The sequence below is a fragment of the Battus philenor genome, unplaced genomic scaffold (genome assembly GCF_028537555.1).
Source record: "Battus philenor isolate CCGP_79_NKW_IND1 unplaced genomic scaffold, ilBatPhil1.0.hap1 SCAF_30, whole genome shotgun sequence".
Classification (NCBI taxonomy): Eukaryota; Metazoa; Arthropoda; class Insecta; order Lepidoptera; family Papilionidae; genus Battus; species Battus philenor.
This window is the reverse complement of record NW_027181694.1, coordinates 1676586-1820764: the sequence shown is the minus strand read 5'-3', so window position 1 is coordinate 1820764 and position 144179 is coordinate 1676586. Positions and strand designations below refer to the sequence as shown.

Below are 144179 nucleotides of genomic sequence, written 5' to 3'. Positions count from 1 at the left end.
GGGACAGAGATAGTGCTCTACCAAGCCGAAATTAGCCGATTGTCTCTTTCCAAAGGTCGATGTGCAATATTTATCGCCGGGTACAGTATATATAGTGTGCGTGCGTTTTAATTAAAGTATCTCGTCTCATAATTTTCATAATTAGATAATTAAAATCTTGATAACTAGAGACATCTGTTGGTATATAAAAAAATCGACACATTTTAATTTTATAGCAACACTAGCTGATCCCGCAAACGTTGTTTTGCAAAAAAAATTAAAGTTTTTAATTAACAAATGTAAGATAAGGGTTGATCGTAGAGGGGTGAAAATTTAGGTTTGTATGTATTTTTGTATGCTGTATCAAAATAAATAAAAACCAAAAAAATTGTCTAAAAAATTACCTTATCACTTAGGGGTATGGAAAATAGATAGTAGCCGATTCTCAGACATACTGAATACGCATGTAAAATTTGGTAAAAATCGGTCAAGCCGTTTCGGAGGAGTTCAAGTTCGAACACCGTGACACGAGAATTTTATATATTAGATATATATATACAGTACCCGGCCATAAATATTCCACATCGACATTTGGAAAGGGACAATCGGCTAAATTCGGCTTCGTAAAGCGTTATCTCTGTCGCAGGAAATACAACAACTTACAAAACGTCACATACGTAGTGTGGGACAGAGATAGTGCTCTACCAAGCCGAAATTAGCCGATTGTCTCTTTCCAAAGGTCGATGTGCAATATTTATCGCCGGGTACAGTATATATAGTGTGCGTGCGTTTTAATTAAAGTATCTCGTCTCATAATTTTCATAATTAGATAATTAAAATCTTGATAACTAGAGACATCTGTTGGTATATAAAAAAATCGACACATTTTAATTTTATAGCAACACTAGCTGATCCCGCAAACGTTGTTTTGCAAAAAAAATTAAAGTTTTTAATTAACAAATGTAAGATAAGGGTTGATCGTAGAGGGGTGAAAATTTAGGTTTGTATGTATTTTTGTATGCTGTATCAAAATAAATAAAAACCAAAAAAATTGTCTAAAAAATTACCTTATCACTTAGGGGTATGGAAAATAGATAGTAGCCGATTCTCAGACATACTGAATACGCATGTAAAATTTGGTAAAAATCGGTCAAGCCGTTTCGGAGGAGTTCAAGTTCGAACACCGTGACACGAGAATTTTATATATTAGATTTATTATACGGGGAATAACCTTAACTTACTTGGTGGTGAACGCGCACTGGCTGCACCTGTAAGCAGCTGGTGCATCAGAATGAGCTATCGTGTAGTGCTCCAGCACGTGCTGTCGAGATAGCCTGATATACCCGCAAAGCTTGCAGCGGTAGCGCGTGCTGTGAGATTTCATGTGACCACGCAACGAAACCGCGCTGGGACAGTACTGGCTGCATAATTCACATCTCAATGGTCCGTTTTTCTGAAAGACGCACACTTATTTCTTCGTAAATTTCATCACAGATATATAAGGTGATTAAAAATTAAAGTGATCACTTTAAGATATGTTAACTTATTAAACGGTTTTATTTAGTTCGACCCGTACGGAATTTATTTGGGTCAAAATTAGAAATTGAAATTTAAGCACCTTCCCGTTATCAGATTGATCTGAAATTTGGTACACACATTTAATTTAGATGACAATACAATATAATACAATCAATAATTTTTTTAACTTTATTTAAGACTTCGTATTGTCATTACTTCCATAATTTACCCTAGAAAGGATTTCACAACCTCATATAGGAATCCGTAATATAATACTGCGGAAATAACTAAAATAGACAAAAAATTATTGTCTTTTTAAACGGTTTTATTTAGTTCGACCCGTACGGAATTTGTTTATTTGGGTCAAAATTAGAAATTGAAATTTAAACACCTTCCCGTTGTCAGATTGATCTGAAATTTGTTACACACATTTAATTTAAATGACAATACAATATAATAAAATCAATAACATTATAAATCTAAGATGGCCGCCGATACAAAATGGCGGATTACATATTTTTCCTTAACCCCCTCTATATGGGTATCAAATGAAATGGCTACACTAGTAAAACACGATGATTATGTCAAAATTTAAAATTCAAGATGGACGCCGTTCCAATATGGCGGAGTAGGTACATATTTTTCCACAACCACCAAAATATGGGTATCAAAAAAAACGTTTAACTTAAAAGTTTTTTAAATGTATTTATTTTATCTATTGGAATGCGACGGTACAATAACTTCTAGCAGTAAAAAGTCTGCAGGGACAGAACATTATCATATAGTCTACTGCAACACCTGGCGCTGGTCAAATATTTTCAATCTAGCTTAAGTAATGACTCTGTCGACTGTTTTACAATTTCATTTAGTAGTTCAAGTTATATGAATATAAATCAATATAATAAAGGTAAAGGAATATTAAGAAACGTTAATTATTATTATGACAGTAATTAAATATTAAGAATGCAAATCAAAACTGTATTATAAATGTTATTCATATATTATGAATGTTATTGCACATTATGAGAGTAAATGAATATTAAGAATGTAAATTAATATTGTTCCACTAAATTAATATTACAAATGTGAATTAGTAATATTTCAGTAAATTAATAATATCAATTTATTATAAATACAATTCATATATTATGAATGTTATTGCACATTATGAGAGTAAATGAATATTAAGAATGTAAATTAATATTGTTCTTTGTTGTATTAATTTATTGGTAAATTAGTATTAAGAGCGTAAATTAATATTATAACAGTAAATGCCTATAAAGAATGTAAATTAATATTGTTTTAGTAACTTAATATTTAAAATGTGAATTAATATCATTTTAGTAAATAATTAATATCAATTTATTATAAATACAATTCATATGTAATAAATGTTAATACAAATTATGAGTGTAGATTAATATTAAGGGTGTAATTAAATAATGTAGCGGTAAATGAATATTAAGAATGTAAATGAATTTATTTTAGTAAATTAATATTAAGACCGTAAATTAATAATAAGAATGCAAATGAATACAGTATTATAAATGCAATTCATATAATATAAATGTTAATGCAAATTATGGGAGTAAATAAATATTAAGTGTATAATTAAATATTGTAGCGGTAAATTAATATTAAAATGTAAATTAATATTTAGAATGTAAATTAATAATAAGAATACAAACGAATACAGTATTATACATGCAATTCATATAATATGAATGTTAATGCTCATCATGAGAGTAAATGAATATTAAGAAAATAATACAAATATTAAAGCGGTAAATGAATATTAAAAATGTAAATGAATATTATTACAGTAAATAAAAACGTAAATTAATAACAAAAATGCAATTGAATACAAAACCACATGAAACATGAAAACATGAATACCATAAATGCAATTTATGTATTATGAATGTTAATGCACGTTATGGGAGTATGTGAATCTTAATATTCATTTAATTCATAATAATGTAGCGGTAAATGAATATTAATTATGTAAATGAATATTATATATAGTTTAATGAATACAATACATGTAGGTGAAAATATCTCACCGGAGAATGTTTCTCCAAATGACTTTCTAGTACATCTTCGAAATTGAATCCCTTAACACACTTGTCGCACTTGTACGGCGCCCGGAGGTACCTCTCGCTTTTGGACCTCTCTTTCATCTCTTCTAACACCTGAAAAATACATTTCTACCCTCTTAATTTTTAATTTATTAATATTCATTGTTAACACTGAAGTCACAATAAAGTGTTTCTATAAACGTACAACAGATGGGTTAATATATATAAATACGTAAAATAAATATAACATATATTTCTTAGATATTTAGTTTATCGGGTAAACTGTTAATGATTGTATTAAATATCAGATTACTGAATATCCTATCTGAGAATAACAACTAGAGGTACAACTTCAAGGAAATCGCTCTTCAGAGTATTAGGTTCAAAATCAGCTGTTGAAGTCTTAAATTTATTTAACATGGAATAAGTATTTTTAAATCTAAGTCTGTCGATCTTATTTTTAGTAACTATTTGTTTTTAGAAATACATAGTTACTGTATTGACTCGTTAATTGATTACTGTAAGGAAGAAACAGACGATTGTTTAAAAGTAATTATTGAAGGTAGACGATTAAAAAAGGCTTTTATTAAAAGTATGTTTTATTGAAAATGTGTTTCATTGAAAGTGTGTTTGATTGAAAATGTGTTTTATTGAAAATGTGTTTTATTGAAAGTGTGTTTTATTAAAAATGTGTTTTATTGAAAGTGTGTTTTATTGAAAGTGTGTTTTATTGAAAGTATGGTTTATGGAAAATGTATTTTATTGAAAGTATGTTTTATTGAAAATGTGTTTTATTGAAAGTGTGTTTTATTAAAAGTGTGTTTTATTGAAAGTGTGTTTTATTGAAAGTGTGTTTTATTGAAAGTGTGTTTTAATAAAAGCGTGTTTTATTAAAAGTGTGTTTTATTAAAAGTGTGTTTTATTGAAAGTATGTCTTATTGAAAGTATGGTTTATTGAAAATGGGTTTTATTGAAAATGTGTTTTATTGAAAGTGTGTTTTATTGAAAATGTTTTTTTAAAGTGTATTTTATTAAAAGTGTGTTTTATTGAAAGTTAGTTTTATTTAGTGTCAGAAAACTTGGCCTCTGTACAGCTCTGATGAAAGAAAATCACAAAAAAGAAAACCACGAAAGGACACTCACCTGATCCTTGGTCAACTTGATAACAGTATACTCCGATGTCTCTTGCACCATGCGAGAAGTGAATCCCTCGCGAAGGATCTTCTTCTTACCTTTTTTCTTTCCACCTTTCATTATTTCTTTTCGCTTCATATTCTTCTGTGTTTTAGAAATTTCGTTCTCTGTCTGGAAAACAGATTATCTAGTCTTTATAAATCTATACATAAGTTGAATTCAAGCTCACAGGCGCTTAACAAGCCATTGGTTCTTTTTATCGTTTACTAAGAGAGTGAGAAGATAGAGGGTTCTCTATTCTAATTGAACTCGTGTATCTTGGGATATCAGTCAAACTAAGTAAGTCCAACTTCTAGAATAGTATTTTTCCACCTTATATGTGCGACGTCCCACCAAAGCCTTTTTTAAATTCTTACGCCCCCCTATGTAACACATATATCTTTTATATTAAATCGTATATAAAATATAAAGCGAAAGGGTTAAACCCGTGTAGAGTTCATTTTCGAATTGGCCCCTTTAGCAATTAAATAACTTCACAGTGTCGTGGGCCCAACGTTGGGAAATACTGTTCTAGAAAAAATCGGCAGTATTCGTGAAACTACTAAGTAACTTCCAGTCCAAAAATCACTGAGGAATTTTGGACGGGAAGATGGAACCCGTGTTACATGTGATGACTGAAAGGAGTGAACCGTGGTGCAAGCACAGTCGCTCAGGGAGCCATGGAGAGGACTACTCTGTGAGATCGAATCAGGAATGAAAGGATCCTTAGACGAACTTGCTGAGATAGCAAGTTGAAGTAGCAATAGGCAGGCACCATATGGTCTCATACCTCCATGCATACCTTAATACCACACTACGATCGCCACCACGGCTGCAAAGCGTGGTGATTGTGGTCTATATCCCCTCATAGATATCTTTGGAAGAGTCCTAAGTCTTGCAGCGGGGTTTATTGTCACCTTATCCTTATAACATCATCATACAATAGATAAACGATGAAACTTATGATGAACCCTTGTTGTATAAGTCGCTTTTTATAGTGTTACTAGATTTTAAGTTTTCTCAAAAAAAAAATTAAAAAAAAAATTATATGTTGACGTCAAGTTAAGTCAAAAAGTTTCGATGAAATGCCTTCGACCTGATAATAGGTGAAAAGAACTTGACTCCTGACAGTGAATGATGAAATGCAAACTTTTAAAGCTTTTACTATAACCAATCATCCTGTATAGTCTGATCACCTGTACCAGAGACTAATATAGCGGAAGATATCACCCACTACTGTATTAAAGTTATTGTGAAAGAAACCACAAAAAAACGTAGTCTATTGTACTCTTCTCAGATCATGTTGCATTTAACCCTCATACCTTTAAGTTGAAGGATGCCATCATAATGCAACAACTTGACTCTAGTTTCTATTGAATTTTTTGCTTTTTACTACTAGAACCAACTGTCTCTGGAAAAAATATTCCTAAAGACAACTTAAGTAAGGTGAATAAATACTTCAATCTTATCAAAAATAACAAGAAATAAATTCATAGTAAACTTGTATGTATAAAAGATTGTAGAAAGAGGTATCACAGCGATATCTCTATAATCTGATGAAGAACTTGGACTGATCAAGGTGAAGATTATTTTATTTATTAGGTGGACCGAAAAGTTATGTCGTTTTCTTAAGTTAAATTCACACTACTACATTCTTAACAAGTTTTATTTCAACAATATATTCACCTTCGTTATCAACAACCTTATGCCGTCTAGTATACAAATCAATGCCGGAGCGGTAACAAATCAAACGGTTTTTCTGCAAAATATGCGAAATTACTTTCCAGTCCCCCTTATGTAATAAATTTATAAAAGATAGTTTTATTTTTCTTAAATGGCAACACTACTCTACCACGTCACTCTTTTGTGACAACTTCCGGTAAAAGGACTGAGAGTGGTGGGGTTGAAACAGCGTTTTGATTATTCAGTCGGGAGCTCGATCACTCGTTCGATAACCATCGAAGTGATAAGTTGTCTAGTGGAAACTATGCTAGTTGGCCTAAAAGAGTATTAAAAGTGGAATAAATACTGTGCTATGAATTGGAATTTTTCTGATACTTATATTTCCCTCTATTAATATCTTTGGTGCAGGCCTATGACTTGCAATGACAGAAATACATATTTAATGGAATCAGGCGTTACCTTGTGGAAGTCCATCCTAAGTAAGAAAAGGACCAGTATTTAGCCACCACCGCAAATGCAGTGGTAGTCGTGCAACAAATGCACCGCCCGCCAGCCCGCTGATAAATGCGTATACAGCAAACAATGCGAATCACACAACTGCCACCGCCAAATTACTCAACACTTGTTTCACCCCACCACGGGGCATCCTCAGGAGTTATGTTACACCGATTAGTGCCAAACACAGAGTGACTCTGTGGCATCTGTGACATCACGTCTACCACTGCATGTGCGGAAGTGGCTAAATATTGGTCCTTTTCAGACAGAAATACATTTCCATGCTCTGTTTCATTCACCACAAAGACTAAAGAATGATACAAACATTAACTTCTAGATTTTCCTTTTTCACTTCTTCTAACTCAGCGTGATCACCATTTCCTCCACAGAAGAGAACCAATGGCACTTCATCCTCATCTTCTGTTACATACGCTTCGTTACAGTCAAAGACCGAATCCTCAGTCTTCAAGTCCAAATCCAAGACCTGATCACATTCAGGACCAACATAGTAGGTTTTTATTGGTGATATTGATATGTTATTATAATTTAATAGTGGTCGTTTTGTCTCCTGTAATAAATATTTATATATATTGTTACAAAGCACGAGTTACAGAACCCTCTAAACAATAAACACTGAACCCTAGGATCAAGAAGAGCCGTAAACACGAGTGACCTTGAAGTTATTTATAGATTTTTGTGTACGTTTCTCGGAAATTCTAACCGAGTACTATCTCGAACTTACTAGAACCTTCTCCGTAGTATAAATATGTGTACTCCCCATGTCGACAGTTCAGTGTTGTTTTTCGAGTTATAAGATTAAGATCTACGCTCAGTGTTACAAAGTGACTATTTGGTAAGTTATCTGGACAGTGATTTCTTAAGCGATTTGGAAGCGAAGTTTGGTCTAAGCGAAAGTATACTTTGTGTTAACGTAGGGTGACCATCTGATTTGTGAATGAAGGATTCCTTGTGAACCAGTGGTGTTTCATTTCGAGTCAGAACTCACAGTACGTAACAATATTAAGGAGAAAAAAAGCCTTAGGAGCATAGAAAGGTTCTCTAATCGCATCCAAAAACCTATTCTACAATATTAAAAGTTTTGAATGAAAAGTTAGAAATAAATATTTGATTAAAGTAAAGCCTTAAATTAATTGGGAGGGTACATTTAAAAAGTAATTTAAATGCTTACATTTATTTCTTCATTTAAATATACATATGCTTTTTGACATTGCTCAATAAATTTTTCCAACTTGTATAGGAGACTTGAACAAAACACACATATATACATCTCCATTTGTTTTGTCACCTGAAAAAGGATATATTTTATTATATATTTGCTAATAAAAATATTGCAATAAGTAGAATAAAAGATAAAAACTGCGATAAATATATAAAGCTGCATAAAACTGAGATTTAAAGATAATTGTAAATAAAAATACCTAGAATGTAGTGGTTGAGGATGGATGTATGGCGAATAGAACGTAGGAGAAAGACTTAGAAAATTGTGGAACGAAAGAAGTGAAAGACAATAAAAAAAAGCGTGAAAAAATCAATAAAGAAAATAAACGACCCTGTCCCTGTCCCCCCAATATATATATATATATATATATTACTGAAAATATTGCTATGATATCAATCATTAAAATTACGTGGGATTAGTTTTACAACTGAACTTTTAAGTGATTGTTGAATTATTTCAGTACTGAAATTTATATAACCCATGTCAGCTCCTGGGAAATCGAAGAAAGTTACTGGCATGAATAATAATTATTATTATTCCAGCATAGAATTAGCGAAATCCAAACACCGATCGTAATTAACTAACCGGCGTCTTAAGTATTGTTAGTAGTGCTGTCATGTACGTGTGCATATATCTAACTTCAATAAACGTATTTTGTACTTTTGTTTAAATAATTATAATATATAAAAAAAACATTCTTTTGCGTGATATAAACGCGTATTCAATTGCAGCTTGCAAAAAATTTAAAATTTCTAAAAATAGCTCGCACTATCAAAGAGCTTGGCCACCCCTGATATATACAGTATATATACCAAAATTACATTTATTAAATTTTTTGTCTGTATGTGTTTTTATTCCGGCTAATCTCTGTGATGGCTGGACTAATGATGTGACTTACACTGGTAGATAGCTGATGTAATAAGGAATAACTTAGTCTACTTTTATTTTAGAAAAATTCTTAAACATAAAATAATTTAATAAACGAAATATTTTTTTTGTTAAATTCCAGACGAAGTCAGGGGCACAGCTAGTCTAATCATAAATAACATCTTCATTAGTAAAGTTGATGGTAAATAAGCTATCTTTAGCCAACACATGCCTAATCCACAGGCAATTCCAAAACAAAAGGATAAAAAGTCTGAAAAATTATTTTAATAATGTTATTCATCACTATAAAGCTATGGGTAGCACTAGATATTGCTTTAGTTTTTCATCCTCTGTGCAACTACACAAACCAGGGATGGGGGTATAAGGCCTTACCATACCAATCCTTCGATAAATAGATTCTTGGAAACACCCTTATGGTGTATATTTTCAAAGATACATATAATAATTCAAGATAATATTAATAAACAATTATTTATACAATAATCATAGAGACTCAATCATTAATAAAATAAACAAAGTGACTTGTAAAAGGTGTAATAATTTTAAAGTGGTAAATATATAGTAAACTTATCAGCAAAAATGAATAAAACACACTGAATACACAATGAATAAAACTTATTTTACAGAAAAAACGATTGATTTGTTACCACTCCGGCATTGATTTCTATACAAGACGAGCGAAAGGTTCTTGATAACAAAGGTGAATATATTGTTAGTTAGAAATTAAATCTTATTAAAAATGTAGTCATGTGAATTTAACTTAAGAAAGTAGCATTACTTTCTGATCCCCCTATATATTGTAATGCACCAAGTCAATAACTTCTAGCAATAAAATGTGTACAGTAGTCCTTGTTGAGGAAAGTAGTAAGGGATTTATTATTATTATTTTTTGTGGGGTTGGGTAAGAACTACATAGGATGCAATTGATAAATTATATATAATATAGAGTTAGGAAAATAGATTTTAAAATATTAACCATGAATAATTAAATTTAATTGTATTAATAATAATAATAATAATAAAAAACTATTAATTATAACAGAAAACAGTATTTTGTGAAACATGGCAAAGGATAGAAGAGATGCATAGAGAAAATGTATAAGAAAGCCATAGAGTATGAGAAAATATGTGATATGAGTAGGAAGAAGGAAAGAAAATAAAATATGCACCTAAAAAATTAATCTAACAAAGGTCCTTAAAAATTATCAAAAGTCCTAAAAATGGACCATTAAAAATATGTTATTTTTATCGTAAATTTTCTGACTATCTATTATCATTAACATATTTCTGAAACTATTGATTTCTAGATATATTAGATATATCATATCTATTAGATAGCAAATGTGCTATACATTCACATCTTTAAAATTATTTACAAAATATAAAGCATTAATAAATCTGTATATAAATCTGTATGTGTAATATTTAAATTCTCTTTAACAGCACACACAAAACATATACTGTAAGATAAATTTACAAAGAGCCTTGTGAACTTAATAATTTAAATACTCAAAATTGAAAAACAATCGACGAATATTCGAATTATTTTTATTTTTTCCGTTTAAACTAAATAACCTTTTATAATTAAACATTATAGTAATAATATGTTAAATTATGTATATTAGTGTTTTTATAAGCTTTTGAGAAAAAAAACTATTCAAACAAACATGTTATCCCTAATCTTTTTAATTAAATCAGGCACAAATTACAAGACTAACTTAGCCTGTACTTGAAACGCATCATTTTACTCTCGAAAGTAAATTGAAGGATTTAATATCTACACGACAAAATATATTTAATTATTATCTTTTCGTAATATATTTTATAGATAAATCATTAAAGAATAAACAGTAAACAAGCAATAAACAAGTATCTTGCATTTACGTATATATTAAGCCATACCTCGTTAAAAAGCCGATGGTATCGTTCTATATCTTTTGCAGACATTGGAGTAACATCGTCACCGCTCTTAAGGCAAGTTTGGCAAACTGTATATCTCATGATTATTATTATTTTAAACTAATTAAAAATGAAAACATTCTCCTGGACATGTAAACAAACTTCATTTGACAGTACGTTGTATTTGACGTTAAGTATACAAAAAATTATCGATACATCGATATCATATTTATTTTTTTAATAATATCGATTTTATAAATACGAATATTATATTTTATTAAATTAATTAAAATTACTATAACTAACAGACCCTTTGAAGGACTTCGCTTTATATATATTATTAACTTGTCTTCGCCGATAACACTATTTGAAGTATCAAAAGAACCCATATCATGTTAATTTATACCACGGGCACTGGGCCGAAAGGTTCTTAATTGGCAACCAAGACCTTGTAGACCCGGAGTCGATTGTTGGATGCGGACAGCGAAAGACCGGACATTGGAACCATTTTTGGGGAAGGCCTATACCTTGCAGTGGGTGTCTATCGGCTGAAATGGTGATGATAATTGGCATATTTATAAGCAATAATGATGAACGGTGGCAATGTACCACCTTACGGATATTAGCAACCAATGTATTCCGGGCATATGTGATATGTGCTGAATCTGTTATGTGTAGAATAGTAGTAGCTATCTGTAACATGGAACAGTGAAATATCAGCTCGAAGCTTTGGACTCCATACAGAGATGATCTAAGATGCTTATTGGTAGCGTAGCTTTCGTAATCGCGAAGTCTCAGAGCTTGGAGCTTTAGCAAAGTTGCCAATATATCAGTGTTCTATAGACTGTATTTCAGAAAGCGTGCGTCGTAATTACATGATTTAATTCCCCGCGCCTCCATCTCCTTTCTTACACATTAAGACGCACGGATTCACATCCTTACACCGTTGCCTTCCCTTCAACCCGCAAGGAGCGTTTTGCTACTACTTTTATAACGTGAAAAGTCAAGGAATGGGACATATCGGCGTCGTTGATTTTAGCTAGCTATAATCTCATGTCAAAAGTGAATAGGTTTCATCTAGGCAAGCATACACCATCGTATACCTCATCGCTTAACATCAGGAGAGATGGAGGTCAAATGATTTTCCAAAATCAAAAAAAAAAAAATTAATAAAAAGGAGTCCCCCACAACCAGATAAATTTAAAAAAAAATCTTGGAGAGTTTAAGAACTTCTGGTTAGGCGATTCCTCATCTATTTGGTTATGATATTCTCTTGAGAAGGTCACTAGTTGAACATATGTAACACGAAAGGATATTAAAAAATAAAAGAAATTTTATTAATGTATTTTTTTTATTCGATCACAATATTTTAGGTTTTTATTTCGATTATTAATAATAAGCTTGGTCATTAATTATTTTCATAAATCCTTAAAATTTCTGTAACTAAAGTTTTTTTTAATCGTTCTCCTTGTATAGCGATATTTTTGACGCAAATTAAGTTACTTATCCTTAAAATATACAAATAAAAAAATATTTATAAAATGGCACAGATTATTAATAATTACAGATAATACTAATCCGGTATAAGCGTATCAAAAGTATTTTTGTGAATTTTCAAAATCACAAATTGTATTTGTCTTATAAAAGATGGGGTAACTGTTGCAGTTATCGAACCATAGACTATATTTTCGTTTTTGGAAATAGTTCAAATGTGCTACCTTTCTATAGTAGTACTATATACATGTAATAATATAATATCATTGATACGATTAAAAAGCTAATACATTATATTTAATTGACTTCATAAATCATTTAGTTTTTCACTTTTGGCTTTATTGGCAAGTACACAGTAGCAAAAAACAATGCTCGGGATTATTGAGATCAAATTAGGAATGAGGATACCCGTAGACAAAAGTCACCAATATATGGAAGTGGGCTGGCCACAGCGCCCAGAACAAATAGCAGCTGGGGCACCGAATAATCAAGGTCGAGAGGAATCGAGTAAGGCCATAATGATTGCACCATCACACCAGGTGGAACTATAAATGAAAATAGACTAACGGCATTTGCCAATCACAAAAGGCTTCACCATTAAATCAAGTAACCCTAATTGTTATATTAATTATGACATCGTTCATAATGCTTCTTATATTTCTTCTTCGAAAAACTGATTCTGCATACTTCGCACTCTATTAATTTGCGTTTATTAATAGTCGGGTACATGTGTGATAGGTCCAAGGTGTCAGAAGGCTCGTCCACAACTACATTAGCATCTGAATTCATCTTCTTCATTACCAGAGTACTGGGTCCAGTCATCTTTATCTCCACAAGCTCGTCAGAGTTCCTCACCTTTTCGAACCATGTCTGATTGATTTTTTTTACTTCGTAAAACTGAGTTCTGGCACATAGATTGAAATGTATTCTTCTAATATGATACCTGAAGAACAGAACAAGCAGAAGTACCAAGAACACCGTAGCTTAAAGAATTGCTCGTCGTGGGAGTGGGCGGGCGTGGATAGGATCCCACTGGATGGACTACGACATGATAAAGATCAAAGGAAGTCGCTGAAGGTGGGCAGCGAAGGACGAGTCATCATGACGATCTTTGAGAGAATCCTGTCTTGTAATAGGCGTCCATCTGCTGAAAAGAAAGAGAAGGAGAATGTGATACCTGAGATGTTGGTTGATGGTAAATGTACTGTCGCAGACGTCGCATGAATATAAACTTGACTTTCGTGGCTTACACCATACTTTGCTGAAATTAAAAACATTTTGTTACAAATCTAAACAAAATATGCTCTGGAAATCTTATCAATAAGTCGTGTAGCATTAGCAAATGTATAAGATCCGCTGAGAAATCAGTCATAAATATAACTCGAAAATTGAAGAGGCAGCGATCAGAGAAAATCGTTCGTGCGAGCGACACGGCATGAGTCGCCCCAGAAGAACCAATGACATAGTCAAGGAAAGCGCTGGATGCGTGCAGCAAGATCTAAAGGTGAAGACTAGCTGTGGTGTTACAAGTGGTGTAAAAAGTAAAACGCTAGTGCGGAAGACAGACTGAATTTTATTTACTGTACCGGCTTCAAAGATAAGTAAGAAAAGGACCAATATTTAGCCACTTCCACACATGCAGTGGTAGTCATGCAACAAAGTGCACCGCCCGCCAGCCCGCTGATAAATGCGTATGCGGCAAACAATGCGAATTACACAACTGCCACCGTTAAATCACTCAACACATGTTTCACCCCTCCACGGGGCATCTTCAGGAGTTATGTTACACCGATTAGTGCCAAACACAGAGTCAAACTAATAGCAGCGGGCTAGCGGGCGGTGCACTTTGTTGCACGACTACCACTGCATGTGCGGAAGTGGCTTAATACTGGTCCTTTTCTTACTTAAGATGGACTTCCGCAAGGTAACGCCTGATTCCATTAAATGCTTCAAAGATGTTTTTGCTGTTAACCACAAGGCTTTTACAGCTTCGTCGGTACTGGAGTATGGAGCAGAAGGTTCCGTGAACTATACTAAAAACTAAAGCATTCGTGTTTTAGAACTACATTTGACACTCCGATGGAGATTGAAGCAATTCAATTTAAACCCTGTATTTATACTATATCTTAAAGCTACGATAACCAATCCTGAAACTAATTTTATTTACAGCACCCGTCAATAAATATTGCACAACGACCTTTGGAAAGAGACAGTCAGCTTCGTAGAGAACTATCTCTGTCCTACTCTACCTATGTGACTAGTCAGTCGTTGTATTTCGTGCGATAGAGATAACGCTCTACGAAGCCGAAATTAGCCGATTGTCTCTTTCTAAATGTCGATGTGCAATATTTATCGCCGGGTACTGTACACAACCAATCACAATCCCTACTTTACAACCAATCACACGTGTCGTTTGTGTGAGAGGGACGGAAGATATGTGCGAGAAAGAAGGGTATCTATAAATACGAACGCTCTTAATTTTGTAGCGCGCAATAGTTCATCTGGTTTTCGTCACTACAACATGAATGAAATGTAACATATCTGACACACATATAAAGTATAATATATATGTCAGAATTTTATCAAACATTATAAGAAGAGGAGAATTTATTATCAGTCATACCTACTTTTGGCGCATCAATACTCGTTAGTTTGAAGTCTTCATATAAAATTGTTATTCCTTTCATAATATATGTAAAACTTTTATGAGCAAATGTATATTGTATGATATTAATCTCTCATGTCACTAAATATTCATGTACAATACCCGGCGATAAATATTGCACATCGACTTTTGGAAAGAGACAATCGTCTAATTTCGGTTTCGTATAGCGTTATCTCTGTCGCACGACTGACAATGTGTCACATAGGTGTGGGACAGAGATGATGCACTACCAAGGCGGAATTAGCCGATTGTCTTTTTCCACCGGGTACTGTAATAAATTTAAAAAGTTACCAAATATAAAAAATGTATATTTATCCTATTAGTTTTAATGGTTTTTAAGTGATATTAAAGTTATTGCGAAAGAAACATAGTCTATTGTACTCTTCTCAGATCATGGAGCATTAAATCCTCATATGTGAATGTTACCCTTTAAGTTAAAGGATGCCATCATAATGCAACAACTTGACTCTAGTTTCTATTGAATTTTTGGTTTTTTACTACTAGAACCTACTGGTCTTTGGAAAAAATATTCCTAAAGACAACTTAAGTAAGGTGAATAAATACTGCAGTCTTATCAAAAATAACTAAGAATAAATTCATAGTAAGCTTGTATGTATAAAAGATAGTAGAAAGAGGTATCACAGCGATATCTCTATAATCCGATGAAGAACTTAGACTTATCCAGAGTAAAGATTAACTTATTTATAAGCGGGACTGGAAAGTAATGTCACTTAAGTTCACATGACTATATTTTAACAAGTTTTTATTTCTTATCAACAATTTATCTTTTGTTATAAACCTTTTACTGTCTAGTATATGTGTTCATAGTACATAATGAGCTACCAAATGATAATTAAATATTGACATGCGCAGACACATTACTTTCCGGTTCCCTTAATATATGGACTTTTAAATCAGGAATGGTAGGATAATATATATTTGGTTAGGTAATAAGAACACATATATAATAACTATAATGGTGTATAAAACATATAATACAAAAATGAAAAGTATATTCTGGTACATTTATAGAGACCTACAAATAATCTCTCCAATGACCAGTGGTTTGTGATATAATATTACAAGCCAAATATCAAAGTGATTCATTGAATGGTCAATTGGAAAATTTCATAAATAAGTTGTTAAATTTGAATTTTATTTTAAAAGTTGTAACTTATACAAGTACAATGAACTTGCAGCTATCTTGCCAGAAATTTATTTCAGTATTGTTTTAAGATTTAAATCTCTCATTATGAAAAGAAATTCAGTTAGATGAAAAAAAGAGTTAGGTTTTAGTTAGATAGGGAAAGTAAATTCAAATTTATTGTAAGGTTAATATAATAAACCTAAGGGTTATCACATTAGCACCATATCAGATCCTTCTCTTTACAACATTATGAACCACATTTCAAAACAAAATTAAATTAAATTTAATATAGAAATAAAGATGAAAAGTAAAAATTTAGAATTATCACAATATTCTAGAGGAAAAGCAAGGGAAGAGAGGGATGTGTGAAAGATCTTAAAGACCAAAAAGGAGTTTGGAAATACAAAAAAAATATGAATTATTTATTGTAAATAATATCCCTGATTACATATGGTTAGGAGTATGAGAGGCATATAAAAAATACAATGGGTCCAGCTTCCACATGATAAATACTAAGAATTAAGAACTCCCTTCTGCTTGGAGCATACAACATTTAAGCCCATAAAAGATGGATAAATTTCAAACACTAAGCACAGTACTAGAAGCATATATATATATATGTATATATACACATGTGTTCGTATTTATGGTGGCCATATATTAGTACTCTTTCACACACATTAGCTAATTAATAACAATTATCATACAAAAATTCATTACATTAATTCTATCAAGTAATATTATGTCATCAATAGAAATAAATAAAATTGGAGTGACCGTTTGTAAAATTAAAATAAACGCTTTTTATTTCATGCATATGAATATAAATATAAAGTACATATACGAAAATCGATTACTTTTTGCAATTTTTAACTGTCCGTATGTTTAATCAAATTAATTTTTAAAATTGCTAATCCGATTTTGACGAGAGTTGTACTGGCAGCACGTAGCTGGTGTAATAAAGAATAACATATGCTACCATTATTTTAGAAAAAATCTTTAAAAAAGAAACTAATAGCCATCATCATATTAGCTGATAGATGCTCACTGTAAGGCATATGCCACCCCCAAAAAACGTCACGATGACCAGTCTTGCACTGCCCGCATTCAGCGATTTTCCGCGACCTAACTTTTTTGTTGGCTCTCCTGGTAAAGCCTTCCGATGCCGCACATTAAACTATACATTCTTTCACGAATATCTTAACTGTACGAAATAAAATATCATAGAACCTTTTTAGCACTTTAGTTATTAAAGGCGGTCGCATATCTTGAACAGGTGCCGCATTTTCTACAGTTAACTCCGACTTTTCTTCTGCCGTATCTGTTTTCTCCGTAGTCATTATCGTGTTCTTAAATTTACAAAATATTTAATTTAACTCATTATTAATTATTATTTTAAGAAGTTTAAAACATCGTTTATTTGTATCACTACTCGATGCGATATAAATGAACTGAACATTATTTTTACGGTCATCACTATTTTATTATTAATTACTGAAATAATTAAGTTTTGATTTGATAATGAAATTTATACATGATTAAATAATAAATTTATCAATTTTTTTTTTAATTATTAAATACGGTTAATGATTATTTATTGTTTACACGACAAACAGGAAAAATAAGAAGAGCGAAAGGAAAAGGACGGATGTATCTGACATTTGATTATTGATAAATTTGTGAAAGGGATGTTCAATAAAAATAATTTACCGATTTACATAATTTGATATTTAATTTCATAAAAAATATACTTCACGAGTACCTCGTGAGTAAAAAATATTACTCACGATAAATAACGAACCCGCTGATTGAATTAAACACCAAAGATTTCTTAATTTTCATCAAAATATTCTCCATTTTGATATAAACATTTTTATTGTTCAAATTTTAAATTAATGAAACATTTAAGATAAAAATGGTTAATAATGACGTCTTAAATATAATCTTTATCATCATTAACAGAAAATGCTAATACTTTTGTCAATATTGCGCATAGTTACATTGTAAGATTCAAGAAATAATAACTAAATAATAACACTATATGTAATATTTATTATTCAAAACACGCGAATTATTTAATTCAAAAAAATTCTACTTTTTTATCCAATAATTGATTTAAAAACCCATTTAATTAAAAATCACTGGACATAATTGGTACATATGTAAGAAAATTCGTGTAGCTCTTTATAGTATTTTGGATTAAATTATTTTTTTATTGGTAATATTTTAATAGAGGGTAATTTTGTTTATTGCTAATATTGCTAAGGAGCAGATATCGAACAGTTCAATGTTTAATTATCTAAAGTTCAATTGTTGGCTTATTTTGAATATTGAATACAAATTTGGACTAACTTAATTTTTTTCTCTTACAATATTCATGTATGTATATATAACGTTCAAATTAAAAAAAAATATTACAAATAAAATAGGAATACTTTATTGATCCTGGAGTTTCGGTAAGCATTTTATTAATGATATTAGTATGATGTTTTTGTGCCTCGGTTGCGATTTATGTTAAAATACCGGCACTAATTTAATCTTCTTAGCGAAAACTTAAGTAAGCTTGTTACAATTATTAAATTTATGATGTGGTAATTAATAAAATATTATAGGCTATTATTTTGTTTTAATCGTAATTCCGGTTATTTTTGTCCGCTGCACATCTCTTAATGTTTCCTGATTGATTTTGATCGAAAGGTGTTAAAGTTGATAAGTCTGACGTTTGCTTTTATTTGTTATATTTAATTTATTAACTTTTGTTTTGTAATTTCTCTTTTGTAACAATTGTGGAGCTTCGCGCCTGGTTTATTTCCTTTTTACTGTGCTAATATTAATGCTAAATGTTCAACATGGGGAAGAATAAAATGATTGCGAAGAGCTGCCCGAAGTGTGAACTGCAGGTGTGAATCCGTTTTTTTGTTATATTATATACTCTTCCTTAGACCATATTTGTAAGCTTAAATAGATTTGGTATAATAATTAATGTTTTTAGTTTATTTCAGGATGTTTTTTTTATTTGTAAATAATTAGTTTACATTGAATTTATTACATTAGATAATTGAATATGTAATTAACCAAATTTTAAATGGCTCATGGCCAATTATAATATTTCGTTATATCGATGTATATCACCAAAGAAACATCAACAATATTGTTGATTTTGATGTAGTTTGTATTTATAATAATTATTAGGAACATGAAGTAAATATCTATGCAGTAGTTATTTGTTTACTGACTCTTTTTACTCATTGTTTAATGGCAGTCTTAATATGTTACATTCATAGGAAATCAATACAGAGGTTCAGCGAAAAAAATAAGGCATAATACTATATATCAGGGGCGGCCAAGCTCCTTGATAGTTCAAGCCATTGTTTAAAAATTGTAATTTTTTGCGAGCAGCAATTGAACACACATTCAAAATATGCCAAAGAATGTTTTTTTTTTTTTTTTACAAAAGTCATATTTATTGAAATTATTTAAATAATATTACAAATTATGTGCATTGAAGTTAGACATATGCACATGTATATGATAGTACTCCTAATAATACTTAAGATGCCGGTTAGTTAATTATGATCGGTGTTTGGATTTCACTAATTTTATGGTGGAATAATAATAATTATTATTCACACCAGTAATTTGTTTCGACTTCCCAGGAGTGGACATAGGTAATATAAATTTAAAAATAAAAATAATTTGACAATCAATCAGGGCCTAATATAATTGTTTAAAGAGCTGCATGTGGCTTGTGACCTGCAGTTTGACCACCCCTGCTATATATATGATAAATACTATATCCATCATCTGGTTAGTAAATAACATATACTTAAATAGGAGAATATGATGTATATATAAATTACACATACATATACACATGTACTATGTTATATTTTAAGCTGATTTGCATTTATAAAGGATTAATGTTTCACATGAAAGATATTTAAATCTGTAGAACACTCAGTATTCTATATTAACCTTACATTTCAAATAGTAAAAAATTAAAGAAAAAACTTAACTAAATTCAAAGAAAAAAGTTTAAAGCATCTTATGTTTTCATTTGTTATTTCAATTTCTTGAATAAATCATTAACACTCTTCTGTAATATTTTAAATGTTTTCGATTCTTTTTCTATTTTATGCACCCTTATCAGAGTGGTGGTGTCCATGCCCCAGTAGGTTCTGGTACCCCAGCTGTTCTTGCTAAACATCAACATGTACCTTGATATTTGGTGATTTCAGATACAAACAGTATATCGTTTGAAAGTTCACAGTTTACTGTTTAATGCAGAATTTAAGACATATTAGAATAAATATAGAGGCGACAAAATAATAAAATAAAATAGGATAAAGAGGAAGGGTAACTCTGGTACATTTATAAAAAGCTGCAAATTATCTTTCAAAGCGCCACATGTGGCTTGTAAACCACCTGTTGGCCTCCCCCATTAGTATAATTCTTTGCTTTTTCACAATATGGTCACTAGGAAATTTTCATCAATAAGTTGTTAAATTTCAAAATATTTTATAAGTTGTAAGTTATATATATTGTGTTATGTACAATAAACTCACAGCTATCTCACCAGAAATTAAAATAAATTTAAAATATAGCTCTTTATGAGAGAAATTAATTATTGCTGTAATATTCCGATAAAATTTGAACGCCTCACTGAAAAACCTAATTATTTTAGTATTTCTTTACTTATTTTATTTGATATTCTTTATAATATGCGCTAGGTTATATTTAAAGATATTTATAATAGTACAGTGGGCAGTCTTATCACACAAGGCAATCTCTTACAGACAACATAGTATGGAAAAGGAAGGAGTATAAACAATGGATAGTTAATGTCTACAAAACATAAATATATATAAATATACATACATAAACATTCACACAAATGTTTATAATATGCATATTGTAAATATAATATTTATTATATTACATAAATAAAAACATCAAATTCATTTGGATTATACTTTTTAGTATTTTTTTTTATTTCATATTTTTTATTGTACACATTAGGATACATTTAAATAGTTTCAAAATAATATATAAAAAAGTACAATGGGCGGTCTTATATGTGATAAGACCGCCCATTGTACTTTTTTCAAGGCAACAATCTCTTACAAACAACTAGTAATTTTATCAGTGTAAATTTTTTCTCAAATTTGTACACCTCTTTTTGAGAAGAAATTAATTATTACAGTAAAACTTCATCAAAATTTGAGCATCTCATTATGAAAAGATATTAATTATTTTAGTAATCAACCATATCCACATATTTTTTTAAAATTTGAACAACTCAATAATTGTTTAAGAAACTCTTTCTTAAAATTTGAACAGCCTCTTGTCGTCAAACCATAAATAGCATAGCGACTACTACCGCCATCTATCGGCATCTTTGAAGGTCACAGCGTTCAAAGACAAACACACACACATATATATATAAATATATGTATATATATATATTTATATACCACCAGACCATGAATATGTTTCTCCTTGATAGCGAGGACACCGATATACGCGATTAGGGGGTGAAAGAGAGGTACCATCTCGCCTTCACCCCCTAATCGCATCAACCCTTAATTGAAAACGATATAGCCAGGAGTGATTGGACGGTATATTAACACATTCCATGTCATGTGGGGCGTATAGGATCCCCGCTGCACTTTCAGGCCATTTGCAGTTCTCATTGAAGAACAAAGGATTCTTAAACAAATGAATACTGTACTGTACGTAATGCATATTAAAATTTATAACTTTTTCCCGCTAATTATAGCTTTGCAGTATTGAAAGAGTAAAGAGTACGTCATAAACGACTTTTTTTAATTTTTAAATTGTGGATCGTATACGCCCCACGCTGTCTGAATGGAAAATCTTCAAAAATTACCGCGGCAAGGAACGTGATAAATTATATACAGTATGTAGCATGTTCCAAGTGGCTAAATATTGGTCATTTTCTTACTTAGGATGGACTTCTGCAAAATAACGCCTGATTCCATTAAATATATATACAGTATAGTGACAACTACACTAGTAGCGTTCGAATTGAAATCGATGTTTGCGTTTATTTTTATTGAACGTAAATATGATGGGCGTAGTGATCAGCAATATAGATATATATACATACACTAGCTCAGTGGCGTACCAAGAACTTTTGCCGCCCGGGGCGATCTCCAGTTTGCCGCCCTTTTTATTATAAGTCAATCAAATAGTGGTTTTTATAAATTAATACACATAAATAAATTATTAAGTTATTTAATCAATATTAATTAATACACAGAGTAAATTTTTTTAGACATATTTGTAGCTGTATCTTCTAGCTTTCATACTAGAAAAATCGTGTATAATGCTCTCAAAATTTATATTATTTGTAATTTCTTGTTCTATTGACAATATTGCAAGATTTTGTAGTCTTAATTGACTCATTGTAGAACGAAGATAATTTTTTTTCAACTTACATTTTGAGAAGCTTCTTTCGCAACTAGCGACACTGATTGAAATTGTTAAAAAAATTCTAAACAAAATTACAATGTTGGGAACAGAATTTTCATATATTATTCAAGAAAGAAAATAAATATGAAATGAACAAGTTGCTTTTTACAACTATAAGTAAATATAAAAAATGCCGCCCCAAGATAAGTGCCGCCCGGTGCGGACCGCACCCACCGCCCCCCCCTAGGTACGCCACTGCACTAGCTGATCCCGCAAACGTTGTTTTGCAAAAAAAAATTAAAGTTTTTAATTAACAAATGTAAGATAAGGGTTGATCGTAGAGGGGTGAAAATTTAGGGTTGTATGTATTTCTGTATGCTGTATCATAATAAAATAAAAACCAAAAAAAATGTCTAAAAAATTAAAAATAAAATTTAGGGGTGGACCACCCTTATCACTTAGGGGTATGGAAAATAGATAGTAGCCGATTCTCAGACATACTGAATACGCATGTAAAATTTGGTAAAAATCGGTCAAGCCGTTTCGGAGGAGTTCAAGTTCGAACACCGTGACACGAGAATTTTATATATTAGAAGATATAGATTTATATACATATATATATATATATATATATGTATGCTTATGTATTACTTTCCAGGTGGCAGTGGCTTCTAAATCATGTAAATGTGGGCACACGTTTTTCGCGGCCAGGCGTGGCGCCGAAGCTGTACCGGCCGCTGAAGACATAAGAAGGAGAACAGGCAGAGTGAGAAGATCGCAGCCGCAATTCTACGATTCACAGCACTATCAGAAACAGAAGAAGAAAGTAAGCAATTTTCTTGATCAATGTACCTATATACATATATATATCTTTATGAATATACCATAAAAACTACAACATTTATATACTTCGGGTAGGTAGTACTACTAGGGCAGAGTTCCCCAAACTTTTTTGTGTCGTAGACCCCTTGTCATGTTTTTCCGTGTTGGGTAGACCCCCTACTTACTTTATATTGATTTCCTGTAAATTTCTAACTGTAGTAAAGTTTAGTATTAAAAACTTAAAGTAAAAACACATGTTAATTTATACATTTATTTAAATTAAAACTATTCAAAATAAAGTTATGTATCTGTTATGTAAAATATATGTTACATTAAATAAACAGAAAATAAACTATAAATATAATAACATAAGCAATAAGTCAATATTTTTAGTGAGAAGGATTAACCTGATGCTTTAATAATAAATTATCAACAATTGGCGTCAATTTTGTAAGGGTTAATCTTAAATCTCCTCAGCTAATGATGTTCAGTCTGTGGACCCCCATTATCATTTCATGAACCCCCAATTTTTTTCGCTGACGTAGACCCCTTGCAGGTTATCATAGACCCCTAGGGGTCGATAGAGACCACTTTGGGAATCACTGTACTAGAGGTTACAGTACCCGGCGATATATATTGCACATCGACTTTCGGAAAGAGACAGTCGGCTAATTTCGACTTTGTAGAGCGTTATCCCTTACTTGTTGTATATATATTTAATGAAGTACCTCATAAAAACCTCCTTGCAGATGGATTTTCGTAAAATCCTTTCTTAGCTGACTTCTACTAGGCTAAAGGAATATTGTCACCGAATTTCAAGTGTCTGAACATTATGGTTACAGAGATATCGTGATGAATCAGTGCATCGGTGGAAGTTTCTTGTATACATATAATTTAGATATACGTAGTGGATTTTATAATATATTGTGATACGAGGTAGTTCAATTTGGACAATATTCGTGGTGCCCAGCCCTGGACGGTTGGAACTGACGATCCAGTGATATATATAAAATGGCATATGTCTTACATATACCTTTTCATTTCTTTTACAGTCACCCAAGAAGAGATCCTTATCAAATACAATAGACAGAGATTTTAAAAAGGAGAAAGGGGAGAGTGGTAAGAGACCCATCTGTGCATTCAATATTGATATCTAGTTTCGTATTGGTATTTTTTTGGCTTCGAGGAAAAATTCTTCTGGAGTAATTGTACTCCGATTAGTGCTAAACACCGAGAGCACTTGATGTTTGGCACTAATCGGTGGGCGGTGCACTTTATTGCACGACTACTGCTACATAGCGGAAGTAGCTATGTATTAGTCCTTTTCTTACTAAGGGTGGACTTCCGCAAAGTAAGGCCTGACTCAATTAGATATGCTGTAAAATGTAGATATATTAGTAATAAAACAATCAAACACAAATACAGGGTGATTGCTTATAGGAGTAAAAACTTTAAAGGAGTGAATGGATAGTTAATTTGCCGACAATAGTACGCCCTGTCGAAAAATCAATGGTTTCAGAAATAATAACATAGTAAGAAGCGTATTTCAAAATTCGTATGACTAAGTGTTAAAATTAATTATTGCTTGCTGTCTGTACTTGCAGACTTTGTATTGATAGGAGTTTTTCTCAAAGTAGTTTTCCATAGAAAAATTAAATGTAACATATTTCTCAATGATCACTGTATAATAGAAGCGAAAGCTCCCATCTCATCAGCCCTTTAAAGCTTTTATTCCTATAAACAATCATCCTGTATATCGACCATTAGCAACCGCTCGAGCCCGTCGACGGCGGGCATTAAGGCGCGCCGCGCGATCCCCAGCGGTGGGCGAGCGAGCGCGCGATCCCACGCCGCAGCTCCGACCCGCCCAACTGGCTCGCTGTCGCCTCATCTTGCAAGAGATCAACAGGAAAATGCGTGCTGTGACGTGGCGACCGCCAAGTGACGTTTAAAAAAGATTTTCCCGCCAAGAATTGACAACTGTATTTCAATATGGCTGCCAGAAGTAATAACTTTAATTTAACTAAGAAAAAAACATAACATAAAATGACAGTTTATAATTGTAATCTGTCAATATGGCGGTAGAGGTGATTTAATTTTATAAAAAAGTATTTTCGATTCAAAAAGTGACAAATATCATTTATTAATACAGTTGCCAGAGGTAGTAACTAAAAGCTGTTTAGAAATTTGTCAATATGGCAGCCTAATGGAAATATTTAACAAATTTTAACAGAATAAAAAACATTTTCGCGACAAGAAATATCAACTGTCATCTGTCAATATAGCTGGGAGAGGTATCTCAAATTTAACTAAGAAAAAAGAACGCCATGGCGCCTGACAGCTCACAATTGTCAACTGTCAATTTGGCAATAAGGAGGCGTAATATAGATAACTACAAAAAAAAAAACGTTACGCGCCAAAAATCCACCACATCTGCAAGCTGTCTAAGAGATTTAAAATGTCTTTATATATATTTTGTAAGGAATTCAAAACGTAAGCTATATATTAGTGGAACCGGAAAGTAATGTCGTTTCTGTCGATATATTTTACAGAATAACCGATTGATTTGTTACCGCTCCGTCAGTTAGGTTCGATAGCTCGACGCGATCGCACACATCGTACGCGCTTCCGCGACCAGTGCTGCCCGCTCGTGTCCGACCAGGACAACTACACAGTCTGCTCGCATATCGCTCAACTAGTTGATCGCGAAAGTGCCGCCCGCCCAATTTAGTTCGCGCGTCGCCCGTCGCAGCGCGCAGCCGCCCTACCGCCGCGCGCCGCCACGCACCCGTTTAGCAGCGGGTCCCGCGTTGTTAGGAAATAGGACCGATAGAGAACGTCTTATCATAGATAGAACGCTCAATATACTCTTAACTAGATACAATAATTGTTTCTATTATTAAAGCGATAGTGAAAGTTTTTGTACACACTAACACCCGGCAAGGGGGGACAACCCCCTGCCGCCCGGCACATACGATGCCCGGACGGTCACTTACTGTAACCGGCAGCGACGCACCGCGCACCTGCACTCTCACACAAAGCCCGCCTAGCTCCCTGCCATAGAGCAGGGAGACAACGTGTAACCAGAGTAAGTACACAACTATTTCTCAACCTCACCACTGCACAAATCACACTATGTCGCTCCAGCAGCTGAGAGAGTTCGCGAAACGTCATCCGGACCTGTTTGCAGCGCACATCGCTACCAACAGATTTGACACTGATTCACCGGCCTCACCGGAAGAGCACACACCTTTCACGGATGCCAACCCTGCGTCCATCCCCACCTCCCCGTGTCCCACTCTCGTCCCTAGTGACGGTGGCTCTCGCACGGGATCAGATTCCGAAACCGATGTGGAGTGTGTAAAACTCCATGGAAGGCTTCACACTGGTCAAAGGGAAACGCAAGAGGACACAACGCCTCTTAAAAGCCACCGAATCCGTTTCATCGGGTGATGATTCACCCCCGTCACCATCACCACCCGCTAAAAAGAAAACCTCGGGACGCATATCGTTCCGAGCAACTAAAGTGACTGCGCAAAATGCCGTCAAGCCTCCTCCGCCTATTGTCTTACAAGACAAAGGCGCGTGGACCAAACTCTCGCCCTGGCTAGACAGCCAGAACATATCCTGCCCGAAGGCGCAAAATACTGCGCAGGGAATTCGCATCCATCTTTCAACGGTGAACGACTTCCATGCGGTCACTAAGCACTTAAGAACTGTGGGTCTCTCTTTCCACACGTTCGCTCTGCCTGAGGAACGATTGCTCCGCGTCGTTGCTCGGGGCATCCCAGTCGAAATCCCTACGGAAAATGTCCTTACTGACTTAAAACAGCAAGGCATCCCCATCCTTAGTGCGAAGCGCATGACAAGCGCACGTACTAAGAAACCTATCCCCTTGGTGATGCTCGCCATCGAGCTCACCATCGAAGGAAAGAAAATCTTCGACACAAAAAAGGTCTGCTCCCTCACAGGGCTTACCTTTGAGGCCCCTCACAAGAAAGGCTTGGTCGGACAGTGCCATCGCTGTCAGCTGTACGGGCATTCGGCCCGTAACTGCTATGCGCGACCAAGGTGCGTCAAGTGTCTGGGAGACCACGGCACACAAGACTGCACGCGCTAAACAGACGCAAGCGAACCACCAGCTTGCGTTTTATGTCAAACTGCCGGGCACCCCGCCAACTACCGTGGGTGTACTCGAGCACCCAAGCGGCGACCAGCGGGCCCACCGCGGGGACACAACCTGCGGAGCCCTCCGGCCCCACCAACCCGTGGACCCCGTCCCGCCCCCCGACCACTGCCCCCTCCCCCGCCCCCGCCCGTATCAGCATGGGCGGAACCTCTATCCGTCCCGCACAGGGGCTAACATGCCCCCTGGCAACCGCGCCTGCTGAACCCCAACCGAGAGCCCCGATCGCCGCGCCCGTTAAGGCCGTTGCTCCGCAACAAGCGGGACCTGCCAACGACGCGAACGATGTCGCAGCGTTCCTTTCACGAGTGAACACTCGTGAAATACTAGATTTTGCGGCTAAGTTTAAAGCCGCTAAAGGAGGTGCTAAGTTACTCGAACTAGCCGAGTATGAGCACTTTATTAGGGCCATAGAGGAAGACTTCCCGTAAGGCTTCCCTCACACGGACACTGATCCGCACTCTTTGGACTCTTGTTTGTCGTCGCCATGCTTGAGTTTAAAGGTCGTATCAAACCCTCCTCCATGTGTGACATAACTTGTCGGATATGAACTGAAAACAACACTTGTGAATATGAGTTTATTGGGTATGCCAGACAATTTTTAATACGTTACGCGGTAAGAAAATAAACAAAGAAACACACGAGTTCGCAGCCTTGCTCGAGCTCTCACTAGGACGATTGATGTTTTCGAGCATCTACGTCATCGCTGCTTTCGGGCACCGACGTCGTCAATGCTCGCCGCCTGCGCACGCGGCTCTGCGCTTTTCACCCGACCTCGTTTACGGCAACTCCGCTAGATGACATAGAGTAACACGTTTGCCACAGTTTTCAATCAGCAGGCGGTTAGTCTCCACCTGACTCCTCGTGATTGTAGCGACCAGGTTGGTCAACTACTCGACATGGTCAAGGTGGTCTTCCTGCTGCTCTCTCGTCTGCACTGTCTTCGGCGCAAAGGTAGGAAGAATCCTACCTTTTGCTATTCGCGGTGACATCTTCGCGATTAGGTAGTAATTATGTGAAACGGCGACGAGAAGTGACTGTTGAACATGGATACACGTCCCACATTGGGCGCCATTTATAACAAGAAAACTTGTTGTAACTAAAGTACATAAGGCGAGAACTAGGTAGAACTTATAACGCGCGACGCAGATTGGGTGTGCGCATAGATATATACGAACTGCTTCGCGTGCTGCGGTCGCGCGCCTACTGCGGTCCGCTGGCCAGCTTCTTTGCACGCGGCGGGGCCGTTTGGCGCGAGTACACGGCGCCACAGATATGCTTGTTAAAAATGTAGTCGTGTGATTTTAACTTAATAAAGCGACATTACTTTCCGGTACCCCCAATATATATCAAATATTTCCCATCACCAATGTTAAGTAATTTTTTTAATGTGATATCTAAAGCAATAAAAAGCTAGTAGTATAAATATTATTTTTGGACTATACTGGAGTTAAAGATCTTCACATGGAATTCTGTAATACACTATTTAGTTATTAATTTCAGTCCAAACTTTTGTAAAAAATATTCAGTGACCTTGTACAAGAACATATGTTTAACAGTAACCGTACTGGCAACATTATAATGTTCACACATTGTTACCAATTATTCATCAATTTTTGTTTATATAAAAAAAATGCAGCCTGCCAAGTGCCACCTCAACTTGCCAATCCACTGGACTCACTCAGTTTTTTTTTAATTCAAAAACCATAGATAATATAGAATAATTTACATTCTGTTATTGAAACTATATTTTTCTTCTAAATTCAAATATACTTGTACCATTAAGATTTTCTAATATTTTTCTAATGAATCCGACACGATGCTTTCTTTGTTATAATTATTGTACATTTTGTTTTTAATATAATATAGTCAATTGTAAATATTGTTAAATTAATATGAATATATTGGTTATTTGTTATTAGATAGTGTTGAATAAATATTAAATATTTGTGATATCAATGTTGTTTTAATGTTTTATTAAATAATGATTACAAACCTTATTTGTCTTAATATATAGAACACATAGTATAAAAAGTAATTAATTATATTTTAACTATTATATATATATTACATTATATATTACAATTATATATTTATATTTAATATTATAACATTAAAAATGAGGCAACTTTCTATGCAATATAGATGCCAGAGGAAATAACTTAAAGTTAATTTAAAAAATCATTTTGGCGCCATAAAGTGACAGCTGACATTTGTTCGCTGTTCTTTATATGAGTGATAATAGTTTTTAAAATTTTCTCCATGTTGTTATAGATAATATTCGTTATAGAAAAGTATTCGATGTTTGTCTTATATTTATTATCTGTGGTGACGTTAAATTGTTACTAATATATAATCTACATTGATTTGTCTGTCATTATATACTAATGTCTCGTTAATGTTAAAATTATATAGTCTATTTGGCTGAGTAATAGAATTATTATTATTTTTATTTTGAACACGTTTTTTTTATTTTATTCTAGCCCAACCTAAAGCCACTATTTATAGAAAAAATTTATACAAAGAATATAAATAATTATCAAAAGAAGCAAATGATACTTGTACAGCTGCTAATAGATACAGACAGCTCCGGACTGTTTGTATTTCGTGCGATAGAGATAACGCTCTAGAAAGCCGAAATTAGCCGATTGTCTCTTTCCAAAGGTCGATGTGCAATATTTATTTCCGGATACTGTACAATATACTAAATGTCATACTAGACCGTGTACTGCCAGATGTCACTAGCCTGCCGAATTTTAACTAAAGTATCTAATTTTAAAATAATTTTATTTATTGATTAAAAGTCGTACGAAAGAGACAACACTTGTCGAGGAGGACACGGGTCTAACGTAAGATTTGTAAAGAAAGACTTTGTCGAGGTAAACTTTGCTGGAGGAACATATAAGGGTGTAAAGTCCAGAGAACGTGGTAGACTGTTTCGGACGACGCGAATAAGATTGTGGAATCGAAGCTTGGAGTCAAATGTGACTGCGAGGTACGACGAGTCCTTCCAAGGAACAGGATGCTCGAAGAGAGATAGAGTGCCCTAATATAGCGCAGGCTAAGAGAGAGATTCCTAAGGGGAGAATCGTTTCTCTCTTGTCAGAGTTCACGTCAATTCTCCATTTCCTTAACTATATTTGTAATTAAACTGAAGCAAAGCAAATAAACTGGAAAATCATTCATTAACTATGATAAAATGTATTAACTTGTTATAAATAGGTATATTAAATAGGGATATAAAATGCAAAATAAATATGATTATTATTTGCGATGTATGAAAGGAAAATTAGTATGGAAAGAAATGTTAGAGAATTGTTGAATGTAAGAAGAGGAAAGATAGATCATATGAAGAATGATAGAAAAGGAAAGGAATAAAAATTTATGAAAATATTCATTAAATAATGTAAAAAGCCTGTCCCAAAAATACGATAGAAGAGAACGAGAGGCCCCAAAAACGGGTGTCATATAAAAAAACTATATTTCTAGGTGTGTAGCCGTGGATTGGTGTTATGAAAAAATCTGTCAAAAAATCGATGAAATAAATCAACATGATTTTTTTTAAACCAACCTTGACATTGGCAGATAAATGGCAGTTTCACATTGTGCCGAAATGTCATATTTAAAAAGTAAAAATTGTCGTTCATTTTTATTGAACGCACAAAGCCACGGTATTTGTCTTGTTCTGCCAAGGAGAGGATATATATCAATTGACAGCGTAACGATGATATTGTTAAACCATTTGCAAAGATGGCGACAACGTGTGCGGTGTTTTTGTTGATTTTTGCCGCTTTTGCTGTAGCAGATGTGTAAGTAAAAAAATATATAATTCATATGCATGTAAAAAGGTTGTATATATAAACTGCATTAATACATTAGTATTTTATATTTAAATTCTCTAACCAAAAAAAAAAACGAAATGTTCTCAAAGAACTACAAACAACAAAACATATTTTAAATAAGTGCTGTAACAGAACTAAAATTCGCGGTTTGATCTTGAATTATTCTATTAGAAACTATTTCTTTTTAAAAATATACAAACAGGTCCGGGTTTACGAATTAGTCGCCTATGGACACAAGGTATTTCGCCACTACCTTTTAGTACTATTCAGAATTGTACTTTTTTACTCAATTTAAAAATACATAACCTATAAACAAAAAAATCTAAGTGTAAACAAAAAAACCGCATAACACATTCTTTAACGGTATTCATATTATATATACCCGGCGATAAATATTGCACATCGACTGACAAAACGTCACATAGTGTGCGACAGAGATAACGTTCTACGAAAATGAAATTATCCGATTGTCTCTTTCCAAAGGTCGATGTGTAATATTTATCGCCGGGACCTGTAGGTTTATGTGATCCAAGTCTAAATTCTGCTCTGGATACAAGGCATATATTTTACATTTTCTAATATAAAATACATACATCATTTATATAGAATTTTGGACGTTCACCCCGCAATGACAGACGACATTGTTGAGGTGAGGTTTTGGATCATGGCCCTTCTATTCCTATTCGTAATCAAGTTCAGAGGTCTACGTCCAGCTGTGGACGTTTCTTATGTGAAATAATTACGCCCAGTGAAAAGTATAAGCTTGGCAAAAGATATCGATGGGTGATATACCTTAATCATATCACTTGGATGACAGGCTGGTGATTGTAGTGTGGCATTATGGTACGCAGAGGACGCTGCTGTCAATAAACTGGAAACTTGTTTGTGATTTATGACAATTCTATATAACTAACACTAAATATACCGTAATGGGTCAAAATGACCCATTTGGGTTCTTCTTATTGATTTTGCAAATTTTTATATCGTGACTTTTTGTTACTGATCAATCTACAGCTATTTACACTTATTAAATTTAATTTTTATTTCCTTCCTAAAAAACCTATTTTATACATTCAAGCAGGAAACAAAGTCGGGTAATTTGACCTATTATGTTTGGAATAAGTACTTAATAAGTGTTGGTATGATTAGTGTTAATGCAAAAAGACTGTGTCGTGGGAAACGGATCTGCGACCTACGATCTATATATATATATATATCTATATATCTGTATATCTCAGTCTTCTATATATATATATATATATATATCTCAGTCCTCTACCACTGAGTGCACTGAGTACACAGGAAATCTTGATGTTCATCACAATCAACCATTTTATTTCTTACATTAACAAGAATATTATATAGAAGTATTGTTAATATTTCATCTAAAACATTATCACGTAAACAGAGGGATGATTAGTTCAAATCAATAATCAAATTGTTTAGTTCTATGAGCTACTTATCTAATGGGTCACGGTGCATTTAACCTTCCGTTACAATAACGGAAATAATATCTTGTTGGCCACAACAACGCGTAAATATATCAAAAACAACATGCATTATTTTGTTTTGATTATGAATAAAATATTCTAGAACGTTTTCGTTTGATTTTGATAAGAGCATTGTAAAATAGTTCGGTCAAGAGCAACGTGGGTGTTGGTTCGAAATTAACAATTAGTGTTATTCTGCCGTCATAAGAAGAAAGGCCGTACTCAATACCATACTGTAAGCTATATCTACTAATAAAATAGCTTGTTGGAATATAAATAAACTTTTTTGTTACGACGGCAAAGTTAATAGTTATAGGGGCGCTAGGGTTTTATTGCACACGGGCGCTACACGAGCTAGAGCCGCCCCTGTCTAAAACACTCTCACATCGCAAACGTGTTAAAAAGCAAGATGGACTCAGCGTGGCGGCAATTAGCCGACTGTGCGACTATAGTCGACGGTTGTACCGAAGTTGTGAATTAACTGTTCATCACAACGTGTGAACAGATTTCAAAAACATTCATTTTCATTTTCATTTTATTATAAAACATCTTTACTACATCTCGCCACTGATTATACACAGTGAAAACTTGTTTTTATATACTATTTGCGCTATCTATTGACAGACAAATTAAACTACGCGACTCTAGTGCTGTGATCTTTGGATAGATGTCGTCTTCAGTTCATAAGGGATTTAATTCAAGATATGCCTGACAGGCTTTTAGTTGTGGAGGCAGAAGAATTATTTGCCTGGAATTGTATATTTAAGTGTTTTCCACAATAAAGCAACATGTTATGCATGTCTGGTTATAATTAGAAAAATGGAGCAGAAAACAGAAATTATTTGCAATTGTTCAGATATATTTAAGATCAATGATTATTAGATTCTTGAATAGATAATTAAAATATTTAAAATAATAGTACATATAAATATTTACAGTTTAAATCTATACAGTAAATTATTTCATCTATAATAATTTTAATAGATACTCGCTTTATCGCGCACATAGCAAATGTCAAAGTTATGTCACAAGATAATTGATAAATAAGTTCATAGTTGATTGATAAAAAGTACTTTACCTTATCTATCTCAATGACACCTTAGATTTTATATAATCCTATTCTAGACACAAGGAGGGAGAGTTGAATCTAAATATATAGGTAAATACAATATTACAATGTATTTTAATTTAACAACCTTTCGCTGTTTTGTATTTTTAATAGATTTTTTACACATTTGTTTAGGTTGAAGAAACATAAAAGACTTCCTGAAAATTATATAGACTACATATGTTATGTTATAGTTAACAAAATAAGTTGTTTTATTTATGTTTCGACTAGGAGATAAGTCGTAAATAAATTTTGATATGTGTTCATATGCCTTGATTTATATCCCGTGCCTCGTGATCATTGAGTCAAGTTTCATTATGGTAGCCTTGGTTCTTCAGGTATCTCTCCATATTAGCTTTACTTAGAATTATAGGCATCATCAATTTTTTATGTAAAACACAGAATTTTTTCAATAAGATGATAATAGTAATAGAAAAAATATTTTTTAAAAAAATTGCAAAATAATATGTACTTTAGCTATTCATATATACATTAGTATGAAATGTTATTTAAAAATAATATCTAATAGTGCGTAATGCATGATATTGCATTGCTTCAGCCTATAGAAACCCACAGCATGACGTAGGGCTTCACGAAAATATCTATAGAGGGATTACATATCATACCATAATCACAAAGCTGGCACAAGGTTGGCACAGTATGGTATTATGGTACAAAAAAGATGCTACTACTCATTCTCTGGAAACTTGTTTGTGAGGACAAAGTATGAATCATATAATACTATTGTAGGAATTGAACCCGTTACTTACAATTGTCAGATTTCTTCTGCTGTGCTACCAAAAGTCCATAAGGCATGGGAATAAATCGCTCTGCTTCTATGTTAAGGATGTTACTCGCCCTAGGGGTTCTGTGGGAGCTCAATCTGATCGTAATTTGTATCAAGTTGGGCCAATCAGGCATTCTTATGACATTAACATAGGTGTACATGATACTAAATGTATAGTAACATAAATGTAAATAGGCATTCATTTTTATATACAGAATGATTGGTTATAGTTGTAAATATTTAAAGGGTAAATGCATATAGCTCATTTATCTGCAAAAATCTTTTAAGATTTTTCACCTAATTCTGGTCACTATGTATAGAGTGGTTACTTTGAAATAAAATTAGTTAATTTTTCTATTGGGATGCCACAAGCCAATGCCTTCTTGCAGTAAAAACTCTACAGAGACATATATTAAATTTATTATTTTTTAACCTGTATTTTGAAAAAAGCTTCTTACTATATTATTGTTATGTATTATCTCTGTAACCATTGATTTTTATATAGAGTGCAACATAAAGCTGTATATGGCGACAAATTTGTTATATATTCACTGCTTTAAATTTTTTATTCGCTATTCACAATTATCCTTGTATTAAAGATATATCAAAATGTCGTTCTGTTTAGAATTCTGAATCTAAAAACTCATGATAAAATCAAATTGATATCTAAAATTTATTCTTATTGAATGTTTTATAAGCAATTCCTTAATGAATATATTAGTTAACAAAAATACATTACAATTTGGTAACATTGAAATACATTATGCATCTTATCTCATATATATTGTATGTTATGTAATATATACCTTTAGTATAAAACATTTCTTTACCATGTCATCACCTTTAGTAGGTGTGTTGAAAAATTCATTCAATTTTAAAATCTATTCACGTATTCGAGTGAGGTTAGTGATTATGTAACATCCTGTATAATTGATTTGATGGTATTAATACATGTTTTTTATTATGTTGTTTTTCGAATTTTCTGTACAGAAAATAAATAAATTGGTTTCACTGATTTTATTATTTCTTGTCATGGCCAAATGTATGTATTTTTTAATTATGAGTTCGCTATTGTGGGTTTCTAGCTCTCTTTCTGTCGTATTTATGATAGGGCATTACAATCTTATTTACAATATATAAGTATATATAATATACTAATTTAATATACATATTTAATTTCACATTTTATCACAAATAAATAATTTTTACTTGTTTATATAACTTTATTTTATTTATTTTATCTTCATTTATTTCACATTAATGTTTTTCACCTTTATTCATATTAATTACGTGCTCAATTATGACTCTGCATCAATTTGAGAAACGCTGGTCTGCCTTTCTCACTTTATCAGCGAGGTGATGATGTCCTCGGTTACTTTCTTTCCTGTAGAAATTGGAATCACATCAGAGTCTTCCAAATGGGATACAATTGGCCACCCGGTGCACCATGGTCTGCTGTATGTGATACATAGATATTGCATGGCCAGTTGAAGTGGTATTTGGCAGGCCATTTAGTGTGCCAGACAGATGACTGGGGCTTTAGGAGTCTTAAAGTGGATACTGCAGACCAGCATGTGCAGTATGGCATGTCCACCTACAAGGTTGACAGACCTTGTAAAGAAGAAGTTGCAGGATGTGTGCCACTTACAAGCGATCCTATTAGAAATCTAAGGAAAACTGTCCAATAGTGGACAACCATCTTAGAATTATTATGCAATAAAACGTGTGTTTAGTTGTGGTATTACAGTTGTAATGATAATGTTGAAGTAACAGATTAAGTTTGTCGCTTAAATATTTCAGGTCCAAAATGCAGTATGACACCATCGTGGTGGGCCTGGGGTCTGCTGGTGTGACAGCGGCTTCTACACTCGCGAGGGCCGGCAAGAAAGTCCTTGGCCTGGAGGCTCAGGACAGGATCGGAGGCCGTGTCAACACAGTGCAGTTCGGAGATGGTGTGGTGGAACTTGGTGCAGAATGGTGAGATATTTCTTTTAAAACATTTTGTCGCATTGTTAAAATTTCAAGCCCATTTTTTCTCCATAAAAGCCTTCTTCATGAATAATAAGTTGTCACAAATTAGTCGAACCATTCTAGAGTTTTGGCCTTTAATTATATATATAGTCACCATGGTCACTGTATTGCATACATAATATATAGCAAAGAAATGCTTGGAAACTATAGCTGTTGGTGCTGTAAGTTTCTTCAGTGGCCACCACAAACAGGTGTAAGTGATGTAGATAGGCTCTCTATGAGGTGAACATAGTCAAATTAGCCGGAATATTAAGGAAAAGCTTTTGCCCAGGGCTTATCTACAAATTGTTCCAACTGGAACAACTGACAAGCTATCAATACATAATTATGTTCCGTTTGGAACATTATTGACGAAGTTACCAAAACAATTATGTTCGAATGGAAACTCTACTGATGAAGCTATCAATACATAATTATGTTCCGCTGGGAACATTATTGACGAAGTTATCAAAACAATTATGTTCCAAATGAAACACTTCTGATGAAGCTATCGATACGTATGTATGTTCCGTTTGGAACATACTTGAGGAACCTGTATGGAAACAATTGCACCGAAATATAATAGCAATGCCGTACTATGTAGGAAAACTTGCGTAATGTGAATATGATTAAAAATTCATATTTTTTTATATAAATGGCTAAATAATTTACTTATTGATTAAATTGTAATTTTTACGATATTGTTTTATTGTTATACTAGCTGCGCCCGCGACTTCGTCCGCGTGAATTTTTTTTTCAAAAAATGTTTAGTTTTTTTCATTTAAGAATTTTTCTAAAATAAAAGAAACCGAAGTTACTCCTTATTACATAAGCTACCTGCCAGTAAGTTCCGTCAAAATTGGTCAAGCTATTTCAGAGATAAGCCGGAATAAACAGATAGACAGAGAAAGATTCTAAAAAATGTAGCTTTAGTATATATACCATATATATATGCAGGTAGTAAAAAACTTTTTTAACATTACAGACGCTCTAATTTTATTTATTTGAATAGAAATTGTTAGATTTCATCTTAAAGTACAGATTTATGTATTATTTCTTTGGTGGTGTAATGTATCAATGAATTTATCCCCGCTACATGATTCAGAATCTTTCATTTTGAAATAAAATTGTCCGACTAAATTATTGTTCAGATATAAAAGACAATAGAATATAGGTAAAAAACTAAATAAAACAGGTATTTTTCTAAAATGTTATAGGCTTAGGCTTAAATAAAACCTTTATGAACACAAAGCGACATCTATTGAAAAGTCTAGAGATAATGCTCTACGAAGCCGAAATCAGCCGATTGTCTTTTTCTAAAGGCCGATGTGCGATATTTATTGCCGGGTACTGTATGTTCTTTAACCCCTAAATCAGGCCTTCATAAACAATGGGTCGCGCGACCCCAAATGGGGTCTCGTGGCAAAATTTTGGGGTCGAGGGATTTTAATTTAAATAATATAAATACAATTTTATAATTTTTTGTGGAATTATAAATTTTAGATTTTTATATGTTTTAAAATGAATTCTAAAACTATATAATTTCATATGTATATGCATATTGTTACCTAGTCAATAAATAATCAAAAAATATATATTTTTTTAATATTTTTATGGGGTCGTTAAGAAACTAGCGATTATAAATGGGGTCGTGAATGACAAAAGTTTAAGAAGCCGTGCCCTAAATGCATGACATTTATTACTTCTATACTTTTAAATATATATGTATGTATGTATATATATATACATATATATATAGCAGATGTACCGCGTTAATTGCATTAAGTACTGTTCAACACAGAAGTGCGAACAGCTTTTCAAAAATATCCATAGATATCTTTTATAAGCCCACTGCTAGGCGATGTACAATTGCACCCTTCGGCGATACCATCCTGTTACCTCAACACTTCAATAGCGCAATCTAATATACAACTAGCGCCATCTGTTGACAGACATATTGAACTATGCTAAACTAGTGCTATATGTTTTAGATAGATGTCGCTTTCAGTGCTACATTTCATTTTTTAAGGTAGGCCTCACATAAATTATATCTGCCTTCCGGATAATAAACTTATATATATAAATAAATATAATCAGAGCGTCTGTTTGTACTACTAAAACTGCAATTATAGGCTCCAATATGGAGACGATGAAAATAATTTTCAGTTTTTAACATATAAAGACTAAAACAAATCGTAAAAACTATGTATAGAATATTTCGCATTAATATCGCTTCTGGCGAACAACATTCTGTATTTGGATCTATATGAGTATTATCTGATTGTTTATATTTTGAATTCTTATTTATATTCCTAGTATGGGAAATAAATAAAATAAAAATTTGTCATTGAGCAAATGTGGCCAATATGCTGAAACATATTGTTTTTTTGTGAAATTCCCTAAAATTGTGTAGAAAATTATTTTTCTGGGGAATGAAATGTTTAGAGTAAATTCATATATATTGTACACTATTAACCCTTTCATTACCGCAGTACGTTCCGCCGAAGTGACGCTACTAAACCGGGCATGTGCGCCGCGAATTGCACATTGCATGGCGGTAGGCTGATTTTTGAATTTTATCATTCGTGTTATATATTTAAAGATTTTACTGGTATATTAATTAAAAATACAAGTAAGAAAAGGAACAATACATAGCTACTTTCGCTAATGCAGTAGTAGTCGTGCAATAAAGTGCACCGGCCGCCAGCACGCTGATAAATGCGCATGCGACAAACAATGCGAATTACACTTTATTGCACGACTACCACTGCATGTGCGGAAGTAGCAATATATTGGTCCTTTTCTTACTTAGGATGGAGTTCCGCAAAATAATGCCCGAATCCATTAGATATTAAAATACAATTTAGGATAGTTTTTAGTAATTTATTTGGCTGTGATAAATCTTAAAACAGGGATCTACACATAAGCTTATATTATAAGGTGAATGCCAGATAACTCCGGCACTGGTAACAAAGAGATACTCCGCTAGGACAGCGCTGGTAACGAAAGGGTTCTCTCAGACATTGGGACGCTCACCTCCATAGGTCCGGCAGTCTTGATTGCTGGCGTCTTTAACAGCAAGCACGACAGCTGGAATCTCAGCTCTAACAATGCAAACGGCTCTAAACTTTACAAAATAGCCGACGAACTAGGTTTAGCCATAAGGGCTCCCTCATTACCCACTCGCTACCCCAAAAACCTGCTTCCTCACAGGGCGTCAACTATTGACCTAGCCCTAATTAGCAAGGTCACGTTGCAAATTAATAGCATCCAGTCGCTTCACGAACTCGACTCTGACCACCATCCCGTCCCATTGCAACTGGGCCAGAGAGCTACAGAGGTTCTTACAACCAAAACTAGCGTCAACTCGCATGCCATCGAGACGAGACACAAGGGCATGAACTTCCAGCATCTCTCTAGTATTCCCGACAACCTCAACTCGACGGAGGAAACCCTACAGGAAATAAACTCACTTGCTAAACACGTTCACTCTGCCCACCGAGGAATCTAATCCGGAAGACAGTCATCAAGCGCAAGTTTGTCGACTCTCTCCCGGACTATATTCGGCGCCAGATTAAACAAAAAAGCGCTGTCATGAGACTCCACTATAGGTATTGCACTTACGAGAATAGATTGCGCCTTCGCAAACTTCAAAAGCTGGTCAAAGAACGACTCGCGGAGCGCAGAAACAAATAATAGGACGATCTGCTAAGTGACCTCAAGCCCACAAAAAATGCCTTCTAGCGTCTGGCTTGAAGTCTAAAAGCAGACGATAGCTCCTTCATGCCCCCCCTCATTAGAGAATACGACTCCTCCTTAGCATTCGAGAACGTCGACAAGGTTGAATGCCTGGCCGACAGCTTAGAGCAACAATGCATAGACTCCTTCGCCAGTGGACCCTGTCCATCTGCGTACGGTTGAAATTGAGGTCCGGATCAAATCGGCGCTGCCGAGCGGACCGGAAATCCCTACCGTCTCCTCAGAAGAGGTCGCAGACCTTATAAAAGGTCTTAAAAACAAATCAAACCCGGGACCTTATGACATATCCAACAGAGTTTTAAAACTCCTCCCTCCTCACCTTATTCTCCTACTGGTCTCTATCTTCAACTCCCTTATCGCCAGCTGCTCCTTTCCAGATATCTGGAAGGAAGCGATGATGGTAAGGATTCCGAAGACTGGCAAACCAAACACTTTACACAGGTCGTCGCGTTCTACATAACAAAACAAAACATCACCCACCACGCCACAACACCCGTTTTTAGTGAGCAACCGCTAACTAACCGCAACCAGCGTGGGCGGACCGTTATTGGTTCCGTGTCCCTCTTCGGCTCGCCTGTGGTCCACGCTGTCGTCCCAAACCGCAAGCACACTCCAGCAACACACCCCGTCAAAGCTCTACCGCGAAGAGCCTTAACAACGTGCGAGCGTCCCCGTGCAACTGGTAGTCGCCCCGCCAGCTTTTAGTTTGTAGTTTTAAATCTAGTTCACGGACCCTTCCGCTCCGTGAACTCAGTACCGATGAAGCTGTAAAAGCCTTAGGGCTTAACAGCATTAACATTTTCAGAAACAAAACAATATAGTACCCGGCGATTAATATTACACATCGACCTTTGGAAAGAGACAATCGGCTAATTTCGGCTAATTTCGGCTTCGTATTTCTGTTCCACACTACCTGTGTAACGACGTTTTGTCATTTATATTTCGTCCGAAATTAGTCGATTGCGTCTTTCGAAAAGTCGATGTGCAAAATTTATCACCGGGTGCTATACACCAGATTCTTTTTAACTAAATGATTTTATTTAATTTTCACGCGAACCAAGTCGCAGGACACAGCTAGTGTTAGAAACTACTTGTTACTTTGCTATATAGCAGGGGGTTCTTAAACTTTTGTCATTCACGACCCTATATATATATAAAAGAAAAATAAATTAATATTTTTTGATGATTTATTTATCAGGTCACTATACACATATACACATGAAAATATATAGTTTTAGAATTCGTTTTGAAACATACAAAAATCTAAATGTAAAATATGCACAAAAAATTATAATATGGTATATATAAATATTTGACATTAAAATCTCTCAACCCCAGAATTTTTCCAACGCGACCCATAGTTTAAGAAGCCATGCTATATAGCTCTATCGTATAGTGCTCTACTTTGGTAGAGACACTATTTATATTATATTATTAACCGTTCAAAACATTTAGTATGAACGGCTTTGCAAAAATCCCCATAGATATCTTTTTCTAAGTCCACTGCAAGACAGACGAGAAATCCAACCGCCGACAACACCATCTAACTCTGGGTACACATCGATAGCGCGATGTAATCTACCACTGGCGCCATCTGTTGACGGACGATTTAAACTACACGACTCTAGTGCTGTGACTTTTAGATAGATGTCGTTGTGTGTTTTTATGACCGCTATTCGGGACCTCTTGTTCCACCTCCTAATTTGTTGGGAACAGGGTTTTGTTAGGGCAATAATTTTTTCAGTTTTTTTTTTATTTTATTGTTTCTTTATTTTTCTTTCGCTCTTTAACAATTACTTTACATTTTTCATATATATTTATTCCTTTTATTCGTCACCTTCCATCCTATCCTCAGTCAGTACAGTCTAGGTATATTTAATTGTTACAATGTATTACATTTTTACTTAGATTATTTATATATACATTTCTAGTTTTATTCTAAGTTTTTTTTTCATTTAGTATTTTATTTACATTTTGTTTTGTTTTCTTTATTTTAATGTTTATTGACATTTACATTATTATTTACTATTAGCCAAACGTTTTGACCTAAGTTTTATTTCTTTCTATGATATTTTCTATGACCCTCCTGCAGAAAATGAGGAAGGGTGTTCTGCTTTCTTTATCAGCTATTATGGAGACAATTTTCGCCTCCTTAATTTTTATACAAACTCGTCATTTGGTGTCGTGCCCCCCCCCCCCCAAATGCGGGACAGTCAGCAACCAGGTGGATCAAGGTCTGGCTCACACCTGGTCGCCTTCAGTGTTCATGAAAGTTTTTTTTTTAGACAGCTGCATTATATAGGATCTGACATAAATAGTGGATGATACGTTACAAAAAAAATATACTTTTTATGTTAGGGTTGGCAACACTGAAAACTATGAATATATATTTTTTTAATTTTCTACCGCGACTAGTAATTTGCCAATAACTTTTACAAATTAAGATATTTTTGTGTACTTTTTTTAACTCAGAAATGCTTTCACAATTTGCATTAGAATTATTTTTTATTTTTGTTTGTTGCTTTTTGTCAATTTTTAACCATTTATTGCAAAGAAATGTACTTCTCCATAACTGCCCGATGTTTTAAAATTACCTCAGTTTGTCTAGTTTCTAAAAAGGTATAAAAATTAATACTTGGTAAATACACATACACATACAACATGAAAGAGAGAGACGGACAGCTATCGCATGTTGTATTAAAATTGTAAACTAAGGATTTTCGGAATTACTACATCACGCGCGTGTGCGTTTAGCTTTGTTGTGCTTTATGACAAAGACATGAAATGCTCAATAGGAATATTTCACACGTTTTATTCCGCCTTACAGAGTTCTAAGTCTGAGCTAAAAGAGCCGAAGATATAAAGGATATATGTTTAGTGTTAGCTGCCTTATTATCTTTCCGTGTCGCACTAAGCGTAACGAGTTAAAGATATAGTGATATATATGTCAAGATCGAAAACATATAAATCACTCTCTTCCTGTAAGACAGGGCTTCTTAAACTTTTGTCATTCACGACCCCATTTATGATTGCTAGTTTCTTGACGACCCCATACAAATATAATAGAAAAATAAATTAATATTTTTTGATGATTTACTTATAAGGTAGCAATATTCTATATACACATGAAAATATATAGTTTTAGAATTCGTCTTGTAACATACAAAAATCTAAAATTAAAAATCGCACAAAATATAATAAAATTGAATTTATTATAGTTTTAATAAAAATAAAAGTGGATTCTGACCGTCTTAATTCGCTCGAATATTTTTAAATAGTAGTAAAATGGTATTTATAAATAAATTGACATTAAAATCTCCCGACCCCAGAATTTTGCTTCAAGACACCATTTGGGGTCGCGACCCATAGTTTAAAAAGCCCTGCTTGTAAGATATATACATATATATATATATATTGACCATCTCCAATAGTTTAACATACCGTTCGACAGTATATGTGTGAACGGCTTTTAAAAAATTCCCATAGATATCTTTTCTAAGTCCACTGCAAGACAGACGAGAATTTCAACCGCCGACAACACCATCTCCCTCTGGCTACACATCGATAGCGCGATTTAATATACAACTAGCGCCATCTGTTGACGGACGATTTAAACTATGCTACTCTAGTGTTATAACTTTTGGATAGATGTCGCACTGTGTGATACAGTTCATAGCATCTCTATATAAGCCGCTGAGAAGCCAATGCGGTCAAGTCCAAAACGCAAAATTTAAGAAAATTAATGTTTTTCGATGCATTAGTTTTTAAAATTCTTGGTTTATTAATTTAATATGAAAAGTGTATAAAGTCTTTTTTCGAGGTGTAAACTCTGCAAAAAAAAAAAACAAGATATGTATAGGATGTGTGAATAAAAACGTGAATGTTTATTGAAATAATGACAGCATTTTAAAAATTTTAGGACATACCTTTTGACAACTGTAAAAGATAAGAAATTTCATAACTTTTTACAACGGTTTCTGAAATTATTATACAAAATATTTAGAAGATACTAGAGAAAAGTAACCAACGACTAAATTCTTTAATATCTAAGAAGATTATTATTATATATTATTTATTTCATTAAAAATCCCAAAAATCAGAAAATATAAATAATGGATTTAACTGCATTGGTTTCAGATTGGCCCATATACCCAATTTTTTAAAATGATTTTGAAATGAGATTCACAAATAAATACTATTTTTGTTCTATCGCTAATAATTCTTTAATAATTATATTATTTTTGTTATTGCATTTGATATTATGTTAGTTAGATCAGTGATTCCCAAAGTGATCTATATCGACCCCCAGAGGTCTACGTCAGCGAAAAAAAAATTGGGGGTCTATGAAATGAAAATAGAAGTCCACGATAGCGGATCTCAACACATACACTGATAGTACCTATTTACTTAACAGATACAAAATTTTATTTTGAGTAGTTTTAATTTAAATTCAATTAATAAATGTATAAATTTACATGTGTTTTTACTTCAAGTTTTTAACACTAAACTTCACTACAGTTAGAAATTTACAGGAAATCAATATCAGGTAAGTAGGGGGTCTACCCAACACAGAAAAACATGGCAAGGGGTCTACGACACAAAAAAGTGAAATTGAGATCCCGTAAACGCGGGGTTCGTGAGCTAAAAGTAGTTTTCGTCGATTTTATTCCAGTTACATCGATGATGTTCACAAGATGAACTATACACGTGCAGTTTAGATTAGAGATGATAGTGTTTATTTAGGTTAGCGATGCGAGGACTTGGTCGGAGGAGACATGGATCTGTCCTGATCATCGCTTGAACGCGGGTGAGGGTGATGATTGTGGTTCATGGTTCCCAACAGTGACCTGATTGCGTAAAGTGTAGAAACGAAGAATTTCAATTTTTGAACATTTTCCATTCAAGCCACGTGGGGCGTATACGACCCGTATTTAAATGCTGCTGGGGTCGTATACGACCCGTACTTAAATGCTGCTGGGGTCCTATACGACCCACGTGTCATGGAATGTGTGTTAATACAGATATAACAGTGACAAATGCCTAACTTAAATTTTCCTCCTATTCCTTTAATTTCTTACCAAACGCCCTATATGTGTACATTTGTAAAAAACGATTTTTATGATTTTTGGAACATAGTATCCAAAATGTATTTATAATTGGTTTTAAAGATTATTTATTAAAATGTATTATCGAAAATGTAACTCGATTTCAGGATTCACGGAGAGCGTCCGAGCAGAGTGTATGACACTGCGATCAAGAACAACATATCGATAATATCCCAGGACCTGACCATGGAAGCATTCAATTCGGACGGCAGCCGAGCTGACAGTCAGCTGGTGAACGATCTGATTAACTTCTGCATCTCCAGTTTAGACGGTGGCTCCAACGACACCGAACCTCTGAGCAGTTTCATCACCAGGAAGTCAGTATTTATATTGCTTATTCCTTGCTATTCTATTCTAGCTTTCTATTTATATTTTTTATTTTCTTTCTATTCTTATTATCTTATAATTATTAACGTAACTGAACCTCTGAGCAGTTTCATCACCAGGAAGTCAGTATTTATATTGCTTATTCCTTGCTATTCTATTCTAGCTTTCTATTTATATTTTTATTTTCTTTCTATTCTTATTATCTTATAATTATTAACGTAATTGAACCTCTGAGCAGTTTCATCATCAGGAAGTCAGTATTTATATTGCTTATTCTTTGCTGTTCTATTCTAGTTTTCTATTTATATTTTTATTTTCTTTCTATTCTTATTATCTTATAATTATTAACGTAATTGAACCTCTGAGCAGTTTCATCATCAGGAAGTCAGTATTTATATTGCTTATTCTTTGCTATTCTATTCTAGCTCTCTATTTATATTTTTATTTTCTTTCTATTCTTATTATCTTATAATTATTAACGTAACTGAACCTCTGAGCAGTTTCATCACCAGGAAGTCAGTATTTATATTGCTTATTCTTTGCTATTCTATTCTAGCTTTCTATTTATATTTTTTATTTTCTTTCTATTCTTATTATCTTATAATTATTAACGTAACTAAACCTCTGAGCAGTTTCATCACCAGGAAGTCAGTATTTATATTGCTTATTCCTTGCTATTCTATTCTAGCTTTCTATTTATATTTTTTATTTTCTTTTTATTCTTATTATCTTTCTATTTTTATTTTCTTTCTATTCTAGCTTTTTTTTCTATTTGCTCGTATTCATTAATTCCCCGTTCTTTTCTTCTATTTTTTTTACTAATAATAAAATGAGATTTTTTTGTGCAGTTTCATCGTGAGGATGTCGGTATTTAATGCTGTTTTATGTTCCTCATATTCACCATTTTCCTCTTCCTTTTGTTAAATTTTTCAATAATAATTAAATCACTTTTTTTTAGCATACCATATATCAATCAATAGTAAAAAAGTACTATTTTAACGCTTTTACACTTGTAATAGATCATCCTGTATTCTGTAACATTATTATTATATTTCATTTTAAAAGAACATTTATTTCAAAACATTCTCAGTTGAAGATAGAGATAAAATACGTTTATTCGACATTGGATATTTTAACAGAACTCTTATTGATAGTCAAATTATTATCTATTTATTTTTTTAATCTATTTTATTTTTGACTCTACCCTATTTCGGAAGGTGTTATGGAGAAGAAGCAGGAAGAAACTCTACAACAACACGTCTTTTAATAAAGTTTAACAATACAGATTAATACATATACACTTTGATATAGCCTTAATGAAAATAAAACAAGCGACGTCACTGCCAAGGATTCTTGTCATTTTATTATTCGTTTATGGAATAATAAGCCTTTACCGTCAAAATTTGTAAATGGTAGTCCGATAATGTTTTGCGGAATTTTAATAAAAAAAACTTTAAAGTAATTTCATAATTATTTTTTTTTCTAATTTCTTTATTAAGAGAACATCCTGCCTTTAGTTCAATCGCGTAGTTTCAACAAGGTTTTTGTGATTACTTCCCTGAAAAATAGGTGTCTTTTTACATATATATTACATAGTATATGTATATATATATACATACCCTGGTCTAGTCTTTTTCCCGGTTTAGTCTTTTTACATACATATTACATAGTATATTTACATATATACATACCCTGGCCACTCAGGTCATTGGATCTTATTCCCTGGGATGGTTTTTGTGGGGGTATCTGAAGGTTCTGCGAAATGAATACAATGACCATAACACCGTGGGCGAGGTTAATGCTGTACCGAAATCACTTCTGCAGCTAAAAATCGAAGCCAGATTCCAACAGTGTGCACAATATGATGGTCATTTTGACGATATAATATTTAAGAAATAAAATCAGCACAATTATTTTTTTTTTTAATTTTCAATCAAATATTTACAGTAGTCTTTTTTTAATTTGAATTTAGAATTCTGTCACCGGATGTCCTTTGTCAATCATATTTTTTAACTCAAGAAACTATTATTTCAGAGAACCGTTATTCATGTTATAGTTTACATGAACACCTATATCATAATAATAAAATATGTCCTCTAATGTTGTCACATCTAAAATAGGTCACTTGGTGATATTCCAGATTGAAGGACCATTTAAAGGAAACATCACCTCAACTGCTGGAGAACGATGTGTTCATGGAGGCTTTTCTAGATCTAATGGATCTAATTGTGGACAATTATGAAGGCTCTAACAGCTGGAATGATGTCAGCACGTACACACACTACAAAGAGTTGGAAGGCGACCAGCATTTGAGCTGGCATCGGAACGGTTACAAGACTTTCTTTGAATTATTATTGGTAAATATTTTAAAAATATATTCTATATCCTATTTCTGGTTATATTTTTTTATTTCAATGTTTACAGGGTGATTTTATTCGAGTTAAAACTTTAATGAAAAACTTCTGATTTTATGTGTAGAATTGAATGTTGTCGATGCTCATGCAGGAAGCTAATTATTGTAAAGCTATATATATAATAGCAACTAATGTTTTTCACGTCAGCACGTCCACCCAGAAATTGACTTGAGGATATTGTTAAGGATGGAGCCCGTTCGATGGAGGCCATTTCTAACGGGTTCTATTGGAAACCTATGGGGAAGGGGAGGCTGTGTCCACCTGTGGACGAGGTGATGATGCTGTTGATGATACACATTGGCATGTCACGTAGCGCGCAGAATAGATAGGTGCTGTGATCTCTTATGTTCTGGAGTGGAGACTACAGACCGGCAAGTGCAGCGAAGGTGGTTCATCACCGTTAAGCTCGTCAAGAAAGAAGAGTAGAAGATATTGGATGCATCTATGGGGGAGACTTTTGTCTAGTAATAATCGTTCTACGACTGAAACTTTATATATGTATATATATATACATATATATATACATACATCCCGTTGTATTTCTCTCGGGTTTTCTTCTGAAGTCTGAGGCATATATCATCAGAACAGGTGATAGACTCAACATGACGTCATGTTATTCCGCCATATGATAACTCTTTATTCGAAAATAAATGGTAATATTCATCTGTCCCTTTCACTTACAAAAGGAAACTTGAAAGAGCGCTATGTTAACTTTAATTGTGTTATATACTTAAATAAATATTTAAATTTAAATGTACCCGCATTTCAGAACACATATAATGGTGGACCTGGGCTATCTAATTTGGACATTAAATTGAACACGGAAGTGACTAAAATCAATTGGCCACTAACGCCCTCTACTCCCGTTGAAGTTAAATGTAAAAATGGCGAAGTGTATAAAGCTCAGAATGTTATAATTACAGTGTCTATAGGAGTTCTGAAGGAGAGGTGAGTTGTTTTTCAGAATCCATGTTAATAGAATATATTTATTTAATATTGGCTCTTGTAGAGGATGCTATACAGGGTGATTGTTTATAGATTTAACCCTTAATAGCCTAGAGTTTCAATTTTGATACCAATCTTTTAAACCGAATGTTCACATTACTATTAGTTTTTTTATAGGTTGGCTGTACGTATTTTACTGTTGTATAATATTCTTTCCGACGAAATTAAAAAAAAAATCTATTTTTCCCTTCATCTAGACCCTCAAGCAAACACAGTAATATAAAAATAGCTTTCGCTAATCAGACTATTAAGGGTCAAAGTCTTAAAAGGTTGAATGTCATCATTTACTGTCAAATGCAGTTCCTTTGGTTGATAACTGGTTGATTTAACTTGACCTCATGTGATGTAATTTTTGTTTGTTGATGATATATAGGTTGTCCATAGAAGCACACTGCAAGGCATTAGCGTCTCCCTCCAAAGATATATATGATTTATCATATTTATATAAGTAATATATCATATTCTTTAGATATTTATATATTAATACATCCATTTACATCTAATACTAATTTTTTTAGTGACCGTCAATATTTTTGTATGTAGTATTATATTTTCAAATGAATTTTGTTTATATTTTTAAACGGTTTTATTTAGTTCGACCCGTACGGAATTTGTTTGGGTCAAAATTAGAAATTGAAATTTAAGCACCTTCCCGTTGTCAGATTGATCTGAAATTTGGTACACACATTTAATTAAGATGACAATACAATATAATAAAATCAATAACGTTAAAAATCTAAGATGGCTGCCGATACAAAATGGCGGATTACATATTCTTCCTTAACCCCCTCAATATGGGTATCAAATGAAAGGGCTACACTAGTAAAACACGATGATTATGTCAAAATTTAAAATTCAAGATGAACGCCGTTCCAATATGGCGGACTAGGTAAAAATTTTTCCACAACCACCACAATATGGGTATCAAAAAACCGTTTAACTTAAAAGTTTTTTTAATGTATTTATTTATATTTTAATATTCAATTTTGTTTTCTATCTGTAACCTAATATAATGTCATAAGTTGTCGATGTGTCATAGATATCTATGGGGGAATATACCATAATAGCCAAGTCTGGCAGGCGGGTTGTTGGCAGTGTGGTATTATGGCACGCATAGGAAATTGCTGCCCATACTCTTGGAACATTTTTACTGGGCAGTGGCAATCCAATATAATTAATGCACAAAATGCGAATTATATAAGATTGTGTCTTAGTATGAAAAATTGTTTTTAAAATCCGTATTTATTATTTACTATATGTCCCTGCAACCTTCATATATGTTATTGTCTTATAACAATTAATGTATGAGGTGGCGCAAAAGTAATGTCATAATGCAAACGTGATTTAATTTTTACAAATGACATTACTTTTGCGCTACCTGTTATTTTAGAGTGATCACATAAAGGGTGATTGGATATAGGTGTAAAATCTTTAAATATTTTTGAATATAAATGAACTTTACATATATATATATATACATAGCTTAGCTTTAACACATAACCTACCAACCTGTATATTTTACCTTTAAGTATAATTATTTATGTATTTGTCAGTCAGTTAAAAGATTTCTCATACTACCCTACATTAAGGTTTTTATCTTATATTTTAACTATCAACTAGTATTGATATATCAGTACCCACAAAAAGCAATGGCTCTGTACAAACTTTAAAATTATTTTTATTATTATTAAAATACAATGTAACATAGTGTTTATCATTTATAGAACTTGATTATTGATGTGTTATCAGAATAGTTTCATTGCTTAAGTCCACTGCTGGGACATAGGCATGCAACACGAGTTTTCCGAACTTGAAATGTGTAATTAGTTCTTGTTGATTTGAAAAATATAAAAAAGTTAGCTAGGAAACTTTTTATCTTTTTCCACTTCAGAAGAGCAATTCCCCAAGCTATGCCGGATCTTCTTGGTTCTTCTATGGATCTGTTCATCACTTTTCTTCTTTTTATATATATATATATATATATATATATTTATATATATATATATATATATATATTTATATATATAAATATATATTATATATATATATTTATATATATTAGTGGAATCAGAAAGTAATGTCGTTTCTGTCGACATATTTTGAGAAAAACCGATTGAGATGTTATCGCTCCGGCATTGATTTGTATACAAGACGGCAAAAGGTTGTTGATAGCGAAGGTGAACATATTGTTGATTAGAAATAAAAACTTGTTAAAAGTGTAGTCGTGTGAATTTAACTTAAGAAAGCTACTTTACTTTCCGGTCTCCCTAATATATATATATATATATATATATATATATACACATAAATATGTATGATAAAATATTTGTCTTTTGATGTACAAAGGTTTTTGTTAGTGTTTTTAATTACAGTACATGACATTATAATAGGGACAGTATCATGAATCTAGTTCCATATTTATTTTATTAAAAACACCCGTGCGAAGTATTTGTAACTTAAAAGATTGATATTCAATTATATATATTTTAAAATAAATTGCCATTCTTATGGTTGTTTCTCAATATATATTTAATTATATATATTAAATATGTGCCATATTGTAAATTGTTTAATTAAAAATATTGACAGACCCATGATAATTACAAGATATGAAAATACATATCTAAAGCCTTAATTTCGTCTTCAAGTTAAAAAAACCTTCACGTCCTTCCACAAGATATTTTAGATTTTTTCTTAGTTTTATATCTAAAATTAAAAGTATATTATTAAATAAATCATATTATAGCATTCAATAGTTTTTAGTTGTGCTAAATTTGAGAAATTTTGTTTTGTTGATTATTTACATGATTGATATTATAATGTACACATCGAACATTATTAAATAGTCTAGGTGGCTATAAATTAGATCAGCATTCGGAGGTGATGGTAGATTTCTGCATATATATGAAGTTAGAAAGATAAAAATATAATTTACAGATATAAAAGCCTATTTTCACCGCAACTACCTGAGGAGAAGTCTTTAGCTATAGAAAGGTTGACCATGGGTATTGTAGGGAAGGTTGTACTGTCTTATCCCCACCGCTGGTGGCCGAAGTACAACGTGTTCTGGTTCAACCAGACCAAGGAGGAGAGGACCAGAGAGCTGATGAACACCGGCTATATCACATGCTTTGCCACTGTACCCATGGGTTCTGATAATACAATCACTTTCTGGTACTCCGGTGAAACTGTTAAACTGGTCAGTATAGGGTGATTTCAAGTACAGCTATTATTATTAGCTTTGGGTTCCAAAAGAAATATCACCATGGGAGCAATTTCACATAACTAAAAAGTTTATCAAAGGGATTTCATATAAAAAATCCATTATATATATTATGTCTAGTGTATCGACAAAGGCAAGAAATTAGTGATAATAAAAATTGTAAATAAAAAGTTAATTTGAACAACTAACTTAGATCTCAAGTACACCGGTTGAGAATATAGGCATAGACAATAAAAAACACGTAAAGACCATATTTATCTATGATTTCATGAAAATTCTGTTACAATACCGCTATCTCTGTCGCACGAAATACAACGACTAAGTAAAACATGTTTTTAATTATGACAAACATATATATATATATATATACATACATACATATATATAGATATATATATATATATACATACATACATATATATACATACATACATATATATATATATATATATGTGAACTCAGTTTATTCGCGATTTTTCGTCCATCTCTAAAACAAGGTTAGGTGTACACAACCTATGAGTTTTGCTTTTAGTAACTCACACGTATGTCAAATTTTACATTAATGCTGTTACAGTAACCCGTCGATAAACATTGCACATCGATCTTTGGAAAGAGACAATCGGCTAATTTCGGCTTCGTAGAGCACTATCTCTGTCGCACGAAATACAACAACTGACGAAACGTCACATAGGTAGTGTGGGAGAGAGATAGTACTCTACGAAGCCGAAATTAACCGATTGTCTCTTTCCAAAGGTCGATCGATGTGCAATGTTTATGGCCGGGTATTGTACTACTTAATGAATATGCTTATTCATATTTTTTTCTCCTAAAATCTTTTGTGGAGTATATATTATAAATATGTAAAAAAAAATTGGCACTTTGATTCAGTCGTTTTAGATTTTTAAAATAAGAATCACATTTAAAATTAACATTTAAATGTAGCCAGTTGTTTAAAACCAATAAATTGTCCAAAATTGTAACCTATCTATAATACTGTGATTTAAAGATGATGTGGATTTGTGTATAAATTGAAAATTTATTATTTCTTCTTTCAAATCAATTTTGTCCTCTTCAGAGTTATCCTCTACAAAAAAAGTCATTTTTGCTAATACTTTTTCTGGTCTTTGAAACAGACCGAGTCTTTTTCCGGTTTAGCCTTTAAGACCTTTGGGAATCCCTCGTGCAGTGACCCAGCAGTGGACTAGAGTGTGATGCACGCAATTACTTGCTATCCTGTATATGGAATGTTTAGAGTGACTTGCGAAGTGGAAATGGATAGGAACATTCGTTGCAACATCGCTTTTCTTTTGGTAAAGAAAAGCCGCCACACTCTCTTGCGGTTTTGTTGCAGGGTGATGGGTGATGTAATTAGGCATAACAAAACCGTGTATCAGGAAGTGTGGCGAGGAATGAAAGGCGATGCATGAATGTAAAGTGAGTGAATGATGTATGTTGAATGTATGCTGAATGATAGAAATTGTGAAGGATTAAACAGGGAAGGTGAAAGTATGTATGAAAGTAAGTAAATATAAATAGGATTTGATGGTTAGTGTTGGTATTTTTAGTTCTACGGATTTTGTTGTTATACAGCATGATTGGTTTTAGCTGCGAAGGCTTTAAAGGGGTGAATGTATAGGTCATTTGCGGTTCTATTAATGTATGATTCCATATTTAAAATTTAATTGATTCAGAAATCATGATATATTTTATTTATACATATTAAAATTCTCTGCTGACTGTACTTCCAGAAGTTATTGGCACGTATCATTTTAATAGAAAAATAATGGAACATATTTAAGAGCGATAGCTTCATTTTAATGTTTGAAAATAGGTGTAAAATCAATCATCCTGTATTATATTTATTGTATTTAAAAGTACCTACATGGTATAAATGTTGAGGATTAGATTTCAAAGTCGTTCATATCATGCATGTGTAACATCGCATTTCAGACACGGGAAACTATTCCACCCCCCATTACCTAAAGATAAAGTGGAGGCAATAGAGAGGCTGAACATTGGTGTTATGGACAAAATTGTTTTCTCATTTGAGAACGCTTGGTGGCCAAAGCATGTCACGTTTTTCGCATTCCTTTGGAAGAAGGAGGACAAGATGAATGTTCCAGCTGAAGATGCATGGATGACTAGGATATTCGGGGCCAGTAGCCCCATGGGTTCCAGTAACACTCTGACGCTATGGACTAGTGGGGAGTCCGGGAAATTGGTGGGTTGAACATGGGTACATTTATTTACTTTTGGGGTCTTACACACTGTCAGTCACCGATGACTGACGCTACGGATCATTTATTTATCGCCATCCAACATTTACTTACACTAATATTTTGGTTCTCGCCCCATAAGTTACCGGTGACTGACACTAATCATAGTTTAAGACTCGTCAGTCACCGATACCTACATTTATATGGAGTTTTGTAACGTCTGTCACCGGCGATACCAAGCATATGGTTATGCCTTGCCAATCATTAAAGACTGGTACCTAAGTTTTCGTTAATATTACGTCAGTCACTGGTGACTGACACAATCCTAGTTAAAGATTCGTCAGTCATCGATATCTACATTTATATGGAGTTTTGTAACGTCTGTCACCGGCGATACCAAGCATATGGTTATGCCTTGCCAATCATTAAAGACTGGTACCTAAGTTTTCGTTAATATTGCGTCAGTCACTGGTGACTGACACAATCCTAGTTAAAGATTCGTCAGTCATAGATATCTACATTTATATGGAGTTTTGTAACGTCTGTCACCGGCGATACCAAGCATATGGTTATGCCTTGCCAATCATTAAAGACTGGTACCTAAGTTTTCGTTAATATTACGTCAGTCACTGGTGACTGACACAATCCTGGTTTAAAATTCGTCAGTCATCGATATCTACATTTATATGGAGTTTTGTAACGTCTGTCACCGGCGATACCAAGCATATGGTTATGCCTTGCCAATCATTAAAGACTGGTACCTAAGTTTTCGTTAATATTACGTCAGTCACTGGTGACTGACACAATCCTAGTTAAAGATTCGTCAGTCATCGATATCTACATTTATATGGAGTTTTGTAACGTCTGTCACCGGCGATACCAAGCATATGGTTATGCCTTGCCAATCATTAAAGACTGGTACCTAAGTTTTCGTTAATATTACGTCAGTCACTGGTGACTGGCAATGTCACTAATCGCAACGTCAATGGCATACTCTAAAATCTTTGTTTTAGCTTTATACATCGCCAATGACTACTATAATATCATTTAAGCATGCATGGCTGATATTAACATCTTGGGTTTTTAGCCTCCCAAATCACTAACTGTATCATTAATTGTATGGCAATCATCGATGACTGACATTAATATTATAGTAATAATTTTGCAACTCGCCGAAGATTGACACTAAGTATAGTTAATCCCTATCAGTCATTAGTGAGTGAAATTAATATTTTAGTAAGTCTTGCAAGACACTGGTGACTGATACTAAGCATAGTAAATAACTGTCAGTCATCAAAGACTCACACAAATATTTTAGTCTCATAATTCTTCGGTGACTGACACTTAGTATAGTTATTCCCTTGTCAGTCGTCAATGACTGACACTAATTTTTAAGTGTTATAAGTCTTTGGTGACTGACAGTATAGCTATTCCCCTGTCAGTCGTCAATGATTGACACTAATATTTAAGTCTTATAAGTCTTCGGTGACTGACAGTATAGTTAATCCCCTGTCAGTCGTCAATGATTGACACTAATGTTTAAGTCATTTCTTCGGTGATTGACACTTAGTATAGTTACTCCCCTGTCAGTCGTCAATGACTGACACTAATATTTTAGTCACTCTTGTGAGCTATTGGTCACTGACACTAAATATAGTAAATTCCCTCTTATCGATGACTGGCATTAACTTTATTTCTTATGTCATTGCTGCCTTACACCAAGCGTTAAATGTTATGGATTTAAATCTATTGTAGTGTATAAACACATTTTGAATATTTTTTTGTGGATAAATAATATAAATTCCACAGGTAGAGACATTACCTGAGGACGTTGTAAAGAGGAAATCAGTGGAATTGCTCAAGAAGTTTTTGGGCGCCAACATTACAGTACCAGAACCAACCGGTATGCTTAGGTAAGTGACTCCCCCCTTTTTTAATGATTTATTCTGTTCACTTATAGTAATATTCGAATCTTTTTTTATTTGATACGTTGTACGACAACACTTTCAAGGGGTGGTGCTATCGTTGCTCGCAGGGTGGTAAGCAATGCAATAAAAAATAATAAAACCAAATAGGAAAACTTGAACCAAAATGCACATATAAAACACATGTAAAAGAAAAGAGTCTAATCTAAACAAATCTGTAATATCAAAAGATAATGATAGAAATGTAAGAATAGAATAAAGATTAGAAATAAAATTGTACCTAGCCACCTAAGAGTAAAAAAGATGAGGAAAGGAAGGCGATGAAAGCAAGAAGGAATGAAAGAACTAAAAAAAATTGCAAGATATTGTGAAGAATAAAAGGAAAGAATAAAATAAATTGAGAAGAATGAAAGCGAGTGTAGGATAAAGATAAAACCCTGAAAAAATTATTTGTAAGTAAAGTCCCTGTCCCAAACAAAACAGGGGTACGAGAGGCTCCCAATAGCGAGGGCCATAAACAAAAAAAAAGGGGTGGTGAATGTATAACTTATTTACTCTCAAAGTAATATATACCCTATCTAAAAATGGTAGCAGAAGTAATAAATAAAGTTATGATAATATACCAATAAAAAGCTTTTTCCAAATTCGTATTAATAAATATTAATATTATTTATAATTGTTTACTATCTATCCCTGTACATTCTGTATTTCCAGAAGTTATTGATCTGTAATGAAATGCAATATAAAAAAAATAATATAAAAGCATAATTCATAGCGATCACATTATACAGGGTGATGGTAAGCTTTCTTCTAAATGACCTGTACAGCCACCGATAAAGTCGATTCGGCTCTATTGAAATAAAATTCCATTCAATTCCATCCAAAGGTTGTCCGTAAGAAATAGAGGAATTCTATAAGACCGATTATTCTTCTGTATTGATGTTTTAGTTTTTCTAGGTTATGTTATATTTATCACATAATAAGCCTCTTTCATTGATTTTCAATAGAACCTTCTGCCCTTTGTCTACCTTGCTGGACGTCCTAAATTGCGCTGCCGTGGTCCCCATTCCTTAAACTTAGGGCTCCAGCGGTTAATAATCTAAAAATTGACTCAATTGAAACCAATTTTAATTTTTCAGGACAACTTGGTATTCGAATCCGTACACAAGAGGCAGTTACAGTTTCGACAGTGTGACATCCATGCGTTATCCAAGTTCTAGAGCTGATTTGGGTAAGCCGCTGGTGGACAGCGCTGGAACCCCGAAGGTTCTGTTCGCTGGAGAGGCCACGGAACTCAGTCACTTCTCTACAGTCCACGGTGCCAGCGAAACAGGTTTCAGGGAAGCCAATAGGTTACTGCCATCTAGTAAAATCTAGAGTAAACTGAACACCGAAGTTATATTTTAAATGAGGGTAGTTCGAAAATTCAAACATTACCCGACGCTAAATATTGCACATCAACCTTTGGAAAGATACAATCGGCTAATTTCAGCTTTGTAGAGCACTATCTCTGTCCCACACTACCTATGTAACGTTTGGCAGTCGTGCGACAGAGATAACGCTATACGAAGCCGAAATTAGCCGATTGTCTGTTCCCAAAAGTCGATGTGCAATATTTATTGCCGGTTACTGTAACTGGAGAAATATAACTTTATAATCGCAATAATGGATTTAATTTATTAATAGAATAGATTTATGACTACCCACATATTGACTTATGTGGGTAGTCATAAATCTTACAGTTTCATAGCAATGTCACTAATTTAATTTCTGTTGGAATAAGATTTACAATATTTTGTATTAATTATATATATAAATATGATTCTGAAACTAATATATAATGCTGAAAATTCGTGTAAACTAAATGATTTGAAATTACATAAAAATTGAATATTTGTTATTTTAAACAAATAATTTTCGAACTTGCGAAACTACATTATAAACTGGATAACTTCAATACGTTTTTTTTAATATAAACAATTGTTACAGATCTACACAAGAACTGTATTTTTATATTATCTGTGGCTTAATAAATATAAGTACAGTAAAGAAAATCAAATAATACGAAGATGTATGATATTTCCATACTATTATATTTTAAAACCGATTTATTTGTATTCCTGTTTAAAGCATTTACACCTGTAACTAAACACCCTGTAAATCACTTGAAAATCACAATTAGTAATCATGTGAAATGGACAAATTATTAAAGCAGGCGTTGACGATTGTAAAGAAATCTCAAGATATGTTTACATGTAACAAGTTTTTGAAATTCGCTACAGTACATGGCGCATTTAATAATCAAAGATTAAATATGAACATGACAAATTTAAATAAAAAACTGTCCAAAGTAGTGTTTAAAAGAACAATCAACAAAATTGAACGCGTCCGAATCGGGCAAGCAATAGACGTAGACTGAAATTTTGTCTCCGTGTGAACACACCTTTACCTTATTGTCACTAACTAATGTTAGATATTGTGCATTTTATATAAATAAATCTGTCGGGGAATTTACTATAAATACGAATCTTACAATATCTAATATATAAAATTCTCGTGTCACGGTGTTCGAACTTGAACTCTTCCGAAACGCGTTTGACTGATTTTTACCAAATTTTACAAGCGTATTCAGTACGTCTGAGAATCGGCTACTATCTATTTTCCATACCCCTAAGTGATATGGGTGGTCCACCCCTAAATTTTATTTTTAATTTTTTAGAAAATTTTTTTGGTTTTTATTTCATTATGATACAGCATACAAAAATACATACAAACCTAAATTTTCACCCCTCTACGATCAACCCTTATCTTACATTTGTTAATTAAAAACTTTATTTTTTTTTGCAAAACAACGTTTGCGGGATCAGCTAGTATTGTATAAAATCATTTAGAATTTTATAGGATTTCCTATGTTATACAAGAAAATTTTGTCTAGATCAGAGGTCGTCAACCTTTAGGGTATATGCTCAATGAAATGTTTTTACAGCGCTTGGGGGCATGTCTTTTCTTTTTATGTGGGTAGAACTGAATTAAATAAACATTTATCAGTGTAAAGATAACACAATAATATCATAGTGTGAATTGGTAATAATACAGAGTGATGTAAATGAGAAGTAAATAAACATGTAAGAAAAAGACCAATATTTAGCCTCTTCCGATTAGTGCCAAACACAGAGTCTCTGTGTTTGGCACTAATCGGTGTAACATAACTCCTGAAGACGCCTCTTGGAGGGGTGAAACACGTGTTGAGTGATTTAACGGTGACAGTTGTGTAATTCGCATTATTTGCCGCATACGCATTTATCAGCGGGCTGGCGGACGGTGCACTTTATTGCACGACTACCACTGCATGTGCGGTAGTGGCTAAATATTGGTCCTTTTCTTACTTAGGATGGACTTCCGCAAGGTAACGCCTGATTCCATTATATAAAAAGTAAATAAACATAAAAATGTTGTTATATTTGAGAAGGTTGAATATCTCTTCTCACAATTTTTCATAATGATTGTAATTTTATACTTCTATCTTTAAAGTCAAACAATCACTAATACAGAGTGAGCTATGAAGCTGTGCGGATTTTAAAAATAGTTATGTTAAAAACCGCCATCACCTTGATTAAGTAAGTTTCCAAAGGCAGTCGGTCGCAGAAAAGATGTTCTGCACACACCGCCTTTTCACACGACAAATTTTTTGGGGTACTTCGAGCAATCTGAATTTTAAAATTCGCACACCTTTCTAGCCCACGCTGTAGATAAATATAACATTATTGATAATTTAAAAATACATGACGCTCATCACCAATGGTCTAGATTTAACCTGTTCCAAATCTACACATATGCTAGAGCATTTAAAAAATATATACATGTACTTTTGTATTCTTATACACATATATTAAATGTAGTAAAGAGATTATAGCAATATTTTTGTAACTGTAGCTTCGGTAATGTTTGTGATATATACGAAATTATTTCCGTTCAATTCGTTTTGGCGCCAAAATTTGACACATGGCAGCCATCTTGATATGTCAAACGCAATGTCAGGTTTTATTTTAATTTTAAAAATTAGATGTTATTGTTAATGGCAGGAAAACATATTGAATTGAAATTTTTTGAAATTAAAAATAATTGTTATAGCAAATTAGATAGCAAAATGGAAATGTTTGTAGTTTTTATAACATCTGTAATAAATCGTTGAAAAACATTATGCTTGTCATTTTAACATCCTTTGTGTATTTGAGATGTCGTGGAATTTTCTGCGCATCCTTTGAAAAGCACATAAGAATAGCTAAAAATATCCTATTCCGAGATGTGAAGATGGGTAAACTTAGGCCCCTAAACATTTGTTTAGTCCCAGTGGTGGACTAGACCGTTTGCTATCCTATTTAGTTGACATGGAGTAGAGAGTGAGATGCAGTTGAAAAAGAGGACAGAGAATGATAGTATTGCCTACCTGATGAAAGATGGCGATAGCCGTCACACATTCTTAATTACTGCAAAACAGTAATAAGTAATACAATATAAATAAATAAAACTTAATAGTGTAAGTTAAAAATGAAATGGTGAAGGATGATGGAATAAAAGTTTGGTATGAAAGACGAGAAAGTTGTGCAAAAATTTTAAAAATTGAAAATTAATAAATTATTTGAGATATCAAAATCCTTATTTTAAATATGTTAGGGGAAATGAAATTAAAAAAGATGAAGTGAAACACGTAAGCTGACTTATTATAATGGGGAGGCCGCTTAACTCATAGATGTCTTCGTGGGATATTCCATGGAGTAATTAGATTCAAAGCGCCCCACAAGGGAACCTGAGATAATTATTCTCACATCACTTGAAGTGTGATTTCAATCGGAACATATTACAAAGCACGAGTTACAGAACCCTCTAAACAATAAACACTGAACTCTAGGATTGTGGCGACATGTGTATGGTTCTCGGAAATTCTAACCGAGTACTATCTCGAACTTACTAGAACCTTATCCGTAGTATAAATAGATGTACTCCCCATGTCGACAGTTCAGTGTTGTTTTTCGAGTTATAAGATTAAGATCTACGATCAGTACAAAGTGACTATTTGGCAAGTTATTTGGACAGTGATTCTTTGAGCGATTTGAAAGCAAGTTTGGACTAAGCGAAAGTATAATCTGTTTTAAAGTAGGTTGACCATCTGATTTGTGAATAAAGGAATCCTTGTGAACCAGTGGTGTTTCATTTTGAGTCACAACCCACAGTATGTAACAATAAAATAAAAATACATGATATTAATTTTAAATGATTTTATTGTCATATACAATATCAATATTCTAATATCGTAGTATTCGTTGTTTTATCTGCAGGTGTTGAATTGCTATCTATTCTGCTTGATGTATTTTCTGTGATATTACTGCTATAGAATACTTCTGTAGCTTCAACTGTATTATTTATAATGGATATAGTTGTCATCTCTTGTGTTACTGCTGTTATATTTTCAAGTTTAGACGTTGGTTTGACTGATACTGTAGTGGTGTTGGTGTGATTCGAGTCACTTGTTTCAATCGATTCATCTATAGCTCTAAAAGTGATGTTATGTTTTTCAAAAACTGATGCTAATTGTTTAGGTTGTTCTATTCTTGTATAATTCGCTTGAACTGTTTTGTTATCAATTTGAATCTTAGTTGTAAACGTATCAGATTCTGTTGTAGCAATCGTGATAGGTTTATTATCAACTTTGTTCTTCGATTTGGATTCTCCAAGAAATTCTTCTTGATCTACATAATCACTATAATCTTCTACTTCTTTATTAGGTTCTGTTGTAAACTGATATGTTATTGAAGATATTTTAGCTGAGAGTTCTTTTTTCATTTTCTTAAGTTCATTCTCTAGTTGCTTAATGCGTTCCAAATAACTTGCGGATGCAGTTTCGTTTTTATTATTTCCGTTTTCATTTTGGTCGGCCCTTCGCAACCATTTGTCATTTTTGTTTGTCTTCTCGAAGTTTTTGTTGAATCCGGCTATGTTTTGTCTTACCAACCACAAAGCAGAAGTTACTCTCCTTCTGAATTAAAAACAAAAAAAAACAATTAATATTGGACATTCGGCAGCTAAATAACGAAACCATAGTGATATTTTGACGACATTTTATAAATAATGATTTAATTTATTAAGGGGACCGGAAAGTAATGTCACTTTCTTAAGTTATTTTCATACTACTACATTTTTAATAAGTTTTTATTTAAAATCAACAATATATTCACCTTCGTTATCAACGATCATTTGCCGTTTAGTATACAAATCAATGCCGGAGCGGTAACAAATCAATCGGTTTTACTTTAAAATATGTCGATAGAAACGATATTACTTTCCGGTCCCCCATATATTTAAATTCAGATTTAATTATGATTAAAATATCATATAAAGGTTTTTGCACGAGATTTTTACGTAACCGTCACAGACCAGCGAGTTGTATTGTCATTTGGCGGAACACTCAGAATTGACTATAGAGTTTTAAGGCTCTATATAGACCACGAACTGGCAAGGGCAGCGTAGGATGTCCACCCAACAGGCAGACAAACCAGACAGACAGACACAGACCAGATAGATAGCGACAGACCGGACAGATAGTGACAGACCGGACAGACAGAGAGAGACCAGACAGACAGAGAGAGACCAGGCAGACACAAAGTCCTGGTTATGGTAGTCGGAAGACACTGGATATAGGCTGCCGTCCTATTGGTAATCTGTGGGCTTGGTACATTGTGTCCAGAAATAGACGGCTTATGGCCTAAAATGATAGTTTTAGTTGATTTTGCTTCACTAATGAATTGTTACTCAAAATCTGTCGTATTATGGGCACACCTGTGAGTTCTCCAATCTTCTTCTAAGCTTGCAGAACTGATATTCGATTTCTTCACTTGTCTATCTTCTCTATCATTGACTCTAGCTTGAGCCCCTTTAACTAAATAGAAATAATTCTTGTTGGGTATTGTCCTCTCTGACCAGATTGACTCCGTTGTGCTTACATTAAAGTTGTTTTTACTGAAATCTATGGCTTCAGGGTACAGAGTAACGAAGGTATATCGGCGTTGAGTTGAAGTTTTACCTGTTTTGTGATAAATTTTTGAGGTTTTAATATCTGATATGTGCGAGTTGTTTTTGTTGAAGTTGCTATCTATCCTAATCATTAGTTCCAGCCAAGACTTCACATCTCTACGTACATTATCTTCTAAATTTGAATACCTGTCATAGATTATTGTTTTAATTGCATTTCGTATGATATCTCTTAGATTTGCATCTGTATCTTTTTTCGTATTTTTATAAAGCTTAAAGTTTTCGATTGTTTTTTTAAGTGCAGCTGGAGATTGTCTTTTGTAAAGCACGTTCAGGAAGTTTAAAAAACTTGTGTTCTGTTTATTTATGTATTTCTTCTTCAATCCTTTTAAGTTCATCTTCAGTTGTTTACGAAGAAGATGGATTGGGGTGTCCTTTATCTTCTTTAGTGTTAACAGGATATACCGTCTTAATTTTCCATCTTCCATTATTTCCTTGAACCTATATCCTCTGTAGTTATGGCTTCGTATTTCTTCGTTAAATATTCTCAATACAGCTTTTAAGTTTTTATCGTTGAATGAATTGATTGTTGTTAGTAATTCTCGTAGAAAATCTGTGAATTCATATTCCGATACATTATCTTTTCCTGTGCGAATCGAAAGTTTTTCATCAACAGCGTTTTCTATTTTATCTAGAAATTTTCTTACTTTTTCTATAATTGCCACGTCATGTTTGTTGTTAAATTCGAATGTCGTTTCTAATGCCAGGTTAACACTTCTAGGTTTCGACGCAAGCGAAAACACTGCAAATATTAAATATTGTTACGTTGTATATATAGAATATTAGTTATTAGTGTCATTTGTCTCCAAAAAGTTTTAACATCTTTTTTAAATTACACTGCATAGTGTTAAATATAAGAGTAACATTAAAATTGTTTTGTTGAAATGTGACAAGTCAATAACTGTTATCAGTACAAAATCTACTCTGTTTTGCACTAATCGGTGTAACATAACTCCTGAAGATGCCCCGTGGAGGGGTGAAACACGTGTTGAGTGATTTGACGGTGGCAGTTGTGTAATTCGCATTGTTTGCCGCATACGCATTTATCAGCGGGCTGGCGGGCGGTGCACTTTGTTGCACGACTACCGCTGCATGTGCGGAAGTGGCTAAACATTGGTCCTTTTCTTACTTAGGATGGACTTCCGCAAAATAACTCCTGATTCCATTAAATAGTACAAAATCTGCAGGGACATATAGTAAACAATTATTAATTTTAATATGTACTGATCTTAAATTTTAAAAACGCATTTTTTTACTATAACATCATTTCGTTATTTATTATTTCTGATATATACATCATTTTTGGATAGGACCTTACATTATTTGACAGCAAATCAGCTAGACATTCACGACTAGAAGCTTTTATACTAATAACTAATCACCCCTTTTTACACCCATATGCAATCACCCTGTACATATACTAAGCACGCCATTTCTCTACAACATCAAATCATGAACGGAGAGATTTGTAGACGAAATAAAGTAACCATCCAGATTTCAGCAGATTCGCAAGTTGAAGTGGCAGGCATCATGGACCTTGAGGTCCTGGTGGACCCATAAACCGGTAAGCGCAGTGTTCGTCCACCAACAAGGTAGACAGATGACTTTGTTAAGGAAGACACAAGAAGCAGGCCGCTTCTAAAAGTTCCTCTTGAAGAATTGTAAAAAGAAAGGAAATAAAGGAATAACAGATCATAAGAGGAACTATAGAAGAGCGCGAAAATAAAATATTACACGAAAAAAACTATTAAATAAAAACCCCCACTAACTAGTTGTTTCACATTGTTCACCGCACGCGCATTTATCAGCGGGCTGGCGGGCGGTGCGCTTCATTGCACGACTACTGCTGCATATCGGAAGTAGCTATATATTTGTCCCTTTCTTAATATTAACATTGGGAACGGACCCTGACTTTATCAGTGGTCTCCATTCCAACCATGCGTCTATATGTTCTACACGCTGTGGGGTGTTATTTCAACTTGCCAATCCGTTGGACCTCGAACTTAGTTCGTCAACAGACCTCATTTTAATTTCTTAAGAGTATATCAACAAAAACTTAAAATATATTACCATAGAATTGCACAAGAACAACGCAAAAACCACATCTCGTTTTCATATTGTAAAATATACATTTGTAAATTGATTTTTTTTATTGTCAATCGTAAAAATTTTCTCATAAACAATTTGATATAATACTTTATGGTAAACTTGAGGCTTTCGTCATCGAGTTGATTTTATTCAATGAAAAGGGCTATTTGGCATTTCTTCACGTGATCTGATCAGGGACTAGGACATTCGGAAACGTTTGAATGTAACCGACTAAGCCCAGCAGATTCAAAAGCTGATGGCCAATAGAGCCTTTAGGTCCTGGAGTGAAGACAATGGACCAGCATGCGTAGTGTAGAAAGTCTATCCGAATGGTGGACCAGACAGCGGAAGCTGGCAGGTTCCAACAGATTCAATTAGAGATCTATAGGGAGGAGTAAAATGCGAAATAATGGTTAAGAAGCCTTAAAAAATTTCAATAAAATCGATTAATTAAAGCAATAATCGAATTCAATGTGATTTAAAATCGATTTTGGTGTCATAGTCTCGGGCAGAATCTGTTTAAGCTGATCTAAGTTGTATCGACATATTCCAAGTGACAACTCAAGTCATCACACTCTTTCTAGATTCAATTCCTTCAGTATCTTCTAAAACAAAACAATAAGATTGCGGGATTCTTTCTAGGTCTTGTAGGTAATGACAACACAAAGTCCAAAGTGTGTTTTAGACACTACAGGTCAAATATCAGTCACTAGCTGTGAAACATTTGTCACTATCTGTCAAACATTAGTCACTAGCTGTCAAACGTCAGTCACTACCTGTCAAACTTCAGTCACTACCTGTTAAACATTAGTCACTACCTGTCAAACTTCAGTCACTACCTGTCTAGCATTAGTCACTAGCTGTCAAAGACGATGTCAATCAAAAGTAAGAAAAAGCCATGGATATCTTTAGTTACTCGCATTATTAGTAAAAATGTTTTAAACTAGGAAATATATTTTTATAACGGTTCTTTATTGACGTAGATTCTCTGCATTTCATGTATTCACCGTCCGGAGCGAGTACGGCTCTCGGGGCTGACGGCCCGCGTACCAGGTTTAGGAAAGCCTTCTTGCAATTTATTGACGCTTACCTTCACCAACCAGACTTCTCCCCATCTAACCAAATATTAAAATAATCCTGCTATTGCTGCTTTCGAAGCCCATTCCAGAAAGAAGCTGATGTTTGCTTTGTTCAGTTCTAAATCCTTCAGCAGGTTATAGAGACTTCACTATCATATCTCTCTTTCTCCTACCTCCACAGCATATATTTTCACTATGAATCTATTCCTAGGTATATCATTGGCTAGGTCGTAGTTTCACCATGTTTGGTCTTAAACTATATTAGATTGCAAGGATAAGAAATAACTTTTACACATTATTATTGCTGAAGAAACATGACGGAGAAATGAAGAAGTATAGGCCTCTATGATGATTAGTTATTGATGTAAGAGACTTTAAAGGTGTGTATATAGCTTTAAAGATTTTATATCTATTTCCGATCACCTTGTATAAAATGATCGCTCTGAAATATCTTACATTTTTTTCTATTGTACAGCTACTGCCCAGTAACTTGTGGCATATGTACATATATATATATATATATTATATGGTGTAATATATATATGATATAAATATATATATTTTTATATATATATATGTATATATGTTATGTGGTATAATAATTTTGCTAAAATATTATAATATTTTTAACGTTTTCGATACAACTTACATAAAAGTGGATATGTTCAGAGTTTATAAATAAAATTATAGTTAAACAAGATATATAAAGCGAGCCTTTTAATATGTACTATTTTTATATACACACTTCACATATTCAGGGACATGCGAATAATGTTATTTTGTACACCATTTCATTGTATATTTTTATTAACATTTACCAAATGCTTTGTTTCTTTTTTCAAACATACATATATGTTATTTCAATCATTTTTGATATGACTTACATAGTAATATATATATTCTTCACAGTTTAGAAGAATAAGCAAGCCATTTTATTATGCATGTTAATATTTAAAAAAATATCTTTATACTTAAACAGTATGCCTTCTTTACTAAAAAAATAAATATATGAGACTATATCTATATTTGTTCTTCACGCCACTTTAAAGATATAATGTTTTTTTCGAAGACTTCTCAAATGGTTTTCCAAATGGTAATTGCCTATTTGGTCGTTTGAACCCACACAGCGGAATATTCCTCAGCAGTAACATGCTGTTTCCTTGCTCTTCAACTTATTAGCTTCTTCTTCTTTCGCGAGTTGCACTCTCGTTCTTTCTACATTCTTCATAATTTCTATATCTGTTACACAATCGTCTACAATCTTCTGGAAGAGTTCATCTGTAAATATATTTCAAGTATTACTTTGTTGTATATTATTTATATAACTTAGAGCAGTGTTTCCCAATGTGGGACCAACTTCCCACAAGTGGGCAATAGTTTAGTATAAGTTTGCTTGACGAGACTAAAATATCAACTTTTTTTCTGGCGTCGTCAAGTCAAACTTCTCTGTGGTGGACGACAGGCTCCATTAGGCCAGGACTTCAAAATTTCACTGAACCTAGAAATTTTTTTTTGGTATTGGCACCCTTTTGGGGGCCTCTCATACACCGCTAGCTTATTGTGGGAAAGGGACTTGTACATTTTTAATAAAATTCAATTCACTCTTGTCACATATATCACATAATCTAACATTATCTTTTATTATGAATTTCCTACTTTATATTGCCTCTCTACAATACAGGTGTTTGCCCGAATTGCCCATTGAAACTTCTGTAGTGTTTCAAATAATTCTGTTGGTAATATAAAAATTACATATTTTTCCTGTCTCATATATATATATATATATATATATATATATATATATATATATATATATGTACATATATGAAAGTAACATAGATAAAAAATAAGTTTTATTTTTTTGTGCCATGCTCCTTAGCCTTAAATTTCTTATGCTAATCCCCTTCCAACTGCAGGAAAAATATATAATTTTTATATTACCAACAGAATTATATGAAACACTACAGACTACATGTATATATTCATATATATGTATGAATATATAAAAGTACTTTTATACCCCAGAGTCACCAAAGCCTATATTCCTATAGTGGTACAAAGTTTAAGACAAAACTTACCAACATTCTCTCCAGTTTTACTCGATGTCTCAAAATGTCCGCAGAGACCCTGCGAGTATGTGTTTACTATATCCTCTGGCACCTCTCTGACCACCGCACCTGAGTCGAGGAGATCTTTCTTCGTAGCACATAGGTATACTTTACATTCCTGAAAAGTAAATATAATATAAAAATAGTACTTTCTCCTTAGCAGTGTGGCTTAAAAATTCTGAACTGAAGATTGTGGACTGAAGCCTGGATGGAAGCTTCATGCAACCAAACCTATGGTAAACATAAGGGAAACCATATATCCTCCTCATCCTACAGCTGAAATAATGATACTCTATGGACTCACTGAGTTTGAAATAGTACAACATAGGCTGTTCACCAATAAGGTCTTGTCCTCCTGAGACACTGGGTGATGACTGCTTCCTACCAGTCTTATTGGAAATCTTAGGTCTATGACCATAGACATCTTATATTTGAAATGATTAAGTCAAGGTCAAAATATCTTTACTACACAATATTTTTCAAATAATTGTTTAACGTAATTTTTAAATTAATGTTTACTTTAGTTCATAAAGTAAAAGAGAAATAGTTTATGACCAAAAAAGTTAAATTTTCAAAATAATAGGATAAAAAAACTGCAATTGTAATAGTCAATAAACCTATATACACGGTGTTTTGTTATAAATGTAAAATCTTTAAAATGAATGTTAAGTAATTTTCCATTAAATCACTCTGTATAAAGCGAACACTGGAATATGTTACATTAATTTATTTTTTCTACAGCCCAATAGCATTCATTAGTACAAGTCTGCAAGGACAGATAATAACGATAATTAATTTTTATATATAATCTGTATTTTAAAAATGCTTTTTTACTATATAAACACATTGATTTTTGAGATCATACCATACATTAATTGACAGTGAATGAACAATATGTTCAACATTTTAAATTTTTTACATTTATAATCGATGGTAACACATTGTACCTCTTCAACAGTCCTCAACTCCTGTAACCAGTGCCTCAACCGGGTCCAGGAGGCATAGCTGGATGGCTCATAGCATATGATGGCAGCGTGAGCTCCTCTGTAATACATTTTGGTCATGGCTTCGTACCTGAAAATATAGATTTAATAACAAGTTTCACCTTTACTGAAAACTGTGATATACTGAGTGATTGTTTATAGATATGAACATTTGTAAAGGGTGTGTGTATAGCTAATTGGCTGTCAATTAATGTATGTTACACCCTGTATGAGCAGTGGCATTCTAGCAGTAGACGAGTCAGACTTTTTAGGTCTTAGGACTATTGTAGGTCATCTCCTGGATTAATTATACAGGATTACCACTGCTCATTAAACAAGATTGCAGAGTATAGGCAGCAGCGTCTTCTGCGTACCATAATACATCACTCAGATTGCCAACCCGCCTTCCAAGTGTAGCGATTATGGTGTATCACCCATAGATACCTTTAGAGGAGCCTTGAATTCGATTGACGATTCCATTAAAAGTATCACATCAACTCGTGCGTATATTACACGGACAAGACTAAAGATATCAAAGATATACTGGTTTACAACCTTAGGATGTCAATATAGAGTAGGTATGAGGAGGTGGTCACATGAAATGTAATATTAAACTGGACATTGTTAGGGCGTCGTTAATACAGATTAGGATACTAACCTATTTACTTAAAACACTGTAACATTCAAAAATATGAACAAAAACAATTTAGTAATATTAAACGTCAATGTAAAACAAAGGCAATAACACAAATGTCTGTGGAACATTGATCCTAATAATAATAAAAAGATGTTCTATTAAAGTAAATAAATTGATATATGATATTTCAGAGTGATCACTTTATACAGGTTGATTAAAAATTGGTGTAAAAGCTTCAAAATATTTGCTGACATATGAGCTATATATTCAGCTCTGTATGTTTTACATATACAACATATTGTTCAGTGTGTACACTTTAGTATATATAGTGTGTTCATTATATATATTTCCTGAAAACAATTACCTTTCACTTCCAGCCGTATCCCAAATTCCAATATTGAAATCTTTACCATTTGAATGCATTGTCTTTGCACAAAAAGCCGCACCGATTGTCTGGAATATAAAAATATATATCTAATTATATATCAGGTATGATGAAAAAATATTGTATGTAATACTAATTACAAATGCAGTAGATGGGTGGTCACTACAATCAGTGTATGGTCTAAATAATAGATATAATGAATTTCTTAGACATTCAAATTATTGAGCTGTAATGAGGATTATAAAAATCCAACACGGGACATTAGCTGAGGATTTGGTCAGTTGTTACTTAAGCTGCAGAGTAAACACAGTTCATGACATAAAAAAACTTTCATGGCTTCATATTAGGGGGATCAGAGAGTAATGTCATTTTTGTCGACACATTTTACAGAAAAACCAATTGGTTTTTACCGCTCTGGCACTGAAAATTGGTGTACTAGACAGCAAAAGGTTGTTTATTATTAAGGTGAATATATTGTTGATAAGAAATAAAAATTTGTTAAAAATGTAGTTGTGTTAATTTAACTTAAGAAAGCGACATTGCTTTCCGGTCCCCCTAATATCTTAGACCTTTCACTTCTTAGTTTTAAATCTAAAATTAAAAGTATGTTATACAATAATCTTTTTTGATAGTTTTTAGTTAATCAAAATGTGTGGAACTTGGTTTATTAAATCATATACATGATAGATATAATGTACACATGAATAAAAAATTGTTTAATTTAATTTAAAACAGCGACTGTTGACTTTCTGGTTGCTCTTCTGAACAGATCAGCATTCCAAGCCTATGGTAACTTACAACTTACTTATAAAGCTAATAATTAATCATTTAAAAGCCCATGTAAATGTCTACTCAAATAAAGATATTTTAAATTTGAACCAGAGTACTATGTTAGGCTCATAGAGTCCCAAAATTGACTTTTGAATAGATCTCCAAAGTAAAAGACCACACAAATTGGATACCAATAAATTAATATAGTAGTAGTAATACATTTAAAATAGAAGATTCAATAGTGTTTCTTAAAAAGATTCTACCAATCATGAAGTTTGACTACCTATTATATATTTATTTATACATTTAAAATAGAAGATTCAATAGTGTTTCTTATAAAGATTCTACCAATCATGAAGTTTGACTACCTATTATATATTTATTTATACATTTAAAATAGAACATTCAATAGTGTTTCTTAAAAAGATTCTACCAATCATGAAGTTTGACTACCTATTATATATTTATTTATACATTTAAAATAGAACATACAACAGTGTTTCTTAAAAAGATTCTACCAATCATGAAGTTTGACTACCTATTATATATTTATTTATACATTTAAAATAGAACATTCAATAGAACATTCAATAGTGTTTCTTAAAAAGAATCTACCAATCATGAAGTATGACTACCTATTATATATTTATTTATACATTTAAAATAGAACATTAAACAGTGTTTCTTAAAAAGATTCTACCAATCATGAAGTTTGACTACCTATTATATATTTATTTATACATTTAAAATAGAACATTCAATAGTGTTTCTTAAAAAGATTCTACTAATCATGAAGTTTGACTACCTATTATATATTTATTTATACATTTAAAATAGAACATTCAATAGTGTTTCTTAAAAAGATTCTACCACTCATGAAGTTTGACTACCTATTATATATTTATTTATACATTTAAAATAGAACATTCAATAGTGTTTCTTAAAAAGATTCCACCAATCATGAAGTTTGACTACCTATTATATATTTATTTATACATTTAAAATAGAACATTCAATAGTGTTTCTTAAAAAGATTCTACCAATCATGAAGTTTGACTACCTATTATATATTTATTTTTCTAGGCATATCTCAGTGTTTTTGACATTAAAAGTAACTTTTTTTATGTTAAAATTATTGGTATTGTTGGTAAGGGAATTATGTTCTACAGTGGACATCCCATGTCTGAAAATATTATGTTACTAAGTTTCATAAAGACACTGTTCTATTGATCCACCATGGTGGTCCCGAGACAAAAGTATTGTAGGGGCTGGTATAGGGTATTGAGATGAAGGTTTTTTTATGCCCTCCACATTTTTGGGGACCTCTCATTCCACCCATATAATGTTGGGAACAGATATTTATGGGTGCAATCATTTTTTCAGTTTCCTTTTTTATTTTCAATCTTTTATATCATCTTTCATTACATATTAATTTTTAGCATATTCATTTTCTTTATTTCTATTTTCCATCACCTTTTATCCCATCTTCAGTCACTTCATTTTAAGTCTTATTTATTATTTTCTAGATATCTCAATTTTTATCACTTAGTGACAAATGTTACAATGTTGCTTTAGGAGCCTGTTAATGAGCTGAAATGAGCTTTATGCCACAGGCCTCAATTTTTCAGAACTTTGTAAAGGATTGAAATTTTAAAGGAAATCCCTTTAAAATATACAAACTCTCTATGAATTTACATCAGGTTGTATTATTTGTTCACTTTAGTTGTGTAAAAATAGTTTTACACAACTAAAGTGAACAAATTAAAAACTTATTGAAGTTCTCTCATTTCATTAGTACTAATTTCAACAACACTGGCAATTACATTAATAAAAATACAAATAAATATCATTTTTTCTTAATTGATTTTGGTCAAAATTTAAGTAAAATAAAATAATTTAATACGGGAATTTTGAATATAACTAATATTCCATGTGTTTTTATAACAACGTCGCAAAACTTTTAATTGCAATTGGGATAACTTGTTGCAACGTAAACAATAAATACATTAACTAAATTGTATTAAAACCATTATACTCATATATTTTAATTGCGTAAAAATGAACAATAGAATACATAATAGAACAAAGTGATGAATCATTGCATAGAAATATAATTTTTTTCTCTAATTTTTACTCACGTTTTGATATGGAGCACCGGTATTAAACCTGCAATTCACGAAACGAAGAACCAAACTCGTCTTCCCGACATGTTCACTTCCCAATAAAACAATTTTAAAATCACATCTACTCATTTTGTTGTTTATTATATTTTGTTGTTACTAATTTTCTCGTTTCAAAACATCGTCAATTTATGATTTCCTTGTGTTAATTACTATACAATTATTTAATTACAACATGTTTAACAAAAACAGTTTGGGAATTTTGAACTCCCGGGAAATTTTTCACAAATAACTGCAATGAAACTACAACCAAAACACAAAACAACACTTACAACTTTAACAGGAATGGCGACATTTATCGATAACCAGTGGAAGTCGATATCGATTATCAACATATCGATATTTATTACTCGGTTTTTTTATAACACATTGAATTGTTATGTTGAATTAATAATATCATTTTTAATAATTTAGACGGTAAGAATAGTATTAAATAAGATAAGAAGATTTTAGTAAGAATATCGACTAGTTTTATATTTTAACAATGAGAGTTATCACAGTAGAGAGGAATTCTAAAATTTGCTTTCCATTCGTTAAATATAAAATAAACCTTGTAACCTTGTAAATACTTATCAATTAAGGAGATCTTTAGTATATTTATTATAAAAAAATGATTCGGTCACAGCGGATCTAGTTAAATGATATATGCCATATTATTAAAAAATAAATATAAATTTGTCAATCTTTTAGAAAATCTGAGAGTAGTTAGTTATTTACCAACCAATACAATTAGTTTAAAGTTTAGTACGATTATTATCACTAAATATAAATATTACTCTGTCTCGATTAATAATGCATGCGAGTTATTAATATCGACTTTAATAGATTTAAATGTCCATCCTTTCGAGTTTATTTACAATAGATAACACAATGAATGCCAATCACTGTATATATTTATCGATTTAATAAATATCCATGTGCAGGTAAACAAATATTCCTGCTGAACAGTAAACAAAGATAAGTAGTTCATGGTATCACATGATTTATTTTTAAGGCTTGCTATCTTTTATAGTTTAATTGTATATATTGAACTGAATAAAATATAACAAAAAACATGAATTCATTTGTTTGGTAGTGAGCAGCGCAATAACGGCTTCTATAGCCTGACATTTCAATGCGAAAAAATTTAGGTTGAAAATATTAAAATAGTTTAGTTAGTTTGTTTTATTAAGTAAATAGCTCTTATAATTATACATTATAGCGTACAGTACCCGGCAATAAATATGACACATCGACCTTTGGAAAGAGACAATCGGGTTATCTCTGTCGCACGAAATACAACGATTGACAAAACGTCACATCGGTAGTGTGGAACAGAGATAATACTCTACGAAGCCGAAATTAGCCGATTGTCTCTTTCCAAAGATCGATGTGCAATATTTATCGCCGGGTACTGCAATTATATTAAATTTATGACCGCCGAGTGCTTATACCGTTTCGGTGGACGTTTCATGGAATGTCTAGACTAGACTAATGAACCTGGACTTGGCTGTCACTTGTGGATATACGTTTAGCATTTCGACATAAAGATCCTGAAAGGTGGTGGTGGGGATGGTTAGTCGGTTTTATTGCCTAGCTATAATACTATTACTGCTTCTGAAAGTGTTTGCGTTGGGAGAAATTTCGGAAGAAACTTCAGTATTCTTCTATCTAGTATGATTGGGGTTTGGCGTTCCCTGTCATATGCGATTCGGTCTTTTAGTCTATGGGATATTATGTATTGCATTATTTTGTAATATAAATAATAGTACTGGTGTCAAACTTTTATATCATTTACATTTGTGTAAATATGTAGTTCTTATTTTTATGTTTTTTTTTAAGTTTGTAGCTACAACACACACACGTTACAGCTTCTTAGTTATTTCAAATAGAATATAAGATAATTGTATTAAATACAGACTCTTATTTAATTTCATGTATCAATTACATTTGTCTTAAATGTCGTTAATAATCTTAGTATACAAAGTTATTTTTTCTACATTAATATTTTCTACATGTAAAATCTCTATATAGGCGAACATGTAGCTAATTTGTAAGCGAAAAGCATTTACATCTATTTGCAATCAGCCTGTATAAAGTGATCACTCTGAAATATGTAACATTAATTTGTTTTTACTATTGGGATGCAACAGGCCAATAAATTTTGACAGTACACAGTCGACAGGGACAGATAGTAAACAATAATTTTGTTATGAAGTATCGTTCGAATTTTAAAATATTTTTCTTATTATGTTTTTCTTATTTGTTTTCTTGTTACGTTATTATTTTAAAAAATGGTTAAAGTGTATTGTACAAAAAAAGACCGCAAATGAGCTATATATTCAACTTTTATAATTCTTACGCTTATAATGAATCAATTTGTATATATAAAGTAACAATTTTTTTTGACGGATGTCGACCGTTGCTTTCTATTGGCATTTATTAATTCCATGTTTCAGGGGCAGAGCGGAGAAAGGCCTTAGCGCCTTGTATTATCAAGCTCAAGGGCTCTTATGATCAGTTCAAACCGCTGTATATTATTTTATTACCTATTTGGTTATAAATAATGATAAAAAAAATACCTTTGGTGGTCAGTATTATTTTAAACAAATAAATTAAATGTCATTGTGTAAAGAAAATTTAATCTAACCTGCCGATAGATGGCGCAAAATTCAAAGTCTCCTACCTAAACGGTGAATGCGGAACTAACAGCCTTGAAATTGGTTCCTATTTAAAAACGAAAGAAGTTTTTGTCTCGTAATCTTGTGAAATAGAATGGATACAACTTTTCGATACGCTATACAGATCAATGTAGTGGGCAGTTGCTTTTAAAAATAATTTCATTAAAATCATTAATATAACAATAAAATTTACTGCTTAACCAACAGTTATTTTAGACTAGGCTATTACAATCCTTTGTCGTCGTTGTAGCCCTGGATGACGTTCACAGGGTCTATGACAAGAACTAACAGATAAAAAGTATAATTTAAATAAAACAAAAAAGTAAAATAAGGTGATAATAAACTGTAATAATTTTAAAAGTCTACTAAAAATCAATGCGTGTGTAATGTAGATAACGAAATAAAATAATATCAATACTAAACTAAGCCAAATAAAGATAAAAAGCAAAAATGAACGAATAAAAATTTTAATTTAGGATGCAGTAGAAAGACAATAGAAGTCAGGCGGTGTACGAAAAGAAAGGTAAGAAAAGGAATGCAAGATATTGTGGAGGGAAAAAAGAGAAATGAAGGAAAGATATTAAAAATGATGAGAGAAGAGTATGTCAGTAATATTATTGAAAAAATATTAATTGTATAAATACTCCTTGCTATGCCATACTAGGGAAGAACGAGAGTTCCTCAAAAATGAAGGCCATTTTAAAAAAAAATGTCTTTGACAGAACCACACCACAGAACCGCGGCGCTTGTTATAAAATCAAATACCTAATATCGGTTTTTATATCGTAACTGTTAAAATTAATAAAGGGTCGGGTAAGAACAAAGGAATGTAAATATATTTAAAAACAGATAAAAAAATATTAAATATGAATAATAATAAATTAGTTGTAGAATATAATAAAATGAAACATACAAAATTAAAAACTCAAAACTAGAAAACGATAATGTGATAAATAATCTGTGGTACTTTGGTAATGGAGAAGGGTGAAAGGAAATGGTTGAATGACAATAATGCTTATGCAATGAAAGATTTTAAAATGGATGAAAGAAAGAAAAAGCATGATAGATACTGTGAAGGAGGAAAGAGGACAAATGTTAATAAAAAAATATATCTTATTACTGAAAATTGTAATGTCCCTGTCCCAAACCGAAACGAATAAATAAATTGCAAGTTTTCTCTTAAATTACTATTGATAAAGATCACTATTTGTTAATTTTAATTTACTTATAATTAATTTTGTTAATGTTAATTTACTTGGATTTTTAAGAACATAAAAGGTTATGGTCAAGACATTGCCATTGACAAGTGTAGTTTTGAAAAGGAAACATTTTAATTTTTGCAATCTTATATGAAACATATAAAATTTATGAAAATAATAGATATATACGTAGATAATGTTTGGTTATATTCGACTTTTAATAATTATATTTCAAATTAATTAAGGCTTGCTCAGAGACTTTCTTTGAGTCGGCCTTTTCTCACCCAAACCTCCTCATAGCGAGTGCTTGTCGTTACTTCCCCTGTATCTTAGCAAAGGACAAGAGACGTCCCAAAGACCTATTCCTCACGCTCATCATAGAGTTCCCACTGAACTCACAGCACCAGCAACCACTGCACCTGCGACACTTCGCTACCCACCGTTACTCACTACATCATAACACCCGTTCTTAAGGGGCCGGCCGCTCGCTCCCTAACCGCGAACAGCGTGGTCGAACCCGAGGTTGGATCCGGATCCATCCTTGCCTCGCCTGTGGTCCACGCTGCCGTCCCAAGCATATACAACACCAACACTACACAGCTCTTCCCGGGTAGAGCGGTTCACTACGTGCGAACGTCATCAACTGGAACGCATCTGTCTAGCTTCTGTTTTATTTTTAAGTTCACGGACTCTTTCTCCATGAACTCAGTTCCGATGAAACTATAAAAGCCATCGGGCTGACAGTATCATCCGAAATAAAAAACTATTTTATATATTTTACTTTCGAACGCTTTACATATACGGTAAAAGCTGTTTATTCGCGGGGTATATGGTCTATAAATATACCGCAGATACAGACACCGTGAACACGGAATGCTAATCTATATGGGATTATACGGGATACATTCCTTTATATTTATATATCTATATCTATATAGGAATGTATCCCGTATAATATATATAAAACAATTTAATTTTAGTCATTGAACATTTTGATTAATTATCTTAAGGTTTAAATAATTCTTTCAATTCAGACTGACGCATAAGACTTCGTTCCACAAACGCGTCAATGTTCATAATCGATGTTCGAAATCGCAAAGTTCATTTTGCCATTCTTAAACCTCTGCTAATATTGTAATAAATGTCACGTTTCCAGTGCTTGTTGAAGCCTAAGCTTATTCAATGGGCTGTGAATTTAACATTTCCTCCGAGTCGGTTGCAGTCAAATCTCCATCTTGTGATTTAAGCAATTCTTGAAACTTGATTCTATCAGTTAAAACCCGTCTCATTAAAGTTTTTTTTAGTGGCCCCACTATTGGGGGCCTGTCGTTTCCATCTTAGGGAAGGATGGGGTCGTTTATTGTCTTATTATTTTTTTTTTGACTGTCCTTTTCATTTTCATTCTCTACTATCATTCTTCTCATAATCTATAGTTTCATTCTTTCTTTTCACAATTCATTCTTTCCTTCTCTTTCGTTCTAATTCTCATTCATATCTCGCCTTCTTATTTCTCTATTTTACAATTTTGTTAACATTATTTCACATTTTTATTAACAGTTTTATGCTTACTCTATTACACTGTTCCACTTGTTTATTTTCGTAACATGTTTAACTATTACTTTACAAAAACCGAGAAACGATTCCCTACTTTTAGCATTTTCTAGCGTGGAGGCCATGTTTTCCTCATTTATTTTTACACCCATCCGGCATTCGGAGTCGACCCGGAGTCCTCCGAATGCGGGACATTGGGCTACCAGGTGGACCACGGTCTGGTCCACGCCCGGTTCACAGAAGCACGAGGGGTCCTCCTTGAGCTTAAACCGGTGAAGGTACTCAGAGAACCCCCCGTGCCCCGTGAAGAGCTGGACCATCCATTAAAGTTTGAACTTGCGCAGATTCTTAGTCATTTTCTCCAGTCAGAGCTGGCCACAGATTTTTCCAGGATGACTTGAATGTGTGTGGCTTTAGTTCATCCAATGACTCTTTTATGTTTGCATGCGTTTTGCTGTCAAATTTCTTCCCGTATTCCATAACATTCATATCAGGATTACATTCCATATTATTGAATATGACGGTAGTTCATTTGACGGCATTTACAAAGGAGGTTTTGATACTTATTAGAATCCTTTATTATTATTTATGTATTTTTTAAGGTAGCGCGAATAAAAAGCTTTTACTGTATCAATTATTATCATTTTCGTGACAATAAATTTATACATTCAATCATTAGATAACCATTGGATTATGCTTTATTACAAACCAAAATAGTATATACGGAATGATTGGAAAAAGGCAGTAAATATTTCAAATGTATAGCTATTTTGCTGTCAATTAAAATATGGTACACAATATCTAAAAATCAATAGTTTCTTAAATAATAAACGTAATGATAATAGAATAAAAAGTGTTTTAATTTTTTTTATTAATGAATGTAAAAAAATTATTATTATTTATTATCTGTTCCTGCAGACTAACGTCAAAAATAACAGGCCTGTGGCATTTCAATAGAAAAAAAATAATATAACATATTTTAAATTGATCACTTGATATAAACATAGGTTGATTGCATTGAGATTTAAAAGATTTTAGCAGAAAAATGAGCTATACCATCAATCGCTTAATGCTTATATTCCTCAAGTTAATCATTTGTACGTATGTCTCTATTTGGCGGGAAATATTGACGTTGTTCTTATGGCCTCTTTTTAAAGAAAACACACACACACACACATTAGATAATATATCTATAGGTATACGTAATAATAAGAATGCCTACTGTAAAAGTCTTTAAATTTGAATCTAGACTATATATTATTTACATGACAATATGAATTTAAAATTAGTACAGGTTAAAAGGCATTGTGAATATTTTCTCATTACTGCTTCTAAACGCGCAGGTCGTTTATCTCTTTCTAGTGCTTCGCCCCTCTCTTGTAGGCGACAAAGTATTGATTGCCGATTCCATCCTATCCGACAACCACTCGATCGATTTTGCTTTTGTACTGATAAACTCACTTCATAACTAGGGCATGTCACAGCGTAACCATTAGAGAAATTAAATTTTCGCATAATTATGATATAATTCATTATATTAATATATCAAAATTACATATAAATATTAACAAAAACACACTTAAAAATTTTCGCGCCATTTCTGAAAGATTTTTTTTTTCTATGTAAGTACAAAGACTAAATTGAATGCATTTCAAAAAATTTAAACAATTAGCATCTTTAACAGTAATTGCAACATTCTTACTAATAACTATTGCAATTAAAATTTTTGTATGCTGATGTTTTTATAATATGATACGATTTAGTAATTCGTCGTTTCGTTAGTTAAAAAACTTAAACTAATAAACAAAAAACTTTCATTAAATTGTTTTCTTTAATGGCCTCGTTAAAAATAGTACACGTTCAACTTGAGCCTGTATTACCGAACAAATGTACAAGGAAAGTTCAAAATAAATATCTTGTTATTACTTCAATGTAAACAAGTTACGCAAAATTAATTTACCATTTAATAACCCAATTTGCTTCTTTTCAACATACTACAAAATTAATAATAAACGATTAAAAATTAGTATTTATTTAGAACAATAAAATAATAATTACATAATACGTAATTCACAATATCGCGTTGTCGGAGATAATATTAAATAAATAAACATTAAAATACAGATTTTCGTGATGTTAAAATTGATTGAATACAAAATGTTTTGTTCACAGCTAGAGACAAATAAGTGGTGGTGAAACTCGACAAAAGAGGTAGCCTCGGGTTGCGATAAGGCAGTTCGTGATAAGGCCAGGCAAGTTGTAATATACAATGCCAACTCAACACCCGACCTAACTATAGCTATCGCCTTTTCACACTGCTCTGCCATCTTCTGGATATTCGTCCCACACCCAACGGAATGTTGCTACATTTTCAATAAATCGCACCCTGAATTCTATGTTATTTATTAATTTTAAATACAAAAAAGATGTAGTTAATTGTGTATATCATTAAACAGTAAGTAACATTTTTTTTAATTATCAAGTTAAGGATTAAGAAAATTAAATAATATTGCTGACGGTTTATGAAGTCTTTATACGTTACTTTAAAGTAGGACAACTTATTTTCGAGCATTTGAAAATATACTTTACTTCAACTGAATAAGATTAAAAATTGATTAAACATTTTGTACGTGGTGTGACGTTTTAGTTATGTCTATCAAAGGCGTATACTTTTTGAATTAGTCGGTTAGTCGCGAGTGTTGTCATAGTAAAAATAGTTTCGTCTTTTTCACTCCTTTCGTAGGCAGTAGCATCACCTTCTTGCTGTAGAAATGGACGTTGAGACAGTTTTGTTGCTTCGCGTTTTTTGTTTATATCTCCGATAATCGACGTCGAAAACTTTTGTAATCACTTTTAAAAGTCATCCATTATCACAATAATGTAGTGCGAGCGTTTAATATTTAGTTAAATCGTGTGTTTAATGAGTTCTATTTACCCTTAACACAGCACCATTTGGTTGTGCATTGATTTATGTGCACGAAAGGCTATAATTTTTAAAATCATTTATTGTTTACGTATCACTTATTTGTTGTCGTAATTAAGTTTAAATGTGCTTATATTTATAGTGTAATTTGTTATCGTGTAAGTTTAACTTTGTTGCGGTGTGTTAAATAGATTTTATTTCCCGTGGAGTATATAACATGGTCACTTGGTGAGTATATGATATTCACAGACTTTTTTACTTCACAATACATAATAACTTTATTCAATCATTAAACTATATTTGGAATCTCCTTGGCGTGTTTATTTTAAAATATTTCTACTGACAATACACCGTCGTTTTTTGTTGTTGTTTATTTTTATAATATAACTTTCTATAAAGTTTCATGACAATAGCATTTAAGGTTATTTATTGTCGGGGCACTTATTCTTGTTTACGACGCAGTAGTATATGGTGTCTAAATCAAAAAGTATTTATATAAAAGAGGTCAATCAACGAAGGGTCAACCACCTTTTTTGTGGGCCCTTAACACTCGTGTCGATAAAGGTACTACGTTCTTATACTGTATTCGCTAGAGAAAGTTAATACCATAATATACACAACAATAGTTATAAACATGTAAAGATATGTTAACATGGGCAGAAAATGTCAGTCAATAATTTTCATTTGCATGATGGACCCTTTCTTTTAAAACTATTTGTTTTTATTTACTCAGTTTTTGTACCGATTTCTATTTATATATTATACTAAACTTTTGGGAAGAGTGTGCAAGTGATTTTATTAGAATGCCATGAACTTTGACCATGCCTGAAAACTTTGTTATAAATAACCCAAAAACTGAGTTTAGTTATTGAGGAATTTTTCACTTCCATAGATTTACTTACAATTGTTGACATACACTACAATCATTATTCCTTTTTACTAACTCACAAAAATGTGGTTGTAATACTACTTATTCTTGGTTGGTTGCTGTTAGCCTAGGCTTTAAGAGCTTCATCGAAGCAGAGTTCATGGAGCGGAAGGGCCTGTGAACTAAAAAACCTAAATAAACAAAAGCCAGATGGGCACATTCCAGTTGCATGAAGTAAAGAGCTCTGCCCTGGTAGAGCTGTGTAATGTTAATGTTGTGTCAATGCAGCTTGGTACAGCTGCATGGTCCACAGGCAAGCCAAAGTGATCTGGTTCCAACATCGGTTTGCTCACACTGTTTGCTGTTAAGAAGCAGGTGGCTGCTTGTTAAAAATGGGTGTTGTGGTGGTTGTAAGAGTGTTACATTCAAATAATATCTTTATTTAAGTATACATTCACACACATTTTTAAATCATCAGTTATTTTAATATTATAAGTAAAATCTCTGAGGGAGGTCTGGGTCCAACTGTGAACATCCTAGAGTTGAAATAATGATATTGTTATATATGATTATTGTACATGTATGTTGAAGTATGTCAAATATACTATATTCACAAGAAAGACATATTGGAGCAGACCAAGGTTTTACCAAAGTCTGTGCGGGTTCAAACTTAAAAATTTAAAATATCTTTATTCAAGTATGCATTTATACATTTTAAATTGATCAATTATTTTAATACTATAGGTAGCAAGCTATGCCGGCTCGGAGTGCTGATCTGCCAAGAGTTGGTCAGAAATCAAACCATCAATCATATAAAATACAATTTAAGAATGTTCAATGTGTACATTATAATATCAACCTTTTAAATGAGTCAAGAAAGTTTAATACATTTGGATGAACTATTTCTTGAATGCTATAATAAGATTTACTTAATAATATACTTTCAATTTTAGATTTAAAACTAAGAAACGGAAGGCTTAAGCTATTTTGTGGAAGGATGTGATGGATTTGTTAACTTGGGGACAAAATTAAGGTGTTACAAGTTTATTTTTATTTCTTGTAATAATCATGTATGTTTCATTTAACAATTTATAATATGGCGCTACTTTATTATAGCTACAGCCATAGTTCAAGCTTTCTAGTTGTAGTTAGATATTTCCTGAGAGATTTGGATCAGTATTTCAGGCTGGTTGTAGCTTGCTCCTTATAAAATTATAATATTTGACAATTTAAAATGGTGTAATTGCATACTCCAATAAAGATATATTGTATTTGAAAGATTCAACCCACACGGCGCTTTAATAATATATTTAGTTTACATATAAAATATATATTTTCTTTTGTGCTTATCTATAAACAGTCTGGTGACTATATGAGGATGTTTTGTGTGGAGTATGTCAAATGATGTGTGAAATAAATATAGAATTAATTTCCGCTGCAAATCTTCTTTTGAAAGTTTGTTGTACCAGAAGCCTATATAAGAATCATTTGTAACCAGAACTTCAGCCCTAGGATGTTTATGACAGCCTCCAATAGAGATTTCCAGTAAGACCAATGAAAAGCAGCATGCATAAAACGCATAGTCTGATGGCTTTAAGAGTCATACAGTAAATAGCTTGTTCGCCTTGTGGGTGAATATCTTTTGCTGCGCTTTAGTATGTAATCTCTTCAAAACTTTCATTTATTTATGCATATTATTTATATATTCATCATTCTGAGGGCTGACATTAGACCAGTTGGTAATGACTAGAATCAAATTGTACTCTCCCATAAGAGATCCTTTAAATTAAATTTACAAGATTTCAAAACAACACATCCTTAATTTGACAAGAGTTCAAAACAAACTAATGCCTTAGTATAGCTATTTATTCAAAAGCTATATATTTTTCATATAAACAATATGGGCTTGTTTATTAGAAAAGGTTGTTTACCGTGACCTGAAGATATATACAATATACTTCCTCAATCAGCTTTCATATTTATTGATTCATAAGTAAAAATATATAAGCCATAGAATATACAACAAATGAATTAACAAAATTAATTATTTTTGCAACTGTTACCAAGTAAGGTATACTGCTATCTCATTCCCCAAACAGGTATAATTTTTTTGACCCACTTGCTCATTCGAATCATGGGTCTTTAAGACAAAAGTACATCATCATTGATCATCAGCTTAAAAGAAGTGACAAATGGTCCAAATAATCTTATAATTAAACAGTAGAATGAATTCTTGGAACCCATAGGTGTCTTGTTATGTCTGATTTGGTATGGCATGTGAAGAAATTTGGCCAACTGTAAACATACTGGCTTATCAGCTGACAGTATATATGATATAGTAATTAAAATACTAAAGATATATAGAATCATGGTACTGGGTAGAAGGCAGTAGCCAATATAAATTCCATGTCCAGATGCCTTGGATAAGTCCTGGCAAGTATTTTAAACAATAAAGGCCCTGTGAAGAATAACCCTTTGCACTTGCAGATTATTTTCACATTTCGTTCCAAAAAGCTTGATAAAGACATATTTTATCATGAAAATGTTGAAAGACTTTTTAGTTAAATAAATAGAACAATGAAATATATTATTTTAAATTTAAATTGATTGAGAGAATTTAAAAAGTTCTTTTAGAATTTAAAAATCTTAAAGTTTTGTAGTGTAAGTGTGATACCGCTTAAAAATCCTTTGGCTTTGGTCCTCGACACTACTGAAAAGATACCTTATACTTATTACATCCAACTTAACTAATTCGAATTTCAAATTGCTGAAATAAAACTTAATGCCAGCTCTGCCGGCATTTGTAGTTGCAATAATAAAAATTAATGCCAGCATTACTGGCATTCAAAGTGCAAAGGATTAAATTAGAAAAAAAAATCCTTTGTCAATAGTTATATGCATAAATGAACAATGGTACCACACACAGCTCAGAGTATGGTACAGGTGCAAGACATCAGGTGTACCTGTTGTTCCTACTCAAGTGTGTTTTATGGATTGATTTAAATAAAAAGATAAACAAAAGGACCAATATATAGCTACTTCCGCACATGCATTCGTAGTCGTGCAATAAAGTGCACCGCCCGCCGGCCTGCTGATAAATGCGCATGCGGCAAGCAATTCGAATTACACAACTGCCACCGCCAAATCACTCAACACGTGTTTCACCCCTCCACGGGGCATCTTCAGGAGTTATGTTACACCGATTAGTGCCAAACACAAAGTGAGCCTCTAGTGTGAGAGATGAGTGGGCCGGCAGGCGGTGTACTTTATTGTACGACTACAACTGCATGTGCAGTAGCTATATATTGGTCCTTTTCTTACTTAGGATGGACTTCTGCAAAATAACTCCTGTTTCTATTAAATATTAAATAAAAAGATTGCCTGAAATGATAAATAATAAGTATTGTAGGAGCACATGTTGAATTTTAGGAAATAAGCTATGTTAAGGACTATATAGTAATGCTGTTAAAATTTGTTTACCACTGTGACACTGAGGTGCAGTTTATTTATTAATGTATGAGGTATGCAGCCAGGTCTTCTCTGAGGACTGGTTTCTGCAACTAATTGGTATTGCATTCATTTTGCGTGAGATGGGTTTTTTATGGCCCCCTATTTGTGGACCTCTCCTCCCGTGTTATGGTTTCACTATCTCCTTTCATCCTTCACAATCTATATCTTTCTGCACATTCATATCATCTCCCATGTATCGCTTTCCCTCCCTTCTCTTCGTTTGTAGACTAAAATTTGTTAAATTATCACAGTTTACGACTGGGTTAAGTTTGTTCAAGCCAACCAAACTGCTCGAGAAATTATGATAAAAAAGATGGGTAGCTTTGTAGGGTGCTAGGTAGTAGCTAGACCAAAGTACTATATGGGCAGCAGTCTAGTCCTTTTTTCAACCATACCCTGCACAGAGTAAGGTCTGTAACACTTAGAGTGAACAGAAGTTTGTTGAAACCATGACCAGTGGAAATCCCTGCTGGAGCAGGATGTTAAAGAACTGGCAGCTAAGTGCATTGATATATAGGGCCATTCTCCCTATGCCCCCAGCAACACCCATTGTTATATTTTAAAACAGCATGTATTCTATACTTTTAAATAAATATATAAATAATTCATAACTAAAATACACTGACTTGTCTAAACCTCCTTGTAACAGTAAAGATTAATAAATTTTATTTAAAAAAAGCTGTGACTTGCTGTAAAAAATAAACAAAAAGAAATTAACAAATGTCTTCATTATACATATATATTTAATTATTATTTTTTTGTATGCCCACCATAGCACCTGTTATATGTACAAAGCCAAAACCACCTGTTCATTGACATCTCCCCTTGTAAGGAGTCTTTGTTCATTCTTCTTTTAACCAAAGGGGGATGAAAACTGTCAATATTTTTTAATTTAAGTCATGATACAGATTGCACATGATAACTAATAATGTATTGAAACATAGCTATGTTGAAAATATCAAATCAAAAAAAAAAAAAATTATGAATATTTTTAATTTTTTTTTTTTGCCAGTTATATTTGGCATATGTAGATTACCCTGTCAACTGCCTATGGACTTATCTGTCCGAACTCTCCAAGTGCCTATAGGTCAGATCTGTCTGAAATAAAGTAGGCTGCATTATATCGAATTGCCTTAAAAATACTGTTCAAAATCGCTAGCTTTAGTTGTACAGACCACAGGGTCATAAACAATAATATAGTCAAATGAAGAGTTATGTCCGTTTCAAAGCAGAACACTAAGGGTGCCTAGATTAAGACCTTAAGGTAGCGCAGGTCAATTACTCATATGGGAGTCACTGCTCAGGCGACTACATACTGTTATTTTACCTAACTGATAGGTGGTCAAAGCTATAAAGATTTGGCGACAAATAAGCCATACATTCAGCACACGCTTTATAAACGCAATAATTACATAATTGATATTTTATATCAACATCTGTTATATAAGTCAAACCACTTATTGAATTGACATGTCTGCCCTTGCAGGGCCAAGTCAGATTATACAGGTTGTCAATTTATAAAGGATGATTGGAAATAGATGTAATATTTATATGCTGGTAAATAAACAATACATTTATTTTTTGTGAAGTGGTTTTATAAGTTCATACGTTTTATATTCCAGCTAACATTAAACAAAATGGCGTTGTGCGAGGGCCAACTGGACTCTGCGCTGCCGCAGCTCAAGAGGGAGGAGTCGTCGCCCTCCAGCGAGGGTCAGGAATCGCCGGAGAAGAAGCCGAAACTGGAACCCAACGGAGATATATATGGATTGAATAAAGGTAATGTCATTGACTGGACAAAGAAGTGGTCATTTACCAGCTTAGGGTTCTCCCAGACAGCTATAAAGAGCTAGGCTAGCTTTGCTGCAAGATCAAATCAAAAATTAAGTGATACACAGAAGAAGTAGTCAATGGAAAATTAAGATTTTTCATCTGAAAAATTCTCTAAAATAATATGACATAAAATATTTTCTCCTGTATCAAAATTAGTTAAGATAAATTTTAGTTTAAAATTTATCTTCACTAATACTTGAGAAATATTATAATACTTTAGAAATAATTTTGTTTAATTTTAGCATATGTATTCTTTGCTTTAATTGTAGGGCTCAACCTATTGAGTTTAAAATCCTCGCAGCTTTAAGTTGAATTTATAAGGGAGTTCATTTATTTTCAATTTTAATCATGCATGGTATTTATGGATGATCATGCGTGAATGATAGAATAAATTTAAAAAAGTATATATAATATCCTGCTTTTTTTAGCTATATAGGTCAGGTCTGTCTTAAATAAAACTTTCAATAACTGTAACACAGGGCGACATCTATGTAAAGGTCACAGTATTAGAGTAGTGTAGTTTAAATTGTCCGTCAACAGATGTCGCTAGTAGTATATTAGATCGCGCTATCGTTGTGTATCGAAGGCAGGATGGTATCGCAGCCGGTGGAACTTGTAAGATGTTCAGCAGTGGACTTATAAAGGAAATCTATAACAATTTTTTCAAAGCTGTTCGCACTTATGTGCTGAACGGTACCTTATTCACACTATCTCGTAGTATTACCATTTTGCTAAATGGTTTTGTACTATTGTGGTTAAAAAGTAAATTCTTTATTTAAGCTTTGATCCACGTCCGTAGTACGTACTAAGTCTTTTTAGCCCGAAGTCTTTTTCCGATAAAGCCTTAAAAAAGACCTTTGATTCTTATCGAACTGTCGTCCATGTTTAAGCTTTTCCAGTTTGCTGAAACCTAGGAAGGACATTACACCTGCCTTCCTTCCTTAATACTCGATAGTTTTAAATTACAATTTTAACTTCTTTTTGATCACAGTATAATAGTATGTTAAACTATATGTTAACCCCTATTGTGATGCATATGGAACAAACAGAAGTTCCATAAAAATCTACATAGTTTGTCTTATATATATAATTGAAATTTTGAATTTTATTTTAATTTCTTTACTATATATATTAATTTAAAATAGTTACTGAAAGAAATTAAAATAAAATCCAAAATTTTTCAATTAAATAATTAATATTTCTCAAGTTTGCAGTCTATTATCAATTTTTGCGTCGTCTATCTTCTTACTAGATCAGTGTTTGCCAACCTTTTTGATGTCAAGATCCACTCTAGCCTTTCTAAAATTCTTACGCCCCCAACGCAACACATTATAAATCTGAAAGGGTTGAACTCGTGTCGAGTCCATTTGCGAATTACCCCCCTTAACAATCACATTGCCCATCCGTGGGGCGTGGGCCCCATGTTAGAAAACACTGCACTAAAATCTTGTATATGTTTCGGCAGCAAGATATAAGATCCTACATACAATTTTTTATTGATAATATGGTTCATTATGCTTCAGTTTGAAATTTTCATAAACCACACAACAAACCGCATAAATGAAAATCTTTTATTTTATAGGCAAATTAGCTCAATTCTAGTACACAAATGATTATTGTAAATTATACAGGGTGATTTGGGACAGATTTTTTTGAAAAGTGTGAATGTATAGCTTATTTTTCAGCAAAAATCTTTGGAGCCTTTATTCATATTTCCAATAAGCCTTTAAATGTTCACTCTGAAATATATTTCATTAATTTATTTTATTATCTATACAACAGGGAAATAGCATCTCGCGGTACAAAGTCAAGGGTAATAAAGTAAACAATAATTCATTTTCATATGTAGCAATGCAAACATTCCAAAACACTTTTAATTATATTTTCATTTATATTATCATTTCGGTATTTATTAATTTTGAACCAATTAATTTTTAGATATAGTGCACATATACCTCTTTGAAGCTATTATACCAAATTCGAATCATCCTGTATATGTGAAACTGATAAAATATGTGTAATTAATGTAAGGCGCCGCTTTTTTCAGTCGCCGGCGGGCTGCCGCTGAGCGTGGACTACCGCTCGCCAGTTTCCCACTTTGTACCCCCAGCGGTGGAACTGTACGCGGCAAGGCATAAGCCTGAAGTCAACAAAGGTAAGGTATACCGGCCATCCATCAACTTAATAATAACCCTATCGTCGCTTATATGTCAGCTGATAGTCATCCTTTGTAAGGTATTAACCCCCCCCCCCCTCTCAAAGATCGTGTTTATCACTGCTGCCCACATCAAGCACACTTGATTATGTCGTTGCTTCACCTAATAAAAGGGTCTATAATAACACTGTATATAAAAAAGAATAGAAATTAAATGAAAGGTGAGAAATTCATTAAATAAAGAAAAGGAAGTAAGAAAAAAATAGAAATTGAAGGAAAATAAATTAAGAAAAGAAAATAAGTTAAGAACAGAATATATTTCACGAAAAGAATAGAAATGAGGAAAAAAAATAAACGAAAGAAAAGAAATGAGAAAAATAAAAATGAAAAAAAAAAGGGAACTGAAAAAAGAAATTAAGAAGTGAAATTAAAAAATAAAAGGAATTAAAATGGTGAATGAAGTTAAAAAAGAAAAGTAAACAGAGAGAGAAGAAATCAAGAAAAAAAATTTGAGGAATGTGATAGAAATGAGAAAGAGATGATTCAATAATGGCTAGAATCAAAATTCTAAATGTTATAAAAGAAGTGGCTGCCCAAGCTCAAGAACCAAGGATTACTTCATTTATTGCTTCATCATAATCTTCATCGTCAGTTCAGCCCCTCGACGTCCACTGCTGGGCCTTTAGGAGACTCTCTTGTAGTTAAAAGTAAAACTCGAGTGCGGACAACAGACTGAATTTTATTTTCTGAAACCCTATATTTATACAAAACCTTTAAACTAGATTAACTAATCCTAGAACTATGTTTATTTACGCAACAAATCACAATCCCTAAATTACAACCAATTACAGATGTCTGTGTAAGAGAGACGGAAGATGTGAGCGATAGAGAAAGGTGTATATAAATACGATCGCTCCTAGTTTAGTAGCGTGCAGCAATTTTGCCATTTCCAAAGGGACCGGTTGGAAGCGACATCCTGTGTCTTACGACAATCTAAAAAAATATTTCTATGAAGAAGTTTTTACATATATTGATTTTTTTCATATATGAGTCTGAAAATTCGGGAAGTTAAACCTAATATTAATATTTAAAAAAAATATGTTTATTAATAGGTTAATGTTATTGCAGTCAAACACACTAAGAAACCTAGTCAAAATAGCTGAACATAATAGTGGTAGAAATAGTGTTAAAAAGGGAATGTGTTCTTATGGGTGAACATCATACAGAATTTTAAATATGATCTGTTCACTGCCACTAACTTGCAAATCATCGTTTTAGCCCAGAGACACCCACTGCAAGTCAAGCCTCCCCCAAAGACATCTATGGGGGGGATATACCATCATCACCACACTTGGCAGGCTGGTTGACGTTTGCAGTGGTATTATGGTACGCATAGGACGCTGATGCCCATCCTCTGGAAACTTGTGGGCAGTGGAAATCCTGTATATATTACCCGGCGTTTAATATTGCACATCGTCCTTTGGAAAGAGACAACCTATTTTCGGCTGTGTAGAGCATTATCCCTGTCCTACATTAACTATGTTACGTTTTGTCAGTCGTGCGACAGAGATAACGCTCTACGCAGCCGAAATTAGTCGATTGTCTCTTTCCAAAGGTCGATGTGCAATATTTATCGCAGAGTAATGTAATTAATACACACAGTGTGAATTATATGTGTGTCCAGGGAATCGAACCAGCGACCTGTGATTGGCACTCACAGTCCTCACCGATGGGCTACCACTGTTTAGCTGCTAACTTGCCAATCTGCTGTGTTTGTTGGACTATGTATTCCCTGATCCCTGATTCTTGTGGAGAAATGCCGAGTATAGCTGTCTCCATGGCTCATTGTCAATGTGGTCTGAACTGAGAGCCCATGCCCCTGTGAGAATCATCACTGTGGACTGTTCTATTTTGAGTTTTTCATTTTAGTGTTACCGAAACTTCTGTACCGCGCCATGGCTATATACATGGCGAGATGTGAGGGGGATTATCGGTTGCTTCCCTTCACTCAGTCCTCCGTTTTTTTTTGGCTTCAGCCTCGCTGTGATTTCCTAATGAGCGGTACAGCGGTTTCGGTAGCACTATATCAAAACAGACTTGTAAGTTTGAATGGAACTAAGAATCTATAGAAATATAATTCAAAATGTTCCTCAAGAATTTACCGAACATCCTTGGGGGACATATTTGTACCTAAAAGTAATCAAATATAATTCTAAGATATAGATTTTACATTTAAGCACTATATTCCAGGATCAAATGTTTCTAAGGTATGGTATACCAGATGCTCAAGGTGTTTGCAGCTTTAATCGAACTAAAAATATACATATATGTCTGGTATATATATATATATATATTTTAGCTTGCAAGATGTAAAACTTTTAGGGGGGCTGTGTAGATTTGTTATCATAATGTAAAGGTTTACACTTATTTACAATCACACTGTATAATGTGATGTCTGAAATAAATTATTTCAATTTATTTTTTCTATTGTAAAACTTTGACAAGTAACTTTTGATAGTACAAAGTATGCTCTGACAGAGGTGTATTAATATTTCTGAAACAATTTATTTATGTACAGGGTGTACCATATGTTAATTTTGACAGCGAATGAGTTATACGTTCATATGAAATTAATCAACCTGTATATATCATACAGATTATTAATGAATTGCTTATTTGTTTATATTAATTACTTTCTACGTATCTATAATGTCTTATGTACTTGTTTTATCTCGTTTTTGTTAATTGATTTGTATGTTTGTATGTACCTGTATAGATAGGTGTGATCTTCCACTGCTGGATGTAGGTCCTAAAGATTTCCTTTAAGACTGGTTGGAAGTTGATATCAAGTATCTTGGTGATGGTGATGATCTGACATCCTACAAGGGTAACCTAATGATGTCCTCACTCGTGAACCTTCCAGAGATGAGCAACGGCCCGAAGCCAGAGAGCAGTTCCCCGTCGACACCGGCGAAACGGAAGCGCGGCCGGCCCAGGATCGACAAGACCAGCCCGGAGTACCTCGCTAACCTGGCGGCCCGGAAGCAGGCTAAGGAGATGGGTATGTGATGATTTGGATATTAATACACACGCCCTTTACATTCGCATTTACATGTATGTATGTATGGGCCTTAAAAGAAGGCTCGAGTTCAACCAGCTTCGACCAGATTGAATCTGAATTGCGATCCGGAGAAGAATAAAATTCTCTATCCGGAGATAAAACTAAACTCACCGATGTAGCTGGAATTGCTCATCTGAAGTTGTAGTGGGCGGGGCATATCGCTCGTGTAACCAATGGGCGTTGGTGTAGAAAGATTCCCTAGTGGTGACCACGAGCAGATAAACGGGGTGGTCAACAGATGATATAGTTAAGGTTGCAGGAAGTCGCTGGTGGCCAGTGCTTGACTGACCATTGTGATGATCTTTAGAGGAGGTCTATGCTTTCCACTGTGAGGGTATCGGTGTGATGATGGTGATATATGTATGTATGAATGTATGTATATATGTATGAATGAATGTATGTTTTTTTTTCGAAGAGGTTTGAAAATACGTTTACGTATCATAGGGCCTGATGGTGGTGCCCCGTATGTCGGACTCGATCTAGGCGTCAATACCGACTAAAAACAATCCTCTCTCATCGGTATCCCTGGTCCCCACGGCATGGCCGCTAGGCATTACTTCGCGGGGGGGATTTAGCTGCAGCTTTCTCTGATAAAGTGTATGAATGTATGTTAGTGTGACTATATGTATGTATGGATGTATAGTAACTCATTTAATATTAGTTAATGAATATGTAACTAATTACGTTCTCTAATTATTGTCAATAGCCAACTTATATCAGCATGGCTGGATTTCCTTACCTTGAGACATGAACCCAATGTTTGTATAAATGTATGAATATGTTCATGAATGTACATATGAATAAATGTGTATATATATGAATATATAAATTTGTTTGTATTTGTGTATTTATGAATTTCTGTATGTATGAATTCGTGTATGTATTTATGTGTGTAAGAATGTGCGAATTTTTGTATGTATAAGTATGAATGTATACATTTAAGACATATCCATTGGCAATAAATTATTTTTACTTAAAATAGATGTATGAAATTACATATATACTATACCCGGCAATAAATATTGAACATAGAACTTTGGAAAGAGAAAATCGGCTAATTTTGCCTTCGTATAGTGCTACCTCTTTCTAAATACAAACAGTCCGGTATCTATGAGGAGCTGTTACAACAAAGTATCATTTGCTTCTTTTGATAATCATTTTTATTCTTTGTATAAAATATACCAATTTTTATATATATAGTGGCTTTAGGTTGGGTTTAAATAAAAAAAGTTAGTTAGGAGTCGAAGGTGATCCCGAGGTGTTTGATCGAATCCTTCCAAGGGATGGGCCGGTCGATGACGGTGACGGTGACCTCAGTCGGCGAGGCGCTTGCGCTTGCGTATCCGGGGGGTCGAAAGTCAACGCGAGAATATAATCGCCTGGCTTTTGTTAGGATTAACGTTTATACTCCATTTTCTAAACCAATCGCCTAGGTGGGTGGCCGCGGCTTGGAGATGACGTGAAATGAATGCGCGTGCTCTACTGGTAGTGTAGATTGCGGTGTCGTCCGCGAAGAGTGCCAGTTGGACCTTGCTATCTTTCGGTATATCGCTGGTGAATAGCGAAAAGAGTAGCGAAGAGAGGCAGGATCCCTGTGGGACGCCTGCTCGGATGGGACGTGGAGGGGGGGGGGGGGAAGAGTAGAGAGGACGCCTTCTGCTCGATAGCGGGAAGAGTGCGGTTTCGTATGATCTTAACGAGTCTATCCGGCGCGTTGAGTGCGTACAGTTTATATAATAAACTCTTGTACCAGACTTTGTAGAAGGCCTTGGCGATATCGAATAAGATAGCGCCTGTGTCTCTAGGCTTCCTTGGTGCAAAGCCGTTGAGAATGGATTCCGTGAATCTGTGTGCTTGATGGACGCACGAGTGGTGGTTCCGGAATCCGAACTGTTCGTCCGGGAGGAGCTTTTGCTTGTGAGCGACGTCTTTAAGCCGCTTGAGATGGACGCGTTCGTATAGCTTCCCCAAAGTGTCCAGGAGGCTAAAAGGGCGATAAGATGACGCGCGATTCCTTGTTTTGCCAGGCTTCGGAACGCCTACAACCATCGCTTCCTTCTAGATATCTGGAAAGGAGCAGCTGGCGATAAGGGAGATGAAGATGGAGACCAGTAGGAGAATAAGGTGAGGAGGGAGGAGTTTTAGGACTCTGTTGGATATGTCATAAGGTCCCGGGGTTGATTTGTTTTTAAGACCTTTTATAAGGTCTGCGACCTCTTCAGAGGAGACGGGAGGGATTTCCGGTCCGCTCGGCGGGAGCGCCGATTTGATCCGGACCTCTGTTTCGACCGTACTCATCCATATATATATATATATATATATATATATATATATATATATATATATATATTAAACTCATGTTATATATATATATATATATATATTAAACTCATGTTATATATATATATATATATATATATATATATAACATGAGTTTAATGAAACGACCAAGTATCAAGACTGGGTGATGCAAGATTCGAAAGATCAGATTGTATCCAACAGCGACAAATTTCTCATTAAAGTTATTTTTTTTTACGTTTCTTTTAATTATTTTTAATTTTACTTGAAAGTTTATGTATGAAAACAATTTTTAAACGTTTTGTTTTAATGTTTAATATAAATAATCCGTTGAAAATTATTAATATATTGGTTTTTGTGAGGACTGACAAAATTTTTTTAAATTTATATTGGTCCGTTGAAAAGGTTAAAAAGGTTGCTAACCCTTGTGTTAGCACTGTATGTTTATTATATATAATTAATTAATTTAATTAAAATAGTTTTTAAATCGACCCGGAAGGCTAGCAGGTGATTTTTATTTTTGTAACTTTTTAATACCCAGTCTTTGGAGCGTCTCGTTCAACTCCTGCAAAGGATCGACTGGGTCTCTATTTACATCATCATGAGAATGATTTATTTGTTAACATCTTTATCCTGAACGTACTCTGAAATGGAGTAATAATCCTTTTTGGAGAGCCTATTCATTCTTGAATTTACTGCGTAGTTTGGTATGTTTGATATAAAATCGTATATGTTCACCTAAAAATAAGTGAGACACTATGGAGTCTAATGGTGGGTGTAGAAAGTTTATTTTTATTCCATAGTTTACCTTGTCGGAGAACATTATATTAACACATTCCATGTCATGTGGGGTGTATAAGACTCCCGCTGCACCAGTGGCGTAGCTAGGGGGTGGCGAGCGAGGCGGCCGCACCAGGCACCACAAGCAGGGGGGGGGGGGGCACCAAAGTTGAAAATAATTTTTTTTTGAATGATGAATAATGAAATGTTAAAAGAAAAATGAAAACCATAATTTAAAGTAAATAACATAAAAAGAATATCGAATTTTACTATTTTTGTGCTAAAAAAAGTTGTTAAATAATATGAACATTAAAAAAAGTAAACGGTTACATATTATAATATACACAGTGTTTAAGCCTTTCATTCGCGAAACACATAAAGTGTTTTTTAAAAGGGCCCTAAATCACAAAAACACGATAATATATAAGATCTAATGTTATTTTATATATATTTATTATTTTGAACCAAAAAAAATATATTAACTACATTCTGTTTTGAATTTTAAAATTATATACGCTTTAGGGTGATTTATAACTTATTCCCATTAAGTTTAGCTTTGCAACATTGAAAGTGTAAAGCACATATGGAAAATTTGTAAAAATTTCCGTAGAACGGAACGTATTAATTAAAATTACATTAACCGAGTAGGCACTTAAAACTAAAAAAAACTGCTTTATTTTCATACTTTTTGTAATGAAAGATATTTTGAATCACACGTAATGATATTTATTTATGAAAATATTAACAGAAAAGTGAACAAACTGATATATTTATCGAAGAAACTATGTATGTATATAAACATATATATAAATACGCAATACTTCAGTAGTACAATATACATATAAAGAAATATATATAAATAACAATAGATATGTTATAATTTTATATACACATAACACATTACATATATACTATTATTTTTTTTATACATATATGTATAAAAAAATAATGGTAAAGAAAGGTAGTTTCTTTATACATATATCTCATGAATATCACCACCTACAAAGCGTATATATCTAATATATAAAATTCTCGTGTCACGGTGTTCGAACTTGAACTCCTCTGAAACGGCTCGACCGATTTTTACCAAATTTTATATGCGTATTCAGTATGTCTGAGAATCGGCTACTATCTATTTTCCATACCCCTAAGTGATGAGGGTGGTCCACCCCTAAATTTTTTCTTTTATTTTTTTAGACAATTTTTTTGGTTTTTATTTTATTATTATACAGCATACAAAATACACACAACCCTAAATTTTCACCCCGCTACGATCGATCCTTATCTTTAATTTGTTAATTAAAAACTTTATTTTTTTTTGCAAAACAACGTTTGCGGGATCAGCTAGTATAATATAAATTAGTTGTAAGTTAGTAAATTAAAAATTAGCTAAAAGGGTTGAAAGTTGTCCGGACGTCGTCAATAGATGGCGCCACTCGTTGTTTAAATCGCGGTGTCGTTTTGTCGACTCGCAGCGCACTAGAAGCTCCGCCGCGGTAAACTAAACGCTATCTGCAAGTTTCAAATCAAAAACAAATAATGTATAACATAAATTTTTGAGTTGGCCTCTTGCACGCTTGTGTATTGAGGTCTTATTTGTAATACAATCCAGGGGTCCCCAAACTGAGGCTTTTCGAAACGGGTATTTTTGGACGAGATTTTTGGTTTAATTTTTAATTATTTCAATATATATAATATTAGCTCCTGGTACATCGTAACAAATTATTTGTGTGAATAATTTTTCATGCAGTACCAATATTTACAATGCGATTAAAATAAGAATAGGACCGGCCTAGCGCCATGTTGTGACGTCACAACGGGAACTTGGTATAGTGTGCAAAAAAAGCAATGTTAAAAAATAATACCAGTGGCTAGTCACTCGCTCGGCTACCTTCGAAGCAGTTTCCAAATGCTTAATGAAACTTCCAAATACATCACGCGATATATGAATATTGCCATCTGGCCCTGGTACAATTCTTGCTTGTTTTAACTGGTCCAACAATATAATGGCACGTTTTTTCTCTTCCTCGAAGTACTTATCAACATTGCTGATAATCTCTCGAGCTCGCCGATGTAAAACACTACCTTTTATGCTCATTGTAGAACGAATTAAGCAATCAACAAAAACAATTATTATTATTTTTTTATTTTATATATTTAATGCTGACAGTACTTATATGAGTGAAGTTAGCCGAGAGCCCGTCCTATTCTAATTTTAATCGCATTGTAGTTTATTGACGCGAAAATGAAGTTTAAGAGCGATGGTTAGCTTCACAGATTAACAGATGGCGTTGGTGATAGATTAAAACGCGATATCATTTGATCGCAGTGCGCCAATAGGAGCGACAGTTGAGCAGTTTCACATATGATGATAAAGATGAAATGCATATGCTATATATTTTTGTGAAGCCGTTCCCACATTGTGATACGGTTTTTATTTAAGTTCACCAACCCTTCCACTCCGTGAACTAAGACATTACTTCATAGGATCATTTCTATAGTAAGAGATTCACTCTGGTTTCCTTTCAAAACTAATGGTATGTATCAACCGTCAATCAAGACGAAGTCAAGACACTCAACATCAAGAGAAGATGTATGAGTGGTCGTTGTACTGTAGCTTCTTGTTAATGTTGACCGAACCTCCGCTAGCACTTATAATGAGCGCGGAGACTCTCAACAGCGCGATGCAGATTTTCGTTGCGTCTACTGTGGCGCCATCTGTCATTTATCCGTTTCATTGCCGTCGCCGCCGCGATGCGATCGACGGTCACGTGGGTAAGAGCTCGTTGCTAGGCAACGCGTGTTTAAATGGCGCGCGATATGCACGCCACAAAGACAAGCAAGACAAGAGACAAGTCAAGGGAAGAGAAGACCCAAGAGAAGAAGACAAGACAGCATTGACGGAACAACAAGCCATATAAACCATCCACAAGACATCCATCATCAAAGTCAAGTGACATCATCCATCGAAAAATTGGCTCCGATTGCTCTAAGCAGAAGCGTTCCGTTCGCGCCCTACCCGCGACCAGCGCTGCCGCCCAGAGCTCTCCCCGCCGACTATTTCGCCAGCCAGCCGACCGTTCCTTCGCACCGCACTGCACCGCAACTCCGCTTGCGTGAGTGGTGCGCACACGCCGGTTCGCCCGCAACACACCGACCGTCGCGCAGTCGAATTCCCGCTCGGAGCGGGACTCGCGTCTCGCGCGGCTTGGCTCACCCCCCCCCCGACCCCCGCGTGGGTTCCCCCGCATAGGACAGAGAGACGCCTTAACTGTGGTGTAGCTTTTTTTTTTGTTTCGGTGGGGGAAATCTTCCGGTATTCAAGATACCCTGCCTCTAGGGGGAGGACAGGGGTATGTGGGATTCCTACCCACTAAAACCCCCCCCGGTGGTCGCCCTCTGCGCTATACGAGGGACCGCGGTATGTCCCGGTCAGGGATCGCCACGCGGTCTTCCCTCGCGCCGTGCTATTTTTCGATAGCCCGTCCCGGGGTATGCGTGGATACGCTACCCTCGAAACCTTTGTGGTGCTATCACGATGGTTCGAGACCACGTCGAACCATCGTCCGCCTCAGAGTCGCAGAAGCTAGTGGGAGTTTAGGGCTCCCACCCTAAACTCCGAAAGCGCCTCCGAAGGCCCCGTTTATGGTAGGGGAAACTGTGGTGTAGCTAGTACAACTTCAACAGGGGCTAATCCCGTTCCGAACATCGCTGTTCGGCACAGGGGTGCCCAGTTCGGTTTAGAAACCGATTTAGATTAGGAAGTGCCGATGCCGATGCTCCCGTGAGCAAGTTCGTTTACTCCCTGCCACCTGGAGGTCGCGTGTGTTAGTGCCGTACCTGCTTACTACACATTAAATTACTTTGTACACACTCGCAATGTCGCACCAGCAACTACTAGACTTAACGATGCATCACCCCGCCTTGTGGGCCGCTCATCCAGCTCACCCAATCCTCTAAGCTCGGTTCATCACCGACTCCCCGGCATTCTCAGACGCCGGTCCCTCAACACAGAGGGACCCCACTAAAGTACCGTACCTCGGCTACACTGTCGTCCCCAGCGACGCCGGCTCAAGCTCCGACTCCGAAATGTAGGTAGACACCGCCTCCAAACTAAACCCTAAAGACGATAAGGGCTTCACTCTCGTCCAAACCAGACACAAGAGGACCAGGAAGGCCCGCATCTCCAAAGGGGCCTCATCGGGGGAAGATTCCCCGCCCACTCCACCTACACCCGCCAATAAAGTTACGAGGGGCCCCAAGCCCCCGCGACAACCCCCGCACCCTCGCAAGAGAGCCCCGCCGCTTACTGCTGCCTTAGCCGCTGCCCCCAATCATTCTCCAGGACATGAATGCCTGGATCAAAATTTCGTCCTGGCTTAAAAGCCACGGCATATCCTGCTCCAAAGCGCAGAACACCGCGCAGGGGATTAGAATCCACCTTTCAACGGTGGATCAAACGATCTTTTCGAACGCATCATCTATGCACTGTGGGACTCTCGTTCCACACCTACGCCCTCCCGGAAGAGTGGCAATTAAGGGTAGTCGCTCAAGGACTCCCTCTCAAAATCTCATCAGACGAGATAATGTCCGATCTTAAATCACAAGGCATCCTTGCCTTATCATTCATCAACTTAATAAGAAATTCCGCTGGTGCTACTCGCCATCGAGCTCACGCCGGAGAGTAAGCAGATCTTCGATATTAAAAATATTTGCGTCCTCTCAGGAATTTCATTCGAAGCTCCTCATAAGAAGGGCTTAATCGGGCAGTGTCATCGCTGCCAGCTGTACGGGCACTCTGCCCGCAACTGCTACGCACGCCCTAGGTGCATCAAATGCTTGGGTAACCATGGCACCCAGGATAGTTCCAGAACTCCCGACCAAATGGCCACCCCGCCAACTACTGGGGTTGCGGTAAAGCGCCTAAGCGGCGGCCGGTAGGCCCTCCCCGCGGCGCACGCGTCGCATAGGGCCGCCCCCGTTAGAGGCCTGAGACCAACACCTCTCCCTCTTTCCCCTCCCACGCTCTCGCCTTCCTCCGCGTGGGCCAAACCCCTTAACACCGCACGGGTAGCGGCTCACTCTTAGCCCGAGGTAGTCTCCAGCGCTCCCATCTAAGGCTGCGCCAAAACCGCAGCCCAATCCTTCTGGAGACACTGCAAGCGCAAACCACTCAACACCATCAACAACCACTGCACCTGCAACACTTTACACAGGTCGTCGCGTTCTACATAACAAAACAAAACATCACCCACCACGCCACAACACCACAACACCAGTTTTTAGTGAGCGGCCGCCCGCTCCCTAACCGCGAACAGCGTGAGCGGACCGTGGTTAGATCCGGATCCCTCTTCGGCTCGCCTGTGGTCCGCGCTGCCGTACTAACCCGTAAGCACACTCCAGCAACACACCCCGTCAAAGCTTTACCGCGAAGAGCCTTAACAACGTGCGGGCGTCCCCGTGCAGCTGGTAGGCGCCCGACCAGCTATTAGTTTCTAGTTTTAAATCTAGTTCACGGACCCTTCCGCTCCGTGAACTCAGTACCGATGAAGCTGTAAAAGCCTTAGGACTAATAGCATTCACATCTTCAGAAACATTACAATAAAGTGATTTTTTAGTATTTTACCAAACACTCTTATCTTATTTTGAACTGTTTCTTTAAGAATATAAATATATCTTTAATAAATTATTTATCACTGTTTGACTATTAATTAAAACAGTCAATAGACACTGAAGAACACGCAAGACCGTTCATCGTGGCTATAGAAGGGGGGGGGGGGGATGCTTCTACCTTTGGATGTCTATCCGCTGATGAGGAAATATAGTAAACACCGCTTTTAATAAAATAATGCTATAATATATGCTGACGCCACCCGGTGTCTCTGTTACACTAATGCACGTTTTTAAAAGCGATCACCTTTCTTTAACATTTTACAAGATTACCCTTTTTTAATAATTACTTGCAAAATATGAAAAATATAAGTCAGTGTATATATGTTGTAAAATTATGTAATTGTAAACATAATTATTGTAGGGTACACACATATTTTGTTAACGTCGACTGTCAAAATAATTATTGAGGGTAGTCGGGTTTTTGCATGTTTTGTTGGTGGCTATTATTAATAAAATAGCAACAAAAACATTTGCTGTACAATTTGTTCGTGTTTATTGCAAGCTTGCACACATATATTTATCGACGCACTCACGCCACAGTATAGTGTTGACTGATTGATATCCCAACACTATGTTACGATAGTCAAATATAAAGTATACATATACATATGTATATACATATATATATATGTATGTATATACTTATGTATACTCACATATGTATATGTGTATGTGTATATTCAGTTTTCATGCGTATGTATATATGAAAACTTAAACGGCCTTTCCATGTCTATGTTCCCTTATTAGCTAGTAGTGGCGTTTCTTCCCGCTTCTTCTCTAAAACTATGACATCTTGCGAATCAGTGTATCGACAAAAATAAAATAGATTTACTTTTTGTTCTACTCGTTTGAACTAGACGTCACAAGATTTAAAAATGGAACGTCGGTACGGCAGTCGTCGTTAGGACGCGTCGGTGCGCGGTGGTGCGGCCGTGTGCGGGTAGATGGCGGTAGTCGTAGAATGCATCGCGCTTACGTTTGACCGCGCTGCGGGTGCTAAGTGCTTTCAGTTCACTAGCTTACGTGATCACTTATCATCAGGTGGACTATTATAGGTGTCTATAATAAATAATTTTTATTAAAGCTGTTGCAAGTTATTGCTTGCAACGGTTAATTATTGCTTTATACAGGGTGATTGGGGTATAGGAATAGAAGTCGTATAGTGTGCTTTTCAAAGTTTTCTTTATAACCTGAGTAATGACAAGACCGAAGGCTTTCTCCCCTGGAAAACTTAGTGGTTTTTGTGATAGGTAGGCTGTGTGTTAATGTTGTATATTATTTAATCATGTGATGCTATATGTATATTCAATATATTAGTTTAGAATAAGTATGCAACGGGCAATATATAATGTATGTATGAATGTGTATGTATATAAGGTTGTATTATAATATTGTCCAATTAAATATGGTTTGCAAGCTTATATTGAAATGTTAAGAAATATGTAAAAACAATTTTATATTATCTAATTACTAATAAACGCACATATTTATATATATATATATATATATATATATATATATATATATATATATATATATATATATATATATATATATTATACTTTGAATATAGATAATCATATAACTTAAAATGAAATGTAAAAAAATAATAATAAATATTTCATATACAAATTTTAATGCAAAAAAAAACTTGAGAAAAGAACAGAAAGAGTAATTTACTTTAAATATTTAATGACTCTTTAAATATTTAATGAATCTTGCATCACCCAGTCTTCATACTTGATACATTTATTATCACTCATGTTTAAAAATGATTGTTGAAAAATAATTTACGACTTAAGACAATCAGTCTGACTCATGAAGTCGCTAGATGGCGCTAGTGGTAGTTTACATCGCGCTAGCATTTGCCGCCGCGCCGGGCACGAGGTCAGCGAGTCCAGTTGCACCGGCACGTGAACATTAGCTCCATCTATTTCAATGTGTCGTTACAAGTATTTTTGTCGACCTCTACCAACGTCTGTTGGGAAGGTTTTTGATACAGCCTTCGCAGGCTCTTTGGCGCAACTTAATGTCACCTCTTTACGTCCCCATACGCAATATCGCGCGGTTAACGTTGATTGAATAATGCTATTTAATTAGTTATAATTCTTTAGTGTTGCCATATAATTTTATGAAGTACTTATCTAAGTAACATTGTTTGGAGACTTCTTTTTTAAAAAGTTATACAAGATGCTGTTTATAATGTTTAACTTATTAAGAGTCTTTTTGGGGACTCTACTTAGCTAAGTTAAATACTAAGCAAAGCTAAGCTACTGCACTGCAACGATCATTCCGAAGTCTTACTCAACTGCTTCTATCACCGTCCGGTGTTCCGCGCGTTGTTGATTTTCAGATAGTCTTCCATATAGCTTAGATATTTTCTCTTGCTTAGTGTGTGCGTATTAATCTGGAATAAGCAGTTTGCTATTTTTATAACTACCTACATCTTTTTTTTTGTTTATGTAAATAAAATAAAAAATAATTATTTATTTGCAACTTCAGTAATAGATAGATTGCCAAAAAAATCTACCTTCACAGTTTAATCTTATTTAAATTAATATAATATTTAAATATTATCTTTAATTTCATCCTTTTTTATATTTACTAGGTTTATGGTGGCGTTGTGCTTAAATCGAACAGACGGAGGACTATATATGTTTTAAAAATAGATATCGGTGTCGCTAGGATCTTAAGAGCAGCAATGTAATTGGTTGTATTTAGTTTGGAATCCTTTTCGGTCCCATATTGGGCGCCAGTTGAAGTCTCCATAGGTATAATGTTGTGAATATAACTATATGTATTACAATAAAAGGCACTTTGTATATGTTTTCATGTAACTTTTAACAATATATTCAAATGAAAAATGAAAAAAATAACTGTATTATTTTGTAAAAATGGGGATAGTGTTCGGGGTACGAGGGGCCTATAGGGGGCATTAAGGGCTGCCTAAACGCCCCTGACACCGACATTATGAGACAATAGATTTCCATGTTTCGATTTAAAAACACGTATAAATTACTAGGATTCGCAAAAATATTGTTTAATGAAAAAATTTTGATAGTAATAATAAAGTGAGAATCGAGAGGGCACGACGATTAATGGTTGGGGGAGGAGGGAGGAAGGTCGAATTTGGGTATCTGTTTCTGTTCCGGTCCGTATTTTGGACCCCAAATAGGGTTTTTTTAATACTGCCATTAAAATATTGACAAATATTATTTTTTTGAGATTTAAAAAAAAATAAGTCGTCAATTTATAATTACGATAATGTCCGTAACTGAGGTCACGGCAACAATCGGCATGGGTGTCTCACGAGGAGGTTCTGGACAGAATGTCACGATCTACGCGCGCAAACAATATGGTGTTGGCTGTTTTAAAAATGGAACGTGTTGACGATAGAGATCCAAGACCTAGAGAGCAATGGAGGGGGGGGGGGGTATCTGTGGAACGACGTAGTTCCAAGAATTGCTAAAATAATGGCCGAGGCACCGATATCAAACGATTGCATTTGGGACAGAAAGTTTGTCCCCAAGAATAGGTAGACGTGGCGTGGGTAGGTCCCTCACTAGGTAGATCTATAAAATAGTTAAGGTCACGGGAATTCGCTGGATGGAGGTGGTGCAAGACTAGTCATCTTGGCGATCTTTCCGGGAGACCTATACCTTGCAGGGGGCATCCATCGGCTGAAAAGTAGATGAAAAATATCTAAAAAAGTTTTTTTTTTTTATTTATTTAAGTAAATGTTACTATTTTATTGTATTTTATTACAGTTTATATTGTTTTATTTCATTTACTATATTTATTAAATGTAATTATTTAAATTTTAAGATCGTGAGACTTTGTTTTTAAAAACAAAAAATGTGATTTTATCAATTTAAAAAAATAAATTTGAGGTTCGATTTGGTGTTATTTAAAGATGTTACACCTATTTCTGATCATCCATTATACTATATAATATACAATGAGAGTTTTTGTAAATCCCTCAGGTATAAAACTTTTTCTTATAGTTACAAATGTTCTGTGAAATTTTCTATTAGGGATTTCGAGTGAAGGCCTATGCCCAACAATGGAGTTTTTACAGCTCAAATGGTATTGATTAGGAGAATTAAATTAAAAAACTTAAATTTGTCTATAATTTTGTAAATACATATGGGATCGTAATTTATTTTAAATGAAAAGTTATTTTTAACAGTCTTACAATATGATATGTGTTTCTTTTAATTATATATATATATTTAAATATGACATTACACGAATATAAACGGAATAGTTATATCCATATAGATCTCTCGAATCGATTTTAGTTATTTTAATATATTTGTTTATTTTTTTATTTTGATTTTAAAAACAAAATTCTAATTTAAATACTCCCATAATCCCCCCTTAATTCTTAACGTTTTGACTTACAATAAATGATTAATTCTTTTGAGCGATATGCGAATGTCGATCGTTTTTTCTATTTATTTTTTTCATTTATTTTTTCCTTTCCTTTTTCCAGCGGCCGTGATAAACAACCGAGCGGATCCGGGTGAAAAGCGTAAACGAGGCCGTCCGAGAGTAGACAAAACCAGTCCAGAATACCTAGCTAGGAAACGGACTAGGGAGCTAGGTAAATACAGACTTCGTATAGAAATGTCTTTAAATAGTTTTAATGACTAAACGTGTTCCCACTGATGGGCGTGGACCTGCGTCTTCTCAAATGAAGGTCGAAAAATAAATAATTTTTAAAGCATCTTTGAAAGTCAATATATATATGTACAGGGTGTATGATGGTATGTTTATGTATACAAATAAATAGTTTTAAGACATTTAACGAAAGAATAGAAATTCGGTTTTAGTTTTATAAAGAGTGTTTTATGCAGAGATCTTTCCACGAGCACACAAAAAGCAAAGCACACAATGTCCTGAGCTCCCATAAAAAAATCATTGGAGTTAAAAGGGTGACCTTGGCCACAGGATAGCCTATCCTCATATCCTATCCTTGAAGCGACTTAGTATTTGGGAGGGGGGATGAGGGAGGATGCTTCCCGAAGCAAATACGACTTAGTATTGGGGGGGGGGTGAGGGGGGGGATGCTTCCCAAAGCAAATTCGTGGAAGGTCTCGTTGTGTGTGTAGGCGAAACCTACTGTAGGAATGTGCTCAGAGGTTCGACAAATTGACATTTGTAGCCTGACTTAGAATTTTTGAAAATATTGGGTCCAAATATGGGTTTCGGCTTCTTGGAGACCAGTAACGGAATTTTCTCTGGATGACGTGGCCATCGAAGTGATAATGAGCCTCGTTCCAAAAAGTGGAATTTACAGTGCGAAAACTCTCCAATACATTTTCACTAAAATTTTTTCATAAAAAATAGTGATTTCAACAGCAACACCCTACCGTCGCGCCTTTTGACTTAATATTCGTATTTATGAACATATCTCCCACCAGACACCCCGTATAATGTTATATATTTATGTGTATATGTACATATATATACATATGTATATATGTATGTATATATATACATATGTGTTATTGATCTCAATTTTCTCCATATACAAAAAAAACTGACAAGAAATTGGATAGTAACTCTCTTAGTTTCAATTTTACAATTTTTAGCAACAAATCTGTTATTTGTCACATGAACATTGCTTTAACAATTTTATTATACAAGAACACTCTTGTTTTATTAACAATGTAAGTTTGATAGGTAATTTCGTTTCATTGATCGATACCCATCCTCCTTTTCCTCCCCCTTGGTAGCAGAGGAGGAAGCAAAAAGTATGTTTAATGCTGTTATCGAGTACCTAAAAGTAATCCTGAGAAGTATGCATATTATGTCTTGCAGATTCTAGAGACAGTCTCACTTATAACAAATAAGAAAAGGTCCAATATTTAGCCACTTCCAAACATGCAGTGGTAGTCGTGCCTCACTCTGTGTTTGGCACTAATCGGTGTAACATAACTCCTGAAGATGCCCCGTGGAGGGGTGAAACACGTGTTGAGTGATTTTTACGGTGGCAGTTGTGTAATTCGCATTGTTTGCCGCATACGCATTTATCAGCGGGCTGGCGGGCGGTTCACTTTGTTGCACGACTACCTCTGCATGTGCGGAAGTGGCTAAATATTGGTCCTTTTCTTACTTAGGATAGACTTCCGCAAGGTAACGTCTGACTCCATTAAATCACTTATAACACTCGAATAGTTGAATAGTTGAAAGTAAGTTGAGGTTTAATACCTTTTGTTTGGGGGGGTTGAATGAAATTTGAAGAAACTGAGCAGAAAACAACAAAAAACTGGAGCAGATTTAAATATAGTATTAGAAATAATCCTTTTTTGTAGGGATTTAATCTTTGATGTAAGGGATTTTAATTTTCTGAAAAATTGCTATCGTGGAGAGATTTAAATGAAATTTTATGAATAATTAATTTTGTGTGAGGGATATTTTAAATATAGTTTTAGAAATAGATGCTATTGTGAAGATATTTGAATGAAGTTTTAGGAATAATTGTTGTTTTTGTGAGGAGATTTAAAAGTAGGGTAACAAACGATACCTTTTGTAGGGGGTATGATTTAAATGTAGTTTTAGGAATAATTGCTTTTATAGGGAGGGGGGGGGGGTATCTTAATGAAGGTTTACGAATGATGGAGGTAGGATTAAAAGGTTTAGGAAAAGTATAAGGAATCAATGCTTTTATAGAGAGATTGAATGTAGTTTTAGGAATAATTGCTTTTATAGGGAGGGGGGGTATCTTAATGAAGGTTTACGAATGATGGAGGTAGGATTAAAAGGTTTAGGAAAAGTATAAGGAATCAATGCTTTTATAGAGAGATTGAATGTAGTTTTAGGAATAATTGCTTTTATAGGGAGGGGGGGTATCTTAATGAAGGTTTACGAATGATGGAGGTAGGATTAAAAGGTTTAGGAAAAGTATAAGGAATCAATGCTTTTATAGAGAGATTGAATGTAGTTTTAGGAATAATTGCTTTTGTGGGGGAGTTTTGCTTATACTTTAAATAATTGATTTTATGTATTTTTTTAGTTTAAATAATTGCTTTTGATGGAGGATTTATATGTTAAGGATTATTTGGTTTGTGGGGAAACAAATTTAATTTTAAGAATAATTGAATTGATGAAAGAATATGAATGTAGTTTTAGGAATAATGCTTTTGGAGGGATGATTTAAATGTGAGAATTATTTTTATAAGGAGATTTAATTATATTTAGTAGAAATTATAGTCATAAATTGAATTACGATTGAATATATGAAACTTTGACACAAAGCCAAAGTTTGGTATAATTATCTTAGTTACGAGATTAAGAATTAGAGATAAGTATTACAAGATACAGGATGTTTGTATTCCTTAATCATTTATTTATTTTAATGTTTATTTCTTAACCCTACCACAAAGACAGGTGTCCCATAAATCAACTTTATATATATATGTATGTATGTATGTACCAGGATACCCCCTTTCTTATTGTCTTGCAGGAATGATATTGGTTGAGGATCTTTGTCAATTAAAATATATGTAGCCTGTAGCAAGTATTCAAAATCGCCATTTTTATTTAATTTTTACTTACAATTTTGTTTAAATGACTTCAATTTTACATTCGTTTCCCTTTTATTTATTTTCACCTTGATTTATTCAATTAATTTTCAACTTCAACATTTTAAGTTATTAAATTTTATCCGTCTACCCTCCCATTTTATTTATTTTTCTTTTTTATTTTCCTCCTGCAGAAGCGTTAGAGAAGAAAGCAAAGCGGGAATATAGAAGGCGGACGGGAGGTGAGATGTTTTTTTTATTTTTTTATTTTGTATTTTCACTACAACCACTCGGATGTGTATCGCTTCGTGCCCACGCGCAGCTGTGCAAGCTTGCAATAAACACGAACAAATTGTACAGCAAATGTTTTTGTTGCTATTTTATTAATAATAACATATATACAGTAATACCCCGCTTTACGCGAGGGATACGTTCCAAAAAAAATCGCGTTAACCGAAATTCGCGTATAACGAGGTTTATGATTAAACATAGTCAAAAATTATTACAAAAAAATACAAATCATTTTAATCAATCACTTTAATTCTAGGAACACTTTATGCAATACATACTCTCATTTTTTACTGAAAAATACATCTATTGTCTTTTGGGTAACGTTTTACGTTCTTGTAAAATACGTTCATAACACCCAACACTGTTTTTAATTGTTTGACAGATGGTCAAGACACCATAGAGAAGTTGATGACTACATTATATTTATATGCACTCTTTCGCGTAATTCGAGGCATTTGAGCGCGGAATTTGCAATTCGCGTTATAGTGAAACCGCGTATAACGGGGTCGGGTAAAGTGGGGTATTACTGTATATATTTAAACTAACAATTGTAAATATAACTGGTTTTTTACTTAACCGTAAATGTGTTTGGATTTTTAATTCCTCAAGATTTAGAATGTTGCTTTTGGTGGGTTTTATTATTTTTATCTGGTGAAGAATCTATGTAGATCGAAGAATTGCTCGTCTGAATGACTATGACCCGGTAGGTGGGGGGTCGGACCCCCACTAGGTGGATGACATAGGTAGCGGGGATATGCTAGATGCGGGCAGCGAAAGAAAGGTCACCGTGGCGATTTTTGGGGTGGCATATTGCCATGAAGTGGGCGTGTCTATAAAAACATATATATATATATATATATATATATATATATATATATATATATATACATGTTTTTATCTCTGCCCATTCCGTTAAAACACATATCTACATTACCTTCTAGATATCTGTTTAACTATATAACACGCAGAACGCGGTGAGTTAGACAAAAATCAAGCCGTCTGTTGTTAAGTATTATATATATATATATAATACTTAAGGCATACTTTGCAGCTGGCGTTTATCGGCTGAAAAGAAGATAAAGAATATATTAAAAGTTATTTTTATTAATTTAGATTATTTTACAGATCCGCCGATAGGTATAAAACTTTCTCTTTATCCAAATAGTTATAAATGTTCTGTTAAGTTATATATTATAGTGTGTGTTATATAAATTATTTATATTATATATATAGATGCGTTCGTTCCGTTAGTGTCAAAGTGTAAGTAAGTAATAAGTATAACACGTACACACGTGTATATTAAAAATACGTACAAATGTATTTTTATTACAAAATTACATAGAGGACATTACCGCTGTTCAAACTAACGCGCAGTGTAAATTTTCGTCTCAACAACATCAACAAAGTTATACGTTCCTTTTATTTCAGTGGTGATCCATACATATTTTTATGTGACCATGCAATTAATGACCATATAAATTATGATCTTGTACATTATAATCATACAAATAATGACCGTGCACATTATGACGATACTAATTATGACCATATACATTATGGCCATACACGTAAAAACTATACGAATTATGAGCATGTACGTTATAACCATATACATTATAATCATGCACATTACGCCTATACAAATGATAACCATGCACATAATCACCATACAAATAATGATCATGTAAAAAAAACTATACAAATAATGACCATGCATATAAAACCATACAAATTATGACTATGCATATAAAACCATACAAATAATGACCATGCATATAAAACCATTTAAATAATGACCATACAAATTATGAACATGCATATAAAACCATGTATAAATAATGATCATACAAATTATGGCCGGTACACACAATGACCATGCACGTTATGAGAAATCACGCTATGGCCATACAACCATCTCCCAGTTAGTTTTGTTTAATATTTCTCTTAGACCAGCGAAGGTTTGGATTTACGTATCTTTCTTATCCGGTCTTTTTATATAATTTTTACGTTAAATATAAATTTAAAATTTATCGTGTCATATAAAAATTAATATGAAATTGGTTCGACAATAGTGGACCTGCACGTCTAGAGTAAGAAGGAAGAGGTCTGATGTAGCCTGAACATTGAAGTTCTGGAGTGCTGTGACGTCACATTAAAGCACCTTAGCTCTCTGCCATTGATCTGGGCAGGTCATGCACCAGCATATACCAGTGCAATGCTATCGACGACTTTCAAATATTTTTATGGTTCTCTTATATTTTATTTAATTTTTTGGATTCAAAAGAGATTTAAAATAAAATTAGTAGTAAGTAAACACTGTTTTATTATAGTACAGGATGATAGGTTTTTGATATGAAAATTTTAAAGGTGTATATGTATGGGATTGTATGTACGTATGGGTTACATATGTATGGATGGGTATGAATATATGTATGGGTGAGTATGTTTTATACTTTTATATGAACTTAATACATTTTACATAGTTATTTCTCTGAATGTTGCTTCTTAATATGGGATTGTTTTTTTGTTTATGGCCTCCGCTATTGGGGGCCTCTCGTACCCCTAATTAGTTGGGATCAGGGTCTTTGTTTACAAATAAGTTTTTCTGATTTTTCATCTTTATTCTTCACTCACTGTCATACTTCTCAATTTCTTTTATTCTTACCTCATTTCCTTCACAATATCTTTCATTTTGTTCCTTCATTCCTTCTTGCTTTTATTGCCTTCCTTCCATCATCTTATTACTCTTAGGTAGCTAGGTACATTTTTACATACATATATTTTACATACATCTTAGGTGGGACAGGGTCTTTATTGGCAATTTAATTTTTTCACATAATTTTTTATTTTCATTCTCTACTTTCATTCTTCACATAATATTTCATTCTATTCTTTCTTCTTAATATGGGATTGTTTTAAGCATTCGTACTAATATTTTTAATTTGTGAACTGTGAGAGGTGGACAGTTGATATTGTATTTAGGAGGGGAGGGGGGATTCTATAACGAACAGTCCTACGATTGAACAAGTTTGTTAGATCTGTGTATGTCATGGGTAGATATATGAAAGGTCTGCGCCCAACAGTGAAGTGTATGCTTTCCCACTTTGATATATTTTACTATCCGATGAATCCCACGAGCAGGCAACCCGATGGTGAAGAGTGCGAGCTTGGGAGTGAGTCGATCGTCGCGTAAGGCTCAAGTGAAGGGCAAACGCAAGCAGCCGCCCAAGCTAACCGCCCTAAGGAAGGTCGGGGACAAGAAAGTCCTAGTTCGGAGGGCCGTCAAGTTTGTAAAGAGGAAAGGTAAAGAGCCCGGAGTCACCCTGCACGAGTAGTTGGCTGTCTTGTTTGATCTCCCGCTTTTATCCCCCTCCCCCCCCTCAAATCCTCTCCACTCCTTTATTTGAAATTCTCCTTCTGGTCTCATCTATCAAAGCGTACTAAGAGCCCGGTGATCATCATCACCATCTTTACGAAAATCTTCGAGCTTAGTTACTTAAAATAAGGTCTAAGCGCTCGCAGCGTCATCTATTTTAAATACGCGGAATCAGCAATACCAAAATTTTAAAAATGTCCGTGTCTCTTTCTTACTCATTCTGTATATTAAACGCGCATCTGTTGTTTTATACTAGTTTAATGTATTTTAGTGATTTTTTTGTATTATAAAATGTCATCGTGTAAATGATCATGAAAAAATGTTCCCCTTTATGATATAATTTTTCAGGATAGAGGGTTTAAAGCAGGCTTTGATCAGAAAAGGTAGCTATGGCATCTGTCGGATTTTTTCGTTGAAAAGTAATTAGTTATCAAGTTTTATTAACAGATAAAAATATTTCACAGAAATAACGACCACGACTTTTGTCTAAAATCTGTCGAAACATTGAAAATTGCTAAACATAGAAGGGAGTGAAATGTATTTAGGTTTCCCACTCCTGGACCACGTTTGATACGCGTGTCATGTAACACCCTGTATAAAAATTTCTTACGAATGGTGAACTTAATATCCATGGATGCAATAGAACAGAAATTTGCCGCCAATCTAAAGTTCAACCCTTTTACACTCGAATATGAGTGACAACCCTTCCCAGTCATGACCTAATCCTCTCTCGTGAAACTCCACATCCTTGATTACAGTAGTTATTTAGGATCTGTGCCTCGAATAGCTTTTATAGATAAAATATAGACGAAAAATAAAAAATTCCTTTGGGAAATCAGATTTTCTGTCTCTTTCACTGCTATACAGATGGAGAGGGATGGATGCGGCATGTAATTCCTAGTGTTGTTTTGACCCGTCGTATATAGTACCGGTTTTGTGTGAGAGAGTAGTGTTGGAGCATGTCTGTTATTATATTTTATCGATTTTATTAGTTTTTAGTTATCTACCTGCATGTCGTTATGTATGAAGTATTTTTTTTTAATTTTTACATCCGTATTTAATGTAGGAGATTGACTGTCTCATACTGAATGTTATTTTTCGTGATCCTATATTTAGACAAATTCTTAAAAATACTTTGACGAATCCTAGAACTGAATTTATTTATTCAACCAATCACAACCATTACTTTACAACCAATCACAAGCGTCGTTTGTGCGAGAGCGACGGAAGATGCGTGCGACAGAGAAAAGTATATCTAATATATAAAATTCTCGTGTCACGGTGTTCGAACTTGAACTCCTCCGAAACGGCGTGACCGATTTTTACCAAATTTTATATGCGTATTCAGTAAGTCTGAGAATCGGCTGCTATCTATTTTCCATAACCCCTAAGTGTTTAGGGTGGTCCACCCCTAAATTTTTTTTTATTTTTTAGACAATTTTTTTAGTTTTTTTTTCTTTTATTATAATACAGCATACAAAAATGCATACAACCCTAAATTTTCACCCCTCTACGATTAACCCTTATTTTTTATTTGTTATTTATAAACTTTAATTATTTTTGCAAAACAACGTTTGCGGGATCAGCTAGTACATTATATAAAAATATGAACGTTCCTAGTTTTGTAGCGCGCAGTTATGTTATGCAGTCGGTTGTCTAGATATGTCGATTCGAGATGTATAGTTTGTTTAGTATTGTTTTAAGTGATATATAGGTTTGGAGTTTTTAACCCTTTCCTTACTGCAGTACGTTCCGCCGAAGTGACGCTACTGAACTCAGCAGCGCGTCGCGAATTGCACATTGTATGGCGGTAGGCTGATGTTAGAATTTTCTCATTTGTGTTACATATTTAAATATTTTACTTGTGTATAAATTAAAAATATAAGTTAGGATAATTCTTAGTAATTTATTTGGTTGTGATAAATCTTAAAACAAGGATCTACATAAGCTTATATTACAAGGCGGATGCCAGATAACTCCGGCGCTGGTAGCGAAAGGGTTAAATATTTGGGTTAAGATATAGAGGGTAAGTGGAAGTGGGAGAAGTTAGATTAGTTTAGTATATGTAGTAACTAGAATTCTTCGTAACATTAGAGAGTGGACCGGAATCGCCAGCGCTGCTGAGCTATTACGCAGAACCAAAAATAAGGAAGAGAGCAGGAAGCTGATAGCCAACCTCCACTAGTTGGAGAGGCACTTCAAGAAGAAGAAGTAACTAGAATAGGGTTAAGGTGTTCCATGTCTGTCGTAAGAGGTGACAAAAAAGACATCGGGTTCGCCGACATTGAAGGTAGGGGCCATCACCATCCAATGTAAACCCGAGAAGGGACAGCAACGCGGAGTGGTTAAGCAAGGAGGCCGGGGTAGGCACAGCTTCCCGGAAGGTGTCTTTAGCATAGTACTGAGGGTAAACAGGCAGGGCAAGAAGTCTACGGAGGGGGGGGGGGATGGTGGTGGATAGAAATCCAACAAAACCCTGTCACCACAGAAGGAGGGTAACCATAAAAAGTTACTGTGGCCGACTATGGGTCGATCTGGTCTTGACCCATAGCTATAGCACCATGAGAGATTCAATGGTAGCGTGGACTACGCATACCCTGGGACGGGCTATCTAAAATAGTAAAGCCCGAGGAAAATCTCGTGGTGATCGCTGACATGGCGCAGTGGGCGATCACTGGAGGGGTTTTAATGGGTAGCTGGGTATCTTGAACATGCGAAAGATACCCCCCTCCCCCCAAAACCTAAAAAAGAAAGAGGAGGCGGATCCCCGACATGGAACAAGTCATTTGTTAGAGACAACGGTCTACGAAGCCAAAATTAGCCGAGTGTTACAAAAGTCGATGTGCCATAATTATCGCCGGATGATGTATATCTTTTAATTATACATGCGCGCCATCTATTATTTGAATTTATGACATTTAGCAAAAACAGCTATGTCTATCTGTTTTTTTTTGTGTCGATTTTTGGGAAGCTTATGTCTTGTGGAGTATATCAGTTGATGTAAAGGTTACAAACACGTCATTATCAGTGACCACAGCGAACTCAGTTGGGTTTTTTGTGATCACTTTAGTATGTAATAGATGATCTATTTGATGATTTAAGTAGGTGATATAGCTTATTTACCGTCAATTAATGTATGGTACATCCTATATATAAATAGTTTCAGATATAATAAAAACACATTGTTAATATATTAAGAAAAATCTTAAAATTCGCATTGTAATAATATTGCTATATAAAAAAGCCGCCAGATGTGAAAGTTCCCGCGGACGTCGTCACAACGCTTAACCTTTTGTTCGTCTCGCTCACTCGCACGGCGTGCACTATACGCGCTCTCGCTTGCTCTTGGCAGGAAGCCAAGACGCAGCACGTGCGCCCGCGGCCGTTGGAGTTCTGAGAGTCGGATTTGAGCCATGGTTCGATGCGCAACCGCGCGTAGGCGAATTATTCATTTTCCGCGCACAAATTGTTTTAATAATTCAATAAACGTTTTTCCACATCACAGCATTAATATATAATAAAACTAAATATTGTTTACTGCTTTGTATTGCTAAGAAGGTATAGTCCTATCGTATTAAAATAGAAAAAAAATTAATGTAACATATTTCAAAATTATCGCCTTATATACAGTATGATTATTTATAAAAGCTTTACGGCTTTTTTGCAGATGTTTACACCTGTAACCAATCAACCTGTGTACGTACTTTGTGTTGCTAGTTACAGTCCTGCCGCAATAAAAAAAAATTAATGTAACATATTTCAAAATTATCGCCTTATATACAGTATGATTATTTATAAAAGCTTTACGGCTTTTTTGCAGATGTTTACACCTGTAACCAATCAACCTGTGTACGTACTTTGTGTTGCCAGTTACAGTCCTGCCGCAATAAAAAAAATTAATGTAACATATTTCAAAATTATCGCCTTATATACAGTATGATTATTTATAAAAGCTTTACGGCTTTTTTGCAGATGTTTACACCTGTAACCAATCAACCTGTGTACGTACTTTGTGTTGCCAGTTACAGTCCTGCCGCAATAAAAAAAATTAATGTAACATATTTCAAAATTATCGCCTTATATACAGTATGATTATTTATAAAAGCTTTACGGCTTTTTTGCAGATGTTTACACCTGTAACCAATCAACCTGTGTACGTACTTTGTGTTGCCAGTTACAGTCCTGCCGCAATAAAAAAAAATTAATGTAACATATTTCATTGTGATCAGTTTATAAGGGATGTTTAGAAATAGATGTAAATGTTTTATGGTTGTCAACAATACATTCACAATTAAATTACATCACTTTTACATCTATAATCAATCACCATGTATATATATATATACACATACATACATATATCTGTGTGTATATATTGTGCCGTTATGAAAAAGTAAAAATATTTAATTAAATGGGTAGTAAATGTTGGCAACAAAAAAAGCACACAAAGAAAAATATGTATTTATTTAATTAATTAAGGGTAGTGGGCAGAAGGCCTGGTCTAATTTTGCACCGCAGTTCGGTACTCCCCTGATGGTGGTGGTAGGCAGCTGCACGATCTCCCAGGACTGGTCAAGCGGCAGCAAGTCGAAAGCAGGGAGCGCCGGTAGGTTGCAGTATGTGTCGGTTCCGGTGCACGGTGATATAATTTCAACAGTGTAATACTTGCAGTGTAAAACTTGCAGCATAAAACTTGCAGCATAAAACTTGCAGCATAAAACTTGCAGCATAAAACTTGCAGCATAAAACTTGCAGCATAAAACTTGCAGTGTAAAACTTGCAGCATAAAACTTGCAGCATAAAACTTGCAGCATAAAACTTGCAGTGTAAAACTTGCAGCATAAAACTTGCAGCATAAAACTTGCAGCATAAAACTTGCAGCATAAAACTTACAGCATAAAACTTGCAGCATAAAACTTGCAGCATAAAACTTGCAGCATAAAACTTGCAGCATAAAACTTGCAGCATAAAACTTGCAGCATAAAACTTGCAGCATAAAACTTGCAGCATAAAACTTGCAGCATAAAACTTGCAGCATAAAATTTGCAGTGTAAAACTTGCAGCATAAAACTTGCAGCATAAAACTTGCAGCATAAAACTTGCAGCATAAAACTTGCAGCATAAAACTTGCAGTGTAAAACTTGCAGCATAAAACTTGCAGCATAAAACTTGCAGCATAAAACTTGCAGCATAAAACTTGCAGCATAAAACTTGCAGCATAAAACTTGCAGCATAAAACTTGCAGCATAAAACTTGCAGTGTAAAACTTGCAGCATAAAACTTGCAGTGTAAAACTTGCAGCATAAAACTTGCAGCATAAAACTTGCAGCATAAAACTTGCAGCATAAAACTTGCAGCATAAAACTTGCAGCATAAAACTTGCAGCATAAAACTTGCAGCATAAAACTTGCAGCATAAAACTTGCAGCATAAAACTTGCAGTGTAAAACTTGCAGCATAAAACTTGCAGTGTAAAACTTGCAGCATAAAACTTGCAGCATAAAACTTGCAGTGTAAAACTTGCAGCATAAAACTTGCAGCATAAAACTTGCAGCATAAAACTTGCAGCATAAAACTTGCAGTGTAAAACTTGCAGCATAAAACTTGCAGCATAAAACTTGCAGCATAAAACTTGCAGCATAAAACTTGCAGCATAAAACTTGCAGCATAAAACTTGCAGTGTAAAACTTGCAGCATAAAACTTGCAGCATAAAACTTGCAGCATAAAACTTGCAGCATAAAACTTGCAGTGTAAAACTTGCAGCATAAAACTTGCAGCATAAAACTTGCAGCATAAAACTTGCAGCATAAAACTTGCAGTGTAAAATTTGCAGCATAAAACTTGCAGCATAAAACTTGCAGCATAAAACTTGCAGCATAAAACTTGCAGTGTAAAATTTGCAGCATAAAACTTGCAGCATAAAACTTGCAGCATAAAACTTGCAGTGTAAAACTTACAGTGTAAAAGTCGCAGCATAAAAGTCGCAGTGTAAACTTTGCACCTGTGCATAAATGTCACAGTTATGATATACATATATAAGTACATGTACATTTTGCTCCGCTGACAGTAAACCCGGAGATGGCTTGCGATGAAGGAAGGACAGAAACCGAAAGCAGTTGATGTGATTGATTACTGTCAGAACGGAGTTACAAAATGTAAAGCATGTAAAATAAAAATAGAAAAGATAAACAATTAAACAAATTAAAAAGTAATAATGAATACATAATGATGGAACTATGGACACAGACAAAATATTGAGCTCTAACTTATAGATAAATGCTACTTAATATTAATGTCTTTATAACATTTGTTCAACACTTGCCCCTTTGGGGTGCGAAGCGATGTAAAGATTGTGGCGTGAACTAAATGATGCCCGGAGAATGATTAGGACCAAGGCGTGAATTTATAACGTAAATTCTAATTGGCCCCGGCGCGTGTGAAGACACGTAGCTGGTGAACGCAACCGACACAAAGAGTGTGCGTCGGTGCGTGAGACGACACCTAGCTAGTGAACGCGACCGAGGCCTGGATCCTTCTCCCCGAGCACTGGTGTAAACTCTGTGTGCTGTTGCGCGGGCGCATTGGAATTTTTGTTATAAAAACAAAGATCCGTTAAACCAATAGCATGCTCTCTCGACCCCACGCCACTTGAGACGTACCGTTACCCGCTAAGGGTTGAACAATTTTTTGCTGTATTGCGATTTATGAGACGTTTCTCGTGATAATATTTTTTTGGTTAAAATTTTAACTAAGATTTATGGGACGTTAACTTGCAACGTTACAATATATATGTATAGTAATTTATTGTATTTTGTATGTAAACTTTTTTGCTTCGATTGCGTATTTGCGTTTATTGCGTAGTTTTTTTGCCTTTTATAAAACAATAGCGATGCTTTTTAATAGTATTTTGTAGAGGTGAGGTTTATTTTCGATATAAAAGAAGTTTGCAGCTGACGTCATGCGGTGAGTGAAAGAGGTGATAAGTAAATATTATGTGGGGAAGGGAGATAGAAAATATATGCGAATAATAAGTAGTTTATTATTAAATAAAGTCTTTTGCAAAACAAAATGAACGTTGTCTGGTAGAGATCGCCTCGAACGAAAGACCGCGTCTTGTTTTTCCATATCAGTTGTTTAATTTTTTTAGTTATCTGTGGTGTACAATAAAGTGTAAATAAAAAAACATAATATACAGTACCCGGCAATAAATATTGCACATCGACCTTTGGAAAGGGACAATCGACTAATCGGTCGATGTGCAATATTTATCGCCGGGTATTGTAATATAAAAAAATAAATACAAGTACATTTTCCTGGTTTTAGTATGTTCTGATAATCTAGTCCTTATGGAGCATCTAAAAATTTAACCAAAAGAAACATTAGGTAACAGATTATATACACGCACACACACACGCACACAAAAATAAATATACATTTTCGTGTTTTTACTATGTTCTGATAGTCTAGTCTTTATGGACTTTCTTAAAATTTAACCAAAATAAAAACACACAGTAACAGAATAAGTACACATACACGCGTTCCGAGCGTGCAGCATAGACACACACACATTTATTTTTATGTATATATACACACGCATAAATAAGTTTTTTAACCTAGTGCATGTTTTTTTTTATGACCCCCGCTATTGGGGGCCTCTCGTACTCCTATTTATGGTGGGATAGGGACTCTATTAGCATTTAATTTATTCACTTAATTATTTTATTTTCATTCTCTTCTGTTTCATTCTTCACATAATCTTTCATTCTGTTCTTTTATACCACAATTCTGCTTTCTTTCCCTTTTGCTCTGTTTTACCATTCTTTCATCCTCTTTTCATTTTACATTTTCTTAATTTCTAGTTTTGTTGTATCACATTTTTATCTTTATCTTTATCACAGTTTAATATTATTTATTTTTACATATCTCTTTTGTTTTTGTTTTTGTTTGTTGATGCCTAACTTTTATTTTTTCTATTGCATATTGTATAATTCTTTTGCAATAACTGAGGAATTCTTTCATGGTTTCTTTTCCGCCTATCAGGGAGGGACCTAGTGCATGTTGTGGATTGCCTGCTATTCAAATCGTAATAAGTAATATTTATTTATCATTGCATTAGTATGTAATATTGTTAATTAGAGAAATTATAAGAAAAAAAATATAGAACGGCTTGTCTGAAATGGCAGCGGGCGGGGTCTATTCCCCGAAGGCTGTTGGGGCCGAAGGCTTCTCAGGCCACTAAGTGAAACGACGACAGTTAAGTCCAAGTCATTGGATCTAACAAGATCGATCGTGGCGATATATATATATATATATATATATATATATATTTTTTAAATGTCTCCGCTGTTGGGGACCTCTCGTTCCCCTATCTCGTGTGGGACAGGGACTTTTTAATTCTAGTAATTTATTTTATATTGCAACATTATTTATTGTTCAAATCGTAGCGATATTTGAAAAGGCCAATGACTATTGAATATTACCTTGGGGTTCATAACCAGGGCGTGTATGTGCCTAGTGGTAGAAGTATGGTGGGTGATAAAAATTGACTGCTTGCAGACTCGGCCGCCTCATCATCAGCCGGAGACACAACTCCTCGTGTCAAGCGCAAGTACACTAAGCGGACGCCAAGCACGAAGAAGAATGACCTGGTGGGTTTTGAACACCTTCATTCAAGTAGAGTAGAAGTCGTAGGTTATTTTAACAGAAGTAGTAAGCATAAATGAAATTTAACCCTTAAATGCACGACATTTATTTATACTATTAAAAAAAATTATCTTGCAAATAAGTACAGTCGTATCTATTGTAAATATTTCAATTTAATTATTGTGCACGTTGTGTCTGCCTTACTTTTTATGAATCTCCTTCCGTAGGCCTACTGGAAGAAATTTCTGGTTAGAAATAAGTAGTGCCTGTTGTGTCAGTTATATTTGTATTGTTACTTTAGTGTTTTTATTGTGTACAATAAACTGTTAAATAAATAAATACAATGAAATGCTGGAAAAAATAGAAAAAAAAATGTATATAATATTTTTTATATTTACTTTAAAAAATAACTTATGTTGCAGATATGCAACATGCATTTATTCTTAAGTGTAGTACTCATTTTACGTTTAAGTGGTATGTTGCAGTTTTACATCGTTATGCATTTAAGGGTTAATGTTTGATTTGTACATTATAATATCAAACATGTAAATATGTCAACAAAACAAGTTTCACACATTTAGATCATATATAAACTAACGAATGCTATAATAAGATTTATTTAATAATATTCTTTTAATTTTAGATTTAAAACTGTGAAAAAGAAGGTGTGAGATATCTAGTGGAACTTTATTATATATGGGTACGCACAGTCAAGTAAAGGATTTAACTGAATAAGAAATTTACTCGTTACGAGTTTATTTTTGGTATTTATCATATCTGTCACTATTTACTGTTTTAAATTATAGCGCATAAATAATATCTTAACTAATTACTTAAAAAGAAAAATGGAAACTAGTTCGTTATTGTAAAATATATGTCGTGTCGTTGTCAAGTCTTCTTTAGTAAGAAAGAAAAGGACGAATATTTAGCCACTTCCGCACATGCAGTGGTAGCCGTGCAACAAATGCACCGCCCGCCAGCCCGCTGATAAATGCGTATGCGGCAAACAATGCGAATCACACAACCGCCACCGCCAAATTACTCAACACGTGTTTCACCCCTCCACGGGGCATCTTCAGGAGTTATGTTACACCGATTAGTGCCAAACAGAGTGACCCATTAAATATTTTATTTATTATTCCATTAAATATTCAAGTCTTCTTTGTTAATGTCGATTCTACCGCGCGGTGCGCCTTTTATACGCTTATGCGGGTAAACTACTAGCGCCATCTATTGACGCTTAACGAAACTAGTGTTCTGACAAAAATGATATACAATTTTTTTCCATTCAACATAGCTTAGAATTGATTTCTTTTCGCCCTAAAGTTTTGTCTACCCCCTGTTCCGATTATAAATGTCATAGATCTGTTAATAAGTCAAAACAAACATATATACCTTATATATTTATTTAAAATATAAGGTGACATATATTTAACAAACATTGGAATAACCTACACAGACCACATCATTCCCTCTGTATGTTTTCTTATATGATCTAATTTTAAATATAGAAAACGTTCATTGACGTCTTTTTAAATTGCCCACAGGAGCTTTATATTATCTGTGTTCCTATTCCATCTGTGAAAGTACGTCATCCAGTGCATTTGCACTTGTGAACCAATGTGTGATAGCGCGATAAAGTGCGGGCGAACTCGTGTTCGAGTGCGCCTGTACTTGTGTCCCGGTGCGTCTGTACTCAAACTGGTGCAGGTGCGCTCTTGACCTAGAGCGTGATAGAGTTGGACTTATTATTCACAATTTAGTAACTTTTTTGTGGATAACTGTGTAAAAATCCTGTTACAGTGTGAAGGATTATTAAGTGATAATATAGCTTGGGAATTAATTACTTTAACTACTGTATTACAAATATTGTACAAGTGACCAGAAAAAGACCACGTCTGAGTTTTTTGTGGGCTATTTTCTGTACGTTGGTAGCTTAAAATTGAATGATTCCATTATAAGAGGGTTCAATCTTATCTAGTTTCATATATAATAGATCGATAAATACTAGATATATGATATACTATATCAAATTTATTTCATCTGCCACTTTAAATAATGAGTAAATTGATATTTTTCTGACCTATTAGCGATCTTAAAGTTTTGTGATTGTAATATATGATGTTTGATGTTCCAGCAGACTTCATCTGGTGAAAGAGTTAAGGGTAAGAGAGGGAGGCCGAGGAAGATTGACCCGTCAACGCCGAAGCAACCTCAACAGCCCAGTAAGTACTCTATTACTGCCTACACTATTTATAGTGCCACCAAAACCGCTGTGCCGCGCCTTAGGTAAATGCGGTGAGGTTGGGAGGGGGAGGAGGAAAAAATAGCGTGAGGTGTAGTACAATTTTGTATGACGATATTAATCTTCTAACTGCCAAGCTGTTTTGGCCATGACTTCCCCCGGTGTCAAATGGAAATATCAAGTGTTGGCTTTCCTTATGTGAAAATTTGGGATCTTTATATTCTATGAATGAATATAACACATTATGTATATCATTATGTACTGAGACCGCCGGCGAACTTCATGGCACTTGAAGGCAACAGAGTACTCGGTGTGCCATGAGGTCGCCGGCGGGTCACGTTATTGTAACACAGAAAACACGATAGGTTTTCAAAGCCAGCTTGAAATATGAATAAATTGTGAATTCAATACAAAGAAAGGTTTCTATATACATGTTCTAATGTAATAAACGGTCTCATTGGCACCCATGGTAACCGCTTCTAAAACATGCTGCAAATCGTATACCATTCCGTGATCCAGTTGCTAGGTGCCTAATGAAGCTAATATAATAATATTAATAATTTTCGGAGGGTCGGAAAAAAATAATATTCCTTAGATGTACAGATAAAAAATTGTGAGGTAGCCGGCGGCCCTCACGGTACCTATTGTTGGGTATCGTGAGGTAGCCGGCGGTCCTCATGGCACTTAAAAGGTTAAGAGCTAATCGACGAGCAGCGCCATCTATCGGCGCATGATGACATTTATACGTCACGTATATTTTGGATTATGCAGTCTATATTCATAATGTCACAATTTCGTGACGTGTGATGTCAAGGCTATCATCATCAGCCTATAGATGTTCACCGTAAGGGATAGGCCTTCTCCAAAGATCACCACCTTGACTATGTCTTTAGTCCACTTAGTGATGGGATTCACCACGCTGGCTCCACCGGCTCGTGGTCGATATTCAAAGATTTTGAACCCAACTGCCAATTGGCTGCACGAGCGATGTTTCTACTGCCATTTCAGACGAGCAATTTATATAGTTATGTCGTTGTTATAGTGCTACCGAAACCGCTGTACCACGCTTTAGATATGCGCTGCGATAAATCGAAACACCAGGATGTTAAAACTTACAAATAATGTATTTAATGAAATTATATCTTTTTTAATTTTATTATTTAATGGAATCAGGCGTTACCTTGCGGAAGTCCATCCTAAGTAAGAAAAGGACCAATATTTAGCCACTTCCGCACATGCAGTGGCAGTCGTGCAACAAAGTGCACCGCCCGCCAGCCCGCTGATAAATGCGTATGCGGCAAACAATGCGAATTACACAACCGCCACCGCCAAACCACTCAAGTGAAGAGAGAATGCATGTGCGGAAGTGGCTATATATTTGTCCTTTTCTTACTTAGAAATTACATCTATTAAAGGTAGTGCAGGATAAAAAAAGCGAAGGGGGAACAGATAATAAATGAATTAATTTATATTTCCAGAGATCCGTGTACGAAGTAACCTGATGCCTTCTACCACGGAACCCATTACATTGGATAGCGACGATGAACCGGATCTGGGTGAGTAGTGGCTAAAGGAATATGTATTCCCATTGCACTATGTTATATGTTAGCAAATGATTCCGTCAGTGGCGTAGCTAGGGGGTGGCGAGCGGGGCGGCCGCACCAGGCACCACAAGCAGGGGGGGCACCAAAGTTGAAAATTATTTTTTTTAATTATTTTTTTTTGAATGATGAATAATAAAAGAAAAATGAAAACCATTATTTAAAGTAAATAACATAAAAAGAATATCGAATTTTACTATTTTTGTGCTAAAAAAGTTGTTAAATAATATGAACATTAAAAAAAAGTAAACGGTTACAAAAATATAATATACACAGTGTTTAATAAGCCTTTCATTCGCAAAACACAAAGTGTTTTTTAAAAGGGCCCTAAATGACAAAATAATAAATTATTACATTATTGCAAGATTATTTAATGATAAATAGATTAAATAATCTTGCAATAATGTCAATAGAACATGAACTAGTCGACACTATTCATTTTGAAAATGTGATTAAAGACTTTGCAGGCCAAAAAGCGAAGAATGTTCGTTTTTAAATTTTAGTTATTTTGTATATATTTATTATTATTTTGAACCAAAAAAATATATATCAACTACATTCTGTTCTGAATTTTGAAATTATTTAGACTCTTGGGGGGGCACCAAGCCCCAATCTGCCCCAGGCCCCAAATACCATAGCTACGCCACTGGATTCCGTACAGTAATATATAGGAAGACAGAGGTCGTGAAGTTCGGCTTTCTGATCATTCCTCCTTCTGATATATTATTTATATTTATATAAAAATACAAATCCGTCACATCACTGAGCATGTTTTTATAATAAAGTTTCACAACATATCTCAGAGCTTCCGTTTTTTAGTTTGAAATTCAAAATTTTAAATTAAAACAAATCAAATTATTAAAATCAAAATGATCATTCGTTTATAATGCTATATATAATATATAAAATTTCCATGTCACAATGTTAGTTACCGTACTCCTCCGAAACGGCTCGACCGATTTTTAACAAATTTAATATGCGTATTCAGTAGGTCTGAGAATCGGCTACTATCTATTTTCCATACCCCTAGGTGATAAGGGTGGTCCACCCTTAAAATTTTTTTTATTTTTTTGACGAAAATTTTTGCTTTTATTTTATTATGATACAGAATACAAAAATACATACAAACCTAAAGTTTCACCCCTCTACGATCAACCCTTATTTTTTATTTGTAAATTAAAAACATTATTTTTGGATCAGCTAGTATCGATATATACTGTAGGTACAAATTGAAAACTAGCTTGCCTACCCCCATAGCATTTTAAAAAGCTTTCAACGTCCTTGAAAAGGTCACCTGTCCACCTTGTAAATGGGATGTAAGGCTGTTCCACCCTATCGATATGTGGTCTCCATTCCAGAACCTTAAAATCCTAGCGGCCAACTGTTCAGCTACATTACCACTGCCACTTGAACCATCTCAATCCTTTCATAATTTTGTTAATGAACATGTTCCGTGTTCCAGGGTCACCCAGCCAGGCGTCGGACTCGCTGAGTCTCGACGAGAACCTCCGAGCACTTCGGCACATCCACGAGAAGTACGCCAATATTGACAAGGTGAGGTTACATGGAACCATCTGGAATTTATTGTCCACCATTTTGGGTGACATGATGGATAATAAATTCGCCACAATAATGACGCCACTACACTTAAAAATATTCGTGGTGGCAATGTTAACTGTTCGGAACTGTTGTCCGAGGTAAACTTTCGAATTCCTGCAGCAAGAACGCGTTCTAGATCTCTCTTTTTTTATCAACGGCTAAGACAAATATCGGTAAACGTGCACCCTTATACAGGATGTGTGACCTCCACAATTCATATATTAGTGATATTGATATATTCTCGTGCTCTCTCGTATCTTTTAAAAAATAATTTCGTTCGAAATTATTAGGTACATACAATGCAATTTAAACCATAATATAAATATATAAACAAACATAATATAAACATATAAACCATAGTCTTTGGTCCCTGTTTAGTAATGTTTTTATTCTTATTTGTTCTGTCATTGTTTGACTATAAATCATTATTTGTTCTCAGTGAGATAGTTATAAGGTAACAATTGTAACTAATTTTATATTTCTAAGCTTCTAAGTTTGTACTTTCTTACTGCCTTTTGTTACTGTCTATCTCCAATAAAGTAAAGTAAATAATAATAATAATCCGAATTAGCGGTAGCGCCCTCTAGTGTGTATATATATATGTATATATATACTAGCTGATCCCGCAAATGTTGTTTTGCAAAAAAAAATGATATTTTAATTTACAAATAAAAAAAGGGTTGATCGTAGAGGAGTGAAAATTTATGGTTGTATGTATTCTTGTATGCTGTATCATAAAAAAATAAAAACAAAAAATTTCGTTAAAAAAATTAAATTTTTTTTTAAATGTGAACAACCTTTATCACTTAGGGGTATAGAAAATAGGTAGTAGCCGATTCTCAGACCTACTGAATACGCATATTAAATTTGGTAAAAATCAGTCAAGCCGTTTCAGAGGAGTTCAAATTCGAAAACCGTGACACGAGAATTTTATATATTAGATATATATATATATATATATATATATATACATACATATATACATATATATATATACATATTTATATGTATATATATGTATATCTATATACATATATAAATATATATATATATATATATATATCGGTTGGAAACTGTCTTTCAATTAAGAAAGAAGGTCGTATGTCCACCTATTTACGCTTTTATAATTTTACAGACTCCCTTGTAATAATCATCATTTCAGTCACAGGATGTCCACTGCTTGATATAAAACCCTCTCATTGATTTCCAATAAGACCGGCTTGAAATGCCCGGCATCTAACGTATTGTAATGTCTCAGAATAAATTATCATAGCTAGTTAAAATAAAACCGATGAATAATAATTGTATTTTTCTTTGTACCTATGTGTGTACGGGACAGACCTTTAAACATGCAAACTAATAAATACACACACACACACATATTTATATATATATACATATATATATTTATGTATATATATGTATATATAGATATACATATATATAGTCATATGTCCACCTATTTACGCTTTTATAATTTTAGACTCCCTTGTAACAATCATCATTTCAGTCACAGGATGTCCACTACTTGTATATGTATATGTGTATATATATATATACATATATATATATATATGTATGTGTGTGTGTGCTCCTCGAGATAGTATGTTTACGGGTCGATCCTACAATAGTATAATATATGTAAGGTATGTCCCAGCGGTGGGATGTTTACTAATGTGAACGAACATACAGGACGACATGTACGGAGCGCACTTGCTGGCGGTGAACTTCAAGAAGCCGCCGCTGGAGCCCGGCCTGCGCGCCGCCCACAGGGACGAGGACGAGGTGCTGTCCATCAGGAGCTCCGAAGGTGAGGATACTGGTTTTCATGTAAGAGGATTTTTGTATATAATTCACAGAATACAACACTATTACACTGTTCTGTTCAAAACAAATAATATATTTTTTGGACCGCACTGTCACGGCTGCCCAAATGGCATTTAAAGATATCGAGGATTTTTAGAAAGTGTATAGGTAGATATAGATAGTTATGGTTACTGTCTGTTTGTTCACTAACTAATAAGTTCTATAGTTAGGAGAGAAAGAGCAAAGAATAACGTTCACAATCAAACGGTTTAATTTAAAATTTAGCGCAGTAAAGATTGAAAGAGATAGAAAGTAATTTTAGCCAAAGAAAAAAACATTAAATGTCAGAAACACACTTTTAAAAAATAATATAATGCGAGGCTTATTGCGATGTAAATGAGTTTACAAAAACCGCGGCAGCAAGAAGCGTGTGTCCTGTACCCGAGCATAGCTAACAATGACGAGCGGCGGCCGTAGACAGCCGAAGTTGACCGATGCGCCGGCGCAGGCAATAAGAGCTCGCGTAATGTAGGTGCGGTCTTTCCGTTACTAAAGGTATGACCATTTAGTATATCCTTTTAGGTCGCCACAGTTTCTTTAAAGTAATGAAGCTTGAGGACTCCCAGGGTAACCTCGGCTCACATACATAATTATATTTGGTGAAAACCACGGAGTGACCTAAACTCAAGGCCCCCATTAGGGGACTTCGGCTTGGACTGTATATGATAATACCCGCTAAGTATTTCTACACGAGGGCTTCAGAGAAGTCAAATGAAGCAATTAGGAATAATTATTTGTACACACACCAATACCATATTTTGCGTTCCGTTCCAAAAAAACACAACTCAAAGAGAGTTAAGATTCTCTATAGCAAACTATGTAAAGATCAATGATTGGTTCCAGGGTTGCAAAAATACTACTTAAAAAGAAAATTGAACAAAATATTAACCTTTTTTTTGTAACCAGAAACAACACGTAAAAATTTAAATAAATTTTAATATTCTCTTTATTAAAAAGCACAACACTGTTTAGTTGAAATTCTAAAATTAGCGAAATAAATTAAAACTGTATTAAAATTGCGTTTCTTTTTAGTTATAAAGTGAATCCCCGAGTTTTGATGGCATGACAATTAGAATAGTGTTGCCTTATTTTATAAAAAAAAATAATGACGAATCGAACCCAAAATAACGCAACCTGGAAAATCTAACAACGCATTAAAAATTAGTACTGAATATATATTGGAATATGGCGGAATGCTCACATTTTTTATCTACTATATGATATTCTTTTCAATCCGTTCACTCCCGCATGCACGACTACTGCTGCATGGTGGAAGTAGCTATATATTGGTCCTTTTCTTACTTAATATCTTTCATTAATTTCTCCCTTCACAATTTCTTGTATTCCTTTTTTTACCTTTTCTTTTATTTATCGCCTCACTTCCATCGTCTTCTCAGCAGGATACTACATTTACATTTTTCTATTTTTGTTTATTTTTGCTTTTTACATTTATTTGCCTTTTTTATGTTTTTCTTTCAATTTTTTTTCATCATAATTTCTTCTATTCTCTCTTCTATCACATTCTTCACATTGTTTAAATTGTTTCTAAATTTTTTCGATAATTTATAGATTTGTTCAGCTAGACAGATGATCATAACAGATGGCGCCACTAGTCTTTTATATCGCTGTATGGTTTTATTTCCCTACGTTTAATATGAGCCAATTGTTAGTTTTTATTTTAATTTTATAGTTCACGGACCTTTCCCCTCCGTAAACTCATTTCCGACGAAGCTGTAAATGCCTTAGTGCTAAAAGCACTAGCATTTTCGAAACAGTACAGTACAGTTTTATTCTAATTTTCATTTAACATTTTCCTCCATTATTTATTATTTTAATTATTACAGGTTTTTGTTAATAATTAAATTTTATCTTTAGTAAATATATTACACGTTAGATGTATACTCATTCATCTTCTTCACGCCAGTGTCTTAAAAAATCGGATTTCATCACTGTAGAACGTCACTCCTAAACAGTGATCTATAAATATACAAAGTTCAGTACATGCGCGTTAAACTGGCTGCCCAAACGTGGGCTTCCGTAATGACACTCCATTTATATATGTACTCTTACTCCTTATTTTTGTACGTACGTACTTACTCCTTATTTTTGTACGTACGTACTTACTCCTTATTTTTGTACGTACGTACTTACTCCTTACTTTTGTACGTACGTACTTACTCCTTATTTTTGTACGTACGTACTTACTCCTTACTTTTGTACGTACGTACTTACTCCTTATTTTTGTACGTACGTACTTACTCCTTATTTTTGTACGTACGTACTTACTCCTTACTTTTGTACGTACGTACTCACTCCTTATTTTTGTACGTACGTACTTACTCCTTATTTTTGTACGTACGTACTTACTCCTTATTTTTGTACGTACGTACTTACTCCTTACTTTTGTACGTACGTACTTACTCCTTATTTTTGTACGTACGTACTTACTCCTTATTTTTGTACGTACGTACTTACTCCTTACTTTTGTACGTACGTACTCACTCCTTATTTTTGTACGTCCGTACTTACTCCTTATTTTTGTACGTACGTACTTACTCCTTACTTTTGTACGTACGTACTCACTCCTTATTTTTGTACGTACGTACTTACTCCTTATTTTTGTACATACGTACTTACTCCTTATTTTTGTACGTACGTACTTACTCCTTATTTTTGTACGTACGTACTTACTCCTTATTTTTGTACGTACGTACTTATTCCTTATTTTTGTACGTACGTACTTACTCCTTATTTTTGTACGTACGTACTTACTCCTTATTTTTGTACGTACGTACTTACTCCTTATTTTTGTACGTACGTACTTACTCCTTATTTTTGTACGTACGTACTTACTCCTTATTTTTGTACGTACGTACTTACTCCTTATTTTTGTACGTACGTACTTACTCCTTACTTTTGTACGTACGTACTCACTCCTTATTTTTGTACGTACGTACTTACTCCTTATTTTTGTACGTACGTACTTACTCCTTATTTTTGTACGTACGTACTTACTCCTTATTTTTGTACGTACGTACTTACTCCTTACTTTTGTACGTACGTACTTACTCCTTATTTTTGTACGTACGTACTTACTCCTTATTTTTGTACGTACGTACTTACTCCTTACTTTTGTACGTACGTACTCACTCCTTATTTTTGTACGTCCGTACTTACTCCTTATTTTTGTACGTACGTACTTACTCCTTACTTTTGTACGTACGTACTCACTCCTTATTTTTGTACGTACGTACTTACTCCTTATTTTTGTACATACGTACTTACTCCTTATTTTTGTACGTACGTACTTACTCCTTATTTTTGTACGTACGTACTTACTCCTTATTTTTGTACGTACGTACTTATTCCTTATTTTTGTACGTACGTACTTACTCCTTACTTTTGTACGTACGTACTTACTCCTTATTTTTGTACGTACGTACTTACTCCTTATTTTTGTACGTACGTACTTACTCCTTATTTTTGTACGTACGTACTTACTCCTTACTTTTGTACGTACGTACTTACTCCTTATTTTTGTACGTACGTACTTACTCCTTACTTTTGTACGTACGTACTCACTCCTTATTTTTGTACGTCCGTACTTACTCCTTACTTTTGTACGTACGTACTCACTCCTTATTTTTGTACGTACGTACTTACTCCTTATTTTTGTACGTACGTACTTACTCCTTACTTTTGTACGTACGTACTCACTCCTTATTTTTGTACGTACGTACTTACTCCTTATTTTTGTACGTACGTACTTACTCCTTACTTTTGTACGTACGTACTTACTCCTTATTTTTGTACGTACGTACTTACTCCTTACTTTTGTACGTACGTACTCACTCCTTATTTTTGTACGTCCGTACTTACTCCTTACTTTTGTACGTACGTACTCACTCCTTATTTTTGTACGTACGTACTTACTCCTTATTTTTGTACGTACGTACTTACTCCTTACTTTTGTACGTACGTACTTACTCCTTAGTTTTGGTGGGGTAGAAGTTAATACCTTGATTATTGTGTCTTCAGGCTGCGCGTCGGTGAAGGAGCTCGATACGCGGGTAGAAAAGTTGGAGGACAGCTCCAATTCAGACTCTGATACCAGCAGTTCAGGATCGGGTGAGTTGCATATGAATATTCCACTCTACCTAACTTTTATAAGAAAATTGCTATCTAGTATGTTTTAGCAAATTGAGATTAGAGTAGGAAGCGAAAGAGCAAGAGATAGAGAACAAAAATAAAATAAGAGAGAGAAACGAGAGATGATTAGAGAGTGCAAGAGAGAGGTTTTTTTCTGAAATGGCTCGTTATTAAGAACCTCTCGAAGGAAGCAGAAGATAGGGGATCTTATTGTAGGGCAGGGTTTGGTATTTAATGTTTTTTCACTTTTCCTTTTATTTCTGTACTATCTTCGTAAGATCTTTCCTCTTCTTTCATTCTACAATTTTATATGATTCTTTTTCATGCTTATTTCCGATCATTCATCGCTCGTCTTCCTTCGCCTCGTTCCTCAAATATCACAGATCTGGATTATATCACATTTCTTTACCTTAATATATATTTGTTTTGTGCTATTTTACATTCTTTTTAATATGCTAATTTATTACGAATTATCACAATTTATCACAGTTTCCAGTTTTTACTTTGTTTAGCTAACATTATTTTAGTTTTTTATTATTTCCTAGTTTTTGGAATTCTACTTTTATTTTTCTTTTCTCTATCTCCTGTTTATTTTGAGAATAAAGAGATTGAGCAAGAAAGAATTGGAAATAGCTAAAGGGAAAGAGATATGGAGACGGCAAACGAAAGAGAAACAAAGAGAGTTAGGATAATAGAAAAATAGTCACTAATTTTTGAGAATAAAGCCTGAATACACGCGTATTATGTGCCTGTCGTATGTTGTTCAGCATCCACATAGAGATACAGGGGAAAGTGTGCGTGCCGGCAGGAACATTGTCATATATTTACTATCTCTATATATTACTTAAATTGTAATGCAATATATTTACGTATATACCGTCTACTGACAGTGATTCCCAAAGTGGTCTATATCGACCCCTAGGGGTCTATGACAACCTGCAAGGGGTCTACGTCTGCGAAAAAAATTTGGGGGTCCGTTAAATGAAAATGGGGGTCCACGATAGTGGATCTCAACACATACACTGATAGTACCTATTTACTTACATCATACTATCTTATAATATCAAAACATTTACATTATTTATTAAAGTACTTATGAAGTAAAAAAATTATTGCTTATGTTATTTTATTTATAGTTCATTTTGTTTATTTAATGTTACGTGTATTTTACATAACAGATTCAAAATTTTATTTTGAGTAGTTTTAATTTAAATTCAATTAATAAATGTATAAATTACCATGTGTTTTTACTTTAAATTTTTAACACTAAATTTCACTACAGTTAGAAATTTACAGGAAATCAATATCAGGTAAGTAGGGGGTCTAACCAACACGGAAACACATGGCAAGGGGTCTACGACACAAAAAAGTATGGGGAACTCTGGTCTACTGTATTCACCTAAGCTTGGAATTAATGGAGGCGGCTTTCAATCGAACTTATTTGAAATCTATGGAAAAGGACTATATCCAGATGATGATGACGTCATGGTGCGACGTAACATTTGTATGCTCGGCCCAACAGGCAGCTCCACGTCCGGCAGCAGTTCCTCGTCCAGCTCCGGCAGTTCCAGCTCCTCGGACAGCTCGGACAGCGACTCGGATAGCGGCGACGAGCGACCTGACGGTGACGCGCCGAAGACCATCACCAACGCGGTCGAAGATGATAGGTGATAACTTTACACCTCTTTAGAGTACATTTCTTTTGACATGTATTTTTCACTGTTATTTTTGAGAACAATAAAGTGTAAATAAATAAGTGAAATTCTAATAAATAATAAGTTTTGTACTTATGAATTGAATTTTGATTATGTGAACTGTTTTTATTATATAAATACATATGTAACGTATGTTTGCGTGTATGTTTTTTGGGAAAATATTTAGTTTTATATTAAAATACAATTTTTAAATTTGTTGTAAATGTCCTCAGTTTAACATGTATTTTTAAGAAAAATGTATATATATAAATAAAAATGTATATATATACATATATGCACAAACATACATGTTTCTATATATATGTATACACACACCTTGTTAAATAAGACTCGTCTTATATGTAAATGTTCACAAGTTTGAAGTTTTACGTGAAGTATTATATTTATTATTTTCAACACCCACTATTGTTAATACAGTCATCAAAACAATGAACCCCTCTAAGTTTATTGTCATTTGTCAATAGATGGCGCTATACGAACTAAACGTAACTTTAATTATATGCTGACGAATATTAATGATTGATTTCAGATCATTCGGCGCGTGGTCGAGCTACAGCGGCGCGCAGACGTTCTCGGGCTCCGCCTCCAATAGTGAAGACGAGGGGCTCGAGGTGGTCGCGCCGGAGACCACCGGACCTCCGCCCCCGGGCGAAGCCCCCCGCGACGACGACATTAGCGAATCTGAAAACGAATCCGCGGATAAAAGCTTCCAATGTCATATATGCAGGAAGTGGTATTCTACTCGTGTCACGCTGAAGTGAGTGTTACAACACTTGTTTAGTTATATTGAAAAGATCTCTTGTCGAGTTAATCAGTTGAGATGAAATGCCTCGGATCTGAGAAGAACAAGAAAAAGAAATTTGACGTCATTGTTGGGCTATCTTCTGTTAAGGGAGGGAGAGAGACAACCTTTGTCTCGCTAGCCACTTGCGGCTCTTTGAATGATTGATTGAATGATGAAGAATGATTCGTTATTTATTATAATTTGGTACAAATTTTTAAATATGCACAATTGTAAATTGCACAAAAAATGCACAAACACGGATTTGAGTGTGTATAGTGTGTTGGCGATGTGTTCCAGGATACACCGGCGGGTGCACCAGAGCAAGGGCAGGGGTACCTCGCGTGCGCGCACGCGGTCGTCGGAGCGCTACGAGTGCGATTGCTGCAATGAGACCTTCAGCCGCCGCGACAAGCTGTGGGAGCACAAGTGAGTTGGGGCTCCAATGACAGCCTATCGACAACTACACCCTCTCTCAGATCTATAATACAGGAACCTCTCTGATATCTATGTTACTATTAGCCTGTAGATACCTATACGACTACAGACATATGTATGACTATAGGCGTTCGAATATGCCTCTTGATATCTACATACTCTAGCCTCTTAAGTATCTATATGCTCCCAGATATCTATATCACTATAGCCCTTCGAATATTTATACACCTCTAGACATATCTATCACTATAGCCCTTCTAATATATATACACCTTCAGACATATCTAACACTATAGCCGTTCGAATATGCCTCTTGATATCTACACACTCTAGCCCCTTAAGTATCTATATGCTTCCAGATATCTATATCACTATAGCCCTTCTAATATATATACACCTTCAGACATATCTAACACTATAGCCGTTCGAATATGCCTCTTGATATCTACATACTCTAGACCCTTAAGTATCTATATGCTCCCAGATATCTATATCACTATAGCCCTTCGAATATTTATATACCTCCAGACATATCTATCACTATAGCCGTTCGAATATGCCTCTTGATATCTACACACTCTAGCCCCTTAAGTATCTATATGCTCCTAGATATCTATATCACAGCCCTTCGAATAATTATACACCTCCAGACATATCTATCACTATAGCCGTTCGAATATGCCTCTTGATTTCTACACACTCTAGCCCCTTAAGTATCTATATGCTCCTAGATATCTGTATCACTATAGCCCTTCGAATATTTATACACCTCCAGACATATCTAACACTATAGCCGTTCGAATATGTCTCTTGATATCTACACACTCTAGCCCCTTAAGTATCTACATGCTCCCAGATATCTATATCACTATAGCCCTTCGAATATTTATACACCTCCAGACATATCTATAACTATAGCCGTTCGAATATGCCTCTTGATATCTACACACTCTAGCCCCTTAAGTATCTATATGCTCCTAGATATCTGTATCAGTATAGCCCTTCGAATATTTATACACCTCCAGACATATCTAACACTATAGCCGTTCGAATATGTCTCTTGATATCTACACACTCTAGCCCCTTAAGTATCTACATGCTCCCAGATATCTATATCACTATAGCCCTTCGAATATTTATACACCTCCAGACATATCTATAACTATAGCCGTTCGAATATGCCTCTTGATATCTACACACTCTAGCCCCTTTAGTATCTACATGCTCCTAGATATTTATATCAGCCCTCTGAACAACTATACGCTCTCTTCTATGTCACTATTGCCCCAGACCCCAGATATCTGTACTTATGTTACAGTATAAATATCTATGCATAGACATCTATACCTACATAGCCCTTCGGATATCTATACAATCTAATATATAAAATTCTCGTGTCACGGTGTTCGAACTTGAACTCCTCCGAAACGGCTTGACCGATTTTTACCAAATTTCATATGCGTATTCAGTAGGTCTGAGAATCTGCTACTATCTATTTTCCATACCCCTAAGTGATAAGGGTGGCCCACCCCTAAATTTTATTTTAAATTTTTTTTGACAATTTTTTTGGTTTTTATTTTATTATGATACAGCATACAAAATTACATACAAACCTAAATTTTCACCCCTCTACGATCAACCCTTATTTTATTACTTTAATATTTTTTGCAAAACAACATTTGCGGGATCAGCTAGTATCCTATATATACTACTGTAACAATTTTAATATCTATACACATAAGATATATATACCAGTATAGCCCTTCAGATATCTATATTCCCCTAGTTATCTATACCACCAGAATCCTTTCAGTGTGTTTTGGATTAATATTTTTAGCATATTTTATTAAAGATAATGTTGGATACAAATCTGCCTGGTATTAGTATCCAGATGATGTTCACTTCGCAAACGGAAGATAACTAAAGAATCCGGTTTTTCGATAGACTCAAAACTGCAAACAAGGCATCAAACAAAGTAGTATGTAAAGGAATGCTAAGTGATTATGAAATGAAAGAAGATGAAAGTTAGATCATATTACGAATAAAAAAAATTATTATAGAAAAATTTAAATGCCTTGTCCCAAAATTAGATAAGGGTGTACAATAGGTCACTAATAATGGAGACCATGTAAAAAATAAAAAAGAACTAGGCACTGGTATACACATATATATATATATATATATATATATATATATATGTGTGTGGGGGGGGGGGGGTTCGTAGAGGTTTATAAATACGTTTACGTATCATAGGGCCTGATGGTGGTGCCCCGTATGTCGGACTCGATCTAGGCGTCAATACCGACTAAAAACAATCCTCTCTCTTCGGTATCCCTGGTCCCCACGGCATGGCCGCTAAGCATTACTTCGCGGGGGGGATTTAGCCGCAGCTTTCTCTGATAAACTGGCTGTTCAGGCCAACTTCCTCCGCTCCTGCTCTATTTTTCGCAAGTCCTTCAGCACAGTCGAACAATTCGCGCTCGTAAGTTCCCAGGCCGAAGGTGAGGGTATAGGGTATTGTAGCTATCAGAGTTTCAGGATAGATTTTGCATCCTACACCTTCTTCCCAAGAACTCCTGGCTTCGAAAAATCGGGGGCAGACGAAAGAGACGTGCTCTGCATCTTCAATCATGCGTACAATGCGATTAAAATAAGAATAGGACCGGCCTAGCGCCATGTTGTGACGTCACAACGGGAACTTGGTACAGTGTGCAAAAAAAGCAATGTTAAAAAATAATACCAGTGGCTAAAGTCACTCGCTCGGCTACCTTCGAAGCAGTTTCCAAATGCTTAATGAAACTTCCAAATACATCACGCGATATATGAATATTGCCATCTGGCCCTGGTACAATTCTTGCTTGTTTTAACTGGTCCAACAACATAATGGCACGTTTTTTCTCTTCCTCGAAGTACTTATCAACATTGCTGATAATCTCCCGAGCTCGCCGATGTAAAACACTACCTCTTTTGCTCATTGTAGAACAAATTAAACAATCAACAAAAACAATTATTATTATTTTTTTTCTTTTATATATTTAATGCTGACCGTACTTATATGAGTGAAGTTAGCCGAGAGCCCGTCCTATTCTTATTTTAATCGCATTGTATATGTGTGCGTGTGTATGTGTGGTTTTTTTCGTAGAGGTTTAAAAATACGTTTACGTATCATAGGGCCTGATGGTGGTGCCCCGTATGTCGGACTCGATCTCGGCGTCAATACCGAATAAAAACAATCCTCTTTCTTTGGTATTCCTGGCCGCTAGGCATTGCTTCGCGGGGGGGGGGGGATTTAGCCGTGTCTGTGTCTGTGTGTGTGTGTATATATATGATTGTTTCACTTTGTCACTGTCATTTCAGAGCGGAAGCTCATCGTGGCTCCATGACGGTGCGCTGCGAGGTCTGCCGCAAGTGCTTCGAGGACGAGTCGGAGCTGGCCGCCCACGACCGCACGCACACGCCAGACGAGAGGGCCGGTGAGTGACGTTTGAGGGTAGAGAGGGATATACTAGGGAAGGGTACTGGTAAGACAGGGACAGCATGCGGAATTCGAAATTATTGAGTACATACAATGCAAATTAAACCATATAATATATAAACAAACATAATATAAATATATAAACCATAGTCTTTGATCCCCGTTTAGTAATGTTTTTATTTCTATTTTTTGACTATAAATCATTATATGTTCTCAGTGAGATAGTTATAAGGTAACAACTGTAACTAATTTTATATTTCTAAGTTTCTAAGTTTGTACTTTCTTACTGCCTTATGTTACTGTTTATCTCCAATAAAGTAAAGTAAATAAGAGGGAAATATATGTGTATAGAAAGGGACAGCGATATCTATGTGAGAATACAGACAATTGGTGAGATTTCTTTATATCTGTACGCTTTAGGTAGTATACACGTGATAATAGAATTCATCGCACAGTTCCTCACCATTTTCCTGTTCGATATCTGAATATGAGATATACTCTTATCTTGTACAAAAAGTCACTACGTCAAGAAAAGAAATGTATAACGGAGATGGATGAGGCGGAAAGAAAGAGAGGAATATATATATATATATATATATATATATATATATATATATATATATATTAATCGTGAGAAAGAGATGTAGGGGAAGCAAGGAGAGGATATGACTTAGTAAATTAAGTCTAAAAACACTGTCAGCGGGACCTTATAAAATTCTTATCGATATTTCATGAAGAATTACTATTCATTACCACAATAGTCTGGTATATGGAGAAACATCGCGTTATTATATATTATCTGTGCCCGTAACTTTGCGCGCATGGAATTTAAACATTTTTTTTTAATTTATCTAAATATACTGGCAGGTAAGTAACATATAGTTACCTGCCAGTATAACTCTCGTTAAAATCTGTCAAATCAATTCAGAGATAAGTCGGAACACAGAGATGTGTACCCTTTATATAATATATTCATATGCACGTGGTAAAAGGCGGTTATTTTGATGTTACATTTAGACACACCAATGTTATTTATTTGTATAGATTTTATTTTATGGTATTGCAAGTAAATATTCTATTTAAGAGGCCAATAACATGTGTTCTTTCACCATATTTTTAGCTGTATTATTTAGTATTAGGTCGACGTCGTCATGAGTGGTAGTGTGTTAACGCGCGTTATCGCAGGTCGTTGCGGCACATGCGGAGCTACGTTCCCGCGCTACGAGCAGCTGCGGCGGCACCGCGCATGCGCTCACGGCGACTCGTCGCCACGGCTGCCGCATGCGTGCGCGCAGTGCGGCAAGCGCTTCGGGCACGCGCACTCGCTCACGCGGCACATGCACAACCACGCCAAGCAGCTGTACCGCTGCGTCGTCTGCAAGGTCAGTGTCACGGATTACACGTCAACACGCGTTAAGCTTGCGTCACTAGTTGACCAGACTATAGTAACACATTCCGACGTTGCGTCAAGGATGACATGAAGCGTTAGCACGTATCATTATAGTCTATTCGTGTTAATAAAGTCACAAAGCGCAACGTCAACACGCTTTCAATATAGTCTGTTCGTGTTAAGAGTGACACGTTAACATGCATAACTATAGTCGGCGTTAATAGAGTCACAGCGCAGTGTCAGTACGCGTCATTATAGTGTGTACGCGTTAAGAGTGTAACGCAACGTCAGCATGCGTTGCGACTGTCTAATTACATTTACAGTGTCAAGCAGAACTATAATCTGTGTTAATAGTGTCAAGCAGTACAATGTCAGCTCGCGTCAATTAAGTCTGTCCGCGTTAATAGTGTCACTCAGAGTTATATCAGCACACATCGATAAAGTATATTCATGATAAAAGTATCACGTAACAAAATGTTAGCACGACTCACTATAGTTTGCTCGTGTTAATATGTTTACGAAGTGCGATTTCGACACGCGTTAATATAGTTGGTTCGTGTTAAAATAGTCAAACAATGCAGTATTAAGCCGCTTCACTAAAGTCCGGTCGTTATAATAATGTAGTAAACCATCATTGTCCGTCGGCCTAGATAACGACTGTCTAACACTTTGCTTTACCTCTTAACGTCATTATTGAAATTGCTTGCCTAAACAATCTTAATACAGGGGTAGGATAAAGGTTCTTTTCAAAAATTTGACTTTGTTCTTCTTTTCGTCGTTTTGTTGAGAGATATAAAATGTCTACTATATCTACACTCTAAGTTGAATGATATAAAATATCTACACTCTAAGTTAAGTGTCATAAAATATCTACAACATCTACACTCTAAATTGAATGATATAAAATATCTACACTCTAAGTTGAGTGATATAAAATATCTATAAGGCATTATATCCGCAAGCACAGTGTAAATAGCTAAATGTAATTATATCTGTTATATTATTCATTTTATTGTTTCCAGGCGTCATTCGCGAGGGCGGACCAGCTTGCTCAGCACCTCAACAGCCACCTCGCGAACTACAAGCGCCTCAAGCCGTAAGTGCCGCGCCGACGTCAACTCCGCGTCACGTCGCGTCAACGTCGCGTCAACGTCGCGTCACACCGGACAGAAAGGGGGTCGTGCAACAAATACATGTACGGACACAACACACAATATTAATATTATTATATTATATTATTATAGAGTTTTATTTAGTGAGATGTTTTATTTGGAACGGGATGGGGTGGCCCCGGTGTGATATGATGATCTGGGAAGACGAAGGCAATAAGACATTTTTCTCCTAAAATTGACTCAGTTAAAACTGAACACGACATATACTGTTAACAGTTTGAGTGCCTGTGACTTTTTAATTTAGCAATTTTTTTATTTATTTTATAAAGTTATATTATATTGTACATCATAGTGTATGTAATCAGAATAAATAAAAAATTGTTGAAGCTAAGGGTATACGTATATATGACTGACTGATATATTTCATATCTATGTCGAATGAAATAAATGAACAAATATAATCCAAATAATCAAATCTTAAAGATAAAATTTACGAAAAACAATTAATAACTAATCAAGTTAAAAAAATAGTGAATTAATGATGGTGAAATGATGAAATAATTAAATAAAAATAAGTAAATGATAACTTTAAAATAGTTAAATAATTAAGTTAGAAAATAACCAACAAAGAGTCGATGAAATGATTAAATCAAAATAAATAAATAATTATGAAAGAGTAAAGTAATCAAGTTTGTAAATAATTTATTTACTTTATTGGAGATAAACAGTAATAAAAGGCAGTGAGATAGTACAAACTTAGAAATATAAAATTAGTTACAATTGTTACCTTATAACTATCTCACTGAGAACATTTAATGATTTATAGTCAAACAATGAAAAAACAAAGAAAAACATTACCAAAAAGGGATCACGGCAAGTTACGTTCCAATGAGGTTTAAATTGTATTGTGTATTTTCAATAATTACGAATGAAATTTTCTTTTAAAATATACGAGAGAGCACGAGAATATATCGATATCACTAACATATGAATTGTGGAGGTCACACATCCTGTATAAGGGTGCACGTTTACTGATATGAAATAATGACGATCAAATAATAATAAATAATAATATTAAAATAGTTCTATAATCAAGTTCGCCAATAATGATGATAAAATGAACAAATTATTAAATAAAAATAAATCATAATAATAAAAGTAAAATAGC

At 34.2% G+C, this 144179-nt stretch overlaps 6 protein-coding genes and 1 pseudogene across 8 annotated transcripts in view; 4 read left to right on the top strand and 3 right to left on the bottom strand.

Moving 5' to 3' along the window:
- LOC137927241 (zinc finger protein 2-like) overlaps positions 1-11091 on the bottom strand; it is a 14907-nt gene extending 3816 nt beyond the window's left edge. Inside the window, exons 1-6 of the mRNA XM_068771019.1 lie at positions 10957-11091; positions 8116-8232; positions 7252-7494; positions 4719-4880; positions 3561-3689; positions 1221-1432 (exon numbers count right to left, since the gene is read on the bottom strand). Coding sequence (XP_068627120.1) covers positions 1221-1432; positions 3561-3689; positions 4719-4880; positions 7252-7494; positions 8116-8232; positions 10957-11055 — 962 coding nt within the window. The 5' untranslated portion in view covers positions 11056-11091. The remainder of the gene's footprint in view (positions 1-1220; positions 1433-3560; positions 3690-4718; positions 4881-7251; positions 7495-8115; positions 8233-10956) is intronic.
- Positions 11092-18972: 7881 nt separating this feature from the next.
- On the top strand, positions 18973-27159 carry LOC137927385 (UPF0547 protein C16orf87-like). Its single transcript, XM_068771183.1, has 4 exons — positions 18973-19159; positions 23353-23520; positions 24569-24635; positions 25284-27159. Exons 1-4 carry the CDS (start codon positions 19100-19102, stop codon positions 25466-25468), a joined length of 480 nt encoding a protein of 159 aa, XP_068627284.1. The 5' UTR covers positions 18973-19099; the 3' UTR covers positions 25469-27159.
- Positions 27160-31451: 4292 nt separating this feature from the next.
- On the top strand, positions 31452-58426 carry LOC137927360 (spermine oxidase-like). Its single transcript, XM_068771155.1, has 8 exons — positions 31452-31511; positions 36730-36906; positions 45911-46120; positions 48271-48487; positions 49314-49492; positions 54723-54993; positions 56798-56901; positions 58053-58426. Exons 1-8 carry the CDS (start codon positions 31453-31455, stop codon positions 58288-58290), a joined length of 1455 nt encoding a protein of 484 aa, XP_068627256.1. The 5' UTR covers position 31452; the 3' UTR covers positions 58291-58426.
- Positions 58427-62208: 3782 nt separating this feature from the next.
- On the bottom strand, positions 62209-66118 carry LOC137927238 (phosphatidylinositol 3-kinase 1-like). Its single transcript, XM_068771018.1, has 3 exons — positions 66070-66118; positions 63748-64741; positions 62209-62947 (listed from the first exon to the last, which is right to left on the bottom strand). The coding sequence occupies exons 1-3, from the start codon at positions 66113-66115 to the stop codon at positions 62209-62211; spliced, it is 1779 nt and encodes a 592-aa protein (XP_068627119.1). The 5' UTR covers positions 66116-66118.
- A 1778-nt stretch (positions 66119-67896) lies between these two features.
- Positions 67897-74491, bottom strand: LOC137927336 (ras-related protein Rab-24-like). The gene is made up of 5 exons (XM_068771127.1): positions 74189-74491; positions 71259-71347; positions 70222-70348; positions 69245-69392; positions 67897-68444 (listed from the first exon to the last, which is right to left on the bottom strand). Exons 1-5 carry the CDS (start codon positions 74300-74302, stop codon positions 68305-68307), a joined length of 618 nt encoding a protein of 205 aa, XP_068627228.1. The 5' UTR covers positions 74303-74491; the 3' UTR covers positions 67897-68304.
- A 7920-nt stretch (positions 74492-82411) lies between these two features.
- LOC137927377 (myoneurin-like) lies at positions 82412-143154 on the top strand. 3 transcript variants are annotated; one of them, XM_068771175.1, is made up of 19 exons: positions 82412-82791; positions 88564-88720; positions 90822-90929; positions 93853-93990; positions 107297-107407; positions 110525-110572; positions 113763-113924; positions 122554-122645; positions 124781-124865; positions 126364-126441; positions 127949-128040; positions 129778-129895; positions 133990-134079; positions 135623-135767; positions 136345-136572; positions 136897-137025; positions 140392-140507; positions 141695-141891; positions 142922-143154. In XM_068771175.1, exons 2-19 carry the CDS (start codon positions 88579-88581, stop codon positions 142997-142999), a joined length of 2157 nt encoding a protein of 718 aa, XP_068627276.1. In that variant the 5' UTR covers positions 82412-82791; positions 88564-88578; the 3' UTR covers positions 143000-143154. The 3 variants fall into 3 exon arrangements, with proteins under 3 accessions (XP_068627276.1, XP_068627275.1, XP_068627277.1); XM_068771174.1 differs by having other exon boundaries at positions 124778-124865; XM_068771176.1 differs by lacking the exon at positions 113763-113924 and having other exon boundaries at positions 124778-124865.
- Positions 99599-99732, top strand: LOC137927494 (small nucleolar RNA U3; annotated as a pseudogene).
- Positions 143155-144179: the final 1025 nt, after the last annotated feature.

Coding starts and splice junctions, on each gene's coding strand:
- LOC137927385 (XM_068771183.1), top strand. CDS start 19,100: ATGTTCAACATGGGGAAGAATAAAATGATTGCGAAGAGCTGCCCGAAG. Junction 19,160..23,352: donor GCCCGAAGTGTGAACTGCAG/GTGTGAATCCGT, acceptor ATTACTTTCCAG/GTGGCAGTGGCTTCTAAATC. Junction 23,521..24,568: donor ATCAGAAACAGAAGAAGAAA/GTAAGCAATTTT, acceptor TTTCTTTTACAG/TCACCCAAGAAGAGATCCTT.
- LOC137927360 (XM_068771155.1), top strand. CDS start 31,453: ATGGCGACAACGTGTGCGGTGTTTTTGTTGATTTTTGCCGCTTTTGCT. Junction 54,994..56,797: donor GTGGGGAGTCCGGGAAATTG/GTGGGTTGAACA, acceptor TAAATTCCACAG/GTAGAGACATTACCTGAGGA. Junction 56,902..58,052: donor GAACCAACCGGTATGCTTAG/GTAAGTGACTCC, acceptor TTAATTTTTCAG/GACAACTTGGTATTCGAATC.
- LOC137927238 (XM_068771018.1), bottom strand. CDS start 66,115: ATGAAAACGAGATGTGGTTTTTGCGTTGTTCTTGTGCAATTCTATG. Junction 64,742..66,069: donor TGTTCTTGTGCAATTCTATG/GTAATATATTTT, acceptor TAATATTTGCAG/TGTTTTCGCTTGCGTCGAAA. Junction 62,948..63,747: donor GAAGATTGGAGAACTCACAG/GTGTGCCCATAA, acceptor TTTTTAATTCAG/AAGGAGAGTAACTTCTGCTT.
- LOC137927336 (XM_068771127.1), bottom strand. CDS start 74,302: ATGAGTAGATGTGATTTTAAAATTGTTTTATTGGGAAGTGAACATGTC. Junction 69,393..70,221: donor AGTTGAGGACTGTTGAAGAG/GTACAATGTGTT, acceptor TTTACTTTTCAG/GAATGTAAAGTATACCTATG. Junction 68,445..69,244: donor TAAAACTGGAGAGAATGTTG/GTAAGTTTTGTC, acceptor ATATATTTACAG/ATGAACTCTTCCAGAAGATT.
- LOC137927377 (XM_068771174.1), top strand. CDS start 88,579: ATGGCGTTGTGCGAGGGCCAACTGGACTCTGCGCTGCCGCAGCTCAAG. Junction 110,573..113,762: donor ATATAGAAGGCGGACGGGAG/GTGAGATGTTTT, acceptor TCCCACGAGCAG/GCAACCCGATGGTGAAGAGT. Junction 140,508..141,694: donor CACGCCAGACGAGAGGGCCG/GTGAGTGACGTT, acceptor GCGTTATCGCAG/GTCGTTGCGGCACATGCGGA.